General features: G+C 38.7%; 7 protein-coding genes across 11 annotated transcripts in view; 4 read left to right on the top strand and 3 right to left on the bottom strand.

Annotated features, from left to right (window-relative positions):
• The first annotated feature begins 744 nt into the window (after positions 1 to 744).
• On the top strand, positions 745 to 54,017 carry arhgap44a (Rho GTPase activating protein 44a). The gene is given in 23 exon segments (XM_056752724.1): positions 745 to 1,002; positions 23,243 to 23,282; positions 23,709 to 23,828; positions 23,907 to 23,983; positions 24,749 to 24,860; positions 25,039 to 25,115; positions 25,199 to 25,316; positions 27,688 to 27,756; positions 27,903 to 27,984; positions 28,129 to 28,256; positions 30,368 to 30,479; positions 30,849 to 30,930; positions 31,701 to 31,781; positions 32,783 to 32,896; positions 33,394 to 33,485; positions 33,571 to 33,754; positions 35,555 to 35,575; positions 36,160 to 36,348; positions 38,507 to 39,031; positions 44,284 to 44,429; positions 45,485 to 45,862; positions 49,262 to 49,354; positions 49,357 to 54,017. Coding segments are annotated over 23 exon segments (2,955 nt in total). The 5' UTR covers positions 745 to 949; the 3' UTR covers positions 49,419 to 54,017.
• Positions 54,018 to 54,610: 593 nt separating this feature from the next.
• LOC130426169 (RING finger protein 222) lies at positions 54,611 to 56,526 on the bottom strand. The gene is made up of 2 exons (XM_056752763.1): positions 55,494 to 56,526; positions 54,611 to 55,358 (listed from the first exon to the last, which is right to left on the bottom strand). The coding sequence occupies exon 1, from the start codon at positions 56,214 to 56,216 to the stop codon at positions 55,623 to 55,625; it is 594 nt and encodes a 197-aa protein (XP_056608741.1). The 5' UTR covers positions 56,217 to 56,526; the 3' UTR covers positions 54,611 to 55,358; positions 55,494 to 55,622.
• A 1,198-nt stretch (positions 56,527 to 57,724) lies between these two features.
• ndel1b (nudE neurodevelopment protein 1-like 1b) lies at positions 57,725 to 66,514 on the top strand. The gene is made up of 9 exons (XM_056752751.1): positions 57,725 to 57,843; positions 59,706 to 59,800; positions 61,564 to 61,717; positions 63,131 to 63,279; positions 63,496 to 63,632; positions 63,706 to 63,876; positions 64,201 to 64,292; positions 64,414 to 64,559; positions 65,169 to 66,514. The coding sequence occupies exons 2-9, from the start codon at positions 59,715 to 59,717 to the stop codon at positions 65,257 to 65,259; spliced, it is 1,026 nt and encodes a 341-aa protein (XP_056608729.1). The 5' UTR covers positions 57,725 to 57,843; positions 59,706 to 59,714; the 3' UTR covers positions 65,260 to 66,514.
• Positions 66,515 to 67,621: 1,107 nt separating this feature from the next.
• Positions 67,622 to 79,842, bottom strand: slc16a5b (solute carrier family 16 member 5b). Of its 2 annotated transcripts, none has more exons than XM_056752730.1 (6): positions 79,710 to 79,842; positions 78,875 to 78,969; positions 78,144 to 78,621; positions 75,995 to 76,138; positions 75,045 to 75,890; positions 67,622 to 68,379 (listed from the first exon to the last, which is right to left on the bottom strand). In XM_056752730.1, exons 3-6 carry the CDS (start codon positions 78,583 to 78,585, stop codon positions 68,132 to 68,134), a joined length of 1,680 nt encoding a protein of 559 aa, XP_056608708.1. In that variant the 5' UTR covers positions 78,586 to 78,621; positions 78,875 to 78,969; positions 79,710 to 79,842; the 3' UTR covers positions 67,622 to 68,131. The 2 variants fall into 2 exon arrangements, with proteins under 2 accessions (XP_056608708.1, XP_056608709.1); XM_056752731.1 differs by having other exon boundaries at positions 78,837 to 78,969.
• Positions 68,387 to 70,149, top strand: LOC130426165 (uncharacterized). Its single transcript, XM_056752755.1, has 2 exons — positions 68,387 to 69,489; positions 69,742 to 70,149. The coding sequence occupies exons 1-2, from the start codon at positions 69,011 to 69,013 to the stop codon at positions 70,139 to 70,141; spliced, it is 879 nt and encodes a 292-aa protein (XP_056608733.1). The 5' UTR covers positions 68,387 to 69,010; the 3' UTR covers positions 70,142 to 70,149.
• Positions 79,843 to 79,860: 18 nt separating the features above from the next.
• On the top strand, positions 79,861 to 84,794 carry atp5pd (ATP synthase peripheral stalk subunit d). 4 transcript variants are annotated; one of them, XM_056752759.1, is made up of 7 exons: positions 79,863 to 79,999; positions 82,169 to 82,329; positions 83,047 to 83,178; positions 83,392 to 83,488; positions 83,586 to 83,657; positions 84,108 to 84,170; positions 84,502 to 84,794. In XM_056752759.1, exons 2-7 carry the CDS (start codon positions 82,205 to 82,207, stop codon positions 84,631 to 84,633), a joined length of 621 nt encoding a protein of 206 aa, XP_056608737.1. In that variant the 5' UTR covers positions 79,863 to 79,999; positions 82,169 to 82,204; the 3' UTR covers positions 84,634 to 84,794. The 4 variants fall into 4 exon arrangements, with proteins under 4 accessions (XP_056608740.1, XP_056608737.1, XP_056608739.1 ...); XM_056752762.1 differs by lacking the exon at positions 82,169 to 82,329 and having other exon boundaries at positions 79,861 to 79,999; XM_056752761.1 differs by lacking the exon at positions 79,863 to 79,999 and having other exon boundaries at positions 82,210 to 82,333.
• A 15,345-nt stretch (positions 84,795 to 100,139) lies between these two features.
• The window catches only part of metrnla (meteorin like, glial cell differentiation regulator a), an 8,394-nt gene continuing 7,124 nt past the window's right edge, over positions 100,140 to 101,409 (bottom strand). The window contains exon 4 of the mRNA XM_056752756.1: positions 100,140 to 101,280. Within this exon, the coding sequence (XP_056608734.1) occupies positions 100,967 to 101,280 (314 nt within the window). The 3' untranslated portion in view covers positions 100,140 to 100,966. The remainder of the gene's footprint in view (positions 101,281 to 101,409) is intronic.

Raw genomic sequence — 101,409 nt, forward strand, 5'->3', positions numbered from 1 at the left:
GAGGGACAGTGGTGAACAAAAGACTTGAAATATGTGAAATATAATGCTTTTTTATAAGAAACATGAACATCCATTGTTAAACACCCAAAAAATAACAATCAAAGCCTCAAAAACAGCAAAAACTGGCTCCTTTAAATGACTTTTTTAAATGCAGGAGGCTAGCCACAGGGTGGCAGTGTTATCTTTGGTAACGTTCACATTCAGCTCCCAGTGGACATACAGTTTCATAGAACATATATTCAGTTCTGTTTTCAATATTTTTCTTTTCCGATCCTCTGTGTTACATACAAACTGTACAATCTGAACAAACTGAACAACCTACCACCTTAGAAATTATTGCACAAATTTTATGCAATTTATGAGGGATAAAACTAACAACAACAATAACAACATTTTCGTTTGAGGCTTTTTTACAAAAAACAATAACATTTTGATTATTACAGTAGCCGACTAGAAATCCGTGGGCCTAATTGTAGTGAGGTAAAGCATTTGATAAAAACTCTGGTTGGTATCCTACTTTTCGCTATTTTCATTCATAATAAATGTATATAAATTCATTCATTCATTCGTAAATTTAAGTGTTTAGAATGTAAGCTACAGTGTGTTCGTTGTCCTGCCTCTAATCAGACGAAACTAGATTTTCCTCGCCACACTTTTGGAACAAGAGTAGTAAAACTCCATCTCCCACAATGCACCGCGCCCGCGTCGTTCCGCTGCTGTCAGTCTGCCGATATGAGAATCGCCCAGCAGCATCTCGAGCAGTCGAGCGCGGCGCAAAATGCATTGAAATATGCATCTTAGGACATTTCCATCCATCTTCTGTTTGCCATGAGGGCGTGTGACGGGAATAACGTGGACGTTCGCATCGGAATACGGGCCTTTATTTTGAGAGAAATGCGGATTGTTTTGCGCTTGAGGTGTTAAAGCAGAAAATATATATCTTTAAAAAATGAAGAAGCAATTCAATCGGATGCGACAGCTCGCCAACCAGACCGTTGGCAGGTGAGCGCTGCGATTTTGCTCATTTTACGACGCGCCAAAGTTGATTTTGCTATTTTGTTTATTTATATATTTATCAAACAGCGAAAGTTTGAATGGGAAACCACCCCTGTTTTCAGACGCAGTCGCTATTTTAGATAGGCTACATATGTTATCTCATTCAAACTTTAGCGGTTTTGTAAACACGTATAGCGTTATATATTTACACATGCATGTAACCGATGCATTACTAATAGCGTCATCTAGATTGCGCAATGCATCTTAAAATAGCCTCACGCAATATTATGCATTATTTTATGTGATAGCTCGAAGGTTCTGCATGCATTTTCCCTCCGCGTCTTTTGCGTAACGGGTTCACTGCAGAGGCAGTTCTTCCAGCGCAGTGGCTCTCGGAGGTTCCCCATTGCCCTGATACTACACCCCGTCAAAAGCTCTATGTTGCACTGCTGTATCAGCTCACATTGATTTGAATAGTAGGCGTGTGCGTGGCATGTCTCCAGTGCCAGCTGATGCAGAGACATGCAGTGATGCGGGTGAGTGGAAATGGCAAAGGCGCAATGTTTTCATCACGCACCGATCTCTGGAAAAAAGGAGGAGTTGGGTGCAGCAAGATGTGTCACTAATGGAGAAGGTCACCATTTTTTTAGACAGCATGGATTCACATTTCCATGCGTGCAGGATTTATAAAGGAATATATTTTTCATTTAAAAAAAGTTTCAGGAGATAAGCAGTCACACATAGAGCTAAAAACATACGTTCGTGCATCTCTGCATCGCATTGTCTGTGTAGTCTGTGCGAGTGGGTGTTTACGGGTGACCTTTAACATGCTCTGTTTGTTTGTTTGTTTGTTACATTCCTAACCCACCCCACCTCTCTCTCCACCTGGCAAGGAGGGTAACTTGTCATGCACGAGGCGTTGCGTAGGACCAGAAGGTAGCTCCTTGCTGGGAGATTATGTCAGTGTTGTGGGTCATCTCAAATGAATTCAAAACCAGTGCGTTCTCTGCGGGTGGTTTAAAGCCAAGCCAGCTTTCCTCCGATACCTCTGACTGGCATCTGCAGGGCACTGGAAAATGGCAAGCCGGCCCAAGGCATCACATTTTGTGTGCATATGTGCGTAGACCCCGCATTAGTATTCCGCACCTTTCTTCAGCAACGTCCAGGGAACAGTGGTAATCGGGCCGTTGTGGCATGCTGTCTAAAGCGGCGCAGTAATGAGAAACATGTTTACTAAACAGCACAGAGTCCTGACTCATTAATATTATGTGCCAGGGCAAGGAAGAGGCACGCCGGACTGATGTTTGCTTTGGAAAATAGATTTTCATGTTCACGTCAGGTACGGCCTCAAGTACAGAGTCAAATTTCCCCAAACTGGCTGAAAGTGGCACCGTGTGCGATGAAACTCTGTGGTTGTGACCTTGACAGATTCATGCAGAGGTATTGCAGTGTGATCCATGACTCTTTACGTCGCTGCCCCTGTGTATTATCACTACTGTCTAATTTTTTTGTTTATAAACTGCTTAAGGAGGCTAGAGGACGTGATATCAACTTAAAGGAAAAGATTTAAGAGGCTGTAACACATACAGCTTATAAAATGTCATTGATTCAAAATTGTGTCCAAGGACCCCTGTCTGAACACATTAAGGCTTCATAACATATATGAAATAAAATTATTTATAATAATTATCTGATTATTTTAGAAATAATCATTTTTATATTAAATAAGATTATGGCGATGTCTTTATTTGGAAAGGTGAATTAAAAACTTTACCCAAAAATGAAAGATTTCTTATAGTTTACATTGCTATCCCAGATTTCTTTGAATTCCTTTCTTCAGTTAAACACAAAGGATTTGTTTGTATTAAAATGCTCTCATTTTAGGCCGTTTATACATTGCTTAAAATGTTGAAGCTCAGAAAGAAGACCCACTGAAGTCGTTTGAATTACTTCATGATATGTGCTTTTGGAGCTTCAACATTTAAGTACCATATAAGAGGATAACATGTCTTTTAATATAAAAATTGAAGGATGGTAGTCATATACGCTTGGGATGGTATAAGGCGAAGTCAATAATGAGAGTATTTTTATTTTGGGTGAACTAATCCTTTAAAGGGATACTCCACTCAAAAAGTCAAAATTCTGAAGTTGTTTCAAACCTGAATACATTTCTTTGTTGTGATGTGCAGAAAAAGATACAAGAAATGTAGAAACTAACATTTCTACGATATTATTGTATCTGGGACAATTATATATCTTTCTTTAGTTCTATTGAACACAGAAGAAGATATTTTGAAGGATATAGGAAAGCAAACAGTTCTGGGGCACCTTTACTACCATTTTAATGTTTCCTCCTTTGGTAGTCAGTGATGTCCCAGAAAAGTAATTTGCTAACATTCTTCCAAATATCTTTTTTTAATTTTAACAGGACAAAAAATGTATACAGATTTGCAACAATTCGGGGTGAGTTATTCATAACAGAGTTTTCATTTTGTGGTGAACTACCCCTTTAATTTAACGGTCAGTGTATTAAGGCATAAATAGTTTAACACTTGAATTAAATACAAGAATTCTCAAAGCAGTAAGCATAAACTTAATAAAAACATAAAGTTCTATAGTAATTGTCTATATTAGTCCATATAATAATTCTTTTTGGGTGAGACACATTTAAAGTGACAAATCACCCAAAAATGGACATTCTGTCATCATTTACTCACCCTCTTGTCATTTCAAACCTGTGTGACTGCAGAACACAGAAACGAAGAAAGTTGGCAACGGAACAGCACTGGCCCCCATTCACATCTATTGTATTGACAAAACCAATGCAAGTGAATGGTGTCCAGTCATTTTTCAAAATATCTTCTTTTGTGTTCTGTGGAAGATATAAAGTCATACAGGTTTAAAATGACAAGAGGGTTGAATGATCACAGAATCTTTATTTTGGGGTGAACTATAACTATACTAAAAATAGCTTTTATAGAATATCAATGCACAATGTGTATCTTTGACAATGTTTATTCTCTCGACAAAGTTGCCCGACAACTATAAACAACAAATTAAAAAAATCTATTGTAGACAGTGTAGTGCAAGTATTACATACTTTTAACATTTGTCCTAATTGCTGCTATCATGCCAGTATCTGTTGTGTTCCTCACTTTGTTTTCAATGGGACTATGTGTTTTGTGTCAGTGAGGGTTTTTGGTGGGTCGTGCACTGCCTGTACTGTTTTCTGTCTCAGGAAGTATTGCAGGCTGCCCCTCCTCTCAGAAATGCCAGCTTGTTGACAGGGCCTAGTACGTAAGCTGTGTGTGTTTTTCACCGTCAGCAGAGAGGTGGAGAACTGTGTATATGTTGATAATTAGCCCTGCGAGACAAATGTGATATGCTCACGTAGCAGGGAGTGCCACACATTGCAGGGGAATCCTTTCTTATTAAGAGCATCGGTTTATTTTATACCTCCGAGAGCAATCTTCCAAGTGTGCTTTATATCTGCTGTTAACTGAACTCTTATTGGTGTTTATTGTGACTGTTCAAAGATGAGTTAGTACGTTTGTCTAATATTTTCTCACGAGTATTGTCAGTGTTCCCCGTAGCGTAGAGAAGCAAATGATGTTCTCATTAAAATCTCATTTTGACTATCTATCCATTCAACCCTCCACACACTCACCCATCTATTTGAGGGGCAGGATAATGTGTTCTTAAAAAGCAGATGAGAAAATAATGGACAATATAGAAATTAATGCTAGACAAATATTACCAACTATGTTATCGATCACACAAATTTTTAATAGACACTTTTTAAAATAGAGACATTGGGTTTCTTTTCACCTCTGTGATTTCGACCTTCATTATACTTGCTACGTTTACAGCGGCTTTCATGACTAATGGTCCGAAAAGAAAGTGGGTATTATTATTAATAGCTAAAGAACAGCTAGAAGTAACAAATAAAATGTCTGTTACTGTACATATCAATTATTTGAATCAATATAAAGAAAAAGCCTCATAAATATTTGATGTGACTATAGATTAATAAAAATATGGGGGTTTGTTGATCGTTCAGAATGTTTCTTTAACTGGAAATGTGTAAATGTGAAATGTATCTGAGATATGTATTCTTAATCGTAGAAGGGGATATTACCTCTATTTTTTGCCACACCAGCTTCACTGATGCAGGTCGGAGATCGATATGCAAGAGAGAATTTTGGTGCATTTAATGATGTTTTGGGGCCATATCAGAGGGGGTTTTTCCCGCCATTGCTGGAGCTCCAAAAAGCACATCCATCCACAATTGAACGCGACTTTGGATGAAATGTTCACTTTAGCCTTTTTTGCATTTAGTTAGATTCTGGCAGCTCTCCTTATGTGACTGTAAACCGCCCCCTTCCCACTGGTTTTATACACAGGTAGGAAGCTAGCTAACAAATGTTATAGGGTCAGAGAGAATGAAGCGATCCTGACATGTTACCTGCTTTGTGTTCAGCTGTAAAACTCAGACGCATCCTCACACCGAGGTAATCAGCAGCTCATTATCATTTAAAGAGACATACATTGAAACGAATCACTGTGAGCAGAGCTGTTTTTTTGTTACATTTAGGCTATTGGTGAATACCCCATAGGACCGGTTCTCAAAACCTTTTCTTTGTGTAGAGTGCATCACTTTGCAGCCCCCAAATAAAGACTTGTAGTCTTAAACTTAGAATTTGGAATAAACCAAAAACATATTCATTTATACAATACTGGAATATTCATTATTTTGTTTGGTCGGCTTATTTTCTGATGTTTGACTGCACAAAATGTATGATAATCTTCTATATTTCATGAAATGCCACAAAAGCTATTACCCCCCATCTCCAGAACCATCTTGAGGCACCCATTTTGAGAACCACTGCCTTAGAGAATCATCCCAACTTGCGGATAATGGGCATCCGATGTCCCCTTTTAAGCAACACCTATGCCTTTGTTGGGTCATAACACATCTTTTAAAGCAAAATGAAACGTTTCTGAGAGAAAACATGAATTGTTTTGAAACACTTAGGGATAGTTATATCACATACAGCCCAGTGCACTAAGATCAAACATGGCGTCATGCATTGGACACATATTGTTCAGTTTGCGCTTGCACAGAAATTTACCTCCAATTTCTGAATATTCATCTACTTTATAAATATTATAGCTAAAGTAACTGTATACTGAAGACTTCCATATTGCTGAACATTCAGAAAAATGTATCTTTTGTCTTGATTTGGAAAGATATACTGAAATGTCAGATCTGTAATTCCAGTTATTCTGAAATTTGATTTCTGCCTTTCACCTTTTAGTATTGGTGGTAGTATTCAAGAAAAAGATTTATTGTGTTCTTTGTTTCACTTAAATCCTCACAACCTAGCAAAACCTACAATATAGCTGGATTCATGCCTGGCGTCCAAGCATTTGTGTCAACACAGTTGTGTAGGTTGTGTCATGGGGTTTTTTGAACATCTGTATGCTGGTGCCACTAGAACAAAAAATAATTTTACAGAGCATTTTCAAACCAAGGACTTACATTTACATTTAGTCATTTAGCAGACGCTTTTATCCAAAGCGACTTACAAGTGGGGTAGGTAAAGGATGCAATTGGGACAGCATAAGCACAATCAAAAGTGCAATCAAAAGAAGACTGGTGTCATATAGCCTAACACAGTATACAGAATCATTCATTCATACTTCATACATTCATTTTTTTTTTTTAGAGTAGAGAAGAAAATAGTAGAGAAGTAGAGTCAGAACAGGTCAGTAAGATGTTGGCGGAAGAGATGTGTTTTCAGGTGTTTCTTAAAGATGGCTACAGAATCTGCAGATCTTGTAGCAGCGGGCAAATCATTCCACATAGGTGGAACAGATCCGGAGAAGGTGCGCGAGAGAGATTTTTTACCTTTATGGGATGGCACCACAAGACGCCGTTCGTTTGCAGAGCGTAGGGATCTGGCGGGTACATATGTCTGCATTAGGAAGTGAAGATAAGGAGGTGCCGAACCAGTGGTGGTCTTGTAGGCCAGGAGCAGAGTCTTGAATTTGATGCGAGCGACTATAGGGAGCCAATGTAGCTTAATGAGTAGAGGAGTGATGTGTGCTCTCTTCAGTTCATTAAAGATAACTCTTGCCGCAGCATTCTGGATCATCTGTAGAGGTTTGGTTGTGCAAGCTGGAAGTCCACCCAGTAGCGCATTGCAGTAGTCCAGTCTGGACAGGACTAGAGCCTGCACTAGGACTTGCGTAGCATGCTCTGATAGGAAGGGTCTAATTTTCCTGATATTGTAGAGGAAGAATCTACAGGACCGGGCGGTGCTGGCAACTTGATCCGGGAAGTTGAGCTGATCATCGATCACCACTCCCAGGTTTCTTGCCTTTCTGGAAGGTGTGATGGTTGATGAGCCCAGTTGAATGGAAAGGTTGTGATAAGTCTTTGTATCAGCCGGGATTACAAGCAGTTCTGTTTTTGAAAGGTTCAGCTGCAGGTGATGGCCATTCATCCAGAGCGAGATATCGGCTAGGCAGGCTGAGATGCGTGCAGAAACAGTTGGATCGTCTGGGCGAAAAGACAGGTAGAGTTGTGTATCATCCGCATAGCAGTGGTAGGAAAAGCCATGTTTCCTAATGACAGAGCCAAGGGATGTCATGTATACAGAGAATAGCAACGGACCAAGCACTGAGCCCTGAGGCACACCTGTGTTGAGATGTTGGGGCTCAGACACCTGACCCCTTCAAGATACTCTAAATGACCTACCCGAGAGGTAAGACCTGAACCATTGTAGCACCATTCCGGAGACCCCCATAGCCTTGAGAGTGGACAGGAGGATGTGATGGTTGACTTGAAACACTTTACAAACTTCCTTGTGGTAAACCTACAAAGACGATAGTCAATAGTAAGTAGCTGGCTAAGATGAACCAACTTACATTTAGGTTGCTCTCTATGGTAAAGGAACATATAGAAAGATAAAACAAATCTACCTCTTTTTATTTGAGGATGATTCCAAGATAGGAAACTTAATAAAGTCACTGCTTCCTCTGTGTAGTGTCTCACATAAATCACTAATGTGATTTTTCATTTGTTTTCTTGCAAGACTCTATGTGAGCACTACAGAAAGGCATATACATTGCTTGTGGTTATCGTTGTATTCCTTAAAGACAATGTGACACATTTAATTTCAGATATAAGTAAATGCTGTTTAACTTTTTGTCAGTTCTTATACTTTATAATGCACATGCAGGGTCTGTGTGTGCCACGTAGGGCACATGGGCGAGTCCTGCTACTGTAGCGCTATATTTGCACTACCTATATTTGATGTAAGTCACAGGGACAGTGTCTTTTTTCAGCCATCATCGCGTCTCTTCGTCTATCTGCAGTGGCCAGTTTTAAATGAGATGGGAAATGCTTCTATAAAGAGGTTCTCCTACTCCTCTGCCTCCACCCTTGTGTTTCTGGGGTCGTGAAGGTGTGCAGCATCAGCAGTGTGGAGCCTATACTCAAAGGAATGCTTCATGCTAACTTGTTAGTGCTCATCAGTTCACAATGGTTGGTTGTCCAGTCATTGGGAAACAAGGCACCAGGATCATTAAATGTGTGATATTTTATGTTTTACAATGAGTCCCGAGTGCAAAAGGGATCACATGTTTGGATGTGGCGACCATAATGTTACTGGAAATCTGATTCAGGAAGAATGATGCCAATTCAATTGTATAAATCACAGATTTACAGCATTTGATTCAAAGCAAAATAGTTCTACACTAGATTATTATCACACTTGTTTTGTGGCTTTACAGAAGCAATATGTCATGCAAGGTTTAAAATAGGGCTGCATGATTATTTGAAAAGAAACCACACACGATTTAGCGGTTGGCTGAGATGTTTTGTGCACAGTTCGTAACTGAAATACTGTTAAATGCAACTTCATTCGAAAGCCAGTGGGTGCTCTGGCACAGAAATTAAAATTTATCCATAGAAGAAGTACCACATGTATAACTAAGAAATGCTGTCTTCCTATCTCGCACGTTCTATCACTGTTTTTCAAGCCTCTTCAGGTATTTTCATGATAATAAAGTATATTTATAAGGATGTACAGATCACAGAGCCGTGCTTCACGAACAAGCTGCGCATACAACACAATCGCGACAGCCACATCGATTTAATCACGATTTGAATGGGACTTAATGATTAATCGATGATTAATCGATGAGCCCTAGTTTAAATGGTATTGTTCAAAATGATTTACTCTCTGAAGAATAGAAATAGGACTTGACTTTAAGCATGCGAAATTAGTTTGGATGGTGGTACGAAAATGGGCGGGAGCGATGCCTCCATTTTTTACATTTCTGTAGCGAGAGGTCGCAGTGTGAATTTTTGGTCTCCTATTGGTCTCACGCACTTACGTGACGCAAATTCGCAGGTCAGAGTTTACCAAACTAGCTACGCAGCGAAATGTAAAATATCCGGAGGAAATAATAATTAATAATGGAAGAAAATGGAGCGAAAAGTCAAGTTCGACCGCGGATTTATCTTGACAGACCTTCATCGCTATAAAGCGCTCTGCAAATCCTTATTGCTTCCTGAATGCTGCTACTTGAATTTCTTCTGTTTTTCAAAGCAATGATGTCAGAAAGCAAAATGTCTAGAATGCTCTGAAAGAGAATGTTAATGCTGAGAGCTCCAGCTGTTCGTCCTTGCAGACACTTTACACTTTTTTCTCTCTCCCGCTACTTTCGTTCCAAAGCCCCTGGGCCTCATTTATAAAATGTTGCATAAACTATATTAGATAATATGATAATTTCTCAAAGTGCGAACTTGTGATTCAAAGAAAGAACATACGCACAGAAAATGCGTGTACGCCCCTCTATCAGATGTGAAATCTATATATCGCAAACGTTCGTTAAATTGCGCGCAACTGAACAGTTTCAGATCTCCACCTTTTAATGTCTAAATAATGTCATTGATATATGAAAGAGCAACTGTTAACATCCAAATTCTATACAAGCCACAAAATTACTTATATTTCCAAAAACTTGCGGCACTCGGACAAGCAAAAGTGCGTACATCTGCTCAGACCCTGACGTTTCCACTGCAAGGACCGTTTTTTATAAATATGAACTTTTCCGTGGATTTTTGCGTACGCCGCCATTACGATCAAATCTGTGCGTACGCACGTTATTGATGTCCAGTAATAAAGAAAGCAATTAATGGCAAACTGTCTCTCACAAAGTCAGGTCTACTGTTTTACCTCTCACTGTGTCTCGCTCGATCTCTTTTCCTCAAGGCTTGAAGATCACCATTGCTCAAGTCGAAATTCATTACAGCTGAGCTGGCATACGGACTCCTCGTGTCCTTTTGACCACACGCATGCATGTGCAGTCGCAAATCGAACCCAGATTGACTAGAGTGGCAAGACTGAGAGCAAAAAAGTGGATAAGATGGTGTGTTTGTGCATGGGAATGTGTAGAATGTCAGGTTTGTGTGAGATCATCGTACTTTTCAGTTAAAAGAACCAATAGCTTTATTGGTGAAGACAGTGCTTTTTACTGACTGTTAAGCCTGATTTTAGTTCCCATGGCCCCTTTTTGGGCCTTTATTGGATAGAAGAGTGAATAAGTGGACAGAAAAGCACTGGTTTGAGAGGAGAAAGGGATCAGAAAAAAAGGACCTTTAATCTGGAATCGAACTCGGGTTGTCAAAAGCACATTTTGCCTATGCTATATGTCGGAGCAATGGCAACAGCTCTAAACAGCACCTTTCGTAAATATGTTATCTCCTTCAGCAAAAGAAGCAAAAACGTGACTACATCTTAGTTCTGTGACAGCCACCGTAGTGCTTCAAAAGGGAGGGGTGAGTGAACCATTGGTTGCAATTCGTAACCTCCCCATTAAAAGCCACTAAATTTCATACACTGGACCTTTAAATTGTTAGTAAACCATTTCGAGTTTTTTTTATATCTGTTCACTCAAATATTTAGAAGCATGGCCAACTGATACCCTGATATATCTGTCACAATATACCAGTTTATAAAAATATTACTACTTCATTGTATAGGCCACTTTAACAATAGTTAATATCACAAGTGATGGCAGTAAATAATGAAGACATTTTTGATGCGTGGAACCTGGATCTTTGCTGCCTACAAATTTGAGTGCACCTTTTGTTCAGTGTTAATGAAATGCAGCATCCGGACCGCCTAACTGTTGTGAAGTACAATCTGCACTTGTTTTGTTTTCTGCATGTGCATGTGAGACAACAATCATCTTCTGAGTGTGTGATTCATGGCTTCCAGCAGAGCGGTCATTGAGAAATCACTCCACAGGACTGTTCTCAAGAAACAACAAGGCCGCTTTAATCAGGAACTTGAATGAATGGACATTTGGCTGAATTAAGAAGACCTTTCTTACCTGAAGTAAGCAGCAGTTATTATTGGAGTGACTCATTCGTTCCTCATTCTGAGCAATATAATTTGGATGACTTCAAAATTACTTTCCTTGGTACACTCTTAAAAAAAGGTGCTTCGATTACATAGACCTTGGGGTATGAAGAACCTTGATGTTACACAAAAGGTTCTTGGTAGCGAAGAAAAGGTTATATGATAAAACAGCAAGAAAGAGATGGTTCTTTAAAGAACCTTTGGCTGAAGGTTCTATGTGGAACCAAATATGGTTCTTCTATAGCAACGCTGTGAAGAACCTTTTCATTTTAATGAGTGTAACTTGCTGCTTTTGATGGCTTTAGGATCATGCAGGGCTTGTTGGAGGCAAGTTGGTAGTGAAGTAATGTATGTAATTCAGTCCTGAAACCAAATGCATTCAAGTTTGTGTAGTTCCAAAGTCAAGAATTAATTCAGAGATTATGATCTGAGGTCTTTTAAAGATCATAAAACAATACAGAATATATCGTCTTTGTGATGCAGTTTCTAGTTTACTTAGTACTAAGTGCCCCAAAAATCTGTGAGTATATTAAAAATTTGGTTCCTCTGAGCCTTGATAGCCTACATCCAGTGATTCATCCTCAAGAGCACATATTGTATTAACACTTGCAAAGAGGACAGGGTTTCTACGCAGATTTTTTTTTACATATTTACATTTTACATATACATATACAAAAATTGTCCGTAGGGTGTGAGTGCGTGAGTGAATGAGTGAGTGTGTGTGCCCTGCGATGGGTTGGCACTCCATCCAGGGTGTATCCTGCCTTGATGCCCGATGACTCCTGAGATAGGCGCAGGCTCCCCGTGACCCGAGGTAGTTCGGATAAGCGGTAGAAAATGGAATGAATATACATATACATTTAGCAGACGCTTTTATCCAAAGCGACTTACATTGCTTTATCCTAAACATTTGTTACAATGTTTAAAAAGTACAAATATTCTCATCATCTGGTACTTTCCGGTTTTTGCGGTGTTTCTCGATTTTCAAATCTGGTCCTAAATTGCATCAGTCTGAGTTGTGAAATATCATTGGTATTCGACTGTCTCGTGTCAGGCAGCCTCATTCTATCAGCACAGTGTTTCCAAGAAGTTATCACTTATTGACCTTATATGAACATTTATGATTTAAAACGCGATGACCTTATGGACACATAACACGAACACCGACGATTTTAGTTGTTCAACGAAAGTGACTGCTGGTGTGTAGTTTTAAGTGGTCAAATTCACTCACTATTACATAGATTTTGTTGTCTGCCAACAGAAATAGAAAAATAAGTCATTAAAAACCTATTTATTGTGGATTTGGGTGTAATGTTTAATATAACGCTGTATACGACAGCTCAGAGAGTAGAGATATGAAGCAGACCTGAAGCGCTTACCTTGCCTGATAGCACGTGATTACGTCACTGATATGCAAATTAGCACGTGACATCATAAGGCGACATTTAGCAACTTTTCGGGCAGGTTTTAGCTACTTTCCATTGAAAATAGTTGGCAACACTGGTGTAAAATGCTATTTGGCTTGTTCGACTTGATGCGGCGTCACAAGATCTTACAGGCAGATGACATCAAAGTACCACGAGAGCATTTAGAAAAACTATAAAAAGTTTGCTTTCGAAATGCTCTCTGTAATTTTATGTCATCCACCTGTCGGAACTTGCGGAGCTGCTTTAAGTCAAACAAACCTTTTGGCTCTCTTTTCCGATTAGGTCATTCTAGTGTTCCGATTTGTTTAAAGATGTGTTGATACCGTTCCCGGAGTTCCTCATATAATGTTATCATTTGACTTCAGTTCAGAAGGTTTGCAACGGGACTCTTGTAATACGTTTATATTGTTTTGTTCATATTATAGAATTAATACATGTGACTGTACTTTTACTTGTGTGTTGTGTTTTATGGTTGGGGTACAGGGTGGAATTGGGTTTAGGTCCTCTTAAAATATCTTTGAATCCATAATCATTTATTAAACCATTAATACTTTTACAAATTAATAAATAAAAGCGTCTTTATCCGACTCCACAAAACGGCATGGGGTCGTTTTCATAACAATCGCAAGAGGGCGTGTAATGAATGGCAGGCAAGTTAGCGGATCTAAGTGCAGTATGGATTTATAAAAAAAAGACAAAGTTCAACTCAATTCAAGTTTTCACAATGTACATTGTTCCAAAGCAGCTTTACAGGAGCAAATAAGAAAAACAGAAAAACACAGAAAGGTAAAGCACAGTGCATTGTGTTTATAGAACAAGCAAGATCGTTCTAATATATAATATCTAATAAATAATTAAAGAAAATCAAACTAATTTAAGATAAAGATAATAAGGCACTAACATAATCCAAGAAACACAGAGCAAACACAGAGCAAACACAGGAAACAAGCCCAAACATTCAACGACTCACACTAGACGAAGAGATCACTGGGGTTTAAATACACTCAGAACTAATGAGAGAGCTGACAAAAATAACTGGACACAGCTGGGAGAAACATTTCAAAACAAGAAACAATAAACAAAAGAACTACAAAAGACTACAACATAAAACAGGAACCGGAATTACAATACAAACTAAAAGTCCAAACGAACAGGGGAAACACACTGAATCATGACAGGGCGCTTAAATTTAAAATGTGAACTGTTGTTGTAATAAGCTACGTGCACAAACAACCTTGTGAGTTGTTTTTTGTACTTGGAGGACAAGCTGCTGAAGTATTAGTGTTCTCAAAGAATTATAAGTACTGTATACTGGTGAAAACAGATTTAGTTAATAACATAACAGTAAATAAAACTTAATAGAAAAACATATGGTGTTTAATACCATAAATTATACAAATCTAAACAAAACGTGCCCAAAAATCCCCAAAACTGAATGAATTCACAAACTTGCACACATACAGTACTTACAGATAACGAACGCTACTCTCATATCATTTAAAATGTGTTTTTTAAAGCTCCCATTTTTGCAGCAAAAGGGCCAATGATACTGTGTGTGACAATCGCATCAAACCCCACAGCCAGATGTTGTCATCAAAAACCACCAACGACAACGTTAATCGGGTACGAGTCTTAAATATAGGACAAACATGAAATTAACAGGAAACAGGATGAAATATAAAACATGTCATACCTTGTCGCAGTGCAGTTTATTGCCTAGGTAGCGGCAAGGTTGAAGCAGTGCAAAAAGTTTATCCAAATGAAAACACAGGTAACGTTTAACCAAAAGATGCTTGATATTAAGAGCAATAAACTGTGACTGCGATAAAATGGCACATGGAGTACATTTTTGAATTATTCACAGATAATGTAACAAATATTACAAAAATATTATTATCTTAAATACTCAGTTAGAGTTTCGGTTGATTTATTGTAGTGTACAACACAAGTCATAAGATTTTTGACTACATTTAGTTTATTATAATAAATCTCCTCTGTAGATTTGTATTCATCTCCCTGTCATTACAAAAACACATTACATTATTTTTTTTCAGGACTCCGTCTTGGCTGTTGATGATATAAAAATCACACATTTGGTTGCCTAGTAACCATACATCTTGATTTTTAAGTAATATCCTGCTTACAGTATCTGTTGCTTGCCTCATACTTCACACTGATAATTACATCCTGTAATCTCACAAAGATGAAAAGGTTTTGAAACATGTAGTGTTTTGTAAATGAGGTCATGTGGTACTAATATCCAAATGCATCACGCAGCAATGTGATGTAATTAAAGACACATATTACTGAAGGGATATTAAATTGTGTTCTGTGTGGCATAGCTATAAAAAATCTTTTAATTTTGAGAAAACTGTTTCGATAAATTACCACCTAAAGGTAAAAATTTTAGCAGCTTGGCCTAGAGAAATTTGAAGATGTCTCCTCTATGGGCTTAAATAGATCTCACAACCTGTTTAAAGATAACAAAATCTACAATTAAAGGGATAGTTCACCCAAACCAAAATTCTGTCACTTATGTCGCTTAAAACCTGTAAATGACTCTTCTGTGAAACACAAAAGAAGATGTTTTGAGAAAGGACTGGTTTTGTGTTCATACAATGGATGTCAATGGGGATAATTGTTGTTTTGTTATCAACATTTTTTAAAATATCTTCTTTTGTGTTCTGCAGAACAAAGAAAGTCATATATGTTTGGAAAGAAATGAAGATGAGAATATTATAAACCAATTTTCATTTATTTACAATTTTTCTTTAACGTTTACTCTGCACGTCTCATTGGATTGTCATTAGAACGAGTTGATTTGACTTGATCCATTCATTTTGTAGCGCTATACTGTTGTATCTCTCTAGTTCTTTAATATGTGTTTATTTTTATGTCTCTTAAGGAATTGTAGTACTTGATCAAATTGAACTGAAACTCCATAAAATCTGCTGAGCTGTGAAAGAGCCCCCACAGCCATAGCATTTTCCTCAGGGCAAACACGTTGGGATTTAAGTTTTGTACATTTTCTACACAATAAAGCGCAGTGTCATCTAATGTGTTTTGCATGGTGCATCTTTAGGTCACAAATCTTGGCATGTGTCATGGGCTCTAGAGAGGGTACTGTTCAATGCTATTTTTGCACACGCCTATTTTTTATGCTGCCTGACTGAACGATGCTTGGCAATCTTTTTGAGTTTCTATGTTCCTTGTACTAATTCTTGCATATTTAACAAAGCGCTGACCCAGTTCACCGCACAGTGTATTTCTCCATTTAAGTAGCCTCGTGTCGTTTCCTTCCCTCGCTCTTATCGTTTCAAAGTAGCGTTTATGTTTCTCTTTGCATTTGGGGCAACGGTTTTGAAAAACACACGCTGTAGACAGATACTCCAAAAGCAAGATAAAAATGCTTTTCAGTTGAACGCCAACGCTCGAGGCATCTCTCTCTCCCTCCTTAATCTCACACTCTCGTTCTCTCTGTTATTAAAATGTAGCATCTCTTGTAAGAGGGTGAGAATGTGAGAGAGAGTGAGAGAGGGAGTGAGTGTGGGTGGGTGGCAGAGTGGGTGAGTCTCTCCAGTTCAGATATATTCATGTCAGGTCCAAAGTGAGGAGGAGGAAAATGAGGATGAGGAAGAGTTTCAGCGCCGATCTGCTTCATTTTACATGCTTGCTGCTGTTATTTTATTCACTTTTGTTTCCACAAACATGAATTATTCATAGGATCATAGCTGCAGGATGCTGGAGGGTGAAATATGTACAAATGTGACTGTTTATATATTTTAATGTATAATAGCATGTAGAAAATGAAGCGCGTTGTTAATGCAGTTTAAATACAATTGCTTTCTGTAAACCATTAAATAATAGTTAAAGGTCCATTATGTGTTTTTTGGAGGATCTATTGACAGGAATGCAATCTAATATATATAACTATGTCTTCAGAGGTGTATAAAGACCTTACATAATGAAGCGTTATGTTTTTATGAGCTATTTCTATCTACCCGTTGCAAGGAATTCACCTTTTGTTCTACAGTAGCCCTTAACAGACAAACTGCTCTACAGAACACATTTTGCTACACGTCACCTCCTTCAGCAAAACGTGACGACATCTTAGTTCTGTGTCAGGCATCATAGTGCTTCGAAAGGGAGGGGGGAAATTAATTGTTGGACTCACTTTGAGAGCTATCTCAGCAGATGCATGATACAACATTGAGAACCAATCAAAAATCCTTTCCTTTTAAAAGGCTTGCTCACTTTTAATGACAAAATAGCTTGTGTGCGTATAATAAACATATCATCAGTTTATGTGGACGCACATAGTTACCCTTGGTTATCTTTATAATTACCACTCTTGGTGTGAACAGGCCTCTTGAGTCTGAATGCATTACAAACATGATATATAATGTTATCCAACGATTCATAAAGTTTATAATGATTTGGATTGGCATCCTTTTCCTTTTCAGTGACACATGTGGCTCTGTCAGACTGCTTTTATGTGACTTTCACTGGGGATTCCACCCACACTGTTGCCAACACACACCTCTGTATTTATCCACTTGTAAAGTTGACATCATTTACACAAATCACAAATTCTTACTCATAGAAATATACTTTCTGGGTCCTCACTGTCACATCCTGTACATGTCTATAACAGCACAACAGTGTTTGGTCAGTTTTATGTTTGCCCACAGTCAAATGATGCCATTGTCTTTCAACCCTTGAACCGAAAGGCAGAATGAGTGCATGTGAGATTTATCAGAAGGAAACTCCTCCCTCTGAAGATAAACAGTGTAGAGGGGCGCAACCGCCTGTCTCTCTTCTTAAAGATGCACAGTGATTTACAAACTCTCTGCTTTCATCCTGGTTCTGGAAACAGTCCCCCGCGGGAGACAGTCGAGTGTCTTCTTAAACATATGCTCCTGTCATCTCGCTGCTTCTCTGGGGCTCGTCTTCTGCACTGAGACATGGCAGCAGGGGATGACCACCTGTCGGACTCAAATGGCTTTTTGAGACAGAGTTGGTGGACGTATGCAGAAAATCCAGAGCCTTTAGTTGGCCAGATGTGTGTTTGATTCTTCCAGTTTTTTTATCTGTACCCATTACAATTAATGGAGCAATTGATGAATTTTGATTTGTTACAATCAATCATTTAAATCATTCAGGCTAGAACCCTGTTACCCAATGTGGCCTACTGCAAGGACTAAATAACAAAACACTTAATTCAAACATTTTTTTATTTGTTAGAAATAAGATTTTAGATTATCTGATTATTTTAGATTTTTTACACAGAAATTGAACAGGAAAGATTATATAGTTTAGACCTACTGATATTTATAATCAACATTTTCTGAGTGTTTAAGTCACCACAGAATAAAACATCACAATTTTAATTTATTATGGCACAGTTCAGTGTTTATAATAGATAATTTATCTCTGCTGGGTTTTTTGTGGGCCCTTGCAAACTTTAGTCAAATCTGAAAAAGCATGTCCTGTATTATAAAATGGCTGTCATATTTGATAAAAACAGAAGTTTCTGGACCTGAAACGTTTCAAGTGGCATCAAATTGTAAAGTGAAACATGCAGATTATGAACTTTTGCATTTTCTGCAATGCAGTCTGACTCATTCACCCCTACTCTTCTGTAATCAAATGACTCTCCCTTTGGTGCATAGACAGTGCACTACAAATCGTTTGATTTTATTGAGGATGGTTGCAAGGATATGGTGGAATTTAAGAGTTTGTCCAAGTTATGCTCCCTTATGCAGCACGCTCTGGTCTATAGGCATCTATTGACCTATGTGAATCTGAGACAGTTGGGTAAAGCTCAACTGTGGGGACAAACTTTCTGCTCTCAAACCCCAAATCATATTAGCCCTGAATGTTTTGCCAGGAACTGTAAAGGAGTTGAGTGGAAATCTAATGGGAGTTATTGAGTAAATGTTGTTTATTGTTCCTGAGTCAGTGTCTGATGAAAATGGGCAGTTCATTGGATAATATTTCTCACTCACTCTTGCCATCTCTCCACACACAAACACACACACACACACACACACCTCCGAAATGATTTAAACTGCCAAGCACAGACAGTGCTAGGAGTCGGCCACATTGGAAGTAGCCCCAACTTAATTCTGATTGGTCCATTAAGTGCCCCGGCCCTCAAAATAATTAGTTACATAAGGCTAAATACTCCAGAGGGCAAAAGAAATTGCACTGCTGAACTGAACCGCATAAACGCTTATCCGCCTGACCCAATGGATAACACAACTGACTGGATAGCCCAGATTCACCTTATTTAGATGTAAAAAGTCTTGAAAATTTAAAACAATATTTCAGTTTGAAATGACAAAAAAATGTTTATTTTCACATTAAACATTTTATATACTATGTCAATAAAGAAGTATCTAGGAGTTGATCTACTACACAACCTTATACATAACCTAAAAATGCTCAAAGATCGTTCTATAGAACACTCAAGATGACATAGAAGAACTTTTTTTGTCTAGATGGTTCCATAAAGAACCTTTAACATCCGAAGGAACTTTCTGTTACACAAAAGGTTCATTTTTGGCGAAAAATGGTTCTTCAGATTATTAAAAGGCAAGAGAGAGATAGTTCTTTAAAGAACCTTTGAATGCTTCTCTGTGAACCAAAAAATGGTTCTTCTATGGCATCACCTTTTATTTTTAAGAGTAAAGATATAAAAATAAATTTAAAATCATTTCTGCTCTGGGTATTCTCCCAGACCCCCTACCCCACATCTTTAAGCCTCTAATGTGTTGGCCAAAGCCCCAGATGTTTTCAAATCTTTGAGAGCCCCTGTAAACAGCCTAATTCTGCTTGTCTTGCCTCACTGCCACGGGCTGTTTGCACACATGCAGGATGACAGACACACAGCTGCTCTGCTCTCTGCATCATATTGTGTGTCCTGCAGAGGATGTTTCATGGTAATGAAAAAAGGTGCAACACACCAGATTTAGCTGTTTGTAGTGTTGTGTGCACCCTATTATTTTAACTATCTGCTATTTTAGTCTTCTGCCATGAAAATTTTTAGTTTTCCTTTTGCTCTCTTTCGTCATCTCTGATCTTTTGTTGGCCGCATGTGGAGCGTCTTAAACACCCAAGTGCCCCACTTCTATGTCCCAGTTAACTGTGTCCTTATATCCAACTATATGAGACTTACGGCCAGTAATGACCATATGACTATAATAATAAATAAAATATAATTATAAATATTGACTTCAAATATTTTTGTTATTTTGTAAAACATCACAGAGTATTTTTAAAGCAAACAACTTTTCGTTTGTACAGCAATCTGTATTTAACGAAAATATTGCCCAAGCATAACTGACCAATCAGAATCAAGTATTCCACAGCGCCATACACTAAACAAAAGCTTAACTGTCTCTGTTGTCTCAAAGCATCATCATCTCTTCATCTAGTCCTTGAAAAAGATGCATAGCGCTGTCTTAGATCTGAACACTGCTTCAAATAAGATGGAGGGAGATGCAGAGCCAAGGACCAGATGGCACAAAAACAGTCGCTCCACCACAGGCCACTGTTGGCATCAGATAAGAGCCCTGATAGCAGCACTATTCTTCTCTTCAGCGATAAAGTCGGATTCTGTCTTTAAATAAAAGCAGCAGAATGCCTATTATGTGGGTCGGCCCGGCAGCAACGTGGCTCCAATTGAGTCACAATAGACGGAAGTAGTTTTGTAGACAGGACAGGAAGAGGGACGGAGTGAGAGTGAGTCTGGGTGGCTGCTGTCTTAACTGTTGTGAGGTCTGTGTTGTGGGTTGTCCACATGAACATTGTTCATACGGTCCTCTTAGTGTCGGACAAAAGCTGCGCTCACACGGGAAGTGCCCTGCACTGGGACTTGGTCTGGCAGTTTTTGGGATTCAGGGTGTCAAAAGTGCTCATAAAAGACCTGAATGGTTAGGATTTTATTCACTCTGTTTTATAGAAATTAGTTGGATGTGTGTAAGAGTCTGCAAAACTGAAAGGCAGTTTTATAGCTAAACTCTTGAATGAAAAAAAAACATGCTGCAGATCTTATTTTGGCAAAACAGTAGAGCAGCATTTCATGTATCCATCACATCATCATAGAACTTAGACATAGACTCATCATTCACATTTTTCCGTAGGACGTTATACATAAGTTTTCCACAAAATAATAAGTCTGGTGTTAATCATTTACATTTATGCGTTTAGCAGACACTTTTATCCAAAGCCACATACATTTTGTTTCTCACTATGTGCAATCCCCTGTGATCAAACCCATGACCTTAGCATTACTAGCGCTATGCTCCTACCACTGAGGCACATGAAATCATAGAAGTTTTACACTCTAGAACAAATCACATGACACACGGCTTGTTTTAATGGGATCGCCATGCCAATTATAATGTTAAATTAAAATGGGTTCTATTGTCCCCCAAGACACAGTGTAAGTGTTCTCCAGCCGCCCCTGGGTCATTTTGAGATTCGAGAGGAGAGGTTTTATGACTGGCGGAGTGCTTGTGTGTGGGACTGTGTTGTGGTCCCCGGTCTGTGCCCCAGCTCTGGCCGAGCCCCAGCAGGCGCGCTCTCAGGGAGCACTAGGTCATTCACATGCATCATCTGTTTTCCGCTGCCAGTGCACTTGTTTGTTTTTGCCTTTGCCTGGGGAAATGTGCAGTGCAGGAGAGCCATAGTGCTAGAAACATCTGTTGCGTGCGGCTTGCATGCTACTTGATCTTTGTTGAAGACTGCAGTTTCAATTCAGGATGGGAGAACACATTTTTACTAAGAGGAAGCAAGGTGTAGGGTGACAATTCCCACTGTAAAAAAACAATCACTGATTTCAGCTGCCTTCAATTTCTAAGTTAAATCAAATTAGCTTTATGAGTCAATTGAACTTCACTTTATTAAACTGATTTAAAAAGAAATCGAGTTGTAAAATACAACTAGATTTTTACGGCTGTATAATATAATTGAAGTTCAATTGACTCATAAAGCTAATTTGATTTAACTTAAAAATGTATGGCAGCTGTTAAACTGAAGATTTTAAGTGAAGATAGAAGTATTCATGTTTGCATAACGTATCCAAAATATAGATTTATTAATCCAATGTTTAGCATAAAACTGAGAGATGTACCGATATATCGGCTGATAAAAGATATTTCGAACTATGGGCCCATAGTTTAAAAACACCCGATGATCAGGGCCGATATATCCTGTCAATCAGAAGAGAACAAGAAAATGCAGTGAATTTTTGCTCTGTTTATAGAAAATGTTTAGAAACAGCACCAGTTTGATGTTCGATATTAATAGTTATTATATGAATTAATAACATTGTGAAGAAATATTTACCCTTCAGAATAATTATCAATGAATAATCGGCCATCAATTCGGTGGACAAATTTAGTATCCGTGCATCTCTATTAAAATGTGTGCATTTTTGCTTCCAAATATGCATATGATTTGTTTAACCAATGATGCACATCTCCCTGCATCAAACCCCACTGTTGCACTCGAACAAGTCACTATCACTGGATGAGTAGGAGATGTTCTGGTGTCTATTTTCATTCGCTGGCATTTGCTGCCATGGCAACCTGCTCTTCTGTATGTATGTGAGCACCATATGGGTCATGCTGCTTATCTGAGGTGCTGTTTAAAAGAGAGATTCTGCTCTGTTTCCTTGGTTTAAACATGCTGTGATTCCTGAAGAATTTTCTAATGGACAGAGATCATTAAAGGGGATCATAAGTGTTATTTGATTGATTTTCAAGTTCTGAGTATAGATTAAATTATATTATAGAGCTGTCAAACGATTAATCGCAAATAATTACATCCGGATAAATATTTCCTATATACAGTATATACATATATATACAATATATATATTTGTGTAATGTACTGTAAACACAAATATTTATAATGGATGGGATTCATCACGATTAATCATTTGACATGGAATCGTGCTTTCAGTTTCTTAATCGATATCACTGATAGGATTTACTTTTTTTTTTGGTGTTATTTTGGTTAAAATTAACTTAAAAAACTGTGTGCAAAAACCTGATACAAATAAATGTAAGCAATATTAATAAAATAAAAATCATGACAAAATAAATTAAGTAAATTGTACTATACAAAAACGGTGTGCAAAAATTTAACACAAAAATATTGAGTAAATCCTATCTCTCCAGTAATAGAAGGGATTCAATAATTTCCATTTATACTGTACCTAGCACTAGATCAATGAAACTTTAAAAACCCAGCAATTTATCTGTTGACCAACTATTATTCATGCACATATAAATGCTTTAAACAGCTTGTTTAATTATTCAGTCTCCTGCTGGTCCAGCATCATAATCACTGTTTTCTCCATCATTACAGGGCAGAAAAAACAGAGGTCCTGAGTGAAGATCTGCTACAGGTGAGCAGATTTTATATTTTTATTAATATTTAAATTACCTTTTATTTTTAGATGTTTGTGTTAATTTTAGTTTTAACTCTCTTGGTATATATATAATTTATTGGTTTATTTTGAATGTTACTATATAAGATTAATTCCTTTTAATTTTAGTTTTTGTTTACTATTATAACTTTAACTTTTGAGGCAACATTTTAACTTTTGAGTTAAGGTTTTCCAATAATATTTAGGTCAATATTTTATTTTATGAGACAAGGAACATGTCTCTGTAACATTTACAATAAGGAAATGACATTATGGATTTGACAAATTTGTACACTTTTGCATGTGGTCTCCTCAGTCTCATTATCATTGCATCCAGTGAGAATTTTTATAATGTGTGTGTGTATGCAGAACTTGTCTCTTCAGAACGGTTTATTTTATATTCAGGTGGAGAAGCGTTTGGATCTGGTAAAGCAGGTCTCTCACAGCACACACAAGAAACTAACCGCCTGTCTGCAGGGACAGCAGGGCACTGATGTAGACAAGAGATCAGTTAAATCACCCGCAGTAAGTCAACTCTCAACTCACAATACAGTTTTCAGCTGTGCACACTCGTGACTCTTTCTATTCAATATGTCCCTACAGAAGAAACTGCCGCTGACAACACTTGCTCAATGTATGGTTGAAGGAGCGGCTGTGTTAGGGGACGACTCTCTTCTCGGGTGAGAGATCACGCACTGTAAATGTTTGCTGTTGTCCTGTGATGTCTAATCACCTTCACTTCTCTCCTGGGCTGCAGTCCAATTCATATTCTACTCTCTAGCATGCTGTACACTGAATCTGATCAGGTGTCTTGATGGTGGTATGATGCATCATTTCCAGCAATTGTGCACAATCGTGCATGTGTTCATGCTTAAGCATAGATGTACATGCTCAACAGTTTTACTTATTTTACACTTTAAGTTCTAGAAAATGCATTGAAAAGCTAGACCTGCAGCTTTTAAGACACAATCATTCAGTAATGTACTTGACTTCATGCAAAGGCTTTACAAACACAATTTTATGACATAATAGCACTTTCTATTGTGGGCATACAGTTTTACCACTTTCCATCACCAGTGAGGTATATACAGTACTTTAGCATGCAGCACAGTACGGTTTACTGTAGTACACATACTTTTTATAGAGACTTATTTTACGTTCCGAATGTAGAGAAGCATGCACTGTAATGGAGAATGAAAGAGAAAAAATACATATTGATTATGTTTGAAAGAAAATGAGCTGTGCACTGTTTGCTCATTTACATGACCAAAAATAACCTTTTTCTTGTAATTGTGAATACCATAATGAATAAAAATGTATACCGCTTACTCTACAAAATGAAATTAAATGAAAAAATGAATTGGAATGAAACACTGGAGTAGGAATTGTATTGAGCATTACCTGAGAATGACAGATGTATTTCTGTCTTGTGTCTTCTGTCTCAGCAAAATGCTTCAACTCTGTGGGGATTCGGAGGAGAAGTTGGCCCAAGAGCTGCTTATTTTTGAGATTCAGATTGAAAGAGATGTTGTGGAGCCTCTGTATGTGCTGGCAGAGGTGAGCATGTTTTCTCAGTCCTGTCTTGCCTCCACTAGGCCTATATCATGAACTTGCAATGTTAAAATATTCTTACAATGTGACCATTATCGTTCTCATTTACAGGTTTCTCATTAAAATTCTGGTCTTGAACATTTGCAAAACATGGCTTAATGATTCCCTGTGCATTCTCTTTCAGGTGGAAATTCCGAACATTCAGAAACAGAGAAAACATTTAGCCAAGCTTGTCCTGGACATGGATTCTGCAAGGACACGGTACCAGATATCCCCCTGGAGGTATGACTGTTCTGTGTTTCACACATGTGCTAACCGTGTTGCTTTGTTCTCCTGGTCTGTAGGTGGCAACAGTCATCCAAATCTTCGGGTCACCCCAGTAATGCACAGCAAGGCGGAGCCAAAGGTGATTCTCTGAGGGAGGAGATGGAGGAGACAGCCAATCGGATGGAGATCTGCAGGGTAGAGATCTCACAAACTGTGTCTGAATGCTATCTCCTATATAGTGCATTATATTGAGTGTCCACCGTTTTGTAGCATTGTCCAGATTCCTTCCCTACATCTTCAACCTTTACTTTTTTTATCACATACTGTAGCACATTTAAATGCAAGGTTGTTGCCCAAAGTGCTCACTACATTTGTTCACTAGTTTTTACCCACAATGCTCTCTGATTTGGTTTGTACATCCAATGTATCTACTCACTCACTATCTCGCATGATACAACGCAAATCAACCTCCTGATAAGAATCAGCTGGAGGAGAGTAACCATTAATGCCAAGAATGCTAGTTTATACTAAAGCAACTTCGCTTCGCGTCGTGCCCCAAAGCCCTTAGCTGTTATAAAATGCACTGTAACCCACTGCTTCGCGGGACTTATTGCTTTTATAAAATGGTTACTCCATATGCTTAACAAGGTTTCATAAAATAAAGTTAAAATATATTTAGGTTCTGTGGCCGTTATATATTGGTGTATTTTATAACAGCCAATCAGATTCAAGGAACAGAACTAACCGTTTTATAAACTTCTATTTGTTCCTGGTCACAGTTATTTTTTACCTTTTAAGAATAAGTTAATTAAATTAATGTTACATACAGAAGTGTTTTATTTTTGTAATTGTATTAAACGTAATAATCATAATAGTTACTAAACAGTCATTTTGTTCTCTTTATTGTAAACTAATACAATAAAAGGGTCAAATATGACAAAAATGAACTTGACCATTTTACAATCCATAAAGCTACACAGATGTAAGCGTTATGACGAATGTCTGCTACTGTCCGACGCAGTCTACATACTTGTTCGAAGTCCTTCACTTATTTAAATTCGTTATATAGGGAATAGTGAATGTGTAAACGAGTAAGGGAATTCAGACGCAGCTTCTCGCACTTTTATAAACATTAATATGTGCTGATGTTAGCAGTTTTGCTAGTATTTGCTAACCCCAAATTAGTTTTAGTCCAAATAGCAGAGCTGAAGTAATTAACTATCGCTGCGTCCATAATCGCATACTATGACAGTACGTACTGATTTAAATGAAGTACCTACAAAGGATGTAACGGTAAACATGAAACGCACGGTTCTCCCCCAACGGTTCGGCACGCGGTCCAACGGGCTTGGTTTGCGGCTCATCTTAAATCTGACGACGAATTTATAATATGGTTTGTTAGAAATGATAATGCGTAAAACACACTGACAAAGTTCAGTCAATGTATGTTTGTCGATGGATACACGTTTAATAGGCCTAATGCTACCTTCAACAAATCAAATAACGCAGACAAAGGATTGATGTATGGTGGAATATGACCGGTCATTTATGCTTTCATCACCCGGAGTGCAAGTGATACCTGAACAGCACATGTTGCTGTATAAACTAAAACTATTCAAGCATTGCCAATTAAATAAATTAAGTGCAAGATGAAGCACGAGGGGGGGCACGGTGGCTTAGTGGTTAGCACGTTCGCCTCACACCTCCAGGGTTGGGGGTTCGATTCCCGCTTCCGACTTGTGTGTGTGGAGTTTGCATGTTCTCCCTGTTCCTCCGGGTACTCCGGTTTCCTCCCCTGGTCCAAAGACATGCATGGTAGGTTGATTGGCATCTCTGGAAAAATTGTCCGTAGGGTGTGAGTGAGTGAGTGAGTGTGTGAGTGAGTGAGTGAGTGAGTGAGTGAGTGAGTGAGGGTGGGTGTATCCTGCCTTGATGCCCGATGATTCCTGAAATAGGCGCAGGCTCCCCGTGACCTGAGGTAGTTCGGATAAGCGGTAGAAAATGGATGGATGGATGAAGCACGAGAAAACGCGCTTGCTTGCTGTGAGAAGATCCGAAGCACGCTAAAGACAAGTCTCAGACATGGCGCAAATATTGAGTTGTCTTTTGATGCGCTTAAACAGACAAATTCACACACGAAGTAGGTCAACATGCCCCTCTTGTCGAGTATCTTCACAAACATAGTGGGTTATGTCTTAACTTAGTGAACGGACCAAACAGACGAAAAACAACGCATTGCGCATGCGTACATTATCAGTGTACTGGATCTCTTTCATTCCTCTTAAAGCGACAGCAGCATATTCCTGCTGTCTGTTAAAAGTCAAGAAAATCACTCACCGCTTTTGACTCAATGGCTTCTGTTACTTCAATTATGATTCATCTTTATTTAGTTTGTAAATATGCAATGTTATGATTTATTTGATTAATTTAATCCATTTCTACCTTTAGAGGTATACAGTATCTTATTCTATTTTCTGCTTTGCTCTGTTGTTTTATTGGTGCTCTTACTTGTAGCTATTTGAACCGAAACCGTTCGGAAAAAGAATCTTAATGATATATTTTACAGGACCAGCTTTCAGCCGACATGTACAACTTTATGGCCAAAGAAATCGACTATGCAAACTACTTTCAAACGGCGAGTACCCCTCCATGTTAACAGTGCTCCTTCAATGCCACACAATCCATTAAGTAAATTATATGATACTTCAATGCAAATGAGAATCTGTAAACACTTTTGGAACCTTTATTTTATTTAACGTCATCATTTTCCTCTTGCTGTAGCTCATCGAGGTTCAGGCGGAGTATCACAGGAAGTCTCTGGAGATTCTGCAGGGTGTGCTGCCACAAATCAAAGCTCACCAGGGTGAGTCTTTCTCCTTCCACTTTGAGTGTGGTGAAGTGCCGTCTTTTATGTGCATGTGTGACTCTGTCAGTAAGCATGTTTCTTGAATTTAGTTTGAACAGCTTCAAAAGTGGATATTTTAATGTGATTTTTAATGTGTTCCAGAGGCCTGGATAGAGAAGCCATCGTATGGAAAACCTTTAGAGGAACATCTGGCCCTCAGTGGCAGGGAGATCGCTTTCCCCATTGAAGCCTGCGTCACCATGCTGCTGGAGTGTGGCATGCAGGAAGAGGTGCGAGACTGCTGGAAAAAAACAATCGCAACACCATTATTTATATCCGCTGACGTATTTCGTTTTTGCAAACCGAGGAACATGTCGAAATGAGTGTCTCTGATAGTCAATCCCTGTTGAAAAAAATGAATATGCTGGTTAGCTATGTTTTGAAGCAAGGTAGCTGGTTTTAGCTGATCATGCACACAGCTGGTTATGAGCTGGTCCTGAGCTTGGAGCTAGCTCCTTAGGACCAGCTTAGGACTAGCACATGACCAGCACAAACCAGATATGAACCAACTAAGGACCACCACATGACTAGCACATAGCCAGCCAAGGACCAGCACATGACCAGTTCATGCCCAGCTATGGACCAGCATATGACCAGGGTTACATTTACATTTACAGTTATTCATTTGGCAGACGCTTTTATCCAAAGCGACTTACAGTAGGGTGCAGTGGGCAGCTATCACTGCAGAGCAAACAGGGGTAAGCTGCCTTGCTCAAGGGCACTTCAGTCATTCCCTAGTGGCACTGAGAATTGAACCAGCAACCTTCTGATTACGAGTCGAACTCTCTAACCACTAGAGGTCCTGAGCTTGGAGCTAGCTCCTTAGGACCAGCGTAGGACCAGCACATGACCAGCACAAACCAGATATGAACCAACTACGGACCACCACATGACTAGCACATAGCCAGCCAAGGACCAGCACATGACCAGTTCATGCCCAGCTATGGACCAGCATATGACCAGGGTTACATTTACATTTACAGTTATTCATTTGGCAGACGCTTTTATCCAAAGCGACTTACAGTAGGGTGCAGTGGGCAGCTATCACTGCAGAGCAAACAGGGGTAAGCTGCCTTGCTCAAGGGCACTTCAGTCATTCCCTAGTGGCACTGAGAATTGAACCAGCAACCTTCTGATTACGAGTCGAACTCTCTAACCACTAGAGGTCCTGAGCTTGGAGCTAGCTCCTTAGGACCAGCGTAGGACCAGCACATGACCAGCACAAACCAGATATGAACCAACTAAGGACCACCACATGACTAGCACATAGCCAGCCAAGGACCAGCACATGACCAGTTCATGCCCAGCTATGGACCAGCATATGACCAGGGTTACATTTACATTTACAGTTATTCATTTGGCAGACGTTTTTATCCAAAGCGACTTACAGTAGGGTGCAGTGGGCAGCTATCACTGCAGAGCAAACAGGGGTAAGCTGCCTTGCTCAAGGGCACTTCAGTCATTCCCTAGTGGCACTGAGAATTGAACCAGCAACCTTCTGATTACGAGTCGAACTCTCTAACCACTAGAGGTCCTGAGCTTGGAGCTAGCTCCTTAGGACCAGCGTAGGACCAGCACATGACCAGCACAAACCAGATATGAACCAACTAAGGACCACCACATGACTAGCACATAGCCAGCCAAGGACCAGCACATGACCAGTTCATGCCCAGCTATGGACCAGCATATGACCAGGGTTACATTTACATTTACAGTTATTCATTTGGCAGACGTTTTTATCCAAAGCGACTTACAGTAGGGTGCAGTGGGCAGCTATCACTGCAGAGCAAACAGGGGTAAGGTGCCTTGCTCAAGGGCACTTCAGTCATTCCCTGGTGGCACTGAGAATTGAACCAGCAACCTTCTGATTACGAGTCGAACTCTCTAACCACTAGACCACAACTGACCCCCAACTGGTTAACCAACTCATGACAAGCTAAGGACCAACACATGACCAGCTAAGGACCAGCACATGACCAGCTGTGGCTAGCGGTTTGAGCTTGAACATTCCCCAGTTAGGGACCAGCACATGACCAGGGTTAACCAACTCATGACCAGCACATGACCAGGGTTAACCAACTCATGACCAGCACATGACCAGCTTAAACCAGCTCATGACCAGCTACGGACCATCTTAAGCCAGCTCATGTCCACCACATTACCAGCGTAGACCAGCTACCTTGCTTCAAAACATATATTTCGAGCATATGTGTTTTTTTCAACAGGGATGGGATGTCACAGATGCTATCTAGCTATTTTGTTCCATACGGAGGCAGTGTCAGTCTTCCAAGTGAAATATCATGACAAAAACTCAACTTCAATACTTTGACGTCTCTCGCAGGGTTTATTTCGAGTGGCCCCCTCGGCCTCCAAGCTGAAGAAGCTCAAGGCGTCGCTGGACTGCGGGGTTATTGACGTGCTGGAGTACTCGGCCGATCCGCACGCCATTGCAGGTGAACATTTCTGCTCTCTCTCTTCTCTTGATGTTGCAGTGTCCTTTAAAGCAGATTACAGCTACAAAAGGTCAGACCACACAGCAATTTCCATTAAATTCCGTCCCAGGTTAATTTGGTCTCATTATAGTGGACCTGTGGCGTGACCCAGTGCCACCATGTAAGGTGTCCGCAGCCGACAGGCAGCAGACGCTGACTTTACCTTCGACAGCTCTTTTATCAGGCCTCTTATCTTGCAAAGGGGTTCTAGCATTATTTCATTACCGCTGTTGTACATGCCTTCATGCTATTGTTCTTCTCTCACTACTGTATGTTTTTGCTCTTTTTCTCGCTCATGAATGTCTGCCCCTCCTCCTCTGCTTCCCTCAGGGGCTTTGAAGTCTTACCTGCGTGAACTTCCCGAACCTATAATGACCTTGGACCTCTATGACGAGTGGATTCAGGCCTCAAAGTAAGAAACAAATGTCTATCCCAACAGTCTTACATACTGATGCTTCTATGATGGAACAATCATATGAAAGGGATAATGTACAGGAATGAACAGGATTGTCTTGTTTCACAGTAAAGGGGCATATTTTGCGATAACAGCCGGCTGCTTGTACATTATCCCTTACTAATGATTGTTATTACTATCTATTACATGGCTACTTGCCATATTAAACAAAAATGGACAATGAAATGTGAATTTGAAATATTTGATCAGCTAATTTAACCGAATGCAGACCTACCACAAGAAAAGCTGTTTACTTTCGGTTTGAAAGTAAGAAACAACGTTCAGATGTCACGAACAGGCAATTTGGTTTAATTATTTGTAAATAAAGTGTAAGTATATCTTTTCATAACATATATGACATTTAATTTGTCAAAATACCTGTTGAAATGATTTGCTGCATCCAGGTTATCTTATGTTATTAGTTTTGAGAGGTTGTTATCTGGGAATATCAAACCTGCAAATGTCACAACTGGCCAATAAGAATCAAGCATTCCAACAAGTCGTGTAATAATACATCATAATACACAGATACTTTCATATTGTTGTTGAATGATCTAATTCTGTTGTTGGAGCAGAATTAGATCATACACACCATGCTAACCAGCCACACCCTGTCACTCCAGTAGATGTCTAGACAGTAAGGCGGCACAAAAGGTTTTGGAGAACTGCCATTATCTACACAAAAATGCATTAGATCCATTTAACTTCAACAATCTCTCCCTCTCTAGTATTCAAGATATGGATAAAAGACTTCAAGCCCTGTTGTCTACATGTGAGAAACTACCAGCAGACAATTTGAACAACTTCAGGTGTGTGACCCTTTATAAAGCCCTTTGCACATTGAGTCCGAAATTTGCATCCAAATTTCCCGCACGTTAAAAAATAAATATGACCTCACGTTGTGTCTATCACATTATCACTCTGCCTCCGATATTTTCGTCCGTCATCAAAATATTCAGACCGGATTTGATTTTCTGCGTTCTTCGCATCCGTAGCAGGAATTTTGAGAGGCCTTTTTTTACAATTCAAAGACACTGTACAAACGAGAGCCAATTACGAAAGAACACGTACAAATATATCGGACTGTATGTGCAAAGACAGTCTCACTACTGTATCTGTATTTTTTTTAAATCTCTGTTTAATTAAGTTAGTCAACAAGGCAATGGCTAATCTGAAATTTCTGTAGCGTAAAGTGCGAAAAAACTGAACTTCTTTATTTCACATAACCAGACAGTGTTAGTGAGCTGTAAATTCTGACTGGGGTGTTAGCACAGCTCACCAGCCTTACCGAGAATAGTTTTGAGCTGAAAAACATCCTTCAATCCAACCTGTTCAGCGTGCCAACTCTACAGACGCTGTCTCTGGCAAGGACAAATGCAGCCTTTCAGTTGGTCCAGAACTGATTTGGGAAACAACAACTCTGTCTGATCAGAGCCAAATTAATGGATAATATATCATAAATTACGGATTATACTCAAACAAAATCGAATTTTTTTAGAGAGCAGTATACCATATCTATATCTATGAATATCTATTTATTATACGTCTATGTCTATTAATTATTTAGATTAAGTCTTTACACCAACCCATACAGTATGATCATACAAGGATTCCATGTATCGCCTTAAGGTTAAATGTGGTTTTATATAGAGCTCATGCATGTTTGTCTACACTGGCCTCGGTCACCTGTGACAAGCTCTTTGAAATATTAATAATACACAAGTACAGGATAGCAAGCGGAAGAATGAATGTCAGAGCTACAACACTTGGTCAGTGTTGAGATTGAAACTGAAGTTGTTTTCTCTTCCAGATATTTAATCAAATTCTTAGCCAAACTCACAGAGTATCAGGATGCCAATAAAATGACACCAGGTAACATAGCAATAGTTCTCGGGCCAAACCTGCTGTGGACGCATTCTGAAGGGTGAGTGCACGTCTTTCATTTGCAGCACCTAAGTTCACATCAGTAAAAATAATACAAAACTTTGAAGACATTATGTTTTACATTAACATCTACATCTTAAATTGCATTATTCTACAAATTGGAATCAGAGTAAGAGCAATCCATGGGAACGAACCCATGACCTTGGAGTTGCTCTGACCACTGAGTTACAAGAAAGCTTTGTTATCTTATTTTAAATGACAGAATATAAGTGTACATATAATATTTTCGCATCAACTTTTTATTTTACTATTATTACATTATTTTTGGTTAATATTCCCACTAAGGAAGATGTTATCATATTTCATTACATTTGTGTTAATAAATAATCTCACAATGCAAAAAAAGTATTCTCAATAGGCTGGCTTTTTTATTTTATATAACTAAGATAGGTTTTGAACATGAACCTACAAGCATTTAATGGCTTTTCACTTCAGTATAGGAAGTGTTTAGGTCAAATGGGTCATTGATCTCCACAGGAACATGACAGAAATGATGACCACCATGTCCCTGCAAATCGTCGGCATCATTGAGCCGATCATCCAACACGCTGACTGGTTCTTCCCTGGAGGTTCGCGTCGTGAAATCATATTCCAACACACATTTCTTTGTGCACTCCCTTGTGATTTGGACTAATTTTTCATTGCTATTCTTAGACATCGAGTTCAACTTGACAGGCAGCTATGGTAGCCCAGTCCACACCAACCACAACTCCAACTACAGCTCCATGCCTTCTCCGGACATGGAACAATCAGATCGCAAGCAGCAGCACGACCAGGGCCGACGCCCCCTCAGTGTTGCCACTGACAACATGATGCTGGAATTCTACAAGAAGGATGGGTGGGTTGTTTCTGTCAGCATCCTCTGCCTCTCCTCTATGCTTCTCCTCTACAACACTCCTCCATTCTCATCCCATGCCATCCTTACTTCTTAAATAAAGAGTTCACCATAAGTCCTTACTTACTCATCCTGTTTGAAATGTCACCTTCTCCACTTCGAAAAGCTCAAAAAGGCCATTTTATATAAGAATTCCTTGTTGCTTTTGCCATATAATGAAAGTGAATAGGGACTATGACTGTCAGGTCTCAAAATATCAAAAAAGCACTCCGTAAAACCGTAAAAAAGTAGTCCAAATGCTACATGTACATAATTTACAATATCGTAGTTAATTTCAGAGAGTTAACAGTCAATAATATTACCTAATTTCTGAGCTATAGACCCGGTCACTTTCACTATTCAATCCATTTCATTTCAAAATTATTTCTACAGTGATTTTGCATTGTCTGAAATTATCTTTTCATACATATAGAAAGGTGATAATTTCTTTTATTTTGGACGAACTGTTCCTTCAAATCAAGTTTCACTCTTATCATTGTACTAGCAGACCATTATCGGCAAGTTTCAACGGCACTGCTTAAACAAATTAGAGGTGTCGGATGAGACAGTGGCAGAGACTTAATGTCTTCAGCAAGTAATTAACTTAGACGTTGGTTTGTCAATCATATCCTTATCCAATGACCTTCTGCTATCATTAGTCCTCTATGAGAGTTCAGCTCCGGGAACATTTCAGCCGACTCCCACTACCTGCTCTCATTTAAATAGAGCTAGTCTCAGGCTGATGGGCTGCCACGGTCTCTATGGTAACGTGGAAGGAGTGTTGAAGGAGGGCCGCAGCTCTCGTTAACTGAGGGGGCTGGATTTCTGCCGCTATCGACAGACACACGTGGCAGATGTGCCAAGCTATGACTCATGGCACCTGCAATACTCCAGCAGGTGGAAAAATACCGCATACGGCGGAAGAGGCTGGAACTTCTGTTAGTCAGTATCTTAATCCAGACACCCTTACAGAAATATTGCTCCCTTGCATAACTGCTTTGGCAAACGTGCCGTGATTGTTTTGATTATGCAAGTGTTGTTCTTTACCAAGATTTCACGGTTACATACGTTAAGATTAGTATAGAACAGCCAATGGTGACTATTTCTAATTGACTTTACTAGTTCATTTTGATAATAAGAAATTTTTGAGTTATAATATATTCCCTCCCCACACACACATTTCGTAAGCAGAGAGGTATTGTTTCCACATGAAGTATCATTTAAAGCAACGCTTTGTAGTTTTTCGCCCATCCCCTGCCTGCGGAAGAGTTCCCAAACAACGTTTCTGCATTCGTACCATCGTTTCTCAACCATCAGTTTAGTCATAAAACTCACGTGTATTGCTCTGTCCAAGGGGAATACAGTATTTACGACACTGGTAACAGACAATTGCGCTTATCAACCACATGGGGGAACCCATGAGCAAATGTTCCATGGTGTTGCTTTAAAGAAGTATCAGTTGATTTTAGGGTTAAGCATTGTGTTAAAGGAGAGGCTGGGCGTCTCGTTGTTTCTGTCCAAAGCACTCTGGGTAAACAAAATAAGAGTTAATGAGGCTTATTAGTGTCACAGTAGGAAAGAGTGCCAGCTGCTCATTTAGCTGACACGTTCTCACCTCCGGACCGCCCTGATTCCCCAAACATGTGCCCACCACAGCAGAGTAGAGTTCTCATTCAGCTGCTTTCCCCCTCATTTCATTACTTAACACGCACTAATGTTACATGTGCTCACTGTGTTTACTCTCAACTTTTACCCTCATTAAAGCAGCATCAGGAAAATTCAAAGGTACTGTTCTCATCCTTTTTTGAAATAAATTCTTTGTTTTAGTGACTTATTTTATATCTCTCATTAATGTTAATAATTAACATACGTAATGCTTAACAATTCTCCAATCATGTATGGGATTAGCAGCTAGTTATTATATTCTGAAACAATAAGACATGGTGCTTCTATGGGTGAAGCAGGTTGACTTTCACTTGTATTCAAAATGACAGTATTGACATAATACTGGACAGCTGTTCAAGCTGTAGCCCCGCTGGAAATGAATAGATGATTGGACCCGAAAACAGTATTCCTTACGTCACCACTTAACAACCGAATAGTAACTATAATAATACAAAATAATGGTATAAGAGGTTATGCATAAGTCATTTTGACTTCATTTAAAACACAGTAGCATAAAGCGACAATTCTATGGAAACATGTTTTATCACCTAAGGTAATTCAGAAATGGGTAATTCTGTAGTCAGCATCATGGCTCAGAGCGTTTGTAATTTATTTTGTTGTTCTCAAGATGTTCTTGTTTGTTTGTGGTGGGGTATTTGATTTGTGGATTCGTGACTGACTAATTGTAATTTTTATGTGGGCAGTGTCGGTGTCAGAGTGATGGACACGTCTTGGGTAAAGACAAAAGGTTCCTCTACGCTGGCCCGCAAGAGCTCGTCCACCCCTCCAAGCGCGCAGCCGCCCGGCTCTCCCGCTGATACCCTGATCACAGAACAGTCCGGCGAGCTGGCTACATCTCCAACCCCCACTCCTCCTCTCGGAGACAGGGGCAGGTAAGACACATGATTCGTGTCATCCTCTACCGCTTTCCATTATCATTTCAATATATATTGACATTTCATGTGAACCTATAGGACAAGTTAAGTTAAAGATGCAATCCGTAACTTTTGGGTTATAAATGAACATACATGTGTTATTGAGGAGGTACATATTTTTTTTTTTTTTTTTAATATGTTTACATCAGTTATGTCACTTTGACCTCATTTGAGATAAGTATGTAAAATAACCTGCAATTTTATGTTTCAGACAGAGATGGCGATATAGAGCCAAAATTACGGATTGCGGCTTTAACTGTTATTCCACGGTCACACTAGACTTTCAAGCCAAATTTCTAGGCAGAGCCTCGTGTACATGGGTTTATCCTCAGTAATCCTTAATTAAAATGCTTTTTTATTTACACATCAAGGATTTCAACCTATTATCGTTACAGTTTTGTGCTTTTTCATCATTTAAAGCTGTACTGTACAAAAATTGTGTGATATCGTGTGATATTATTATTATTAGAACGTACTGTAACTAAAAAGTTGACGGCGTGGCTGCTATCGGACACTCCATAGATATAAATAACTAGATGCCACATAAGCAACTGTTTCTGTGAGCCGCTATGCGTAAGTCATCCACCGTATTGGAAAGGTGCAAGCCGGTCTGCGTTGTCAAGTCTGTGGTTTTCCCTTGGAATTGGGTTTCTCGTTAGGAGTGGAAAGATTTTGTTATAAATCTGTCAATTTTAAGATAATTTTGTTAAGACAAGGCTCATTAGGCTTGTGATGATCTGGCAATCCTGCCAAGCCGGTCCGTGAACACTCAAAAGCAAGCTGACTTGAATTTGCCACTATATGATTATGAAAACGTATTTCGTGACGGGTAAACTCAAACGCTGTATTAGCTAAACTAACACATGACAGCAACTAAAGGGGTTCCCATTTTACATGGCTTCGCAGTGTTGTGGATATCTAGCAAACTGTGAGTGAGGTCAGTGGACCATTCAAAGATGGCAGACACGTCTATGAGGCATCTAGTTATTTAGATCTATGGGTCACACATCATCAATTCCCCGGTCAAAGTTCACCAAACTTGAAATTTGGAAGACAGAGAAATGCTAGTCAGTGGAACGAAAAGTCTAGTGTAACCGCCCTTGAATAAAACTATGTCTGTTTTCTATTCAGCAATTAACTGTTTCATCTCTTGCTTCGATTTGCATATTAATGACATCATTACCTCTGCTTTTACATGCATTTTTTTATTATTATTTATTATCATTTTGCCTAAACAGTCTTCTGTATATCACTAAATAACAGCAATAATACTTTTTTAGTTAGTACAAAAGTTAGTATGGCTGTGTTCACACTAGCTAATTCCGATTCATTTCTGCGTTTAAATGAGTTCAAGTGTGTGTGTGGCCTGTACAATATTAAGAGAGGGTTGATCTCATCACATGAATGTAAAGAATTCATGCTGTGTGCCATTCCTTTAATTGTCACCAATAATACAACCATATGCTTATATGTAAGGTGATGCATTATTGATGTGAAGGTCATACCATGATTCAGTCATTGCAGTAGGGTCATGTGATGGCTTATGATTTGACTGGCTTACCTTCTCCCTATGAGACTCTTTCAGGCAATGAAAGGGTTTTTGTGTCTGTGTTTAACTGCTCTGGGTTTATCATATTTGAAGACCTCGGTTTTAGTTATAGCTCTAGTTAGATTACTGTATTTATCAAATTCTCTCTGCGATGTTCAGATTCGAGTTTGGGGGTTTTATTAGACATTTCTCTTGACCTGGTGCAGTGCGCAGACACAAGGTCATTTTCAGTGTAATTTCTTTTCTGTTTTTAATGCATTGCTGTGCTTTTTCTCGCAATGGAACTGGAAGCCTTTCCTTTCGCCTGTTTTCCGTTGCTAAGCTTGCTGTTTGCTAAACCTGCCACTCATTGCCGCGTGCTAAACTGGCTCATATCAGCTTGGGTGAACATGCAAAGACAAAAGGAACCTGAGAATTTTTTGTTAATTATACTCAAGATTGTGTGACATTAGAGAGCCACAGCTGGAGCTTAATAAAAAGTCCACTTCCTGTTGCGCTCTCATGCGTGTGCAGCTGACCAGAGCTCTCTCTCCTGTGTTTGCTGTTTATTCTTTTCAATATCTGCAGCTCAGACGACGTGTCGCCCAATCGGCCGGATTCCTCACATGTCTATACGTCCCACGTGGAGGAGCGGCCACCTCCCCCTTACCCTTCCTCTTCCTCTCACCCCGCCCCTCATCATTTCTACCCCAAACCACCTATCTGCGCTCGGCCCGTGGCCCCCGGCCCTGAGTCCCAGCCTCCCAGCTCCCCGCCTCAGCCCCTGCGTTGGGCCGGATTCAGTCCCCCTCAGCCACAGCCCCAACCCCAGCCACCCCCTTCCTCTTCCTCCTCGTCTTCCTCTTCCTCACTCGATATCAACTCCAACCCCAAACCTAGCTGCCTGCACTTCCCCAAACACAGCCCCCTGTGTGACGTGCCGCATGCCGCGCCGCCTGACGCCAATGCCTCGCCCCTCTACATTAAAACTCCTCTCGTGCTGACCCGCCATGACACGTCCCTCGGAAACCCCCCTAGCCTCCCCTCCTCCGCCCCCCCACCGTGGGCTGCCTGTCCGTGTGCCCGCGACAGAGGACCCCCCTGGCTGACTAGGTAAATACCATCTGCCTGCAGCCACCCCGCCCCACACTGTCCGAGTGCTCAACTCAGAGATCTCTGTGCTGGCTCCCTTTTGGATTTGAACTTTCTTTGTAATATTATTGCTTTTTCAATCCCATACCTCAGATTTTCTTACACTCTCATTGTCAAGGAAAACCTGAGGTTGCTTAGCAACTGAGGATGATACTGGCTAGTGAAAGTGGATCCATAAGGTAGAAATAAATAGGGATGCATATGGCTACTTAGATGCTTATGAATGTATTTATAGTTGATGTTGTGTCTAACAAATGCTGCATCATCAGTTCTGTTGCTTGAGTATCAAAGTCATACCTGATGTCCACATACATAGACAGGAGCTCTTGTCCAAAAAATACTGATCTGTTTCCAACATGAAAACTGTTCCAAACAAGAAGACAAAGAATGTAACTTTCCTCAAAAGTATAGCTTTGGAAAACATATAAAAATATATATATATTAACATCGGTCATTATCACCAGCATAGCATACAGTTAAAAGAAAAAGTATGTGAACCCTTTGGGCTTACTTGGATTTCTTCATAAAATGTGTTCGGATCTTCATCTAAGTCACAACAATAGAGAAACACAGTCTGCTTAAACTAATACCGCACAAACATTATACATTTTCATGTTTTTATTGAACACAACATGTAAACATTCATAGTGCAGGGTGGAAAAAGTATGTGAAACCCTAGGCTAATGACTTCTCCAAGAGCTAATTGGAGCCAGGAGTCAGCCAACCTGGGGTCCTATCAATGTGATGAGATTGGATGTGTTGATTAAAGCTGGCCTGTCCAATAAAAAACACACACCAGTTTTGAGTTTGCTGTTCTGAAGAAGCGTTGTCTGATGTGAACCATGCCTCACACAAAAGAGCTCTCAGAAGACCTACGATCAAGAATTGTTTAGTTACATAAAGCTGGAAAGGGCCCTTTCAACAAAAGTATATCTTAAGCCTTGATGTCCATGTGTCCACGGTAAGGCAGATTGTCTACAAATGGAGAAAGTTCAGCACTGTTGCTACACTCCCTAGGCGTTGTCGTCCTGTAAAGATGACTGCAAGAGCACAGCGCAGAATGCTCAATGAGGTGAAGAAGAATCCTAGAGTGTCAGCTAAACACTTACAGAAATCTCTGGCACATGCTAACATTTTTGTTGACAAATCTACAATAAGGAAAACATTAAACAAGAATGGACTTCATGGGAGGACACCACGGAGGAAGCCACTGCTGTCCAAAAAAAACATTGCAGCTCGTTTGAAGTTTGCAAAAGAGCACCTGGATGTTCCACAGCACTACTGGCAAAACATTCTGTGGACAGATGAAACCAAAATTAAGTTGTTTGGAAAGAACACACAACGCTATGTGTGGAGAACAAAAGGCGCAGCACACCAACATCAAAACCTCATCCCAACTGTGAAATATGGTGGAGGGGGCATCATGGTTTGGGGCTGCTTTGCTGCCTCAGGCCCTGTACGGATTACTGTCATCGATGGAAAAATGAATTCCAAAGTTTATCAAGACATTTTGCAGGAAATCTTAAGACCATCTGTCCGCCAACTGAAGCCTAACAGAGGATGGACGATCCAACAGGACAACGACCCAAAGCATAGAAGTAAATCAACAACAGAATGGCTTCAACAGAAGAAAATACGCCTTCTGGAGTGGCCCAGTCAGAGTCCTGACCTCAACCCGATTGAGATGCTGTGGCATGACCTCAAGAGAGCGATTCACACCAGACATCCCAAGAATATTGCTGAACTGAAACACTTTTGTAAAGAGGAATGGTCCAAAATTTCTCCTGACCGTTGTGCAGGTCTGATCTGCAACTATAGGAAACGTTTGGTTGAGGTTATTACTGCCAAAGGAGGGTCAACCAGTTATTAAACCCAAAGGTTCACATACTTTTTCCACCCTGCACTATGAATGTTTACATGTTGTGTTCAATAAAAACATGAAAACGTATAATGTTTGTGCGGTATTAGTTTAAGCAGACTGTGTTTCTCTATAGTTGTGACTTAGATGAAGATCAGAACACATTTTATGAAGAAATCCAAGTAAGCCCAAAGGGTTCACATACTTTTTCTTTCAACTGTAGATATACATAAACCTGTTTTAGCCGCTGAATTGTATGTGAACAGTGCTGCCATATTGGGTAGGGCAAGACAATATAAACACACACAAATAAATAAAAGACCTGAATTTTTTATGAATGTAAAGCGCAGTGACATTTAGATTACGTTCCGATTTCAATAGTTCTTGATTTGTCGGTACCAAAACCATTCCAAAGTAGCATTATGTTTCTGTTAGGGCTGTCAAACGATTAATTGTAATTAATTGCATCCGGAATAAAAGTTTGTATTACATAATACATGTCTGTGTGTATTAATTTTGGCATTTATAAACACATGCATATATATATTTAAGAAAAATAAACATTTATACAGCATATATTTCAATTATTGGTAAATATAAATAACTACACGTAAATATTTTCTTAATATAAATACATGTATGTGTTTATTGACCCTCATATGGTCCTCATTTCCTGTTTACACTACTGGTACTTGGAATCAATATGAACCCAAATATTGATGAAGTAATTTTTAATTAAGAAAGTAAGATATCTTATAAGTCATCTATACAATAATGCTGTGTTTTGGGAGAAATTAAGTACTTTTCCACCTATTAACAACACAATTCCTCAACTATACCAGTAGCTTGAATGTGATATCTTTTTTTTTATTATTATTTAAGTGATTATATTATTTAAGTCAATTGAAGTTATTTCTGAATATTGATCTTGGTCGTAGGTGTAGAATTCTGCCATCTGCTGGTTAGAGATACACTAGTAAAAGAATACAATAATAAAAGAAATTGCTTTGACCAGCGGAGGACCAAAGAGAGCCATTCATTTTACTGGTTTTCTGTGATGGTAAGGTTTAGGTGAAGGGTTAGGTGATAGAATATACAGTTTGTACAGTATACAAATCATTACGTCTATAGAGACGTTTTTTGGTGAATGTAGATAGGAAATGTAGAAAAGTCACAAAATCTTATTCAACTAAGATTTTTTTAACTAAGGAAAACTTGATTGGGGTCATAATGACACCAAGAATAGATTTAGGTTTAATACAAAATTAATATGCACAGTACACAGACATAAATAATGTAAACACATACTTTACATCTGGATGCGCTTCATTGCGACAGCCTAGGTTCTGTTTAATTACTTATTGTCTGAAAAAAGTATTTTTTGTTATAGAGGGTTTTACCTTAAAAACAAACAAACGTTACTGTGCATGCGCACTTTTGTGACCCCGACTGAACTTCCGGTACACATTCACAAATAATAGAGTGCCTGTAGATTATTTCTGACAACAATCAAAAGTAACCGAGAAGAAAAGTTACTTGGCTAGACTCGGCTCTCCAATATTTGCATTTAGACTGCGATACCAAGCTCAACTGCTAGATGTAAATTTAAGGACCCATTCAACAAATTGTTTATTTAATAAAATGAACATACAACAAAATTCAACAAATCGTTTATTTAATAAAATTATTATGCAGTATAATAATACAAATAAATATGAACATAAATTTGATCACATAAATATAGTTCTATTATTAGACACGAACAGGAATTTAAGTGGGGGTCAAGCGCCCGCACGTACGATAAATCTGTCTTTAAGGAAGTGTGTATACTCACACTTCTAAAGCTTTGAAACATGCTTAGAAATCTAAACTATTTAGAGCTATAGAGGGTTTCATCAGACGCACCCGCATGGCCCAGTGTTAACTTTCTATCCGTGTTTGGTTACAATAAAACAATTCATTTTATATTTAATTAATATTCATACAAATTGATATTCATATTTTATTTTAAAGTATATTATTATATTCAATTAAATTAAAACTATTCAACAATTATTGATTTTTTTTTTAACTCTGAGACCACATGCAAACGTAAAGTATTTTAATTTCCATGAGGCTCAAAAGACGTTTACTTATCAAATTCGAATTTCAGGACAGGTTCCTCACAGCGTAGTAATGTGGGCCAAACATTTAATTGAGTTGGGAATTGTGTATATGAGTGCTCTGCTTTTGGATCTCCTCTTTGTTGGAAGGGTTGCAGAAATGTCACTGGAATGAAAAATGAATTCCCATCCGCTTGCTGCGCACATGCAGAAACCATCAATGTAATACAGATCACACAAGATCTTTATTAGGAGTGCCCTGCATCAGTTGGGACAGTGTCAACTGTGTCTCAGGTCAAGACTGTGTGGTTTCCCTTACCCCATCTGACCATATGAGCCTTCATTCAAAAGACTCAATGCAGCAGATATTATTGAGTCATAGATGTGGTGGATTCATTCCAAACATAGCCACAGAGATACAGCGGATCATTCTCTGTCTGCACAGAAATAGATGTAGAAGACTCATACAGTATGTCCATGTGTGCTCAGAGAAACACATTTATCATCCCCAGAGTATAGCAGAGAGGTGTCTGAATAGAGCTGTCAGAGTGAAAAACAAGCTCCACACGCTCTGTTATATCAACGATACATGCTTGGTAGGCAAGGACCCCCAATCCCTGACGTGGATGAGAATGACACTTGCTGTAAATCCACCTTCACATGTCGTTGATTGTCGCACCCACACCAGAGCAAATGGAGTTTTAATGATGATGGCCTCTGTGGATGTTTAAGATTTCCCCAATGTTATTTTAGCAATACGGCAAAAAATATTTGTGATATGATTCTGTGAAAACACAGATTGACAAATTATGTATTTAAAATAATTCTTGAAGTTTTAAAGATTGATTTAATTAAAAATCCCAGTATTACGAGATTTAGAGAATATATATTTTTTGTGTTTTTGAGTTGTGTTTCTTTACTCACTGACAAAAATTTGAGCATACATTTTTACCATATTTTAAATTTCAATTAAATGCGTCTTTTTAAGACTGTCTAGATATTTTATTGAGAAAAAATATTGATGAAGAATCGGATTGTGACATTTACAAAATGATCAGCTAAGTGTATAACATGTTAAATATTGTGTTTCATATGTTCAGTTAAAGCAGCAGCATGTTTATGACTCAAACAGCAGTATTTCTTCTCAGTAGTAGGAACGGGGGAGCATGAGGGGTCCCTGCACATTGTTAGTCATTAATGAGACAGTGGGTGGAGATTGATGGGGTCAGTGATGCTTGTCTTTCTCTCATCAGCACTCTGAAGAGCAAGGAGCTCTCTCCCGTGATTGGTCACAAGTCTATGCAGGCGTCAGGAGCAACAGTGCCCCCTGTCTGCGGTCAGCAAAGCAATAGCCAGTCACCCCACTCAGCCGAGCAGAGCCCCCACACATTACACAAAGGTTCGTCTCACATGGGGTTTCTGTTTAATCAACTTGATCATTAGATATACAGAGATGCAAAGAAACAATTCTTTTTTGGGACCTGTTTTTATTTGAATTTAACATCCATCTGTACAGTAATCCGTAACAGTGTAACAGTACATTTATTTTGGGTTCAATAAATGATACAAAAGACTAATTTTAATTTAATTTATTTTAGAAACTAAAAAAATAAATAACAGATTGATTTCCAAAAACATTATCCAATTTTCAAAAACCTTTTTGTAACATTTTGCAAAAAGGTTATATAAGCTAACATGAACATAGTTTTTCAGCATTTATTCATCATAGTTTATGTTAATTTCATCATTTATATATTCTGAAAATCAAAAGAACTAACATTTACACAATAAATGATGAAAACTAAATTTCTCATTGTTATTTCATGTTAGTTAATGCCTTTACAGTACTAATGTTAACAAATTCAACATTACTGTAAAGTGATACCACATATTTGGACTGCTTGTAATAGTATTTTAAAAAAAGTAAAAGTGTTTAAACATGCTGACGTAGGTCACGTGCTGTCAGATCAACTAATTTAAATAAATAGATGTCATATCCAAAATGTGGCATATTTCATAAATTACAAAATAATTTTTGTATTCCTGTATATTGTGCCACAATATCATTACACCTCTAGTAACCTGTTTACTGGTGGTCATGAAACAGATTACCATTAACAAAGCTGTTATCTCAGCATGATCATATATTTGATTCAAAATTTCAAAGACCTTGTGTTATCCTGTGAAAGCAACAATAATCTGATTTGGACCTGTAGGGTTTCAATTTAAAATAAAATAAATCCAGAAGAGTTCAATTCAGTTCAGGTCTCAGACTTCTGGACATCATTATTCATTTATTGTCGTGTTGTTCTATAGCTGTACCTATAGCTGTTAAATGAGCACAATGATATTACAACCTGGTTTTCCCCTCCAGATCTGAATTGTACTTATTATGAAATTGTACAATTATTTTAAAACACAGCCATGCCATTTTTCCTCTCTTTCTCTCTGCAGCCTCTAAGAAACTCGCCCCTGTGCCACCCAAGGTTCCATACGTCCAGTCAGGGGGGATGTCAGACCAATCCACAGGTCAGCCGTCTCCGGTTAGCCTGTCCCCCACTCCCCCAAATACTCCCTCCCCTTACAGTCTGGGCTGTCCTCCTGGACATGCGCCCGCCTCTTCCCCAGGCCAGACCACATTAGGGGGACCCCATACATTATCTTCTCCGCCCTCTCTGACCGGTACACTCACAAAGTCCAGGCCCACCCCAAAGCCAAGGCAAAGACCCAGCCTGCCCCCTCCCCAGCCACCCACCGTCCCCCCTACAGTCCCCCAACCCTTGGAGCAGGGTCTACTTGATGGATTGTCCCCCGGGGAGAGCATGTCCACAGGTAAACACGCCTCACGAATGGAGGTCCAGCGTCCCTCTCTCAAACTGTCTGTCTCTCCGTCCTACTCAGACGATGGACTTTAAGGAACTGGGTCCCATGTGAAATTTTCTTTCACATTTTTATCTTTGATTATGGGGAATCCTTAGATGTAATTGTCTTGAGTATATTTATGGTAAGCGTTTCATCCCTAAGAATATATTCAACACGTGTGTACAAAAAAAGGAAACAAAGGGAAGCCTAGAGGCATACTGTACTGTTCATTTAAAGGTGAACGGTGTAGTTTCAGTGCCATCAAACAGAACATCAAAAAGAAGGACTGTGTTAATAACAAAAAAAACGTTTCGTTGGGCTTTTGATTTCTATTTCTGTAGCATCACAGCGAGTGGCAAGTTAGAGTTCACCTAAACCTGAAAGTTCTGTCATCATTCACTCACCCTTTTGTCATTTCAAACCTGTATGACTTTCTTTCTTCTGAAGACAGAAAAAAGAAGACATTTTGAAGAATGTTGGTGACCGGCACCCATTGACGTTTTGTGTCCATACAATAGAAATGAATGGGTACCAATGCGGTTCGATTATCAACTTTCTTTAAAATATTTTCTTTTGTGTTCTGCAGAAGAAAGAAAGTAATACAGGTTCGAAATGACTAGAGGGTGAATAAAGTATGAATTTTCATTTTCGGGAGAACAATTACTCAAGTCCGGATTTAATCAGTTCAATATTTGTTAGAATTGGTTATGGTTGAATAATATTACTAAAATGTGTATCCCTCTGGTGCTCCTTGTTGAGGGGTCATATAGGCTACTCCTACCGAACAAAAGTGACAGAACATCAAGCAATGTAACATATTTTAATGTGTAATAATGAAGTAAATATTATTAATAATTTAATACTTATTTAAATTTATATATTTTTATAATATTTAAAAAAAATATATATATATGAATTTTCCATTTAATTAATCTTCTTTAGCAGTCAGGATTAAAAATGCCCCCTTTTAGGAAAACTTTGCCTTTTCGAATGACATCCATTATAAAAAATCATTTCTTAAAAATGTCACAAGTTTATACCATTCTGATCAAATAAAAAACAGACATAACACTTTTTCCCTATTTTCCATTCAGTTCCTATGGTGGTAATTTTTTACTAAGGACCACAAGTTCGACCATTGTTTCAGGCCTTTTCAAATAAAAAATATTTTTGGTTCACATAGCCACTGCTACAAACGTCCCCAATTTGTGCACCATTCCAAAAGGAAAAAGATAAATACAAATTCGAAACAAATTTTTCTGAAAATATTTCAGAAGTGACCAAACAGTAACAGAGGGTTAACCACAATTCCAAAATGTAACCATCGTTTTATTGTAACATTTTTTTGTAGTTAATCCATAGCAACCACAATTTTACTATAGTCTATCACCTCAATATCCAGAGTTTAAAGTGAGGTTGTAAAAAGTGCCCCAGAACTGCCCCCAAATTCTTCTAATTTTGTTTTAACAGAACAAAAAAAAACAATAATTCTTTCTACTATGGTAGTCGATGATGTCTTGGAAATCTCAGTTGCTAACATCTTCCAAACATTTTTGTGTTCAACCAAAAAAGACATTTAAACAAGTTAAACAACTTGAAGGTGAGTCAATTTGAGACACAATTTTCATTTTTGGGTGAACTGTCCCTTTTACCAGAAATGGTGATAAAACCTCCAAAAACATGGTTACTATATTTATGCTATAATAAAGCTTTGGTTCATTTGGTTCATTTTATTTTCGCACGTCTTGAAGAGATGAATATTAAATCCACGAGGAAAGACAATAGCTTAATCTGGCACTGTGATAATGTGAGATGTCAATGTTAACATGCCCAAACTACACGCTTCACCTTTAAAGTTGGGAACCTGCCCCAGTTAAAGTAGATCCTGTTGTCTTTGTATCATTCTAGCGGCCGCTGTGTGGCTCTGAATGTATGTTCTCTCATGTGAGGCCTGTCTGTCAGTCATTCTTCTGAGCACTGATTGATGTATGACTCTTTTATCCCCTATCATCGTTGTGCACCTTGCAGCTGTGTGAGGCCAGGGACTGAGTGTGGGCTGAGTGTGAGGGGGACATTAGGGTAAGCCAGAACCTGCTGTGCCCGTGCCATAGCTTCATCTCACACACGCCGCCTGGGCTGGTGCTGTCGCTGAATCCGGGGCCTACTGCAGCCTTGCTCTGTCTCATATCGTAACACTTCCCTCTCCAGCTCTCTCATTCTCTCAAGGCTCGTAGGGCTGTCATGGGCTTCTCCATTTTGTCAGTGTAGTCTGTGCATGGTGTGAGACTGGTCTGTGCATGGCTTACGGCCTTACCTCCCGGATCGGCATCACGCATCCCAACGTGGTCGCTTCTGAAGTTCATCTCAACGCCTTTTGGCCCCGACCTCATATCCTGTTCCATATTCTCATGCCCCACCCCAAAAGGCCCACGATTGGGTATAGGTGCTAACGAAACTCTCCAACCCCTGCCCCACCCCACACGGTCGTGAATACTCCATCTGCGTGCATTTCACTCTTGCAAAGGGGAGGTCATCTCAATCAGAATACAGTTCACAAATCTGCACAGTCCAATGACACGTTTTTTGCTGTTATCACATTCACTTTGCACCCATCTCGTTGTCTTGTTGTCAAGTTTTTAGTTTTTTTGTCAGTGTTAGGGGGTAACGCACATTAGAAACTGCCCTAAATTTTTTATGGTTAGTGTTATTTTGTAAGTTTTATTCTCTTCTTTCTCAAAACAAAATGGTTGATTTATTTACTGCCTCCAAATTCTGTGTACAGAACAACATAGATAGTGCTTGATATTAAAGGAATAGTTCACTCAAAAATACATTTCTACATCATCATGTGGTTCAAACCTGTATATGGCTCTTTCGCAAAGAAGATATTTTGAGAAATGTCTCCTTATAATGATAGTCAATGGGGGCCAATGTTGTTTGGTTACCTACATTCGTCAGAATATCTTCTTTTGTGCTCTCAGATAAAGAAGAAGGTCATGCAGCTTTGGAATGACAAGAGGATGAGTAGAAATTTCATTTTTTGATGAACTCCACTGAATTTCAGCTTGAAATATTGTAGAGCCTGCAACACAATATCTAGAGACCACTACGCATTTAACATGAAAAGAATCAGATCCAATGGCCCAATGGTGCAGAATCCCAGAAAATGCCCTTATATGCTTCTCTGTCGCAACAGATACAACGCTCTTCGCTTCTTTGCCTCTAACATCGCCCTGAAAACTGAACCTACTTTTTGCTTTCTCCTTTTGTCTTCTCCAACATCTTCTTCATCACCATTTCCATCTTCTCTCTGTTTTAATGTGTCTTTGTTGCTTCACCATCTTGGCCATCGCTCTCATGATCCTCTAGCAGATTTCTTCAGTTTGGAAATCCCCTCCTTCAATGTCAATCTGGACAGCCTGCTGGACGAGTTCAGGGTGGTTCCCTGTCGGAGCTCCTTTGCGCGGTCAGCTCTCCGGAGGGGGAGTCCGTGTCCGAGGAGGAGGGCCAGAGCACCACGCTTTAAGCCCTGAGCCCACCCAGCAGTTTGTCAGCCTCGTCCCAAGTGAAACCCGCCCTTGCCAAACCCCGGAGACCCGCCTCTTCTGGTCTGCGACATGACATGGGAGACTAAAACAGTCGCAAACCTCTCAACAGGTGCCATAAAAACGCAACAGAATGGATTTCATTCAAAACCCCACTGAGGAACCAGGAGTTAGGTGTTCCTGTTCGTTTCTCGAACGATTGTGTCTGTCTGTGTTGTTGGTATCGTTTTATTTGGATGTTTTTATTTCTGCCTTATCAGAGCTGCAGTTACAAAACAAGTGCACATAGGAAGCAATTCGCTGACTTCAGATGATCCTCACACACTTTGTTGTGCTGGAGGATATGGATCTTAGGCCTTCTTTGCTTTCCCTACAGGGTCCAAGGAGATACTCTTTCTAGATGTACAATAGTGGCATATAGCATGCAGATTTATTTGTGTCTAATTTTGCAGTGCTTGGGCCTCATATGTGGTCTTTCTCTCGGTCACATCAGCTCTTTCTGATTTCGCAATATCTTTAACCTTCACGCTACATTGCTTTAGCAAAGATAGTACAATAAACTATTTGAGTTAAAGGGATAATTCGGAGGCAAAACAAAATAAATTCCATCATGCTTTACTTACCCTCAAGGCATCCTGGCTGAATATGACTTTCTTCTTGAAGAATAATGCAGTCAAGAGTTATAATACCAATTTTTTGAAGCTCCAAAAATTGCATCCATCGATCACATAACTGCTCGCCACGGCTCCGCGGTCTTAACCAAGGTCTTCTGAAGCGGTAAATTTCCGGAAAAACAAGCTTCTAGTTCACGTGCAGCAGATAGATAACGGAAGCTGGACATTATCATTAATAGTGCTGACAATATGGTTATTTCTCTTAAACAAACGCATTGATTCTCTTCAGTAGACCTTTGTTACGACCACGGAGCCGTGTCAAGCAGTTTTTTGATTAATGGATTCACTTTTTGGAGCTTCAAAAAATAGCCCCCCATTCACTCCCATTCTACCGCTTGTATGAAAAAACGTGGTTTTATAACTCCTACTGCATCATTCTTCAAGACGATAGTCATATTCAGTCAGGATGCCGTGAGTGTGAGCAAAACATGGGGGAATTTTGTTTTGCCTCTGAAATATCCCTTTAATAGTTGGGTTAAACAGCTGCTGTAATAGCTCATAATACAGTGAAATAACTGCTGCAGTACAATATTATACAGTCCCAGAAAGCAAGTTAGGTGGGTGGTAGAAAATCCAGGGCTCCCACGATCACAAAAACTTGAAAATATCAGGAAAATGTTAATGTGTGGATTCAACCGAGGGGGAAACTGGAAGTCTTTAAATGTCACTGAAAACTTATAAGGGAAAGTCTATATTTCTGTAGAAATACAAATGATTATACAAATATTTGTAGTTTGGTTCTAATGTATTTTGTCAGACAGAGATTATATGTTAAGAATCTGTAAACATATTTTTAATTCATTGATCCAAAGGTGTGGGAACCCTGGAGCTATTTAATTTGTCTTGATCCATACAAAGAAATCGTTCTTGCCCTAACATGGGTCCTATCGTAATACGTTTCTCCCAGATATTTTCATACTTTTAGGAGACACTACCAAGACTACCGCCTTGCATTTTCTGTTGTCTCTCTGCAGCCACATGCCCTCCAAAGTGCTTCATGCAGTGCCACACTATCCCTTATGTATATACCCTGAACTGTGTACAAAGATGTGTAGATACGTGTCAATCAGAGGACAATGAAAAGGCAAATATGAATTATATATTCATAAATGTGACATGCCATATTTATCTTGTATAGAGAAAATGTTCTGAGTATTACTTTGTCCCTGAGCACTTTTTGTCAGGTTCACATAGCAAGTGAGTTTTTTGCACTTTTGTAAGCCATGAACTATGTGTAGAATATGAATGCAGGCGTTTAGGTAAAGTTACTGTACTCCCGAGAGAGATTTATCCCTAAAGCAACCTCATCGATAACAGCCTTAATCGACAGCAACAACAGAAACTGTATAGATCAAAATAATATATGAAGTCAACAGATTTTACTAGATGTATAACATTTCTTCAAATCTTTATATTGTAAAGCAACTGGTGGATTACATAAGTGAAAATGACTCGGCAGAAACATGGACCCCTTAAAAGTAGTCGGACACTTAAGTCATACTTTAAAATATGAATACATTAGACAACTTTTAAGATGTAATGCAAAATTTCATGTGTCACAGTAATTTTAGTGGACGTATGAAGTCAGAAATGAATTGCCACAAAGTAACGAAATGCTTTGTGTTTTTAATTCTGTTCTCGCAAAGTCCTTACGTTTAATCATTTAAAACCTAATCGTCCTTTTGTGAAATATTTTGCTTGAAAAATGTGTTTCTACTTTCTTTAAAATACCATTTAAACATCTTTAATGTGCCTCGAGTGTCCAAATCCTTTAAGGGGCCATGGTAGTGTATCTCCACATATAATGATACAGATATAACTTGGCAGGGATCCTTTTTATTAAATGTTACCTTAAAGGTATCAACCCCAACAAATCCTTTAGTTTCATTGCTGTTCCCCAAACTAATCTAATGCCGAACCGAGATGGCACAAGCTTGGCCGGTTGTTTGCTCAACAACCGGATGCTGCAGTTTCTAATATCTGAACTTGTACAAAACTTTAGGACTTTATTAAGATCAAACAACGTGGATTAACTTTTGTCTATAGCTTGTGATAGGAGTGGGCACAACAAACTTCTGAACGATCATCTCGACTGGCGGTGGAATAGCCATGGCTTACTTCTCTACTTTCTCTATATGAATAAGCATTAGTGTATGTCAGGGACAAGAGGACTTTTTTTTTTCGTTTTGCTGAAATCTGTGATATGCCTCGGTGTGTGTTCTTGATGAAATATAGTCTAATGATTATTGGTGACTGAGTTCTAGTTGTAGTTTATACACAATAATACTTGCAAGTGCCCTCACTATCAGTATTTATAATCTGAAGCTAACGGTGAGTTTCGTGCGTACGTGAGGTTCTGTTTGTGCCGATTCTGCTTTGTTCTGTGAGGAAGCAGTCGTGTGTGTGTAAGTGTGTGTTTGCGTGCGCTGGTTGAATGTGATTTGGCCTTTACTCTGATGTGCACTGGGGTAAAAGCACATTGATACGTTATAGCAGCTGCAATAGACGCATGGTTTATTTTCTTGACTAAGGTGACACTTTAAAGCTCATGTCTTTCTATTAGCGATTATACCGAATGCTTCTGTAATTGTTATTGGGAGGGTTTTATACAGTGTGTATATGCATTCTCATTTAAGTTCTGTACTGTTTTTTCAGATGAAAGGCACAAGGTATGTCACATCAAAAGAGCATCTTTAAATGGAGCCAGGGTTTGTCATGAGGTTTCCTTCTTTGTTTGTTTGTAACAATACTTTTGTCCAGTAAATGAAATGTTTAAGATAGTGTTTTAAGTAGAGTGGATGTAATAGCCATGAAAAGTGTTGCAAACAGAATTTACTGTAATGTAGGTCCACACAGAATCTGCATGTGGGAGTCCAGGTCCTATTTTATTTCAAAAGGAAAGAAATTAGAAATTATATTTTGGCTAAGTCTGTTTTAGGACCGTCAAGAAATTTTTTTAATGATAATCAAGCACATTTTCATCCCAGTTCTCATTACTGTAATGCAAAAAATATATATATTGCAATATTATTTAAGCTACATTTATGCATCATACTCGTATTTGTTGTAATTGCCTTAATTTATAGCCCATTATTTTAAAAAGATGTGGTGTTACGGTATTTTTACTACAGTACGGAACACAATTATTACAGTAATGAAAATAACGAGAACAAAAATTAACCTATAAATGCCCCCAACAATGGAAAATAATAATGAACGCAAAGAAATTACTGCCACATAAAGACAAAGAGAAAATATTGTTTTTATTGCTATGAAATAATTGGTGATTCATAAACATTTTTCATTCTTAACTTTTCAGAGATTTCTGTGTGTGGCCTACTGATTCCTTGATATGATTTTAAAACATATCACTCTTATCACTTTTCTTTGGAATGCAGGAACATGATGGTGTTGTGTTTTGAGTAAATAAAATGTAATACACGCATTAAAGTGAAAAATGTGTAAAGATAAATCAGTTCAATAATTTATTGGTTATACTTCTTAACAACATGAATTGTTTAAAAACATGTTTAGAACAGAATGGCCAAACATGTGTTAAAGTCCAGTGGGTGGGTGTGGCAGAACAGACCATGCATTTCTTATTTCCTTTAGATAATTCTGTTTCCAATGACACGTTACCAGCCAAAAGACAACCGAGACAAGAATGAAGCAGGGATTTGTGAACAGGGGATGAGTTAATTATGAGTGCACATTATCCAACAATGTACAGTCCTTTTCACACCTGCTTATACCCAACTAATGTACAAATCTGCCTGTCAAATGTACAAATCACACCCTCCTCAGCTTAGCATTTCAGTGGAAAAACACAGTGTGTACTGTGAAGCCTGCTGCAGTCCTTATCAGAATGTCAGAAATACATATATATTAAACTCTACATTTGTAATACTTCTGGCGCAAGTGCTTTTGTTTGCTTGTGAGTGTTCTTTAACTGCTCTTATAACAATGTTTACATTCTCATGTAATATATTACGTCAGCACCTGACCGGTCATTTCTGATCTCTCTCGCTATATATATATATATATATATACTGTATATATAAAAAAGCTTGCTTACTTAAAATTAGATCAACTATACTTAGCTCTATTCACTGTTGTAGTCTTTGTGAGACATGTTTTGCTCTTATGATTTTTGTTGTCCTACTGTTGACCCCGTTGCTTCCATTGTTTACCCAACTTGTAAGTCGCTTTGGGTAAAAGCATCTGCTAAATGACTAAATGTAAATTTATTGTAATTTGATAGGATTAATTTGTGTTGTAACACATCTCATCTGCGATCATTTTACATTTATATTTATAACGCTTTAATCCAAGGCGACTAACATTTCGCATTTTGACTTCAGTCCCCATTGACTTGCATTGGTTTTGTGACCATACAGTAGAGGTCAATGGGGACCAAGTGTTTTTGGTTGCCAACATTTTTCTAAATATCTTCTTTTGTGAAAGAAAATCACACAGGTTTAAAATGACAACAGGGTGGGTAAATGATGACAGAATTTTAATTTTTGAAGGTGGACTATTGATTTAAAAGCCAACAATAAAAATGACACAAAGCTAATTTTACGAGTAAGAAAAGCATTAAAGCACTCAATGTCAGATATTTGTTTGAACTCAAATGTTTCACATTCCTTTTTTCGTATATAAATGTATCTATCTTTCTCACTCACATCATTTTTTTACACTATACTCTGTCGACAATTGCCTAAATCTCAAAAGAAACACGTGACACACACATGAGTTAATCCATTGAAATTCTCCTGAAAACACAAAGCCAAAACATTTTCTTTTAGTAAACAGAGCACTGGCCAATGGGGAGAATGTCTGGTATAAATGTACAGAGCAGATTCCTAAAGGTTTAGACGTACAGTGAGAAAACACTGATGCACATCTCAATCTGGTATGATTATCAAGTTAATCAGAATGTGAGGTAAACCAATCAGTCATTTCAAGTCTGAAGATGTTTGTCAGCCTGTGTGACAAGACTTTCTTGAGAAAGGGTGTGTATTATTCCTAACAATGCAATAAAACAGGTTCACTGGAAAGCCACCCTTCCCCAGTCTCAAACTCCACATCCATGGGAGATGAAACTGAATCTCACAATGGTTTCTCTGAGAACAAGTGACGAGCAGGTGACCAGCTCATCTTCGCAAGTTTAAATGGTCTTCTGATAGATGAGTCGCGTTGGGCTCAGATGACATTTGAGTTCCTCGGTTGCTTTGTACATCACATCTAAAACAAAATAAATAAATATGTGTGACACAACAATATGAATGCTGCTATTTTCTGTAATGTTCCACATAGCCATATGTCCACCCCATAAGTCATTCAGAGGCATGCCAGAACAAGCCTTGGACATGATCTCACCAGAAACCCTCTGTTATTCAGCCTTCTGTGACTTGTGAAACCAGTAATTTCACAAAAACCAAGACTGGTTTCAAAGTGTACCACATTAATCCAGTTGAAGTGGTCATATCTGCGAAAATGCCCCACTGTTCAAGCTAAGAGAACCCATGGAAGCGTGGCCACCACCAAAGCCAGTAATGTGAAAGTGATCATTAAGATGAGAAGACAACAGGAGATTGTGCAAAATCTGGGTGCTCGGCTGTAGTTGTGATGCATGGCTGATGTTGTTCCCATGCCTATGACATCACTTTCTTTCATGGGTCGACCAGCCTCACTTATAATGAACACATCAGAAGAGTCTTTAGGACAGATGAGCCTTCTTCTACACAGTCTGCATGTGATCTTCCTAAAACACGCAGAGATACAAGCAAAACCTCGTGATCTCCCAGCATTCCCAGACAACACAGTGGTGGTGGACACAGATGGCACCGCTAAAGTCTTCCCAGTGTTTTTGGCTTCGGCAACTGAGGCTGTGAATCCGTGGAGCTTCGCGATGAATGTAATGTGTCTACAGACCGGACAGACGATATTGTCCCGTTGATTAGATCCTTTCAGGTTGGCATTCAGCAGGGTTCGTACGAGGCAGTCGTGGCAGAAACGGTGCCCGCAGCTGAGCGTCCTGACACTGTCCGACAGACTCTCGTAACAGACCGGGCACTCGCTGTCCTGAGCCTCTTCATCCATATCTCTGAGAGGAAGAATCGCGGTTTGGGTGCTCTTGAATGGTGCGTGTGAGCGTCAAGGTAAACAGAAGAGCGCCGAAAGAGAAGTCGAAGTCGAACTGGCGCATGTAGGCGGAAACTCGCATAAGATAAAAACACATGTGACGGTGCGTCGCGAGCATTGTCATGTGAAATATGTTGCTAGACTAGATTGCCCACAACTGCAACAGAAGTAAAGAGAAAAATACACAAGTTAAACAAACGAAAAGATAAACATAAGTGCACATGTGCTTACAAGTTTGCTGATTAAAAGCGTAGTCTGTGATGTTTGTTCGAGTGAGATTTATAACAAATACTTGAATGCTGTAAAATATGTATTTAACACGTTACCTGTAATATGTTTGTATGTTTACTTTGTTTTTCTGATATGTTTTGTTACTGAAATAAAGCTTTACTATAGTAAAAAAATATCACATTTTTGTGTTAGTATTTCTTTGTCTTTTTGATACGGATCTCTGTGTCTGTAATAAAATTTAAGATTCTTATCAATATTTAGATATTAAATTATTTTTGTAATAAAACAATAGTAAAATAAAACTGTAATTTTTACAAACAAACTAGATAGATAGATAGATAGATAGATAGATAGATAGATAGATAGATAGATAGAGATAGATAGATAGATAGATAGATAGATAGATAGATAGATAGATAGATAGATAGATAGATAGATAGATAGATAGATATAGATAGATAGATAGATAGAGATAGATAGATAGATAGATAGATAGATAGATAGATAGATAGATAGATAGATAGAGATAGATAGATAGATAGATAGATAGATAGATAGATAGATAGAGATAGATAGATAGATAGATAGATAGATAGATAGATAGATAGATAGATAGATAATAGGAAAATCGCGCCATCTGGTGGTGTTTATTGTGTACATAACACACTCTTAACATTGTTCGTCCGTTTCATAAAATAGTTTGACAGTCTATCCTTTCCTTTGTTTTTCTGATATGTTTTGTATCTTAAATAAAGCTTTACTATAGTAGCTTATATTTATTTAATAAAAAAATATTTAAATATTATGTTTGTAGTATTTCTTCTTTGTCTTGATACCGATCTTTGTGTCTTTAATACAATTTAAAAAAAAGAAAAAAAGATTCATATCAATATTTAAATATTAAATTATGTTTGAAAATAAAACAATTGTAAAATAAAACAGTAATTTTACAAACAAACTAGATAGATAGATAGATAGATAGATAGATAGATAGATAGATAGATAGATAAAAGGAAAACGCGGCGTCTGGTTGTGTGTATTGTGTATGTAACACACTCTTAACATTGTTCGTCCCGTTTCATAAACTTGTTAGACAGTCTATCCTTTCTGTATAATGAAACAATAATTTGGCCACACGTCACCGAAAGTATAGCATTCCTGACATAATAAACAAGAGCATGCATTGCGAAAGTTTCGCTGACGGCACCGTGACGCAATGACGCGGTGTCGTCATCTTTACCGGAAGCTGAAGAGGGAAATCAGTGGAGTCGCGTTGGCATTTTCATCTGCCGACTCTCAAGCGCACGGGAGGAGCCGCGTCTGTTATCTGGTCTCAGGAACAGGACATGCTAAGGTAAGATTTGACGCCTTTAAACACATTTAATATATGATTTTAAATGTGACGACACTGACTTGTACTTCATCGTTTAGTGGCCGATTTGATGTGTTGCTCTCTTCTGTCACACAGCCAACATGATTTCCGCTTAACCGATGATAAAGGAGAGACACAGACACGGACGTCGCTTGGTTTCATAGTGATTTTATTGTGGACTATATTAGATATTGACCTTTAGTGGTTGAGGTTGTTCACGTCACGCTGGCCTGCCCAGCATAACATCAACCTGAACGAATCGCCGCGAATTTAAACCGATCAGCGTGTTTACAAGCCTTCAGACACCGTTAAAGACCGGTGCATTCCCATTAAGCGTTTGTGCTGTTAATATAAATTAAAAAGTAATGTTTTTATACATTGAGTGACCTCTGGTCAAGTGGTCTGTCATTTTACGTCATTTCTGTCCTGCGTCATGACGTCCTTGACAAACGAATACGAACTTTATTATGTCTTACATATTAATATACATTGTATAAATGATGTCCTACCGTTAATAAATAACAAATGTTGCGTCTTGAGGTGGATAGAGGTGACTTTGAAAAACAAATCAAGACTGCTTGAATTGAGCATTTATGACAGATAAATAACAGAACACGTGATGTTATACGCATCCTTGATAATGCATGCTGCTTAAAAGATGAAGTCTATCAAAGCACTCTTCACTAGATTTGGTTTGTTACCCAGAAGGGTGTTGTGTGTTGTGTGATGCTGGAAATCTCTGGCCTCTCTTCTGAACCTCTGACTGTGCCCAGAGTTTAGGTAAGTAGTCCTGTGGTGCGGGACAGGCGCTCTGTGGCCGGACAGATGGCCTCGCTGTTAGGAATGGGATGTGGGTGGAGTGAGGAACACTGTATAGTTAGCTAAAGACTTTATAAATGGACAAAACTGAAAAGACATCAGCTTTGACTGACCTCAGGAGAACATACAGTTGAAGTCCCTGTTACTGTTTTTCTGGTATATGGCTTAATTTTCTACATTTGTTTGTTGTGTATGTGCTTCATTTCTATAAATAGTGGCTTTTTATATTTTTGGACTCCCTTTGGATTGCTCTAGGATGGTTTTGCATTAGTACATTGAAACATAGGAAGTCTAATATAGCCTCGTTCATAATATCTTATGTCATTTTCTTGCCCTCCGGGATTTTGATAAAGTAGTACTGTTGTTCCCCAGTCATGCAAAGGCAAAGAACATACAAAATGATATTATCTTTTCTCTTTTAATGGTCTCATGCTGTACATACATTTTCGCTAATCTGGGGAGTGTTTTAATTTGAGTTTGCACTGAAACTGAACCATATGACACTCCTGTGAATCCGAAGCACAGATATGTGAAATATTTCTTGCTGCTTTTGAAGCAAAACAGGTGCATCTGCTGCTGTTGTCTTGGGAGGTCATGTGGGAAGAATCATCTCTCTGCTCCCCGTCATGATCTGATGTAATGATCATCCACAGGCTGTGCCCGTCAAACATATTATGACCCAAATCAAGAAAGAATGAGGAGTCTGTGATTAAAAAAGTTCCATGTCGACGTTCTTTCAAGCCACATGTGCTTTGGATTAGGAGAAGACTGAAATGGTCTGTTCATCACACAAAGCTGTCGTGATAACTTGTGAGCAAGCAAAATTGTCCATATTGCAAAAAATGGCTAGCAAGCAAATACAGCCGTACTGTATTTGGAGTCAAATGTCAAAATGAGGACGCACACCATGGGTCCTCTGCTTTAGATTTGTCTGTTGTTGGGTTGTTCATGGGACAAAACTGCAGTAAGGGGTACGACTGATGTGACTTTGTGAGGACTGATCTAATTCTCTTTGGCTTCCACAGGTCCCCAACATGGACACAGAGATGATGCAGAAGTTCTCATCAAAAGACGAGGAAATCAATTACTGGAAGAGTTTGTCTCTCAAATACAAGAAGAGGTAGGCCATGAACTATGTGTGTTTCGCTATAAAGGCAGCAGTCAGCTGAGCATTTTTTTTTGCAACAGTAAGCATTTGCTTGACTTAGCTTTGTATTTGTTAGTTATGTTTTTTTTTAAGTTTGTCATTTACTCACTCGTCGTTTCAAATCGATTTGACGTAGAATATATTTTTACTCAAAATTCACTAATGTCACAAGTTGTCATTAGCTTTCAGGAAACAGCTATTATTAACGGCTCCTCACACAATCTTCTTCTCTCCTCCTGACGGGTCACAAATCTCATTTAGAGTCTGTTTTTTGCCAAGTGACACGTAACCTTTGTTGTTCAACCTGACACAACTGATCTAGCTCTTTTCATTTTAGAGCACTTTTCATTTTTTAAGTAAATGCGTGCAGAGGTTTTCCACACAAAGCTAAACATGTAACGTAGAGGATTGTCATTCAGGGACTGTTTTGTGTTCATGTGTACAGGCAGAAGCATCAGGTGATGAATGGCTGTAATGTTACTGTAACACCTTTTGTCATGGAAAAACTGAGAAAATCCCACAACACGTACACAGCAGGTTTCATTGGCCCTGACAAAAGAGACCTACAGAAACACTGTAAAGATGCTCAATAGCCCCATCTGTCCAGTTCTTCTTTTGTGTTTTGTCTGGTTTGTAACATGTGGTACCCTTTGCTGTCGGTAAACCCAATTGATTTTAAAGGATCACTCATTGTTCTCATTCCCTTTTAGCAGATATCGTCATTAAAGCAGACTTTAAACACAATGTTTAGGTGTTAGCATTTAGCCCAGACTGTGTTTTTGACATGACCATACTTGGAAAGGGAATGTTCGTGATCTTAAAGACAGCTCACAGTTGGCACAGACTCCTCTGCTGAATGTGTGTCTGGTGATGATGGTCTCTGTTGGTTCTCCAGCAGCGCTGCTCTGAGCTCTCACACTCCCTCAACACATGCTCAGACTCCTGTGGGTTGTGGCTTTACTGCCCCAGAAGTTTGGTGGAGGACAGGAAGTTTTCAAATCCCAGGAATTTCCTGCTGAGGAAGGAGCAAAACATGCGTTCATGGAAATACTTACAACCTTTTAACTTGAATGGGAGTCCAGACTTTCTATAGTCGCGTTAGTTGAGTACCAAAGCAGGAAATTTTGTTCTTGTTTTCTTGTTTTCTCATTTCTTTTAAGTTCTTCAAAACCAATATAGCGAAATTGTCAAAAGTACATTCGAAGAAGGGTCGTCTATCATAGATACTTGATCTTTTGACTTTTCCAGTTTTCTTCGGCTTCAAGAGCCAGTCAGTCTGCTGAGCTCATTTCCTGCTACCAGCCCTCTCTATTCATATCCAACCTGTGTCCCCTGACCTCTGACCTTCAAGGGGTCACATTGAACATTTGCCTAAATTTGCCATTGTGCAAATGCACTCGGAGTAGATCTTCATGAGATACGAGCATGACATTAACGCTGTGGTTTTATTGTGGTTGAGATCGTGACACGTGATGGTTGGGTTACACTAGGATGTCCCGACTCGTCACCTCGGACCTCCAAAGTAGATTCAGTCTGAATGGCCACAATCCTGAGTCACCAAAATCATTATCTGCTCTTGCACCAGCTGTCAGGGTGTGAACACTTGAAGCGCGTCACCCCCGTCTGGGTGTCAATTTGTATTGCATAAGTAATGTGATGATCGGACGGTTGCGGTCACAGATGGCTGCTGATGTGTGACTGGAGGCTGATGAGAGTGATGTTTGATATATCTGCAGTTATCATGACGCTCAAGAGGAGCTGCAGGAGTTCCAGGAGGGCAGTCGGGAGCTGGAGGCTGAGCTGGAGGCTCAGCTCAGTCAGGCGGAGCATCGTATTCGAGACTTGCAGTCAGAGAACCAGAGGCTGAAGAACGAGGTGGACATACTTAAGGTATGACGGTCCATAGGCAGAACATATGGTGTTTTCAAACAAGAATTCAATGTATTGTGTGTTTATGCTTGATTTTGGTGCAAAATGTGACCTGGAAGTGTTTATGACATTTAATTAGAGACTTGAAGTTGACAAGATTTTTTTTTTCCGAAAGGACGGTGCTATGACATCCTCCTTTTATAGGGTGTTTATTTCTAGTGTATCTCCAGTTGTAGATGTTGTGCTTGGCCATGAACATCACTGTGTGTTGTGAAGCACAGTGTCCAGGGTCTTGGTTAATCCCCAGCACACCGTAATTGGATGTCAGGATCAAGAAGGAGAAAATAGAAAGCTAATGACTCGGCAGAAAAGTTCACGCACTGCATCGTTTTTCTCCTAATATCCAGACGAAAATATCCTCAAAATGGCTTTGGCTCAGAGACACAAGGGCTGTGATTTCTACTGCTTATAAACACGGTCCCCTATCTTAAAATAAAATTGGTTTTGGTTGTTCCTAGCAGGCCCACAAAACACCATCGTATTCAGAGAAATCCTGAATTGGACTCTGCGGACTGAACTTGCAGTCATTGTGGGAAATATTGGACACTTATTATTTTGATTCAGTCCAAAACAATGCGCTCATTTAGACTAATGGAAGCGAGGTGGATATATACAGGAGCAGTTGTCATGATGTCCTGCTTTTCCTTACAGGAACACTTTATCCATTTATGAAAATTCAGTTTTTATGTACTCACCTTAGAACTGTTGCAAATCTTTATACATTTCTTTGTTCTGTTGAACGCAGAGAAAGATATTTGGAAGAATGTTTGAAGAACAGTTCTTGGACCCCATTGACCGTGTAGGAAAAATTACTTTTTAAAAATCTTTGTTCTGTTGAACCCAAAAGAAGATATTTTTTAACTCAAGCACACCGTTTTTGTGCACCATTGGCTACCATTGTAATTTTCTCTACTATGGTAGTCAATGGTGGCCGAGAACTGTTTGGTTGCAGGCATTCTTCCAAATATCTTTGATTTAATCAAAACAAAGACATTTATACAGATTTGGAACAACTGCAGGGCAAGTAAATGATGACAGAATTTTTATGTTTGGGTGAACTGTCCCTTTAATATCATTCCAATATTTCAAAACTTTGTCTTATTGAAGCAGAATTCTTTTGTTTTTTCACGACTCTGCGTCAATCACTGAAAACCAGGCTTGTCAAGCTTTAACAATGAACATGAATGTCATCCATAAGATGCCAAGTTATTCCAAAGTCTCCATTCACTTTTTTCCCCATTACATTTTTCTAAATATCTGTTTTTGTTGCTCCTGAAAAATGGTTTAACAGGCGTTTTGGGCGAACTGATGCTTGATGTTATATTGCGAGGTATCGTGTCTCACCCTGTGACTCCCCCGTGTCTCCGACTGTAGGAGAAACTGGAGCAGCAGTACGCTCAGAGCTATAAGCAGGTCTCTATGCTGGAGGACGACCTGGTCCAAACACGCGGCATAAAGGAGCAGCTGCACAAATATGTCAGGGAGCTGGAACAGGCCAACGATGACCTGGAGAGAGCCAAGAGGTACACAAACACACATGCTGAGTGCAACAGTTTCTGCCTTTCTAATCCAGCCTGGCCACGAGTTCCTGCATTTCCAAACTGCTGCTGTACCGTGTAGATATGCAGCTTGAAGTGAGCCTATATCTCTTCAAGGCGGACCGAAATACATGGCTCAAGTGTCCTGATAAAGATACATTCTGTCACCAGAGTGTTTAATGGTGGGCTGCTTTTGTGCAGGGCCACGATCACATCCCTGGAGGACTTTGAGCAGCGGTTAAACCAAGCCATAGAGAGGAACGCCTTCCTGGAGAGCGAACTGGACGAGAAGGAGTCACTGCTGGTGTCGGTGCAAAGGCTTAAGGATGAAGCTAGAGGTAGAGTTTACTACAGATGTGATGAACAGAAGTGACCGTTTATATTGGTTTAATAATCCTTGCTTTCTTGTAGATTTGAGGCAGGAGTTGGCTGTGCGAGAGAGGACGTCAGATGTCAGAATGTCGGCTCCCAGCTCTCCAACACTTGACATTGATAAGACTGACTCAGCTGTACAGGCCTCCCTGTCCCTTCCTGCCACACCTGTGGGGAAGAATATAGAGCATCCTTTTATCGCACAGAAAGGTACACCCTCCCATTTTGTCTTGTTCAGCACTATTAATGGACTAGTGTATATAAACCAGGATGAATAATGGGCCTTTGTAGACGCATTTTGATGTTTTCCACCTCCTTGGACAATAAAACAGGAGTGGTAGATTCCTTTTGCGTGCGTTCAAAACATCTTTGTCATTGAATATGTAATTTGCTTTTGTTATCATCTACAGTATTATTTTAGCCACCTTGAGCTGTAGTTTGCCTTTGAAAAAAACTGTATATGTCAACCTCAGCCTAATGTATGTTTATGTCTATTTTATATAAAAAATCCCTTTATTTATTTTCCTTTCAAAGCATTAACCAATGGCTGTGGAAGCTCCCCCCTGACACCCTCTGCACGCATCTCAGCCCTAAACATCGTTGGTGACCTTCTACGGAAAGTCGGGGTAATTCTTCAAATTCTGCCCTGTGTCAATGACGCATATTTTTTGGTCAGAAACAGATCGGACTTATTTTACCACTGGACATTTGCTAATGGAGAAACCTGTCACGTTTTTGTAATTGCAGGCTCTGGAGTCTAAACTAGCCGCCTGTAGGAACTTTGCCAAAGACCAGGCAGCGAGGAAGAATTACGCCACGGGAAATGGAAACCTCATGAACAGCAACGCAACAAAGTTCTCTCATTCGCTTCACACTACGTATTTCGACAAGACGTAAGAGCTTGGCCTTTCTGTTCCGTCTGCCCACTGACCAGGGATAGTTCACCCAAAAATGAAAATTCTTTCCTTATTTACTCTCAGGTTGTTCCAAACCTGCATACATTTTGTTGATTCTGCTGAACACAAAGATATTTGGAAGAATGTCAGTAACCGAACGGATCTCATCCTCCATTGACTCCCATAGAATTAGTTTTCGTTACTATGTGTTTGGTTATTGACATTCTACCAAATATCTTCCGTTGTGTCCAGCTGAACGAAGTCATTTATACAGGATTGGAAATACAGTAAATGATGACAGAATTTTCATTTTCGGCTGAACCATCCCTTTAACCAACAATATGAGCTATTAAAGTAATAGTTCACCCAAAAAGGAAAATTCTGTCCTTATTTATTCAACCTCATGTCATCTCAAACCTGTATGACATTCTTCTTCAGCACACAAAAGAAGATATTTTAAAGAAACTTGTTAAAAAAAAAATAACGGTTGTACCCATTCACTTGCATTTCTTTTTTGTCCATACAATAGATGTGAATGGTTAGCATCATGTTGTCATGACATCATTGTTCGTGTTTGCAAATTGCTTCCTCTTCATTTTTGCACAGAAATTTGAATGGACTAGATCCCGGTGCCCTGACCACCCTGGGCTCTCCGCGGGCCGTGTCTCCCCCCGGCATGCTCCCTCTCAGCGTGTGAGAGACCTTTCCAGCTACCTCAACACAAGTCCCAACACATTATGGAAGCAGAGAGGACACTTTAAATGAGTGTGTGTGTGAGCGCAGGTGTGTGTGTAAGAGAGAATGCAGAGAATGCCGTGCCTCCAGCGTGTCTGACAGGTGCATGTCAGGTGCGAGGGTCCGTTCCTGTGACCGCGTGGTTCCGCCGATCTCTGTTCTGCAGATCAGCTTTTCTCAGTTTTATCCTCACTTGAAGCCAGCAAAACGACAAAGGTCTGCCTCAGACCTTCTGCGTGAGGGGTTTTTAGTGTGTTGCACAATTAAAAGATGTATAAAAAAGGCTGAAAAGAATGAAAAGGGATTTTGTTTGTTTAAGGTGAACATCACTGTATGCTTAACAATGCAAGTGAATGTGTGTGTTGTATGTGTACTCGGAGCGTGCGGAAATCGGATGTAGATCTGAATGTTCCCTCAGTCTTTACTGGATTAGATGTTCACCTTTTTTCAGGCACAGTGTGTGGAGGCCGGGATAGTGCTGGAGTTAGATCATGGTATATCGCATGGAAACCGTCTTTAATGGAGCGCTTATGAAACGACAGATTTGGACATTATCTAGTTCAGAAATCAAGCTGAATGTGTTTCCAAGACAAAACCACGCTATTTGTGACAAGCTGCACTTCCATAGATGAATAAAGCACCATGTTAAGATTTGTCAAGCTGCAACAGTTATGACGACATCAACTTCCATTGACAAAAGCGTTTAACTTCAGAATTCAGCTTGGACTAAATCAATATCTGTGCAACGTGACCGTGGTCACATGAGTTGTCAGCGGTTGTATGAACCTCATTTCTTTCCCATGTGCCTCTGAATCTGCTGGTGAGTTTGAAATTCACTGTTTATTTATTTCACAGAAGCCAATGTGTGTTTTTCCACAGTGTTTAGGTTCTTTAACATGAACTACAAGAGCACTTGAGTTCATTTACCCCTGTTGTCTTTAATTTCACAGTTCTCATGCACTTTGTCGGCTGTTTTGTTATATTTTATGTATATAGATTTGTGAACAAAGCAGCGTTGCCCAGTGTATGTCTGTAGATACAAAAATTGGGCCAACGGTTTAATTTATTTGAGAATCTTTATGGCATGTTTTGACAAGGAGTAAATTTTACATACTGTGCTTTGGATTAAAATCATTTATCGAGATGTTACATCGGTTGTCTAATATGTGCATATAAATAAAGGGAAAAGGGTGTCAAGTGAATGTTTGCCGCTGATAGCACACAATGATCTGGACTCTGTTTATTTGATGTTTGCATTTACTTCTGCAGTATGTTTTTTTATTGTTTGCTCATCTGCAAATCGTCTCCTTACCTTCCAGATTTCACAAAGAGATCTAAATATGTATGATTTAGAAAGTATGTAAAGTAGATTTTTCATTTATAAGATGTGTATATACAGCAGGTGTTTTCAAGATCTTTGGCAGACACTTAACAGATGTTCCTGTGCTCTCTGGGAGGAATTTGAGCAATTGGTTAATTGCCTTCCCAGGTTTCTCAGTTATACAAAAACAGGAATATCAGTGAACTTGATGGCATTTTTGCTGCAATGTCAGGAAAAGATATTAAAATCCTCTAATTGAAATCATATTAAAGTAGGTGCAATGTAGAAATAAGTAAGTTCACTTCAACACTCAAATCTGCATTTGCAATATTTACGTTACGTCAAAAAAGAGCGACTGATGTCTATCACCATTACACTGCTGCCCCCTTGAGGCGATGAAATAATAAACACCAGATGAACGGAGCATAAAGAAGCGAACTTATTGCTGTAAACACAGTGTGTTCGTTCATTATACGCGTGAAAACACTGCACTCCTGCTTTGGCACCGATCATTCGACGTTATTTGGATTCATAGGGAGAAACTTCATAATAAATCCTGCATTTGTCTACGTTTTAGTTGATAATGCACAGGGTTCTTACAAATAATAATCATTCCTGTTACCGTATTGCCATTTGGTGCCAATGATCATAATACCACAAGCGTAGAAGTATTTTTGGACAACTACAGTAATGTGCAACTTAGTGTGAGATGCATTTCTCCTTTGTCACCACAAGATGGCACTAACACTAGAGATCACTACAAAATACTTTAATCATTTACTCACCCTCATGTCGTTCCAAACCTGTAAGACTTTGTATGGAAACAAAACCATTGTTAGGTGAACTACTTAAAATGAGCTACCCCTTTACTATCTATAATATTACCCCCTATCATCAGTTTTCTACAAAATAGATGTTTATTTATAACTCAAAGTTGTACTATATATGTGCTTCACTGGAAAACAGTGAAGTATGATCCAGACCCGCAAAGAGTGACAGAAAACACAATGAAACTTTTTCTTTATAAATATATAAATAAATGACTGATTGAAAAGCAGCGTCTACATAAAACAAAAGCTAACAGAGCATTATAAATAATATAATTTAAGGCATTCATTACACAAGGCTACAGTATCTCACACATGATCTGTTCTACGTTATTTTGTGCCCAGGATTATCTGCTATCAAAAACTAATATGAATGTCAGTTTCAATTGGCATTTTTCATTCATATAGAATTAGGATTGAGTTACAATTGAACTTAAAAAATGTTCAGTAATAAACATAAATATGTTTTTGGTTAAATAACAGAAAGGAACTGTGAAAAGTAAGGCTTGCAGTTCTGGTCCAATCTATTGTGTACACAACAATACTACAAAAGCTATGTGTGTTAATAATAATGGCAGTAACTGATTCTAAACCAATATGATGAGGACAGGAAAAGACAGAAAATACAGTTTATCATGTATGTAATAAAGTAGGTTTGCTTAATGCACATAAGGTGGTTTCCTGGTTCATACATCAGTCTCAATATCTCTGATATTCTTATTATATAAAGGCACTTGACTGTAATCACAGTCAATCTTGATACTTGGCTTTAAAGAATCTGTGTCTTTGAGAGAAAAGGATCTCTCAACATCTGTGTCCTCTTCTCTGTCCAGCCAGTAGAAGGACAGCATGATGAAGAGACCAGCTGTGGACCCAGTAACACTGCAAGCGAAGAACACGTAGCTATACTGCTTAGTGCTGTCGACTAGGACGCCTGTAAAAAAAGACACAAATAAATTACACTCTTCAAAGCAACCAGCTACAAGAATACGACTCCAAATGCAGTCACAACAACCACATCTCTCACACAACATTAAAAAAACAACTTAAAACATATATTTTCCATAGATACTTGATGGTTAAATGTTGACCTCCCTTAAAGAAAGACCAACCCTCTCTCTCCCAAGAGGTATTGATCTGGCTTTGTGAAAACTATTACAATGGTCTCACTTTGAATTACAGTTTTTCTCGATTGGTTTGGCTCATTTCTTGAAACCGAGATGACATTCTCAAAATAACATGGACAAATCTCCAAACCACCTTGCAATTGTTCACAACAGAATGTCATTTTTCATTGGTTTTATCAAATTGCAAATGCTTTAGTACATGTCTCAAGTGACTTTGCTTTTTTTCAAATGATTATGTACAAGTAGCTACAGTTAGCACAATGAGCCCACATTTAGCACATTTTCCAAATAAATAGTTCTTGCTGATCTAAACTGATTAGTTGATTTTTCAGTGAAATGGTTACTCTCTCCAAAACATATCAGCATGGTTTCATTGTGTAAGTCATCATATGCACAATTGTCTGTTCAACTGTCAAAATTAGTCAAAGATATAATACCATGAAAGAATTTCTTGGAACATTTGATAAATTTATGACAGTACTTGACAATCAATCAGGTGAAATTAGAACTAACGAAGGAGCAGTTTCCCATATCTCAGATGACCAATCAAACAGTTTGTTTAGTTACCTGACAGGTGTTGTCTATGATTATGACTGCTGCCAAAAGTATATAGACAGAGCTTGGCCCGGGGCCAGTTTCATTTGCAGTGTGAACATGGAAGCACATCGCCAAGTACAACAGAAACTTCCTGCTCGAGGAAGAAGAGGAAGAGGAGGAGTGAGAATGCGTGGAGGAATAGGGGGAAGAGGCCGAGGAGCACGGAGGCACCATGATGTCCCAGATGAAATCCGGGCCACCCTTATTGACCACGTTATAAACCATCGCCTCACAATGGCAGAGGCAGGTCGCCGAGTGCAGCCTAATGTGCCTCGGTCTACAGTCTCCTCCATCATCCAAACCTTTCGCAGGGAAAACAGGTACAGAACTATTCTATTGAACTATTCAGTGTTGGTGTGTGTGTAGGCCTAGAGTACTGTAATATCTTCATGTGATGTTATATGATACTATAAAAATGACAAAGAAAAAAAAAATGGAGAAAATACTGTGAATAGTATTCCAGTCACTGTGCAGTGCATCACACTTTTAGTACCATAAAACAGCAGTACAATTACATTGGTAACTCATTTTGTAACAAATTTACAGTGTTGACCTTTGACTTGTATGTCTAGGATTGGACGACAGCCTCAAGTGGGTGGCAGAAGAAAACTTCTAAATGAACAACAAGAACGAGAAATATGCAACATGGTCATTGCAAATAATGCCATCACACTGAGACAGATTCGTAATGCAATCCTTCTAGACAATGTAATGTTCCAAAATATAAACTCTATCAGCATCTCCACAATAGACCGTGTATTGAAGAAACATCAGATGACCATGAAACGGATTTACAGGGTACCATTTGAGAGAAACTCTGACAGAGTGAAAGAGATGCGGTACCAGTATGTGCATGTAAGTCAAATACTGGTTGTCTATCATTGTAACACTATTACAGTACGACATGGTTACCACTTTTTTTTTGTTTTGCTTTATCCTTTTTACCTTCAGAATCCAGCTTTGTGTGACTAGAGCATTTTGCCTAGAAATTGTCTTCAGTTTTTCACTCCCTCTTTTTACAGTACTTTAGATCCTCCCTGCAGTATCTGTCTCTACTTGACTGATTAGATTTATTTTTATTCTATTGTAGAGAATAATGGCATTAGAAGGCAACGAAACCTCTCACATCCTAGTGTTCGTTGATGAAGCTGGCTTCAACCTGGCCAAAGGTCGAAGGCGTGGCCGTAACATCATTGGCCACCGAGCCACTGTAGATGTCCCAGGCCAGCGAGGAGCAAATATAACAATGTGTGCCGCTATATCAGAAAGAGGTGTGGCCACACACATTCCCAGTTTAGGGCCCTACAATACACAAAAGCTCCTCAATTTTTTGGACCACCTTTATACTGATCTGATCCCGGAAAATGAGAGCGGTGAAGGACCTCAGCTACCACATTATGTCATTGTGTGGGATAATGTGAACTTCCACCGTGGCCCACGCATCAGAACCTGGTTCACCACCCATCCCCGGATGCTAATGGAGTTTCTTCCACCTTACTCTCCTTTCCTAAATCCAATTGAGGAGTTTTTTTCAGCTTGGAGGTGGAGGGTGTATGAGCATCAGGCTCAAGACCAGAGGGCCCTGCTGCATGCAATGGATGCTGCATGTGAGGACATCACAGGGGATCAATGTAGGGGATGGTTGAGACATTCACGCCGTTTCTTCCCTCGCTGCATCGCAAGAGAAAATATCCGTTGCGATGTGGATGAGAATTTATGGCCTAACAGAGCAGCGCGTCGATGGCCAGGAGGATGAGGATGGTGGCCAGGAAAGAGAGGGTGACAATGGCGACCACTGAAAATATTACTGTACTATAGTTCTGAAACTTTATTTACAGTATGGTAGGCTAGAGTTTTTTTTTGTTTTTTGTTTGTTTATAACTGTTCACATTTACAGAATCCTGTATGTTTTCTTTTCACAGTATGTTCTCTAATGTTAACATTTCTTTGTACGAATAAAAATGTTTACAGTTTCCTTGAGTATGAGTCGTTTATTGGAGGCTGATTTTACTGTAAAATCTTTTAGTTTTATTCATAGTGGTATTCTGTTGCTAGACCTGTGCCTCAGTGACAAAACGTCTAAGCATTTTGACTTGCAGTGCTTAAACAATGCCAAAGGTATAATGCATTTTGGGGGCATTGACTATTTATATGAGAAGGATATTTAGTTTTGACACATGGATAAACTGTTTTGGGAGAGATGAGCTTTTGCAGGGGATCCATGTTGTGCTAAACCATCCAGGTTATTTTGACAAAAGCACTAAATGAATGCACATGTGCCAAGGCAATTGAGAAGGATCTGTGCTATTTTGACTGTACTGACCTTTTATATGGGAAAGGAATCTGCTTTTGAAGCATGGAAGAAGAGTTTGGGGAAAGATATTTGATTTTGCTAGTGAGCTATAATGTTGAGCAGAATTGTAAGACTGTTTGGCCAAATGACCTTATGGTTTTGAGAATGTCATCTCGGTTTCAAGAAATGAGCCAAACCAATCGAGAAAAACTGTAAAGCGTTTGCTAAACGTTAAATCTAAAATGAAGTATTACTTTACCACAATGTGAAAATTTCCTGACATGTGTTGTGACTTCTGTGTCACTGTTTTAATTACGTACACTAATCTGTTAAGATGATCTGACAGTGTCTAATTATTGGATTATTGGAAAAAATCAATACTGAGGCCCCTCCCCTAAAATTAACCGTTATTGGACCGAAAACAAATAAGATATTATAAGATTGTAAGACTTCATACGAATTAGCCATCTCGTATAGAGTTATACATTGCTGTGTGTTTACGTGGACACAAACCTGCGATTGCTAAATCAGCAGAAAATAGTTTTCTCCTAAATCATTGTTCCACTTCAGAAGACATAAATTAAAGTGATAGTTCACCAAAAAACTAAAATTCTGTCATCATTTACTCACCCTCTGATTGTTTCAAACCTGTATAAATGTCTTTGTTCTGATGAACACAAAGGACGATATTTGTAAAAATGTCAGTGACCGAACAGATCTCATCCTCCATTAACTCCCATGGTATTTATTTTTCCTACTATGGCAGTAAATGGGGTATGAGATCTGTTTGGTTAGTGACATTCTTCCAGATATCTTCTTTTGTGTCCAGCAGAACTATGACATTTATACAGGTTTGAAACAGTCTGAGGGTGAGTCTGAGTAAATGATGACAGAATTTGCATTATTGGTTGAAGTAACCCGTTCATCCACTGGAGGCATTTACCCCACTTAGAAATGTTTTGTCCTGTGAACATTCTCAGAACGTCCCTGCTGGTGTCGAATAGATTCCCAGAACCTTCCGATATGGTCACGATGTGGAGTTCTATTTAGGGTGTGTGAACGATATATGGTGGACCTTTACAGAACATTCAGGATGTTCTATGGATGTTCTAGTGGAGCCCCAGACAGCAAGTTTACAGGAACAAATCACTAAATCAATTTTATTAATTATTGATTTGTCAATGTAAATTTCATTGACTCAATATCACCTCTGCACATGCTATTTATGTTGAAAAAAAAAAGAATTTATACAAACCACCATTACTGTGATCAGTGTTTGCCTTAGATTGCCTCTTGACTTTGGATTTTCATTGTTTCAATTAAATCCTCTTTCAATGGATGCGATGTGTTTCTATAAGAACACTAGTTCTTTGTCAAAGGACAAAGTTGAAAACGTTTAAGTTGGCAAAGTTTCCTTTGAAAGATATGTGAAATAATATAAATAAGATGCTTTAATTAACACTGAGATTCGTGCTTTCATGATTAATACTAATTTCCTTTTTTTAAAGTGGAAAGTACTGCGACATCCTTGGGCATCAACAGTCATCACACAAAATTCAACAATGGTGACAATCAACAAAAGAAAGCTTCATGCTGCAATGTATGCTGGGTAACATCATGGTACAAAACTGATTCATGACTCCCGGCATGCATTGCATTTGATCCGTTGATCTGAATTGGTTTGATGATAGTCACCTTTGTTGAGGTTTGTATGATGAGTGTTGATGTCTAGTTGTGTCAGTAAAAAAAATGTGTTTATTGTGTCGTACTTTATGTACAGTAAATTATCATTAGTCATGAAATTATGAATTTCAAGATTAATTCAAGAAGTCTCTTAACGTTATTATTACACACATCATGAAAAACCAAACATCTCTTACTTTGCCAATGCACAAGTGTTCTTACTGAAAACCACCACATGCATAAAAAGAGAAAGAGGAAACATAATTGCACAGTTAAAGTCAAGAGCGAAGAGTGAAGAGCTCAACTATAGCAAACACTGATCACAATAATGGTGGCGTGATCATTTCATTTTTTAACCTTAATTGCAGGTCTGAAGGCGATATTGATCATATAAAAATTGTCATTTAAGTGAATCAATGTGTTACAGTGCCAGATGTTTGTCATAAAATAACCAAAGGACAGAAAAATAACAACTGGTTGTCATTTGTTGGTTGGCAACATTGTAGTTTGGTCCCCAAAACGTCCTGCAAAGGTTATGAGAATGTGTCCTATATTAAAGGTCCCCTATGCGTCTGAGAACATTCTCAGGACAAAACATTTCTAGAGGGGTTATGCATGTGCTTTTTGGAGCTTTGCCATTTTGAGCCCTGTATAAGATAATAGATCCATCTGAATCTATCTCTATATAGTTTTGTTTAATATGATTGCTTAAACCAAAAAAAGTTATGGATTGCAGCTTTAATAAAACAAAACTAAAGTGATTATGTCCAGAACCCTGTTGGTAATAAGGAGGCGCAAGGATAGCATAATCCACTTGCTGAGGCTCAATCAGCACCACAACTGTGAGGGCAGGCATTGCTGTGTGCTTTGACATTTGAGTTGCCAAGGCACTGGTAATTGGAGAGGACACCCCTAGTGCATCGTGTTCTGTCTCTCTACAGCTTTTCTGGAGACCGGCCTATTGGCGACCTGATGATCTTCTCACCATCACAGCATTAACACCCCAATAACACTGGACAAAACAAGCCTTCCCCTTAAAGATGGGGTAACATTCTATGTCATACATTCGGACTTCTTTACACTAAACGTGCTGCCTTCTAATGTTAAAAAACAAGTTGGACGTATGAGGTAGTATTTCTGTGCTTGATACACTCCCCCAGCGATCCCACTTTTTTAAAATAAGTCTGGATCAGGGACACTATTCTTTTCATTGGGAATTTCTTCCAGAAAAGCCTGGAAAAACAAAGGAAATAGCCTGCCCACGCGCCTAATGACGAGCTATGGTAAGACCGCTTATCAAGTTTGGCTGCGCTGTGGGCCTGCAGCTGCAGATCGTTAGTCTTTTCGTAGTGAAGTTTATGTGTGTCTGTTTATTCACGGCATTTCAGTGATGGATGTTATATAAACGGTGGATATAACGCTGGATTTGGAGATCGTTTGAAACTGACAGATTGGGCGGTCCCAGTGCTAAAAGATGCCAGACATGAACTGCATGCGACAAGTCAAACTAAGTCATATATCTGTGTTTTGGTACCAATCGGCGTGTACGTGCATATAGTAAAAAACACGAAGGGATAAATGCGATGATGTGTCGTGTGCTCGTGGTGTAGTTTCGTCCCACTACTTGCCTCCAGCAGTTTGTCTTTTTCCGGAAATGATGGTACGGTTGTATCTCACTTTTATAAATTTGATCAAACTTAATACTTTAAGATACAACATATGCATTACTACTGTATAGGTACTCAAGATTAATATGAGATTGGCAGAAACTGCATGAGTTACCCAATCTTTTAACCTTTCGACCCCAAATTTTTGGATGTACTATTCAAACAGGAATAGACGTTTTACATCCAGTATAGATATTTGTATTGTGTAAATAACAAACACAGAGCACATCACCTGCTAGCGGTGGACCGATGAGCAGCATAATGCTCTCCATAATGCTGATGAGGCCTAGGGCTGATGGGAAGCGGCTCATCTCTACCGTCTCCATCAGTACGGTGAACAGCAGGCACCCGATAAGACTCATGGAAAACCCATAGATTATAACGTAACTCAGTAGCACCGTAAAACTTGTCGCCATCCCACAGATGCAGTTGCTCAATCCGTTGATCAGCACAGCGATGGCAAACAGGTATACAAAGTTACGGCTGCCCTGGAAAAAAGGCAGGCCGAACACGAAGGCAGCTGCTGGCCGAACCGTGATGTTCACCAATCCAAGTATAGCCATGAGCAGAGCGGCTCGGTCTTGGTCCACACCCTGTGCAGTGGTGTATGGAACCAAGTAAACTAAAGGCACCACGAGGCCCACCATCATCCCAGACACCCCGAGAGCATAGGCACGGAAGCGAAGGTTACTGCACAGGAGGTCAAAAGCCATGTGCCGGCGCAAGAAAGGCATTAAGGTGGAGAGAGTGGTCCGCAGACGCCCTTTAAGACCTTCTCTTTCCTGATGGCTGGAGAGTTGATTGTGTGTATGTTTGGTTCTTTCTTGTCTCTTTGGTTTGGCCCCGAGAGGTCGCATGACGGCCCCACACACACAGCAGTTCAGCAGAACTCCTCCTAGTATCAAAAAGCTTCCTCGCCAACCAAATCTGCTGAGTAGAGCGTTGGCCAGCAAGGGTAGTGTACTGAGACCGAGTGCAGTGCCGGTGGAAGAAAGGGCATTGGCAAACGCCCTGCGATGCGCAAAGTAGTGGCCCACCATGGTGACTGATGGTTGGAAAGACAAACAGAATCCCAATCCTAAGAATAACAGAGTACTGTAAAAATCTGTCCATTTCAGGTGGAACATTGTAAATCAAATCATGTTCACACCACTTTATCTGGTTTATGTAATATACACCCACCTGTGATGATGCCAGCAGTCATATACAGTTCCACCATTGTCCGTGCAAATGAACTGGCCGCCATTCCCAGTCCGCTCAGAAAGCCGCCAATAATTATTGTTGCACGGCAACCGCAGCACTCCACGAGAACACTACATATTGGGCCTGCGGAGAGACAATGCCATTGTGATATGATAAACAAAGCTGGTCGGAAAAATTAGTGCCCACAACAGCTGCATTTGATTGACAGATTTCCCCTCAAGAATATGCAGATAAAACAATTGTTTTTCCCCAAACGCTGGCTATTAACATTTGGTACTAAAACACTGTATATCAGCAGCCAATTGAAGTCCAAGCATTCATTGTTTCTATTGAAACAATGGTTTTCCGTGAATGCCAGGCTATTGGTACATATCGGGATAAAAAACAGCTGCAGGAAACCTTTTTTCTGCATGTAACTACTACATACAATGTGTTATCCCTTCTTTACGGAGATGTGAAGGTGTAAAAACCATTTATTTCATTGATCGGATATTCTAAAGTTTTCTGACATTAATTAATTACAGAATTAAAAGGGCAAAAATTTACAGTAACATCACAATAATGAAGCGTTTTAAATGGGCTACCCCAGACCACCCTCCATAGGACAACTTTTTGAGATTCTACATCAGGGGTTCTCAGTCTTTTTTGTAAAAGATTGTATTCAATAATATGAAAAGCCCCCTCTCAGAAAAACTCACAATTTCTACCCAATTGAATATTTCATTCAAAGGCATATCTTGGTTTCTAGTTTTTTAAATATATTCAATCGCTCATTTTTGTCTAACTTTTGTATAACTAACTATATCGTCTTGAGCCCCCCTGTAGAGAATCGCTGTTCATACAATAATTTGTATTTTTATTTATTTAATGCATATTATTTGTTTATAAAAAGACTTTTGTGTGATTTTTCTGTCCACAGAAACCCTTCTCTGGTTATAATGCTTGACTATAGGCTACGTCCCCACTAGTTACATTTTGCTTGGAATTTGTATAAGAAATTAATAAACAAAATCATGTTTCCAGAAAGGTTTTTCAAATACCTTTACGTCTAAACAGAGGAACAGTACTATCATCACTTAACCCCCTTTTCTTAGTGTTTACACAAATGACTTTATGTAACAGCAATTAATGTAGTGAAAATGACTTTTATCTCGCTATATCTCAAGTGGATTGAACATTGGCCCTGCATAAATGAATGCTTTGCGTCATAACGCTGCATGACAATAAACTTGTAGGATTACCTGAATATTGTTTCTGGCACTTGCTTGTATAGCTTGCAGCACAAAGGGTTGGAAAGACAAATAAACATTTCTCACAGAGGAACAATGGTCCTCGACTGTTCCATGTTCCAGAGCAAGTCCTAAAACATGTTTTGCCTAAAATCTTGTAAAGCAGGCTACATATCATCATGTGCTCTATATAAATTACTATAATATAATTAACACAGGTACATAATACAGCCAAGTGTTAATGAATCAAATAAATCATTTTAACTTAAATATCACATAACTGACCTCATATGTTGAGTTATAAATATTTCATGATATTTTCATGTATATTTGCCAGTGGCTTCTTAACTGTTATGTAAGTCATGGTTATGCATTATAACAATCGCATATCTGTTGCGCTTTACACTGTTGTACAACTACCTAGTAACCACTAATGAGATGACTTAGGCTTACGCTGGAAAAGGATTTTTCCTTCCATAAAAAATCCCAAAAATCCTTCTGTATTTTGTGTAGCCAAACTTGTGCTGATTAGTGCACACAAACCCTTTCAATGAGAAACCTTTCTGAAAACCTTGTCATGTCCACTCACATGGCACTATCATGTGATTTGAGCGTCCCCTTTCTTAAAGAACTTGTCTCATCTGTAAGCAAACAGACCACTGCTATCGTCCTGTGTTTTTCTTTCTGGAAACAGATCTCACTATTTTCTCCAAACAACAGGCCTGCTTGATTACAGTAACCCGATAGAAGTGTTTTTCTGGAGGCTTCAGATACTGTATCTGGCTTCGTGATGAAGGTGAATGCGGGAGCTCGGTTAAACTAACATCACGAATCGTGGATGAACAAATAGACCAAATGCATAAATAAGGGGACCTGTGACGTCAGAGCAACCACCCTACCGCCTGCGTGCAGCACGGCCATCATGATGGCTGGTACCCAAGACGTCTCTGTGTTGCTGGCTTGAAAGTCGTTCTGCAAGTCTTTGTAAAAAATCCCGATGCAGGAAGGGAAAGCCAGAGTCAACGCCAACACCAAGACAGTGGCCGCGAGCACCACCCAACCCCAGTCACCGTCGGGTGCCACCTGCCCACTATGACCGCCTGCTTCACCGGTGGAATGATGCTGCGTCTCAGAAGAGGAGAGAGATTTCATTTCCTGTAGGTCTGTTTTCTCTGGCTGACCGCTGGCTGTGTCCTCCGACCCAGGCTGTGCATCTACGGGCTGCAGAGAAGATGTTCTGCTCCCCGTGACAGCATCAGTACTGTCTCTTCTCTGGAGTGATCTGTGTTCATTGCTTTGATTGTTTTGCTGAGTCTTATATACCTCCACACTGTCCGTCATTCTGTTCAGATGAGGGCCCTCGCCCCACTCACTGGTCTGCAGAGATGAGACGACAACAGGCAAACATAGTCAGAGACAACTTCGCAATACCACCTTTTCACATATTTGATCTATGTGTAGAGCTCCCTGGATGAATAAACATCAAGAAGATGTTTCCCTGAGCTCATCATAAATAAATAGCTAAATAAAAATAATGTATTCATAATTTGTTTATTAATAATCAATTTCTTTAAACTGCAGATGGTCCTCACCAGCTATAATGTAAAATGTACACAATAGAAATTGTCACCTGCAGACAACCTTATTTGCTGAGTATTGTGGGAATGAGCGCTGAGTAACCTGATACTCTTTAGAACCTTGTTTGTGCTGAAAATCCATAATCTCCTGAGACCCAGCAAAAAAAGAGAAAACAAAACCAATAATAAAAGAGTTAGTAAGTAGAATATTGACATTATAATGATACAAACAATAGTTAGAAAGCAATGTTTTGAATGTATGTGGACACCCCTCTGCCACTCTGAGTTTAACCACATGACTAAATCTATTCTTCTTCACCTCTTTATCACACACAAAAATCATGGTCATAATAAATAATAAGAAGAAAAGTATTTCATTGGGTCAGGAACCATATGCTGACATGATTATCTTGTTTTTTCTTTATTTTATGTCTCTGTGACATTGGTGGAAAGAATTATTTTCTGGAAGGGAGTTCGTAAACACAGACAGAATACCTTTCAGTACCATAAAGTTTATCTATGAAACTAAGATTTATTATTTCGTGATCTTCGCATCATCACGATCGCATCACACTGTAATCCGCTCGACGCAGTGAGTTGTGGATAGTCTCGGTCAAGCCAAACCTCGTTATTTATTATTTTAAAGTGCCTTTTGTCTCTCATTTGTTATCTCCATCGACACGGTTGACTCTCGCATCTGCGCGCGCCACAAGATAGTTCATAATTTGGAGTGCGCGCGAGTAATTCGTTTCGTAAAACACATGCGCGAAACTCAATAAAACATATACAGTGTCACAGCTCCTGACACAACGAACGCTACCCACATAAATGCAGAAAGAAATGCACGAGTTTAATCCCCAATGCATCAATCTACAGTCACACTCTTACCCTTAATCTCATTAAAGCACCCGGCAGGTTGTTGTTTTTTTCACCAGAACGTTTTTCCGACCATCAGCACGCGCAGTTGTCATCTGTTCTTGACGTCAAGTAGCCCTTCGTGTGTAATGATGCTGCCCCTCGCATGACCCAGGTGAGTGAACAGCAAGCGCTGTGCTCGCTACCGAGGGAAAGCCCGAGACTCCCTGAGCATAGAGAGCAGATGACGTGAACGCGCTCGTGATTGCACTTTGCGTTATTCGTTCTTCAGCACTGCTCCATTGACACGCAACCAGTGTGAGGTAAGTTACTCTGAAAAGGTCATTAATTAGTTACTTATTACCAAATCAACAGTGTAATAAGATTATTGGACAAATGACTGTCTCCTAAAAGTATTTAATGACTTATTGCGTATAACTAGTTAAGTGATTCAAGGATAGACACAAAACGACTCTTAATCCATTCAAATAAACATTCATTAAAAAAGTAAAGTAAGGGATTACTCTTGTTTTTCTGTAATAACAGATACGATTAATGTCATTAAATTAAATACTGTGTGTAATATGTGTGTGCAACAGTGGGATTGACAAGTCTAGCTTTAAAATCCGTACTTTAATGTATAATTCTCACATTTGTTATAACTTGATCAGTTAATAATAATACTTTATGTAATTTTATAGTATTTATTTCAATGAATTAGAAGAGTTGTTTCATGTTGAATCACTAATCAAGGTTGATATAGGATATAGGATGTAGAAAGTAATTAGTAACAAGTAATTAAACACGTTTTGGAGAGATTTGTACAGTAATCTAATTACGCTATTGAATATGTCATTGGTAACTTGTAATTCTTTACTTTTCAGAGTAATTTACCCAACACTGCAAATAATTTATATAAAACTGCATAAAGTACTCGTATTTACTGACTAAAGTATATAAATGTGAGAAAGAAACATTAACTCATGCTTATAAAAGTTAGACTGAATTTTAATGTCAATTCCACTATTGTATCCATTACATTTAGTTCAATTACATCATAAGTAACTGAAATTAGATTACAGAAAAAATAAAAGTAATTACTTATTAACTAGTTACACCCAACACTGCATGCAGCTGAGGTGTGACGTAAACCGAGCGAGGGATAATAAGGTGAGCGGTATGTGGGTCGTCTATCCAACCCACGTCGATACAGTTTACCGTTTACAGTAAAGCATGGCATCCATCATTTGTAATGGCCTCATATGAGGTCTCAGAATGTTTTGCGGTTGTCATTGCTAACAATATTCAAAAGTTTATAAAAACAGTGTTTTTTAAACCTTTACCCGCACAAACTGAGCCATTTCATTTATTGTGTAGTGTCACCTGGACATTAGTCAAGCATTAGGCTATTCATCATATAATTTTTTCCCATTGTAGCAGAATTCACTAAAACAAATTATTTGTCTTAACATCACATCATCAAAATGAAAAATACTTGTTTCATAAAATCACAGTTGCACAAATCATCCAAAACACGAGTCACAGACAGGCAGATGGCCACAGATGAAATTCAAGACCAGAACACACGGATCAAAATGGCAGTGCCTAAAATAGTAACCACGCAGAGAGGAACCCTTGCATCATCACACTGAAACAGAGAAAACAAATTAGGCAAGAAAACATGTCAACATGGACAGCTGAACGGTCAGTGTAAGGTCTTCATCTAAGCGCTGTTTACCTCTGTAAATATACTGAAGCTGATGTCATTTAGCATTTCTAAAGATCATATATTTGATGCATAAAAAGGTTTCTGTATGATCTAGGACCTGATCTTACACATTAAAGACTATTTCTGAAGTTGCTTCATCTTTTCTGTCCTTTCATATGTGTCTGTTTTTGTCTAGTGAGAAGTTAGACTTTGTACAGTACACTAAACTTTGATTTAAAGTAAACATTCAATAACAAGGGTGATGCTTAAATGAAACTTGAAAATTAAAACTCACAAGCTATATTGCAACGTCACCTCAAAATCGTATTACACTAAAATCCTATGAATGCTTAGTACATAGAATCATTAAGATATTTTACGTACATCAAGGCAGTATTTGATGGATGTCAAACTCAAACACTGTAATATCTGTAATGTTTCAAGTGTTACATGACAGCTTTTCTAGACACCCATAAAGATTCATACAAACTGTACCATGTGAGCAAAAATAAGAATAAGAAAAGTACAATGAGAACAGTGAGAAACGTGGACAATACACAAAAATAAAAGAGTGATGTATGAGAAAAACACACCACTCTGATCCCCGCTGGCAACATCAGGTTATACCAAACGCAACATTCATCAGCAACAGAAAAGAGAGAGAGCTCTTGTATGTCTTTAACAGTTTTACAGAGGACAAAAACACCTGGAACTGAAAAACAAACAAAAAGGGATATAATGTAAAGCGGATATAAAAAACACTGTGTTTCTTTCTGACATCTAGTGTACAGGAGATGCTTTGCAGTCTCCGTCTATTTTAATGTGTTGCTGCAGTGTTCCTCCAGTCCGCAGGGTGTCAGTAACGAGTCGCAGTCCTCTTAACAGCGCTTCCGTTCTCCGGCGGCCATCACGCTTCTGTCATTGCAGCGGCTTGATCCTTGGACAGTAAGTACGTCTGGCGATACAGTATCATCCTAAATATTACGGCGTCTACTAGTTTTAACCTCGAATAAATATTAAACGTAAGACTTAATAGTTCTTGTTAACGTGAAACGATGCTTTTTTTGGGGTGTTTTTAATCAGATTTAGCTTCTATAAGTCATATCCTGACCTTGTCTTGTTGACTTCTGTGCCAAGCACAAGATCTTTCGTCTGTGTTACTCTTTTAACTTTATATTGTTTCGTTATTTTATTTAACTTTAAATGTTAAAATAGTTGGTTTTGTTTCAGAATCCATTTATTCTATGCGGCCTTGATTGAACGTCATATGCCCCTTAACACTGTTTTCCTAATCATGGTTATTTGACATCTAACATGGAAAAATTGCTTTACTACACTTTACATTTGCGGTTTATTATTGTGATTAATATAATTTGTGAATCTGTTCTACAGTATTCATCAGTATTAAGTGTAATGAATTAAATTATTTGAAGTGAATTCATTCTGTAGTATACATTAATAATAATGCAAAGGTATAATACAGTACATTCTTCATATGGTTTATTATATAGACAAGTTTTGAAGATCATATTTTTGATGTACTAAGATATAGAGAATGTAGTTACACTCAATGTGCATGAATTTAATGCTAGTAGCAAAATGAATGATTTAGGTTATTAATGTCATTCTTCATAACAAGTGCTTGACTAAATGTTTTGACAGGAGAATAAAGATGGCAGGACGACGTGTAGCTGTTAAGGCCATTGATTGGCTGGCTTTTGCAGAGAGGGTCCCACCGAACCAGAGACCCATGTTCAACAGCCTGAAGACCCGCAGTGATGCCATCTCAGCAAAGTGCGTCTACATGCAGTACATGGAAGAATACTTCTGTCATTGTTTCTTCATGTCTTCTTCTTTGTAATATAAAGTGGTGTCATTATGTTCTTGAGCAAAAGATCAAAAATGGTCCTTAAACAAATCCGCTCTAAGTCACGTTTATGCAAATCGGGTAGTGTAGCTTTTGCTACAGAATGTTGAAGTTTAACGAATGTATTTTTGTACTTACAGACTTGCATCTTTGCCAGAAAAGCCAGTTACCATTGACTGGAATCACTACAGAACAGTTGTAGCCAAAGCAGGCATGGTAGATGAGTTTGAGAAGAAGGTGAGATGTGGTAATTTGTCTTTGACTGGGTTTCTTCTAATGCAGTGTGTCTTATAGTGTTCTCTTTCTGTTTGCCTGTCTGTCTTCCCCTTTGCAGTTTTCTGCATTGAAGGTCCCTGAACCAGTAGACACTCAGACTGCAAAGATTGATGCACAGGAGCAGGAGGCTGTGAGTGTCTTATAATATTCAAAACTCACACGTCGCTCGTGACGGAGTAAAAAAATGTTCTTCTTGCAAACAATCTCTCTTACAAACCATTGAGAAAGTGAATCACTCGTTGCATCAAAGAAGGTCTTAGGGCTGGTGCTACAAAACCATACATTTCATTATGGTTTTGATAAGAAAGACATTAATCTTTCACAGTTACAATTTTGATAATCAGCCAATAAGATGAAAGAATTATTAATACAACTCAAGTTCAATGCAAAGGAACAATGATTTCAGTTATTTTTATATCTTTACACATGGTTATTAAATGAATCTCTGTGTTATGTTTATCAAGGACGATTTGTCAGTATGAACCTAATTGAAAGTACAGAAAGTTTGTATTTCCTACATGAATTATTGATCGCACACTTGTGTGTCACACATTCATGTTTTCTTCTTGACCTCTTACAGAACAAAAATGCAGCGGCATATTTGGAAGCATCTAAAGCTCGTATCGCAGAGTATGAGAGTGGGGTAAGTACATAAAACAATCGTATTATGAGCATTAATAAAAATCAAGTAATTTTATTGAGAAAGAGCCAGTCGGGCCAGTTTATTTTTTTGTAGATGTCTCGAACTTGTATCCAGTGAATCAGCTTTTGCTATACAGAAATGCACACTTTCCAAACATTCTAGTGTTAAGTGAGCCATTTATTTAAGTTAGAGAGATTGGATGCATGATTGGTAAAAATAGATTCTGTAAACACCCCTTGTCCCCAAATCCTTGCCCACCCAAAGTTTTCCATTTATAAAGAAGAATTTACAATATATTACATTAACAATTACAATTATGTATCCTTGGCAGCTGGAGAAGTTCAGGAACATGATTCCTTTCGATCAGATGACCATAGAAGATCTCAACAACACCTTCCCAGAGACCAAGCTGGACAAGGTCAAATATCCATACTGGCCACACAAGCCTATTGCTGACCTGTAATTTATGAGCAGTGCCCAGAGCTTCAATGTAATGCATCTCCATGAGTACGAATGCTTCTTCTGTATAGTCTAATTGCTTCTACCACAGAAGTGATTCCAATTGTGAAATGACTCATAACATTTTTATGTGTGGGTTAAAATAAAAATAAATTGTTTAAATTACGACTTGTCATCTGAGCATAATTCGAATCGGCAAATGTTGCATAATGCATACATACGTTCATTTGGTTTTAAGGCAGCAAGCTTGAAATTCTTTCATTTATTGACTATAACACCAGCAAAGATGGTCTAAGTGTAAAAAACAATTTAGTCTTCATCAGCTTGTCAAATTGTCAATCCTTGGTGTTCATATTGTATGACTGTGATGTTGTAGAGTACCATTTTACAAACGTCTTTATCCATGTTTACTCCACATAGAGTATATCATACAACGTTTGAATGGATGGGTGTCACAGCTTTATGTAGCATTGGCCTTTTTGTTGAAGTGGATTTGAAATCGTCATTGATCAATAATGCAAAACTGTCTTTTGTCTGGCCACACTGTGTGCTCTGCAACATGATTGGTTGATCTGACGGGAGAGCACAAGGTCCTGAAATACATCTTGAATGCTACACTATCTCTCTTGAAGACCTGTACAGTATGGTTATTTTAGGTATATGATGAATTCCTGAACAACCTCTAAATAAGCTAAAGTGTGTAGTATACATTAAAGCACAGTGCATGGAGATCACTTAACTATAGATTTCCATTCTTAAAGATGAAAGCAATAGAAATCATTATTCCAGTGATGCAAACTTGTCACCTTTTGGCAAAGTTCGCTGTTTTGGATCCAAAATGGGTCATTATCAGGATTCGTCTAGAGTCGATGAGTTTTTGAAAATGTAGGGGTTAGAGGGGTCTATTAGTCATTTGATGGGCTTGCTGTGAAATACATTTTGAGAATCATGTGCGTATGTTAAGTTAACCATGTCAAATCACTAGCCAGAATTAAAAAAATGAACCTTTTAGCAGCAAACACTCAAGTTTAAAATCCATCTTTAGAGCACAACTGTTTGTTCACATACACACATTTATATATCCTACACACATTTCATTCATAAAATGTTTAATAAATGTATGTCCTCAGCACCGAATATAGCAAACTATAATACATCGTATATAATAAGAATTGTTGCACTTCATTAAAGTACACTACACTATTTTGAGACACTAGTGAATTGATGATCTATGTAATCTAATTTTTATTGCACTTATGCTTTCTGTTGTCCTGTTGACCCAATTGCCAACTTGTAAGTCACTTTGGATAAAAGCGTCTGCTATATGACTAAATTTAAATGTGCTAAATGATGTAATATATTTTTATATTTTTGTAAGGTTCATAACACTATAGTATACAGGAATTTGACTACAGTTTACAGTTATGAATACTAAAGTATACTACATTGTCTTTTCATATGGGATGGCTATAATTTAAGATTCACAGTAAGTATCTTTTATGTGATGCTTAGATTTAGTCACGGTTGGTATCTTCAGGATCACATCATAAACCTTCATTTGTCATGCTCGGAAACTTGAGAAAGCCCATGCATGCCCTCTGTGTGTGTATGTGCGTAAGTCACTTTCTCTTGTGGTTTTCATGCTCAAGTCTTAAATATCAAGATTTATTGCTCAAGATGATAAAGAGTTTTGCTTTGTGTCTGACACTGTAATTTCCAAAGCTACCGTAAAAAATCAGAGCGTGTCTTGTGCGCCCTTATCCACTAGAGGTCGCAGTGCATCTATATACTATGATGAACTCTGGACGTGAATGCATGCAAAGTCCTGGAACACAAGATGTTAAACATAAAAATGAGATTGAATTTGACTCACTGACACAACTCATAAAGTTTTCGCATTAAATGAACCCAAATCTACAGTACATTATTATTAGATCTTGCCTACTCGGCTACGACCACTAAAGTAATCCTGTTTTATACCCAATAATGATTTACAGTCCTGTGGTTTAAACAGGCACATCAATACTCATAGACGGCTACAGTATGGCCTGGGAAAGTAAGTTATATATCAACACAGTTAATACAAAAACAATGGCAATGTGTAAAATCCATGTTAGAACTGTTTAAGTTCACCCCCAAAAAAATGATTCACCCTCATGTCATTTCAAACCTGCATGGCTTTCTTTCTTCTGCAGAACACAAAATACGATATTTTGAATAATGTTATGAACCAAACAACATCGACCCCCATTGACTTCTATTATATGAACAATGAGACATTTCTCAAAATATCTTCTAACAGAGGAAAGAGTCAAATACAGGTTTTGAGGGTGAATAAACGATGACAGAATTTTTTTTAGGTAAAGTATGACACAAAAACCTCTAGTTCACTTAATGTTGAGGAAAGGTTTACGGTTATAAATGTTTGAGAGTGAAAAGGAAAAGAATTACCAAGCAAGAACCATTTACTTTAAGAGTAAGCGTCCAGTTACGAGAATCCCAAATAAAGAAATCCCCTTTGTGAATGTCACTAAGGATTTTGTGACCTCAAGGGGGTTCTTGCAACCCTCTTAAAAGCTTTTACTAAGAGAACATTTCCATGCACTTCCATGTGTGGTATTCATGGAATTCGACAATCCTGAGCTGCCTTACATGTTATAGATAGCAGAAGTGGAGGGAATTTCTTGTCAGCACATTTTCTGGTTAAGAGAGCACGTCTGTCCGCCCATCATCCATCTGAGTGCTCACAGCAGCAAACAGCAACAACTGTTTCAGCAGGAAGGCATGAAGTCAATGAGCGAAGCCTTAACGGATGGAATGTCTTTTAATATATCTGACGCTGGCTTCATTGTGCAGGAGCATGATCCTCATCTCAGTCAACAACACCATTAGAAATATGGACAGATTCCTTGTTATTACGAGACGACCAGTTAAAAAAATAAAAGTGCTAGAACCACATTAAGTTTGCATTTGTTTACATTAGTTAAATGCAGCTAACATAAATGAAAAATGAACACTTAAGTTTTTCTTTGTATGTACATTTCCTAATGTTATAAAATGACAGCATTTGACTTTAAAATGCTGAAATCAACATGAACTAAGAGTTTTCAAAGAAGTAAGTGGTGTAGAAGTGTTGTTTATTGTCAGTTCATGTTAGTTAATACATTAACCAATGTTGACAAATACAACCTTGTTGTAAAGTGTTAGCACAAACCCAACTATTTTCTACATAAAAGAATAGTGTATAATATGACTTTATATTTTACCCTTTTCAATGTAATAGTATGTATCATTTTAATTTTTCATAGCTGTTGCACAATTTATATTCAACTACAAATATGTGGTTTTGTAAAATAAAAATATATATTTTTAATTATTTTTAACAAGATGTGTCTTTTGACTGCATAAATCTTGAATTCAAACAGACATTCAGTCTTAAATAACCTTTGTCCAATTAAATGCAAATCTTTTCATGCTCTTTGTTGTTTATTCTCTCTCTTATAAAAAGGTGTGAAGAAAATAGTCCTCACACATGTGTGTTTTCATGTTATTTCCAAAAGGAATATCCCACACGCTTTTTAGAAGCTACATATTTACGGTGAATTCTCTCGTCTTTATATTGCACAACACTGACATTTATATGGATGCAACGTTTTACAACTTGTTTACCTTGCCCATAATATAGTCACTATTGCATTTACTTTCCTACCTGCTCTATTTGAACACCTGTAAGTCATCACCGTTTGCTTTCTTTCTCTGTTTTTCTTGCTTGACCCCATGCTCAGGGGCAAGGGACCTGACTCTACAGAGACACTTGTCTTGCCCACATGAAAAATATTAACGTCAGCTATGTGCATTTGTGCAGCAACCAATGTGGACAGTTTGTGTGTCTGCACACGTGTGTGTGACTGTTGTTTAATATCTACTTTCCCTGTGTTCAGCTCTTTCCTATACAGCTGTCACACACACACTTGTCTCTGCTCATAGGGTTGTCATCACATCGGTGAAATCCATAGATAGTGTCATGATAATGATTTGACTTTATGTTCTAGAAAGGTCCTATATTTCCTGTTTTCAGACAGTGTGACACATTTCAGGACATCCACTTTCTAACACATATAACTCATGTCCTGTCTGGTAGATCTATCTATTTTTTACCTTCTCAACTTTTACCTTTAAAATTTTTGGACACGGGGTTGTCATTCAAGCGGCCTGTCTGGTTTGTTAAGTCTCTTTGAGAGCAGTGTCTGATTTGGCTCGGCAGACCGATTCTAGCCTGGCAGTCTCTGCCACAGATGTTGGACACGAAGTTGGACGGCTGATCGGAGGTCTTGTTCTGCTGCCTCAGTTTCCTCCATTGTTGTGTGTTCTTCAGCTGCTGGTTCCTCTTCTCCTCGCCCTTTTTGACTCCCTCAGTAACGCCATGACGCCGGGGTTAGTGACCTAGCCACACGAGCAGACCAGGAGCTGGAATTGATTGTGAGGGGCTGTTTGAGACCCATGCCAGGCGCAGATGGGATTTTTTTACTGGGGGGACCACGTTGTCAGCAAATAATTTCAACTCAGTTATTTTGCGTAATTTGGGCTTTAAAGAAGTCGTGAATTAAGACATCAATTTTAACCCGAGCTTTTGTTATATAAAAGGGAATTGTATTCAAGCGAACATCCAGTGAGTGTCAGAACTGTTTATTCCTGTTTGTTTATTTATCATGAAAACTCTCGTAACATTTGTGACCCGTATTCGCAGGGATCTTCTGTCACGGGTCTCAAATGCAGAAAGGTACGGTCATATATCATTACACCATTCAACTAGGCTATACAAACTATACGCAAAGCCTTGCCACATCCGGGAAATAAGTCAGTCATTTTTTTAAGTCAGTAAAATTGAGACCATAATTTAGTCTTGCATGTCCAGATAAAACATTATTTCCTGACGATAAATTGTTTGATTTATTCAACCATTCTTTTTGTATTAATTTGCTATTTGGCTCTGTCCCCTCTCCATGTTTTGCTGTGTTTGCTTAGTGCAAAAGACTAGCTATACAAAGAAACAACAAATCTGACACATCTGGGAAAAGTCAATAGGCATAGGATACTTACATTTTTTTTTTTTAAACAAGGTGATTACTTTGTGTCTCTTCATTGCCTTTATGCAGTTGATTTCAGTCCAGAAAAATCACCAGCTCAGTCATAGACGATGGCATTTGATCACTGGTTACTGATACTACAGCTAACAGATCCTCATAGCATCCCGGGGGCCGGGGTCAGGAGTCGTAGCAGGCTACCAGCAGCACACAGTGTGCGCAGAGAACGTAAACGTCGGTGGCCGACCCGATTCTGAAGCAGTGACGGCAAAATAATTAATGTTCGCCACTACTTAAGCTAATGTATATAGCGGAAACCCTGATAAGTCCTCAGTTTTACCGCTATTTTTTTACTTTTCGTAAGCACAGTGAGGGGGTCACTATGAATCTGAAAGTGTCATATGTCAGGTCATGACATATGGCAGCATTTTATATTCAGTGGGCACTTATCTCCACTGTCACCCCTGGCAATGACAACCATGGAACTAAATTTGTATTAAATACTTTGTAAATTACACAATGAAAACCTACAATTCAATTAAATCTATTTATTTATTTTATGTTCTTTTGATGTAAAAACTTTTTGTGAAATGTGTCTGTTGTGTGACCTCTTTTTCTCTGTCCCTCTCTCATTTCTCGCATGAGTTTCATTAGGCTGGAGTCACAGTTTCTACAGACAGAGTTCTTTTGTTGTAGCCTGAATTCCATCAGGTGATCCAGCGATTAGACGCACAGGTCAATGAACCTGTTTGCGTTTGGCTACTGGCCTACATTACTTACAGGAGTAATTTGTAATCCTTCCTGGCAGTGAGGTGAGGCAGTGAAAGAGGTGTTCCCCGTATGAGATGACACCCTTTTTGTCTGTCTCTGGTAGCTGAGACACAACTAAACCACGTTTAGATAAAAATCAACACCCAAGCAACCATGTGTTGCACAAGATAAATTCATAGGCATGACACATGGATGGGGACAAGTCATACAGTTCTTTATAAGTATATAAGTATTATTAATATGATTCATAATTCATTACTATGGAATTGAGCTCACTGTATGTGAGGTTCCAGGTGTGCATGTACTAAACTAGCTATTTAACAGTGATCTAGAATGTGGATGTGGTGAAGACAATAGTTGGGATTATCAATAAATGGTATGTGTAATTATGTGCCACCAGTATCACCAAATGAGTTGCAAAAAAAACTTCTCAAACAAATTTCATGAATTCATTTACCATTGGACAGAACGATGTTCCTGTTTAAACTTACACTATTGAATGAACCAATGTTTAGAATGACCAAACACACAGAGAAATATTAACAGACCCAGAGAGTCACACCCAGATTAATAAATTCATGTTGAATCAAGGTTAAATTTATCATTCCGCAATGAATTACTCGCCCCTTAGTTGTTCAAACCTGTATACATTTCTTTTTTCTGTTGAACACAAAGAAAGATATTTGGAAAAATGGTAGATTTCTGGGACATCATTAACTAACAAGTAGGGCAATTAAAATGGTATAGTCAAAAGTGCCCCAGAACTGTTTGCTTTCTTAAATTCCCCAAAACATCTTTATGTTTTTGTTTAACAAAAAGATAACATCATTTTTCCTACTATGGTTTTCAATAATATTCCAGAAATGTTAGTTGCTGCTAACATTCTCCCAAAAATCTTTCTCTGTGTTTACCAGAACAAAGACATTTACAAAGATGTGGAATTACTTGAGGGTGAGTAAATGAACTCCCCCTGAACTCTGCTTTCTTGGAAGTGTTCAGGGGGAAAGCCAAAAATGTATATATAATAACACAAATCAACTTTGATAGTATGTTGCATTTATTAATATGAATAATAAATCATATTATGTTTATTAATGAAATAATAATCACAATAAATAATCACATCTATTTATTATTGATATAGGTTCTATTTTTATTTTTTATATGACATTTATAATAATTAGCTGTTTTACAGTAATTTATAATAATGATGTGGTGTAACAGTAGGAATTATCAGAAAATTCCTTGAGTAATAATTTAACTTGCAGGTTAGGTATTTGCAATCCCCTGGGATCGAACCCACAACCTTGCATTGTTAATGCAATGCTCTTACCACTGAGCTACATGAAAGCTGTAATAACAGAAATTGTAATAATTTATTTTTTATTGATATTTGTTTTTCTATATTTGAAGAGAAAAAAAAAATCATGTTTTTTATTGTGCATTCCAATTAATATCAATCTAACTGGTTTTCATTTAAGACACAATAACTAAAAAACAAAGCTTACTAACACAGTAAAAACACGACAACATAATGAAAAACATGATTTTGTAAAAAAAATAGTTTTCTCATTTTGGAACCAAACTCATTTTATTTATTTATTTATATGAAATGTATATTAGTAGAAGCAGTATAAGTATTATTATTTAATCAAAACATTGTGTCTTTTATTTTACAGCTTCACTGCTGGTCTTACATTAACACTTCATTGTGGTCAACAAAATGTAAGCTTTTAGATTGTTATGGCTTTAACTATTCCCCCAATATCTGCACCAAAACAAATATGCATTCATTAAAAATATATTTTTTGAAAATAGAGATTCACAATATTACCTCATCATTCCATGATGATCTCATATATTAAACATAATCAATGTCTCTAGCAATGTCTTCAACCCCCTCTTCTCCATCATATTCACTTTGTCTTCCAATAAACAGCTCACATCCGCCTCTGTGTGGTCGTCCAATGGCATTTCCATCTATCAATCTCCTCGTCCATTGTGCCCCAGAAAGGTCCATCCATCATCACAGCCCGTCCGCCTGCTGTTTCCTGCTGAGACCAAACCAACATTGTCAGTTCACAATGGCTGTTGTCTGCAGGACTCTGCTGTGTCAGGAGAACGACCCTGTCTGCCCTTATTCCAATGACTCAATTTACCCCGGGTTAGTTCAGGTCCGCTCATGGCCTCTATGAAGCGGTCTGGGTCAGGGTGGGCCACTCTGGTTGCCAGGGATTCCACTAACACCACAGACGCCCTTCACTCCAAACAAACAGACGCTTTGCAGCTAGACTGGGATACTGATATTTAAGAGTGGAAGAGGCCAGGGAGATGAATCAATGGAGGCCTGCTTCTGAATTAATGAAGATGTGGCTCCTCTACAAATGCTAATGTCTGTTCACTCATCAGATTTAGTAGCTCAAGCCCGGCACCACTGCAGTGTTTAGTTGTAGAATTAGAAGTAAATGAAAATTCAACAACCTGATCTCATGGGAATGCATGAGGAAAAAGGCCAAAATGAAGCATAAAGCAACTTGGGAATCAGCAGAAAAGGTATGAATGAGATTGTATGAACAACTGCATAAAATAGTTACAAATTGCCATTTTTAATTCGCTTCAGACTTGCATACTTATACACTTTTTTTGAAAATACAGTAGCTATCTGTAGGCCTCAATCTGCTTATCTCTATCTATTAATTCTGTCGAACAGAGCTTTGTTGAACTAAGAAACGGGTTTAATTCATAAAATGACAAAATCACATATCAATAGAAAGGATTACCTGCCGTGGCACACTTCCAGTTCACAAGGTGTGACTTCCCAATTTACGAACAAATGTTAAGATATCAGCTGTTAGGCTTATTTGTGGTTCTCACTTCTCAGGAAATTGCAGAGTGGTTAAGCTGTCTCTTGTGTTGATTTACAGACACTTTAAATCTAAAATGCCGTTCTGCAAATCAGCTAGGAATTTATCTTTTAGAAAAACAACAACATGCAACAGTGTAGTCTTTAATTCAGTGCAAGTGGTTTTTTGAGTAAGCTAGCTAGCGAAGGCTTGAATTAAAGATTAAAGGTGGAATATGTGGAGGATCTGTTGACAGAAATGCAATATAATATATATAACTATGTCTTCAGAGGTGTATAAAGACCTTACATAATGAAGTGTTACGTTTTTATTATCTTAGAATGAGATATTTCTATCTAAATTCCTTACATGGAATTCATCATGTTGTTTCTACAGTAGCCCTAAACAGACAAACTGCTCTACAGAATGCATTTCATAAATATGTTATCTCCTCCAGCAAAGAAGCGAAAACGATTTTAGGCCTATGTCAGCCAGCATAGTGCTTGGAAGTGAGTGTGCGGTGAAGTGAGCCGCTGGTTGCAATTAACAACCTCACCACTAGATACCGATACATTCCATAAACTGGACCTTTAAACTGAAGTTGTGTTCCAAGTGACATACTTTACACTATGCACTTAAACTAGGCACTATGCACTCTACCATCTTGTGTCTGGATTTTAGAAGTGTAGTATCATCTGAAATGGAATCCTAAATGGTTTTATATTAACCGGAAGTATATGCAGTTCCCAGACGAGCGCAAATTACGTCAATCACTCGGCAAAATGTGTGTCAATAAAAATCAATTTATACATTGTACAGTAATTTTAATTTTAATCTGCTTTGCCCAGCATGACTTCAGTCACTATCAGTTTTAAAGGAGTCATATGGCGCGACATGTTTTTTTTCTGTGTCTTTGGTGTATATTTGCCCATGCAATGTAAAAAAGGGAGTTTTTTAACCATAAATCGTATGTTGCTCCCTAGCTCTTTGTAAGTCGCTTCGGATAAAAGCGTCTGCTAAATGACTAAATGTAAAATGTAAAACAAACCATAATATTTGTTTTAGCCTTGTCATATGAACCCTTTAAGCGTAATCACTCGGTAGGAGAACTTTGCCCGAGTAGCACCTGAAACCTACATAAGCGAAATCGTTTCCGTAACTGTTTTCTCTTATTTTAATAAAATAAATTACGAAAAAAGAACATAACAAAACGGTTTATACCATTTATAAACTTTGGTAACAGCATAATTTAACATAAACAATACTTTTACAGCATTTAACTGTAGTACATGTTGAAAGAATGAAAGGAACATTGTTGTAACCTGTTACCAAAACGAACTACTATTCTTTTGTAACAACTGCTGATGTATTCTACAGATGAGGATATATGTGAACACTTCCCACAAAACACATGGGAAATTCTCCGCCCAGCGTGTCCCAGTTCATGACTTATCAGCTCACCCTTATCCTAACTATGTTCTTTAGTTATACTTCAAAATGGTCGATGGTTCCACATTAGACTTCTGTTTACCTTCAGTAAACTGTGTAATTTTCTTTGACGAATCCATTCTGATTTATAGACACATCATTCCAGCATTCACACATTTATCCTCTTTACTGGTCGTCTTATGAAAGGATCAGACAATGCAGTATTTCATTGTGTCATGATAATGAATTCATGACATCATGAGAAAGTACTTACCCAAGTGACATATTCTCCTGTTGCCATGGGGCCAGTGAAATGGTGCTGCCAACTTTTTGCCAAAGGTGACTGGGGGAGGTGGGGGTGAGTAAACAGAAATGCCTTTGGTTGCGTGTTTGTCCAACATCTTCCTCTTCTCGCGGCGAGACATGGCCTCTTTTGGGGCTGTTGAGAGGGCCATTCTGAAGGGCCCTATAACCCTGTGTGTATTTACTCACTGGTCCAATGTATACGGCTTCATTCAGTCATGTGAACTAACAGACGCTAAACACACAGTGAGATTTGCTGTGAGTGAACGACAAAAGGGGAAGACTGTAAATCCAGTCTTGTGCCATAATATCGTCTTTCTTTCTCAGAGTTTGATCTAATAAAGTCCTGTACGTATTTATCATCACGTCTTTGGGAACCCAGTTGGTCCCTATAAAAACAGCACTGATATACTGGCTGGTGCAAATATCAGGTGTGAACTGATAAATCTGTGAATGATTATCTTTTATGAAACACATTTGAAACACGCAAACATAAATGCTGTGCTTCTCTTTCTTTTAGTACAGTTCAAAATCTATATAAACGTACAAATGAAAATTTAAGAGAAGCACCTTTTTGATATGTCCAACCTGTTTGATGGTCAGAACATTTCATGGGTCTTTAAATATTGTTCACTACATACATGAACATGTTCAGTTTGTTTATATTTACATTTAGTCATTTAGCAGACGCTTTTATCCAAAGCGACTTACTAAGAGTTTAGGGAGCAATAAGCGATATGTCATACAGGAGCAATAATAGAACAGGTGCCAATAAAAAGTTTCTGGTTTCAATAAAAGCTAGACCACTACATGTTGAGAGAAAGAGAGGGTTAGTGTTTTTTTTATTTGTCTGTCATTTGTCTGTTTATAAATATGTATGCAAATTAAAGTGGCTTATATGAACATAAAGCTTAATAATAGAAGAAATTATACAAATGATACAAACCAGGGATGCCCGATACTAAGCTCATGTACTTGTAATCATCAATATGCACTGATACCTCATGTGACATAACTGAGAAATTTGCTTTGAAAGTTTGTGAAAAGCACATCAAATTGTTTATTTTTCATTTAAATTTAGTAATGTTGCAGACGCTTATCAAATCGACTTACAGCGAGTTCAGGGAGCAATAACCGATGAGTCATACATGAGCAATATAGAAATAGGTGCTTATACAAAGTTACTAGTTTCAACAAAAGCTAGACCAGTAGGCCTACCTGTTGTTCATAATGTGTTAAAGGTGGAGTTGTTTGTTATTTAGAAGCTATTCTATTTTTATTGGTCTCACTGTGTTGTGAAAAGGTACAGACATCGGTACAGTCATCGGTATCGGCAAGTACCATAAAAAATAAAAGTATGGCCGCATCCCTTAGCAAACCCAGCAGACAGTTGTCATGATCTAAAGAAACCTTTGTCTGCACACTGTATTCCAGGTAAGTCTGGCAAAGATACAAAGATAAACCGCTGTTCTGTTTCCAACATTTCTCAAAATATATCATTTTCTCTTCTGCAAAAGAAAGTGAAGTCATAGAAATGGAAATGTGTTGTGCACGCTAGCAGTACATGCTAAATGCATGTCTCTAAAAAGTATACAAAACTGCATCGTGCATTGCTAAAATGTTTAGTCTTGTGTGTTGATTCAAGTCCCTTTAGGGAACTCATCCTACTTGGTGTTCATATTTGCAATGCCTCCGGACATCTATTTCAGTCCTACAAAACCTTCTACTTGAATGGGGAAGTGTGTTGTGAGGTCACATTTTCTGCCAACTATTAAACCAGATCATTTATTCCATACGTTTGATTTCGTATGCTCAAATTTCACCTATTCTTTTCTGTTGCTTCAGCTATTGCACATGTGGAAAAGAATCACCAGTATTTAATGTTCAATGAAATACTGTCTAGTGGAAGGCGGGGCTTCCGTTGCCAGAGCGGCTGTTCCAAGCATTGTACTTCTCCCCATATACTCGTATACTGCACATTTTAGCATCAAGTCATCAAAAAAGCAAAAGCAAAAAAAAAACAGCTGTCCGCAGTATAAATGCTGCATACTTCAGAAATAGTATGCATGACATATACTGTTCTAAACATTGCAAAGTTTTAATTGAAATACTGTGACTGTCTATGAGCTTTAAATCATTGAATTAAACGGTCAGCCAACGTTTAGCAAAAGCTCAAGAAACAGTCTGAGATACCTTTGGGATGTTTGCAAGCATGCGGATGAGAGTGATGTATGTGTTTTAGTCAGTTTTGCTGGTGGGTGTCCTCCGGCCGAGGCGTAGTGTTTGTACTGGAGGAAGTGCCACGTGCAGCCGCCACAGAGCTCCTATTGATTCCCCCTAACCAAGGCCCGGCTTCTGTGGGGGGCGCGCGTGTGTGAAGTCAACACATTCCCAGCATTCCTTCACTTCCCCTGCAGGAGAGATGTCACTGGCCCGCAGAGCACCAATCACTCGCTTTGTTCGCTTGCCCATCTTCTCTCCCTCGGGACCCCTGGCTCTCTCTCCTGCCCCGGTTGCTGCCAAGACACCGTGCAATTTGCTGTTACTGCAAATATCTTCGTTTATTCGGTCCAACCCAAGGATGTCCTCAATGGATTGTTTCCCGTAGTTTCATTATGCGAATGGTTTGATGTATGTTTTAACTTTACTTGGACCAGAAACTTAATTGTGATTATAAGCATTAGGGCAGCAGGAAACTGTGTATGTGTGTGTCGCCTACACAAACCTCAACCTTGGCCTGAAACAGGCGAGGGAGAGTAGTTATAGTCGCGGCCGTAAGAATGATTATGAGTATGAACGATTACCAATGATTATGTGTATATTAGTTGGGGGCTTGATCTTTACCCAGTGGTCAAAAAGCAAGTTGGGGCTGTCAGAGAGACACATTTTTGTTCAGCTATCAAAACTTTAATAAAACATATTGACAAAAGTCTAGAAAACTTTTTTTTAAATAAAAATATGATGTGAAGGTGTTAAAATGATACAACCCATTGAACAGAGAGTCTGTGTTTTCCTCACAGACTCATTTTCATTCACCTTAAAATAAATCCATCCTATGTCCAAGTTTGCATACTTTCTGTCCTATATAGTATTTAACAGGCAAATTAGTGTGTCCCAAATCAGTTGAAATGAGTATTCAAAAAGTACCCCGTATAGTCTTAAGGCCATTGTACATTGAGTCCGAAATTTACGTCCAAAAATTTCTGCCCGTTAAAAAATAAATACGACCACCCTTTGTGTCAATCACATAGAGGCACTGCCTCCGATATTTTCGTCCGTCATCATCTGCGTTTTTCGTAGCAAGCATTTTGAGAGGCGTTTTTACAATTCAAGCGAGCGCAAAATACGGAAAAAAACATTGAAAAATTTCGGACTATATGAGACCTTTACAGTGAAAATTCGAGGTGTAGAACCACGAACACTAACAATGGATATTTCACCAAACTTACTGTAAAAGGGAGTATTTGAGTAATGCTACAATAAATCAAATAAATCACTGAATTAATAAACTAATTGCATAAATTAATTAATATATTTAATGATACAGTAAATATTACATACAAATAATCAATGAGAAAAAGTTGGAATGTCAGTATGTATTTGCTAACTCTTTAGTTACGCACTAAAATGTATGTAATTTCCCATAAAAATCACTAAGTACATACTTTTAGAACATAGTAGGCGAATTGGAAAGCAGCGTGTCTACTCAAAACAAAGCATTTCATCGATGAGTTATACTGGAAAAAATATTAAGCAGTTTCTACATTTTTTCTCTGTAAAAGCTATGGACTTTTACAGTTAAATTTAAGATACATTTGTGGAAAGTATGAAAGGCCAAACAAGTCCAAATTCGGCTATTTTTACTAAACTCTAAATGCATTTTATTTCTGTCATTGGAAAGTACCCACAGTACTATTTATTGCTCTGCTGATGCTACCGATTTGCAGATATTTCTGCTTGTTTATGCAGAAGAATATTTTGTCCTTGCAAAAACAAGACTGTCAAAACGAACTTAACTAAAATCTTTCAAAACGTATCGTGGAAATTCAAAATGAATATTGGGCGGCAAGTACCGTTTGCTAGTTTTACTCAACATTTAGATTCAGGAGAACTGATAAGTGTGATGAAGTCTCAGTTTTAGAGAAGGTCACATCGCAACTTTATCTTGGTGACTATGGAAACAAGGTTCCACTTCCCCAATTTATAAACAAGTCTGCATCAACAATAGTGCCAATATGGCCTTGCATCGGGGTCAGTGTCTCCTTCCGAGGTATTATCTTATCCACAAAACCTCTTTCACGATCCAAACTTAGTCGGTCAGGATGCCAAATGTGGTCAGAATGTACCCAGACAACGCGCCGCCAACGAGGCGCTCGTAAAGTCCCGGTGCGAATGGCCGACCGCTCCTTTTGCTTTCTTTCTCATTCACCTCATACGAGGGTTTGCCGCACGGTGCCGTCGTCATGGGAACACTGTTTGCATTTCCCAGTGAGCGATTCCAGAGCTGCTGCCATTGGAATTCAGACTCTCCATTCAGCTCACAGACCGGCCTGGAAAAGCAATTGTCTATTCGCGGCCACTTACGGAGAGACGTTATGGGTGTGTTTCCGTCAGTGCAATGAGGAGCAGCTAAGCAACATTTTGAATTAGAAGGAAAACTGAAATAAAGACCTTTTTACCAATTCGATACATTTAAATAAATCAACGGCCTAAAAGTAGGCCACAAGCATCTGGAGCGGTCTCATTCATAGCCCACGTGGTCTGTTCCTCCATTTTGCGTGGCATCACAGAGCTCTATTGAAGCAGTCTCACACTCCCAGACCGGAGCCCAGCGCGCCGCACACAAAGAGTCCTTTCACTCTGACCTTGACTGAGCGCCTCCCTGGGCACCACAGCAACCCGTGGAGAGGAATCTGCCCCAGTCTGCCTCCAATGAATGATAACTCTCCTGCACGCCTGGAAAACCACGAGTAATGCATTTCATATGGAACTGGCCAATAGACCAACCACCGACAAAACCCGGCGTATCTCGAAGGGAATCTGGACGGAAGTGAATCATGCACGATGCGGAACAAATAAAGCTTGTTATGCATTATTTTCTTGATTTAATAATAACTGGAAAGGGGGAGGATGGCGAGATAATGACAAACATGAGGCTGAACACTGACAAAAGCAATTTGTGTGAGGAGGAAACGTTTCAGGATTGTTTGTTCGTGAAATGTGTCAACGAAAACTGTTCAATAATAATCCACTTTGTTGTGGATCTGATACCACAAATCATTACAGCGATAAAAAAAAGTGAGTTCACAGATGAAATAGTTGAAAGCGAATGACAGAGATCTGCAGTGTGACCTCATTTACATAAACAACAGGCACATGATTTGGTTCCAAAGAGAAAAAAATCGTTTAATCCTTGGAAAGACACATTTGTAACTGAACAGCCCGGAGACAAAACACAGGCAGGAATTGCACTTAAAAATTTCCTTAAAAAATAAAAAGCAGGCTTTTCTTCAATATATTTCTGTCATAGAAACAACTGCAAAACTGTACAACAAGCTTTTTACAAAGCATCAGGGACTTCCATTTTAGAATTTTCTTTTCACATTTTTACACATTCAACAGCAAGGTTTGCTACATTGCGACGTGAGAGAAACAACAACACGAGAAAATGTCTTAAGACCAGTCGATCGTCATTGGCTTCTCAAGTCCAACTTGACTTCAGTTGTCTCTGCGGCATGTTTTAAGAGCGAGAGTCGCTGTCTCAAGGAATGCTGGGACAGCACATGAGCAGATTCTGAAGCGCTATTGCAATCTGCAGATCTATAACCGCTCCTGTCTCTAAAAACAGCTGCCCGCGAGGTCAGAGTTCCTCGCGATAGGGTGGACCGTGCGGTTTCTGGGAAAGAATTCAGTCTGTGTCCAAATGACATGGGTTGGTCCCTTGCTGCAGTGCGTCCTTATACACCCTAAGGAAGTCCTTGTACCGCGGGGCGCAGCTGAGCCAGGCCTCCCCGAAACGCACGGTTCCAGTAAAGAGGAACTCACCGTCCCCTGGTTTAACTCTGCATTGGCTGGGCATCTTCACGAAGCCCGTCCAGCGTTTGGCTCGGCCGCCCCCTGACACAAACACTTGCGTTTTCTGTCTGTAAAGGCGACTCAAGGACACCGTGACAGAGGTCTGATCTTCTTCTTGCGACACACTAAGAATGCTACCCCGCGCCACTGTTGAAGAGCAGAGAGAGACATTAAATAATGTTTATTATTATTATTAATAGCATTATTTTTTAACAAGTTATTTATAACCATATCAAATTCTCAAAAAAGGATCTTTTGGGAAACAGAGTTCTGAAT

Source organism: Triplophysa dalaica, chromosome 7 (genome assembly GCF_015846415.1).
Source record: "Triplophysa dalaica isolate WHDGS20190420 chromosome 7, ASM1584641v1, whole genome shotgun sequence".
NCBI lineage: Eukaryota > Metazoa > Chordata > Actinopteri > Cypriniformes > Nemacheilidae > Triplophysa > Triplophysa dalaica.

Bases quoted from the DNA above. Each gene is read 5' to 3' on its own strand.
- slc16a5b (XM_056752730.1), bottom strand. From the start codon at position 78,585: ATGACGGACAGTGTGGAGGTATATAAGACTCAGCAAAACAATCAAAGC. The intron at 76,139-78,143 runs GTAGGGTGGTTG...GTCTCTCCGCAG, and splicing joins GGCCGTGCTGCACGCAGGCG to GCCCAATATGTAGTGTTCTC. The intron at 75,891-75,994 runs GTGGGTGTATAT...TGTTATTCTTAG, and splicing joins GACTGCTGGCATCATCACAG to GATTGGGATTCTGTTTGTCT.
- LOC130426165 (XM_056752755.1), top strand. From the start codon at position 69,011: ATGAAAGAATTTCTTGGAACATTTGATAAATTTATGACAGTACTTGAC. The intron at 69,490-69,741 runs GTACAGAACTAT...TTGTATGTCTAG, and splicing joins ACCTTTCGCAGGGAAAACAG to GATTGGACGACAGCCTCAAG.
- atp5pd (XM_056752759.1), top strand. From the start codon at position 82,205: ATGTGTTGCTGCAGTGTTCCTCCAGTCCGCAGGGTGTCAGTAACGAGT. The intron at 82,330-83,046 runs GTAAGTACGTCT...ATGTTTTGACAG, and splicing joins AGCGGCTTGATCCTTGGACA to GAGAATAAAGATGGCAGGAC. The intron at 83,658-84,107 runs GTGAGTGTCTTA...GACCTCTTACAG, and splicing joins ATGCACAGGAGCAGGAGGCT to AACAAAAATGCAGCGGCATA.
- ndel1b (XM_056752751.1), top strand. From the start codon at position 59,715: ATGGACACAGAGATGATGCAGAAGTTCTCATCAAAAGACGAGGAAATC. The intron at 63,280-63,495 runs GTACACAAACAC...GCTTTTGTGCAG, and splicing joins GACCTGGAGAGAGCCAAGAG to GGCCACGATCACATCCCTGG. The intron at 63,877-64,200 runs GTACACCCTCCC...TTCCTTTCAAAG, and splicing joins TCCTTTTATCGCACAGAAAG to CATTAACCAATGGCTGTGGA.
- LOC130426169 (XM_056752763.1), bottom strand. From the start codon at position 56,216: ATGGATGAAGAGGCTCAGGACAGCGAGTGCCCGGTCTGTTACGAGAGT.